The 108672-nt window shown below is 48.9% G+C and overlaps 1 protein-coding gene across 2 annotated transcripts; it reads left to right on the top strand.

Moving 5' to 3' along the window:
• Positions 1-3804: 3804 nt before the first annotated feature.
• PCDH19 (protocadherin 19) lies at positions 3805-63001 on the top strand. Of its 2 annotated transcripts, none has more exons than XM_054075773.1 (5): positions 3805-6151; positions 9219-9546; positions 31658-31716; positions 34748-34917; positions 58209-63001. In XM_054075773.1, exons 1-5 carry the CDS (start codon positions 4011-4013, stop codon positions 58796-58798), a joined length of 3288 nt encoding a protein of 1095 aa, XP_053931748.1. In that variant the 5' UTR covers positions 3805-4010; the 3' UTR covers positions 58799-63001. The 2 variants fall into 2 exon arrangements, with proteins under 2 accessions (XP_053931748.1, XP_053931747.1); XM_054075772.1 differs by having other exon boundaries at positions 34745-34917.
• The last annotated feature ends 45671 nt before the right edge of the window (positions 63002-108672 follow it).

The raw sequence follows: 108672 nt of genomic DNA, 5'->3' as shown, positions 1-108672 counted from the left end.
TTTTACAGCATGGGCAGAAACAGAACCAGTATCTTCGTTACACACCACCTGTACCCGTCAGCGAGCTGGCTGGCTGACAGGCCACGGTGCCACCCTGTCACACAAGCTCCTCCGCTGCAGAAGGCTGGGCTGGCCCTGTGCCCCCCAGGTCCTCGGGCTGGTGTCGAGGGGCAGCGAGCTGGCACAAAGGGGGACAAGGCAGCTCCCCGGCAGCAGTACGACTGGAGGAGGGTGCTACAAAACGGGCTGCTCTCTCGCCAGGAGTTTGGCCAAGGGGGACACAAGGACCACATTGTCACCTGCACCCTCTCCTCCACCCAGGCCACCATCCATTGGTGGTGCGGATACCGGCAGGCGTGTCGTGATGGGATTGTTGGGCTTTGGATAAACTAATTGTGTTGCAAGGAGTGGAGCGAAGCTTTTAGATTTCAGAGCCAACATGTGGCATCTTTATTAATGTGCCTACTTGAGTTCCCTGGGACGCGATGTTTTCTCCTCACCCTGGCCATCCATCTGAACTGGTAATAGGACTATTAATCCATTTCGTTGACAGCACTCACAGACCTCCAGTGAGGCAGGAGATGGGGAGGGGTGGGGCTGCAATCGATGCCTGTTTCGCTCTGAAGGGATCCTGTCACAGCCTCTAGCAAGCTGAGCATTAGCTGGGGGTGAAAGGATGGAGCATTAACCAAGGTTACAGGTACCCTGCAGCTGGCCAGCTGTGGCCCGGCTTCTCCTTGGTCACCTAGAAAGCATCCTGCAGAAAGCCATTGAGATACAAGATGCTCTACAGAAGCCAAATCCACAGGAGAACTTGTGCTCCTGGGCACAGTACACTGTGCAGTGACACAGACACCAGGGATAAACCCCATGGACTGTCTCAGCAACCTTTTGCCAGTCACTTAACCCCCCTCTAGACCCCTCACAACCTACATGGAGGTGAAGTTTCTCTAATTTCAAGGCCTTTTCAGCCCTGCCTGGCTACAAGGTGCCTGGCACTGCATCCGTTGTGTCAGTGAATTCCTCTACAGCAACAGAAATACATACCTGGAATAAATAAAAAATGCAAGTCTTTTATATATGTGATGTATAAAGAAACACTGCAGTGGAAAAAGCTGGAAAATGAGGTGTGTCCCTGCCCAGCTCTCGCTCCTCCACGTATCCCCTTGCCAGTGGCTCATCCCGGGTGTCTTTACATTCAGACTGATCCTGTCTGGTTTTAAATATCTCAAGCCACAGAACTTTCTCCCTCCAGGGAACCACATCGCAGCCTCATAATTTTTGCTGTCAGCAGAGGGGATTTTTTCCCCTGTGACATTCAACCTAAATGCTCCATTTCTTCATTTCCTGTCATCCCTTCTGCTGATGCCCCTTGTACTCTATTAAATAATTCCTTCCCTCCCTCTCTATTTACACCAACCAGATCTGTAAGGCTCTTAAGTTTGTCTCCCCACGGACAGCTCTTAGCCAAGCAATATATATATTTAAGCCTTTTAATCTTCCTTCAGAAATCAGTCTCTCCGTGCCTTTGATCATTTGCGTGGCTTCCCTCTGAACTGCCGCCAACGCCTCTGTGCCGAAGGAGCTCCACGCTCTGGTCCGGCCACACCTGAGCCTTCCAACACCCCCACGCTGCCCTCGGACACCAGAAGCCGATCCCTCCCTGCGGCTCTGACGCACATCAGCTCCCTGGGTTCCCTGCGCTGTCCCCCTCATCCCAGACCGTTTGTCGCTGGGGTGTTGCTCCCGCTTGGGCGCGGTGCTGCCAGCTTGGCTCAGCCATCGTTGCCCCTTCTGCTGTTGGCTCGTACTTGCGTTTGCCTCCCAGCTGCACACACTTACCTTTGTCCAAGGCACAGATCCTTTTGCTGTTTCCTGCCCGTGTTTCTAATCTCACTAGGCCCCTTTTGCGTTAATTTTCCATGCTTGCTGGAGCTCACAGCACCTCCCAATATAGCATCATCTGCCAAATTCATTAATGTGTAGTTTACTCCCTCTTTCCGGGTCATTAATGAGGGTATTAAATGAGAGCAGACCTAACCTAGATCCCTGCAGTACCCCATAAACACCTCCCCCTGTTTCCAATTACCCTTTGTTTATGATCCTTCAGCCAGGTTTTCAATCCACATGGCACAGTTCGAGCCATCAGAATTAATTTTTCCAAGGAAGATGTTGCAAATGCAGCAGCAGCAGAGGGTTTGCCCACTTGCACTCTCCCACCTCGACTTCCCTGCGGATCGTGGTGACCCAAGCTACTACTTCCAGGAGAGGGGTAGCCTGGCAAGGGCTCTTCTTTCCTCGGGTTTGTGCTCCTGCTCCTCTGGGACACAGCAGCCAGGAGCAGAGAGGCCACGCATCCGTCTCGGACACCCCAGCGAGAAGAGGGTGCCTTGGGTGTCCCAGGGCGTGGTGTCCCTGGAAGGGGTGGTGTCTTTTGGATGGGTGTCCCGGGGGATGGTGTCATTAGGAATAGTGTCTCTGGATGGGTGGTGTCTCAAGAGGTGGTGTCCATGGATGGATTCTGTCCTGCTGGATGGTGTCTGTGGGTGATGCTGTCCTGCAGGATGCTGCCCATGGGAAATGCCCGTTGATGGATGCTGTTCCGTGCGGTACGTGTCTGTGGACAGATGCTGTCCCTCAGGATGGCTTCTGTGGGTGGATGTTGTCATGTGGGATGGTGTCTGTGGGTGATGTTGTCCTGCAGGATACTGCCCATGGCATGGGCCCGTGGGTGGATGCTGCCCATGGGTGGATACTGTCCCGCGGGACGTGTCCGTGGGTGATGCTGTCCCGCGGAATGTGCTTTGTAGGTGGATGCTGTTGGTGGGTGATGCTCTCCGGCGGGATGTGTCTGTAGGTGGATGCTGTTCGTGGGTGGATACTGTCCAACGGGATGTGTCCGTGGGCGATGCTGTCCCGCAGGATGTGCCCGTGGGTGGATGTTGCCCATGGGTGGACACTGTCCCGCGGTCTGTGTCCGTGGGTGGATGCTGCCCACAGGCCGTGTGCGCCCCTTGGGTGCCGCCGTCCCCGCAGGGTGTTCGGGGCCGCTCCCGCCCCTGCCCGGGCGGGCTCCGGGCCGCTCCCCGCCGTGGCCGCGAGATGGCGCCCTTGTGCCTGGGAAGGCGCGGCGGGGCCCGACGGCGCGGCCGGCTCTGGGCGGGCCGCGGGGGGGCCGGGCGGCACCGGGGCGGCGGCTGCGCCTCGGGACCCGTCCCCCCGCCTCCCCCGCCCGCGGGCTGCCGGCGCGCCCCGCCGCAGGGATGCGCCGGCTCCGGCTCCTCTTTAAACCTCGGGGCGGGGCGGGGGGAGGGCGGCGAGCCTGCGAGCTCGGGGCTCCGGACGGCCACGGGGCACGGCGGCGTCTTCCCTGCCCCGGGAACGAGAGCCGCGGGGGAGGCGCCGGCGCACGGACAACGGACGCTCGATTTCATGTTTAAGAGAAAACGCTTCCTTGGGGCTTTCTGCAACGACCGGCGAGCGGGGGCCGGAGCAGCTCCGGAGCGCCCGGCGGTGCCGCTTCCCACCGCGGGAGCCGGGCGGGTTTTTCCCAGAGGGAAAGCGGCTGAACGGGATCTCGGCGTCCCCCGCGTGGGGGGGGCCACGCGGCGCCCCTGGAACCCCGCGTGCCGCCGGCCCCGCTCCGCTGCCGCCCGCCCGGCCCCGCCCCCTGCCCCGCCCCCCGCAGCTCGGCGCGCTCCCATTGGCTGAGGCGCGGCGCGCCCGCCCCGCCCCCGCGCCCCCATTGGCCGCCCTCCCCCGCGCCGCCCGCCGGCGCTCCGGACTGCGGGCAGTGGCGCGCGGCCGCCGCAGCGAGCGCCGGCGGGAGCGGGCTCGGCTCGGCTCGACTCGGCTCGGCTCGGCTCGGCTCCCGCACGCCATGCCCGGCCCGGCCGCGGCGTTGCCGGCTCGCAGCGCCTGAGCCCCGCGCGGGAACCGCGGCAGCCGCCCGCGGGCGCTGCGCGCATGAGAGCGGCGGGGCCGTAGGGCGGGCGGGCGTCGGGGCGGCGATGGGGGCTCTCCCGGCGCTGCTCGGGGCCGCCTTGCTGTGGGCCGGCGCCGGGGCTCTCGTGAACCTCAAGTACTCGGTGGAGGAGGAGCAGCGGGCGGGCACGGTGATCGCCAACGTCGCCAAGGACGCCCGGGACGCCGGGTTCGTGCTGGACCCCCGGCAGCCCGCCGCCTTCAGGGTGGTCTCCAACTCGGCCCCCCACCTGGTGGACATCAGCCCCGGGTCGGGGCTGCTGGTGACCAAGCAGAAGATCGACCGGGACTTGCTGTGCCGGCAGAGCCCCAAGTGTGTCATCTCGCTGGAGGTGATGTCCAGCTCCATGGAGATCTGCGTGATCAAGCTGGAGATCAAGGACCTCAACGACAACGCGCCCAGCTTCCCCACCGACCAGATCGAGCTGGAGATCTCGGAGACGGCCAGCCCCGGCACGCGGGTACCGCTGGAGAGTGCCTACGACCCGGACTCAGGCAGCTTTGGCGTGCAGAGCTATGAGATCACCCCCAACGACCTCTTTGGGCTGGAGACCAAGACGCGGGGCGATGGGTCCCGCTTTGCTGAGCTGGTGGTGGAGAAGAGCCTGGACCGTGAGACTCAGTCTCACTACAGCTATGTGATCACGGCGCTGGATGGTGGCGACCCACCCAACTTCGGCACGGTGGAGCTCAGCATACGCGTCATCGACTCCAATGACAACAACCCGCTCTTCGAGGAGCCAGCCTACACCGTCAGTGTGCCTGAAAACGCCCCACTGGGTACGCCGGTCATCCGCCTCAATGCCTCTGACCCGGACGAAGGCACCAACGGCCAGGTCCTCTATTCCTTCCACAGTTATGTCTCCGAGCGGGCCCGGGAGCTATTCCAGATCGACCCCCAGAGTGGCCTTATCACCGTGAGCGGTGCCATTGACTATGAGGAGGGTCACGTCTACGAGCTGGACGTGCAGGCCAAGGACTTGGGGCCTAACTCCATCCCTGCCCATTGCAAAGTGACCATCAGCGTCCAGGATGCCAATGACAACCCGCCCCTTATCAACCTGCTCTCTGTCAACAGCGAGCTGGTGGAGGTGAGCGAGAACGCCCCTCCAGGGTACGTCATCGCCCTGGTGAGGGTCTCGGACCGCGACTCTGGAGCTAACGGGCGGGTGCAGTGCAAGCTCCTTGGCAATGTGCCTTTCCGGCTTCAGGAGTATGAGAGTTTCTCCACCATCCTGGTGGATGGGAGGCTAGACCGGGAGCAGAGGGACCAGTACAACCTCACCATCCAGGCCAAGGACAATGGCGTCCCCTCCCTGCAGGCCACCAAGTCCTTCACCGTCAAGATCACCGATGAGAATGACAATCATCCCCACTTCTCCAAGCCCTATTACCAGGTCATCGTGCAGGAGAACAACACCCCGGGGGCCTACCTCCTCTCAGTCTCAGCCAGGGACCCCGACCTGGGCCTCAATGGCAGTGTCTCCTACCAGATCATGCCTTCCCAAGTCAGGGACATGCCTGTCTTCACCTACGTCTCCATCAACCCCAACTCTGGAGATATCTATGCTTTGAGGTCTTTCAATCATGAACAGACCAAGTCCTTTGAGTTCAAGGTCTTGGCAAAAGATGGGGGTAATCCCTCTCTGCAGAGCAATGCCACTGTCAGGGTGATTGTCCTGGATGTCAATGACAACACCCCCGTGATCACGGCCCCGCCGCTGGTCAACGGGACCGCGGAGGTGTACATCCCCAGGAATGCAGGGGTCGGCTACTTGGTGACGGTGGTCAAGGCAGATGACTATGATGAGGGTGAAAATGGCAGACTTTCCTACGAAATGGTGGAAGGAGACAGAGGATTTTTTGAGATAGACCAGGTCAATGGAGAGATAAGGACCACCAGAGCCTTTGGGGAGAACGCAAAGACAGCCTACGAGCTGATCGTTGTGGCTCACGACCATGGAAAAACATCTCTCTCGGCTTCTGCCTTGATTTTGATATACCTGTCTCCAGCCCTGGATGCCCAGGAGTCCATAGGACCAGTTAACCTCTCCCTGATTTTCATTATTGCCCTGGGGTCTATCGCAGCCATTCTTTTTGTCACCATGATCTTCGTGGCAGTCAAGTGCAAAAGGGATAACAAGGAAATCAGGACCTACAACTGCAGGTAAAGAAATCTTTGTTTCTCTGCACCTGCTGGGTCTGCTTTGATTTTTGCCGTCACAGTTACTTTTGCTTTTGCTGCTTTTGCTGCTTTTGCTGCTGTTTACTTGGGGGGAGTGCGGTGTGAAATTTGCTTTAGGAACAAAACTGAGCTTTGCGTCCCTTTAAGGAAATTTCCTGTGAAGCTTTAAAAAATTCTTCTCCGGGAGAAGCACAGAAATCTGTGCCGAGTAACGAATCGACTTAATTGCGCGGCTTGACAATCTGTTGCAGCATCCCTGATTTTATGCGCTCCGTGGCAAGAAGGGGGGAGAACAGTTTTACAGCGGGATGGCTGGTTCTCGTTGGCAGCCCCGTGTCCCCGTTGCAGCTCCCTGGGACCACGATGAAGGGAAAGCCCCAAACCCACCGCAGCATCCCCGCAGCAGACGGGGTGAGCGGCCGTGGTGGCATCCCCTTGCTTGCCGTTCAAAAGAGCTATTGTGCGCCTGATGCGGCTCCTCTCTCCATGGCTGACGATGGGGCCAACAGGATAAAACAGTGGTGAAAATCATCCAGTTCCCCCCCAGTGCATCGCTCCGGCACTCAGCATGGCCGGTTGGACTGGGAGCGATGGGGTGAGCGAGGATTTTTTTGCAGCGCTGCGTTATTTTGCCCTGGCTGGATGCGTGCTCCTGGGTCCGAAATGCTGGAGGGGAGGTCAGCCCTGTGCCGTGAGCTGCTGAAAGGCTGATAGGCAAAATCCAGTCCCCTGAATATGTAACAGCCCGGCGATTATTGTCTCTCTTTTACTATTCTCTGTGTTACACAAGTTAGGAGACAAATGCTAACCACACATGAATATCAATCAGATGCCATAAAAGAGCAGCTGCAATGCCTCATAAATGGTTTAATCCTGTTACTAGTGAAATAGCCATGACTTCTCCATTCCTTCGGCACCGAGTCGGTTCAGAAGGGAGGGATGGAAATTAATTTCGCTCTACCTTGGAAACGCACGCTTGCCCCCGGCAATTCAGCGGCGCAGGGGGATGTGCGGTCTTTAAAGTTTTATTTACGCAGAAATAATGCCGGAGAGTTTGGGTTCTGTACTGCGTTTTCACAGTGTAAAGTGCGTTTATAAGCCTTTTTGCTCGATGGGGGAAAAATCATCTGCGAATAAAGGTCGGTCTGTGCTGTATTATGGGATGCTTAGCTTCAAGTGAAAGCTCATATACCAGATTTCTTGCCAGCTCGGCCCATTAAATAAGAATAGGACCTGAATGGATAAAAAGCACATCGTGGTGGTGCCCCTAACAGCCTCGCGCATATGTATAAGCCCTGGGTTTACAGTGATGGCTTAGGGATTAATGAAGTGCAGTTTAATTAAATAATTGGTCAATGGAGAAAGGGCAGCAAAATGAATGCCTGCAGGAAATAATTGGGCTCTCACATTGCCAAACTTAAACGTTTAGGTAAACAAAACAATTAAAGCTTCATCAAGCATTGTTAGACGAGTCAGCAGCATATAGATTGTTGGCTCAACAGAAATCCGTGCCTCCTCTGATTTATTTGCACGCTGAGAGGGATGCACGGGCTGTTATCAGTGTGCATCTGAGCAGGAGAAGTCAGCTGCAGAGCTGGAGAAGCACCAGGTAGGCTCAGCAGCGTCTGTGGCCGTGGGGCACCCTCTCCTCGCTCTGGATGCGTGCCTTTAGGCTTTGCAGTACCTTATTTTAGTGGTTCTTCTCAACAGCTGCTGGAGAGTCTTCATAAAATGTGTAAATTTATGAGGCACATCAGGTTAAATGAGAGCAGTTCGACTTGGTGGCATTTTCATGCTCAGGCAATTAGCTTTCTGGAACAAGAATATTTGTCCAATATTTGCCTTTCAGGATAAAGTGTATTATTTATTCATCCCATTATTTCTGTTGCAGCTATTGGATTTTTTCTTTCTTTTTATTTATCTTTTTCTTTTAATGCTGTTATCATCACAGGAAGAGGAGCAAAGTCCTGCCTTGCAAATGTTTGTTGCTGACTGTGGGTAGCATCTGATGTGCTCCCTGAGAAATACTGAGTTTCCCGGTGCTGTGCATGTAGAAATTCATCTGTGGGACATTGATTGTGGCTGTGTTGCTCCCTATGGAAACAGGAGCCACTCTGAGCCGAGCATACCCAGTCAACATGCAAGGTGCAATCATATTTGTCATTATTTGCTCAGGTGGTGTTTTATGATAACTTTTTTCCTCTGGTGTTTTACAGAAGGCATTCAAGGCACTTCATCAGTTGATTCTTTTGGCAGGTGGGAAGCGTAGACGGAAAGAAAGGCAGGGGAAAACCAAGCTTGCAGTAAAGAAAAGAAAGGTCAAAAAAGATCATTTCTCTTTGCAAAACACAGTTGTTCTCCGATTTCTGGAAGACGAAAGCATTTCCCAGCAGAAGCGATTGTGCGTGTCGGGGAGTGAGGGAGGGATAGGATCGTTGGAGAAAGGTTTCAAGTTATCAGGTATTATCAGGAGATAGTCAAAACACCAGCAATTTGGATAAAGCATTAATAAACAAACAGCTTTTGGAGTGTGAGAGAATGGAGCTTGCCAGCTAGAACTGCTTCTGGGTCTGCTTTATTTATTGCTATGGAAAATGAACTGGGAAAGAAATCCGCTATTCATTTTGAATTTTCATTACAGAGACCAAATTAAATCATATTTTTAAAATCCTTATTATTCGTTTTCATTTTCATTATGCATGGAAATGAATGCAGGTACCCTTTTCAGTTCATGGATTTTAACATCTCCATTTTTCTCTTCTGCAGGCTGGACTTTACTCCTAGTAACTAAATATCAGCAATTATAAACATTTGAGAAAAACAGAGGCATTCTCCTTTCCCATTATTTTTCGTATTTGACCTAAAAGCATTATACATATGAAAATAAGCTAAAGACTGTCGTGCCATCAGACCCAAAGCATGACGTAATGTGCATGACTAAGAAGCCTACATGGAGATGGGGGCCAAGCCCTCCGGGTTCCTGCATGTGTACTTAGCAGGGCAGGATTCAGGATGCTCTCAGCTATTCATTTTCCTTCTCTCCCCCCAGAATCGCAGAGTACTCCTACGGGCATCAAAAGAAATCAAGCAAGAAAAAGAAAATCAGCAAGAATGATATCCGCCTGGTACCGCGGGACGTGGAAGAGACGGATAAAATGAATGTCGTGAGCTGCTCCTCTCTCACTTCATCCCTCAACTACTTTGACTACCACCAGCAGACCCTGCCACTGGGCTGCCGCCGCTCCGAAAGCACCTTCCTCAACGTGGAGAGCCAGAACAACAGGAATGCCACTTCCAACCACATTTATCATCACACTTTCACAGGGCAGAGTCCCCAGCAGCCCGACCTCATCATCAACGGAATGCCGCTGCCAGAGGTGAGTGCGGGTGGGCGTTGGAAGCGGCTTTGCACGTGGACCGCAGTGTGCGGTTCTGTTGGTGTAATGATGCTTTGAGTGAACAGACAGTGATGGTTTCTGTGCGTTGGACACCCCGGGGCAAGGGAGTGATAGAGGATGAGCAGGGGCCGCCCCAGAGAGCTTGTGGGTTGTGGGGCAGCCCCAACACATGGTTGTGAGTGGTTGTTTCACCCTCAAGCACTACAGAGACCCCTGGAAATGCCAAGACAGGGATGCTGGCACAGACAGGCCAGGCCAGGCTGCTGCCATGTTGTTGGGAGACTGGAGGTGGCTACTTTGCAAGTGGATTTTGAATGTGGTGCTGCTCAAGGGAAGCAACACTCTATGCCTCCACAGGAGTTTTTTAAAAGGTTGTTGAGAGCGATGTTGGTGGCTGTTGCTCTAGAGGCAGCGGATCGCTGTGGGGATGCCGGCAGTGCAGGGTGCCCCGGTATGGCTGTGTGCGCACCTGGCCTGGGGCTGTCCCCTCACTGCGCGGGACGGGCGCACACTGGCTACTGAGGGAGGCACAGTACCTGACGAAGGCAGGGAAAGGGACTGCTCGGATCCACGCCATCCTCATCAGGTTCTTCTAATTCATCGGCTTTCCTGTACATCACAGGCATCATTTAATGTTGCTTGTTTGTCTCTCTTTGAATTATTGTTTGGTATTAAGCAAAACAATCAAAGGTTTGTCATGTTTCCTGCTTTGAACAGAATAACAAAGCTGAAAAAGCAGCTGAAATATTTATGGCTTGCGCTGTTTTCCGTTCAGTGTGCTGGTGTAAATGCAAAATGATGCTGCCGAAGACAGTGGAGCTGCTTCAGATTTGTACTTGGTCTGCAGGGCTGCTGGAGAGGGCTGGTGCTGGTGGGCCTGATCCTGTAGCGTTTGTATTGGCAACCCTGGTATTGTTGAACTCTGGGGTTTAACCTCCGCTAAGGCTACAGAACCAGTTCCCAAGAGGTTGCGTACTGGTGTTGGCCCAGCTTTGGTGTGCTCGCAGCCCAGATGTCTGTAGCTCAAAGCAAAGGTGCAGTTTTTAATGACAAGACAGTCAGGAGGGAGCTGTTGGGATCTCCGCGACGGATTGTGGACACTTAGCCCTCTGCCCAGCCTGCATTTCGAGTCTCTCCTGCCCTCGTATGTGCCGCCTTCTTGCCATACAGCATTGGCTTTTCAAGGTAACTGCTAAGATGCTGCAAGGAAGCGACTTCTGCAGGTCTGTTCCAGAACACTCTAGTGCAGCTGCCTGCGTTTGAGAGGCTACGGTGTGAGTGACCCAGAGCTGGTCCTGAGAATTAAAGCTTGATTTAACTTCTGGTGTTGGTATAAAAGCTGTAATAGAGTTTCTTTGCAATAACTAAATGGGAATGACCTGGATATAAGCACTTGTGTATTCTCCTTGTGTATATCCAGCTGTAGAGCTGAGCAGACTCTGCTGCTCCCAAATGCTGTGATGGGGAGAGGCGTGGACTTGGAATCCTAGTCTGGAGGGGAGCAGTTTGGGATAAGCTTGTGTCTGGTTAAATAAGGCAGAAGAGCTGCTACCAAAGCTCCCTGCGCCTTGTGCTGTGCTCAGGCAGCCTGGGAGTGGGAAACACCACCCATCACATACTGAGGGATCCCCATCGGTGTTCAGATTTGCTTGTGCTCTTCCCTGAGTACCAGCTGGGGCCCAGCTGCCTGGGGGCTACGTCACAAGATTGTGGGTGACCGTTGCTGTTGGGATGCTGACAGCGGTGGTCCCTGAGGAATTCCTCCCTCTCTGGACTGGTGTCTTTTGGAGAGGGGTCTCAAGTACATCTCTGGCTAGTGCCTTGCTGAGGGCACCAACCAGTGGAACACTCTGTCAGCCTTTGGTTCACTGTCGGAGACAAAATTCAGTTGTAAAATCCATCACATGTCAGCATTAGCCAGAAGTGTGTGCCAGTAGTGGAAGATCTGTGGTGCCAGCGGGGAGGGAAAGAGCGTTGGGAACATCATAGCTGATCTCATAAAGTTAACAGACAGCTGCAGGTAGAAGGCAGTGCTACCCATATTCTTCCTTGACACAGCGGTCAACCTGGGGTCCAGTGAGATGGGCTCTCCAAGGACCTCCACCACCTTGGGCACCCTTCTCTGGGGGAGCTGGGTTGCTTGTTGCTTTTCCCTGTGCCTCCAGCTTGCCACGTTTCCTCATGACTCATGCAGGTGGGATGCATTGCAAAGGGCTGGTACCTCACCTGGAGAAACAGATTCGTTTCTTGTAATGAGTGCCATGGAGCGCCAGCTTGCACCGTGCTCTCCAGCAGCCCTGCGAACATGCAGGAGGGCAGCCGGTGGCTCTCCAGCCCTGCTCGGAGACCAGCAGCTCTTGGGTGGGTGCTCTTGGAAGGAGCAGCATGTCCTGGCATGGGTCTGCTTGTTCCCTGGGGATGCTTTTGGACAAAAGGGCAGGGCCAGGGCATGGAGAGGAGAAATCCCAACTGGAAGCTGCTTGGAAGTTTGGTTTAGGGTGGGAACGTCTGTTTTATTTGGCAGAGAACCTCTGTGTTATGCTTCCAGCTGTTGCAAGAGAAGTTATCCCGCTGGCAGTGTGGATTCAATTGGCTTCTAAAAATCCTGAGGGTCAGGAGGCTCAGCAGTGACCAGCGTGACAGCCCTGTCCTAGCATGCAGGGTGACACGGAAAGTCCATAAAAGATGCTTCCATGGAGAAGCAGCCTTGCACCCACCACAGCCCATCAGTGCCTTAGCAGGGGTTACGGTGTGATGGTATGCGTATGAAGTGTGCTATTGGTACATCTCCAGGTGACGATGATTTGAAACGTTAAATTCCTGCCCAAGTCCAGGGATTCCAGAGCCAAACCATTCCCTGCAGTGCATTCAGTGGGACTTTGCCTGGACTGTTTTGAATCGCCTCCAGTGACAAGGCTGCTGGCATTTCCCCTGGGAGCTTTTACAAGGTGTCAGCATCTGGGAGATATCGCTGCCGCTCTGCCTGGGAGTGACTTTTCCTGGTGGGAAGGCAAAGCATTCGTTGATAAAAGATAAAATATGGAGGTAAACATGTTGCTGGTGGTGTCGCTTAGCATATGATGATTTTGGCTGGGAATATGTGATTGCAGACATGTGCTGTCCTAGCAGCGGTACGTTTGCTTTGGCTTGATGCGTAGCTGGTCTTTAATGTGAGGCTCATTTGCTTTAACAGTCAGGAACCTTGAAATAAAGTCCCCAAGGATGGGTTGTTTTTGGAGCTTCAGGAAATGTTTCCTCCCGCGCTGTGGCAGTGGTATGTGCAGTGGCAGGTCTCAGGGCTGGCAGTGCCGGGCCAGCAGTAATTGGGTTCATTGGTGCTCCCCACCTTTCCCTGCTGATCCATAAAGAATTAAACAGCAGCATCTGTGAGGACTGCAACCTGAGTATGGCTGCAAACTGAGTATGCAAAAAAATATTTAAGACGACCCTTGAAAAGCTTTTTGCCTTGGGTGGGGGCCAAGCTCAGCTGCCGGCTCTGCTTGTTGCATGGCGCGGCTGCCAAGAGAGCATTGGGAGGTGATGGGGGATGTCCCAAGGGGGTGTCCTATCCCTGGTGGGGTTCAGTGGTCCTTTGGGTGCTGGGGTACCACTCAGGGATGCCTGCCTGTGGCCTTTTAGCATTGTTGTGGCTGTCGGCAGCGATGGCAATAAGAGTTTGTGAGCAGCTCTGGTGATCGTGGCTGACAGCAGGAGGCTTGGCCCCTGTTAGTATTTCGACTTGTTTTGCAGGAGGGAGAGTGGGACATGTTGGAGCTGCAAGGGCATTGCCGGTCAGAGGCTTTGCTGCTGCTGAGGGCTTTTTCTTCCTTCCTGCTGAGCCGGAGGAGAAGTCAGCTTTGAAACCAAAAGGGCTTGTTGTCAGGTTTTGCATGTGTATTACTGGAAGTTGTACCAGGAGATTAAAACCCCAAATTAATAGGAGCCATTAAGCGGCTTCCTTGATAAAAATGCACATTGCAATGGGATGGTGTGGAAACCGGTCTGAATGCTGAGCCTTTTAGGATCCCCGGGACACGACTTGCATATAGAGTAGCCACCCTTGGGTAACACTTACATGCCTGGATTTTGGCTTCATGGTTTTAAGAGAAAACAATGTGCATGTAATGGCTGCATCTGTGTTTCAGAGGCAGTTTTACATCCAAAATCTGTGCAAAGCTTTGGGAAACCATGCCAAAGTGTTGTGGCTGCCTCAGGCTGGAGAGCATCTCCTAGGGCATGGCAGCTTGCTCTGCCCCTTGGTCTTGCCCGGGGTTGCAGTGGTGGCTGGTCCCCAGCAGGACCCAATGTGGGAGACGTGAGGAGGTCTGAAATGGGACCTTGTTTGAGAGGTTGGATATACAAAGGTGGAATTAGAATGGAGGTTCAGGACTGACTCTGAGCTCCGGGGTGGCTGTGTCATGCCAGCAGCAGGGAAGGGAAGCAACAGTGCTGCTGTTACGCTGTAAGCAGGCTGTGGATTAGGCATGGCCTTGCTGTGGTGCTGCTTCTGTAGATCCTGCTGGAGAAGGTCAAGGCAGAGCAACCACTGATCCAGCAGGACTCAAGTCCTCCAGGGACCTTCATGCTTGACAGCTCCCAGACCCAGATTCAGGGTGTTGTGGCCGTGGTGATCTGCCACCTCCTGAGCCTGGTTGCCACCATCAGTAAGATGAGGAATTACTGATTTTAGTGATAATCCTGGTCTAATCCCTCAACCTTGATACACTCCTGCATAATCCTCACTCGCACTGGTTTCGTTTGGACTCCTTGTGGCAGCGGAGATTATTTGAGCAACAGTTGCAGGATAAGGCCCCGGTGGTTTCAGATATGCTTTTTACTACCTGGAAAGTGTTCTACTCACTGTAGGAAATGGTTTTCTAAGCACAATAGAGCCATTTTCGTTTCAGGCAGCACCGGCAGTTTTTGCTCTGGCTATCTGGCGGTGTTAACTAAAGCACATTTCTACAACACACAAAGATTTTTGTTTTGTAAGAAATGAAATCAGCGTGGCTGTTCCTCTTTCTCTGTCATTTCTCTACTTGTCAATTCTTTCTTCCCCTCCAGCTTATCCTCCTCTTCTCTGCTAGCCTTAAAAAGCCCCCAAAGTGTCTGTTATAATCACATTTTGTGTGTTACAACCAGAATGAATGTACTCACTTTAATATGCTGGGTTTGAGGAAATCAGTTTCTGTCTGGTATAACAGACAATTTGTTATAAACCATGCCATTTATAAGTGAAGGGCCTTGCTTTAGTGTAACACTGGGGAAATGTCATGATACATAATTGGAAGGGATTTGGCTTGCTTCTGAGTAATACTGTGTATAGAGCAAGAGAAAGAGAAAAAGGGGAGATAATTTCCAAGCCGGAGAAAGTTTGCAGCACTGAGACATGCCAGGCTGTTGAAATGAGGCTTATTTTTGGCAGAGATAGTAATTAAAGCATTATCAGCAATGATGTTCGACTAGTCGGAAGGCTGGCTTTGCAGCGATCGTGCGTTGCCAGTCTTGTTTTCTCCTTGGGAGGTCACTGTAACTCAGCACTTTTTTGTGCCTGCGATGCGCACCGCCATGGGTAAGCACAGGTCACAGCTCCTGCCTTCCTGCGCTGTGCATCCCTGTCTGGGAGCTATCTACAGCCTTTATTCTTTGAGAGGCTGCTGAAGAGAAGCAATGCTTTCAGCTTCAGATATCGCCTGCTTATCTCCTCCCCAGGGAAAGCTCCCTGGTCCTTGCTGGGGCAACCAGTGGGCATCCTGCACCTCCTGGGGACCACAGCTGGCAGAGAGAGGACCCCAAACCTCCCCAGGTGCTCCCCCAATTCCCTCCCAATCTGCCCTGAAATCGCAATTCCCAGCCTATCCCTCCGCTTAACTACTCCCAAAGTGTTTTGTGTATCACTGCATGTTCCCTGACCTCGCTGAGTGTCAGAAGCCGACATTATGGAAATCAGCAGCTTTTTATTCCATTCGAGGTCAGCCTAACTAAATTATGCATCTCCTAATGTAATCACTCCCAAGTTCTCCGTTTGGAAAAATTCATTTGAATACCTTGCAACAGAGATAAATACGCCAGCTCCCATTCATGTTCAGCCACGTCTCTCACGGATGGCCATGCTTACTGCGCTCTTAGACAAGCTTCTAGTTCAACAGGGTTTGGCTTTTGGATGGGTGATGCAGGGCTGCGACCCCATCCCAGCTTCTCTTGGGTTTTCCAAGGGTTTTCCAGCCCACGGTGGGGTGGGACCAAGGACATTTGCTGCAAGGTTCTGTGGAGGAATTAGGGCCAGTTTGTGGTATGTGGTAGCAGTAGCCAAGTTGTATTTACATTAAAGCCGCTCTCCTTTGATGGCAAGACCTATATATAACAATATCATGATAATATCTTTATTTATATTATATACTATGTATCATATTGTCTCTCATATACTATACACTATGATATATGTGATGTATTTATAAGTATAAAACTGTGTATAGAACTATTATGTATTGTACCTAATTATTTAAATAAGTATATAATATGTCTTATAACCATATATATCTTTCATTTGTTTTTATGGGATCGGTTTGGGTTTTATGGTTCACTTTTGCTGAAAGCGGAGAGAACTCATTTTTGTTTTAGTAAATTTGAATTTCTGATGCATATTTCTGATGCATCTCTTACTTGTTGAAGTCTATAATGAAAGCTTCTCCAACTATATTTACATGGCAGATAAGAATTTTTGCTTAAATTAGGGAAGATATATAGTAAGTTTTTTTTAGAAGTACATTAAAAGGGTGGTCTTGCACGCTACTTATGGCCTTTCTCGTAGCAGTTTCCAAATTCGCTCCTGCTGTATTGAGTGATTTGAACTCTGTGGTTTCTCCCTGTCATTTACTTTGCATAAAGCAAGCACTGCATGCAAAAGCATGGTTTAGTCCAAGTGCATGTCACCTTTGAATAACCCCATGTGCATCTGCTTGGCTCTGTGGAAGAGCCATATTTTTCAGCTGCTATCTCCTGAAGGCCCTCTTGAGGGCTTTGAGCCAGATAAGCTCCTCAGCCAGGTGTTCTCCCAGGTCTGTGGTCTCATTGAGTATGCCCTCCTTGCGTCTTTCCTAACTTTCCAGCAGCCAGCAAAGGCAGAGCCTTCCCACCCTTCATCCCCTGCCTGCCTCCATCCACAGGCGCTGCCTGCACGCTCTCCAGCGATGAGCCCTCCGTCTTTCCCAGGAGACCTCTTCTCTTGCCGTGTCTGATGGCAGCTGCCACTCTTGTGTGAGGGCTTGGATGGGGGGAACCCCCAGCCCTGCCCACTCCCCCTTCCCTGCCAGGCTGCCTATGGGGCTGGGCATGGCTTCATTTCAATAAATGATTAGATATTGTTCCCAGTAGAGGCTATAGCTGAGTTCCAATCATTTTCTGTTAATTAAAATACAGGATGGTCTTATTTGTGGCATAAATAGTTGTAATCTGTGTACTTATAAGTGTAATTATAATTTAAATTAGAGCGTGCTCTGAATTGGCAATGGATGGGGTGCTCTGCAGGCAGCACTATCCTCACAGGGATATGGGCAGGCTGTCTCCTGGGGTCTGCTGTGGTGCTGGTCCCAAATGTCCCCAGGAGAACATTGCCCAGGGCTCAGCAAAGGGACACTGAGGCCATTGATGGCTCCCAATTTCACTGCTCCTGTTGGGGCAGAGCTTACTCGTGGCACCCATTGCAGGGTTTGATAAAGAAGACACCTCAGTGTTGTAACTACTTCAGTGTCTCCCTCTAGTTTCTACTCTAAATTTGGAAGAAAGTAATGGCTTATGTCAGCTGGATGAGTGATCAGGACTTAGCCTTGACGTGAGTCCCTGTTTAACAAGGAATTACAGCAAGTTCTCATTAGACTGCGGAAGTCTTGAGTGCAGCGACTGCTCGTGCTGCAGCGGGCAGCTGTGCATCGCAGGTATTGCACTTCACACCCCCTCTGATGGAAAGCGGCACCCCAGCTCCTCCTCCTCCTCGTGCCCAATACATCGTGTAGGTCTGTGATAAATAGTGTAGGTCTGTGTGCGTCGAAGCCGTGTAGCTGAGGTCCTTGTCTCGAAGCCCTGTTGGCCACCGGAGATTTCGACGTGAATCCTTCATGGTTCTCACGGGGATCTGGAGCTTGTCGGATTATACCATCTTTTGTAGTGGCAGGTGTATGCCACAGGGCAGGTTTTAAAATTCCCATGTTGGTGGATTGCATTAACCCATCCTAAGTCAGGTATGTAAAATTCCATTAAGCGAAAACCCTCTGGCATTTTCTCACCCGTGCTCGAGCTCTGCAGGCTATGCTAATGCAGTGCGTTTGCTCATCTATTAGGAGGATGATGGCTTTAAAATAATAACATTTATCTTTGGCAGCGGACCTACAATAGTGCACGCTGAGTACAATTTTGTGAAAGGCTCTGCAGATGTTGCCTCATTCAATCTGGGTCAAAAAGAGTGCTTAGAACCATAAAGGTTAGAAAGAGATCAAATAATTCGGCGGTTTTATTGCTGAATAATGTACTTGGAAAATATCATTCACCGTTATTAGACTAAGTGAGTACAGAAAACACAAGACTCAATAGTCATTTCTCAGTATTGGCTGATTTTACTGTTTTTATAATGTAGCTAAATTCCCTGTTATTGATTCTAGCATTGATTATCGATCTGGAAATCTAAATGTGTGCTGGTGGGAGGAGTTGGACAATTAGGGAATTAGGCATCTGCACCTCCCTGCAGTACCTGGCGGTGGGCAGCACGCCAATAGGGCACATTGATGCTGCTTTTGAGGAGCTGTCAGGGTTTTGGGGAGCTGTCTTCACAAACGATGACGAAAAACCAGAAAACCACCTATTTTATGTGTGTTATTTTCCTTGCCTGAGAGCTTATGTAAACTCGGTCATGCAAACCCAGATGGGCTGGGATGCCGACACCGGATGGGGGCTCAGTGCCTGTGCCTGCGACTCCTGTCACCTGCTCCCTTCTGGACTTTTCATATTCAGATTCACATCTGGATGCTCTGGCAGCAACCCAGCTTCAGTGACATTTAGTAATCAAATCCACATGGCTGTTGGCTTAGAAGCAGCATCCAAACCTGTCTACCCGGTAAAACGCTTTTCCAGACATTTGCGAGTGGTTCCTCTGCTTTTTGGTTCAGCCCTGCCATGGCTGTGTCCCCTGTCTGGCAGAAAATACCGCGCTTGCGCTGAGATCCTTCCCTGTGTGCTGCAGTTTGTTGCAGAGCCTGGATTAGAGGAGACCAAAGCCATGGTCCCACGTGGGATCTGCATCCCATGGTGAGCCCGTAGACCAGAGCCAGCAGCATCGCTGTGGAAGCCATGGGCTCCTGCTGGGCTGGGGCTTGCTCAGCCGCGCAATGGATTCTTTTGTTTGGGGGAAAAAAAAAACCAAAGTTGAATTTTGGAATTTGTTCATCTCTTGTTCTCCACACTTAGATGTTGTCAGTGTTAATATGCCATTAACACATGTTCATTACGAGGAGAACGATTATACCCTGCAGAATATGGGGGAAACCTTCATTAGGCACTAACATATTGAACCAAGCTGCAAACTTCACTTGGGAAAACTGGAGAAGGTTCTGCTCAGCGTCGGATTTCCCTGATTTCTCCTCACTGGTCTGATAAAAGCACCTCATCTTCTAGCGCATGTTTTGGCCACCTCACAGGGTGATGCGTGGGAGAGCCTGGGCTCAAGCACCAGCACTGAAATCCTTCTCGGGACTTGAAATCCTCCTTCCCCCAGACTGAAGATGTCCTCATCAGAGCTTATTCTGGCACATGAACAGGACATGAGCCCATGTTCCCCCTCCAAGGGCTATGCTGGCTCTTCAGGCTTAACAAGATGAAATTTCACATCCATCCGCAGAGCCGGGAGATGCTCCGGGAACAGATTTGTTGAGAAAGGAGGTGTCATTTCTACATCCTCGCTTTTCACACTGTAACGACGTTTTAAGCGTTCATCTGGCCTTGCTGCCTCCAGTCTGAAGCCGTAACCTGCCATGTGTGACAGGGCAATTGCTCGCCCCGGTAATGATTACAGCGGAGCCTGGCGTTGCTCCCTTGTTTGCTCGGCGCGTGGCAGCTGAAGGCATGTGCGTGGTGCTCTCTTAAAGTCAATCAATAAGAATAATTGCAAGTTCAGGTAGGGGTGAGGGAGGAGAATGCCGTAGCAGACAAATATTTGCAGATGAAGACCGTATTTACATGCAGATGCCTCTTGTGATAGGTAACAAGGGATGGACAATAAGGACCGTAAGTGGTATTTAATCAGAATTTATTCTAAATGGGGTGATTTCATCGATTTCCATGGAGCTGGCAGCTGTCCTCTGTATTAGCTCTGTGAGCGTGCTGCTGCCTCTGTCCTTGCCCTGCTCCTCTGGTCTGCCCAGGGTTTTGCTGGATTTTGCAGTGTTGCGGTGGGGCGTCACAGTCCCATCTCCCATTGCTCCTGCCTAGATGTAGTCAGAGGGAATCCCACGGATCAGTTTTCACCTACAAACCTCAGTAAAGGAAAAATGGCATTTGATGGGCCTGAATTTCTCTCTGTGAAGGTGCATGAAAGCATAGCTGCGTCAGGAGCATAGCTCCTCATAGGGGAGGTAGCTCTTTCTTCTCGTACCTGCAGCAGCCTCAGGAGCAGCGATGCTGGGCTGGGCAATGCTTGCTACCTGCAGGACAGCCAGCACCCACAGGATGTGCTGGAGCTACAGCTGGTTGTAGGGAGACACAAACTGCAAGTTGGAGGATTCCTTCCTGCAGTTGGAGGATTCCTTCCTGCAGATGTGAGACAGAGAGGACTTGAGCTGCTCAGCTCTGGCTTGCGTTGCCTTCAACCCCTTTGACATTAATCCTGAAACCCAGTAATGGGAAAGTATGCCAAAACCAGAGAGGTGAGCTGTCATTGACAGGGATCTGTCATTGACAGGGATGGAAATGAGGTGGTCAGATGAGATATCAACACGTGACTGATGAGGCTTGGAAGGTTTTTGGTGTCTACCAGTGCCTTCATTAGCAGTAGAGCACAATCTCCTTGTTTGTGGTGGCTGGTTGCATGGATAGATGGACCCCTCGGCTGTCAAGGATGCAGTCTGGTGGCTGTCCCAGCTTCACCCAACTTCTCCTTGGTTATTTCTCCTCCAACCATAATAACTTCTTCCTCTCTGCCCGCCATGCTCTCTGCAGGAAGAGCAACCACAGGTTCCCATCTAATCGCATCTCTACACGTTGGAAACATGCTGTGTCCATTTGCTGGATGCTGCATGACTCATGTAATCACCATGCGAAATGCATCATTCATAAACTGTTTAGTGCGACCTTTTGTACAGTAGCACTAATTATTATTATCACAGAAGCCCAGTAAACTAGACTAGTAATTATCAGGGATTTATTTGAATGGACAGCTAAGCTATTCTTGGCAAGTTAGTCAAAGCAGTTGTCATGACAGCCACATAAATGTGTCTTATGAATTGGGTTAATTAGGGTAATTAATAACTGTTGTTTTGCCCTTTTTAACAAGGTATTGCCTAGACACTATCAAAAAATAGCAATTGTACCTAACAGAAATAGTCATCTTCTAGCAGCAACCTCTAGCAGCAAATCACAGAATCAAAGTAATAAATACCTGTTGGGTTGCTGTTCCACAAAGAAATGTGTCATCCTTCTTGTGCAAAAGCAGAGAGCAAAAGACTCTGTTGTAATTTTTCTGCTGAGCTTCCCCTGCTGTGCAGCGTTATCTAGAGACTGGTCATTGTCATTATTGATATTATTATTTATTTTAATGGTGTGCTCCTCTGAGCCGTTGTTGCAGAAGGGTCTGTGGTGGCTCCTCGGAGGTGGTGAGGGCAGCCTCAAGGTGCCCCCATTGGTTGGACTGGGCTCTGCAAGCAGCAGGTCTTAAAATCAATTTTCAAGTCATGACCATATATTATTGTTATTTTGCTGGTGCATTGTCACCATGCTTATCAGGGTGGCTGGTGCCAAGCTGCTGAGTCCTCGCTTTGCAGAGCATCTTCCTCTTTCAGAAGAAGAATTTTACTGAATAAGTGGTTTTGATTTTGTCCTGGTTGTTGCTGATACTGAGTAATGGTGGTAACTAAGGCTCTCAATAAACAAGTATCACCAAAGTGCCTGAAAAGGCAAAAAAAACCGCACAGTCCCCATCGCAAGGATCTTCCTGGGCACCCCTGCCTGCCTTGTAGGGGGTTTGCAGCCTGCGATGGTGGTGGTCCTGTCCCACACTTGTGGGCTGGATGCTTGCCAGCACGGAGCACCCTTTCCCCGAGGACTTTGCAAGATTTGATTCTGATTATTGTAAACGGCCCAAGATTACAAATGCAACTGAGGAATATTACGTAAGTTTTGTAGAAAAATGACCTGAATAGATGAGTGAAGGCTCTGGCTGGTTCTCCAGCTGCACCGAGCCCTGTCTATTTATATCACCTCTGGGCTTTCAAAGCCCTCTTTTAGCTAAAGCTTATTTGATAACGCAAGTCTTCTAAAAAGAATAATAATAAAAAAGAATGAAAGGGGGGAAAAACCTGAAGAAAAACACCTCTATGGAGAAGGTAGGGTTTTAATGAAGAAATATTTTACACCATTCTCCTACAACCTTCGGGCTAATAGCCTGGAACTGGTACTCTGGCTCCTTAAAAAGCCCAACAAGACAAGCCAATTACGGCCTCTGAAACATTTTTATTTTTAGTTCCTTGTAATAGCAATTCATCCTCGGCTATGGTACATTAACTGGAAGGAACAAGAAGTAGTAAGGTTTTGGCATCTTTGTAATAACCAACGGGCTGTGTTTACCAGGCTGTTAATAACATGGGGTGGCTGTCAGGCAGGGAGAGCGGGCAGCACAAGGGTGGAGATGGGCATCCAGTTAGCACCAGAGGAGAGATCCCCTAACCTGGCAGGTACGTTGTTATCATTTATGGTTTATTCTGGGAGAAAACAGGCTTCTGTTTGGCTAAATTCCTTAGTTTCCCAATGCCTTTTAGCTGGCAGCGTGGCTCAAAGGGTGCTGGTGTGTCCTCAAGGATGCTGAAGCCAGTGGGTCACCTCTGGGAGCAGCATGGTTCAAGGGGAGTGGAGCTGAGCCGGGAGTCGCATCCTGCTGCCCACCTGTGCTCGGCACCTGGTGCCGCAGCCAGCAAGAATGGTGATAGGAGCAGGGAGGAAAGCCAGTCTTGCTCGGGTTTGCAGTCCATCTCATGGCTGCAGGGTAATTTTGTGGGCTGGAGAGCTGTGTTTTCCTCCCCAAGTAGCGAAAAAAAAAAAAAAAATAAAATAGGGGAAAAGTGGTTTTGATAAATAATTTTGTTGTGAGCAAAATCCCCTTGAGGCTGAGAGCCGGAGCTGGCTGAGGCTATCCTGATTGCAAGCCTTCCCATGCAATTACAGATAAACAATGTAAATGATAACGCGATGAGCACGCAGGGCAGTGTTCTCAGTTTTATTATCCGCCATTGCTGGGGAATTTTAGCTGAAGCCAGGCGGGAGTTACTGGTGCAGAGGTTTCACTGCCAGAGCTGGATATGCATGACCATGTGCCAGGGGCAGATACGGGACAGGATCAGGCCTCTGGTGAAGCTGTAGGATGAAATAGCCTGCGGGGTGTAAGGTGATAATGTGAAGCACTTGTTGCACGCCCAAATATCAGAAAAAATGGGGCTGGGTGCTGCTGTGAACCACGTTGCTCACTGCCCTGAGGAGCCTCGGGGCTGTCCCCATCTCCTCTGGGATGCAGAAGCAAAGTGAGGTGCTCCCATGGTAGCCGGGCTGCCCCTTTTGGTTCTCAGTCCCGTTTTGCTGTGCCCCCATGCCCCTCTGCCTGCCCCAGGGCTTGTGCACAGGGATGCAGCTGGTGGAGCGGCGACCCGGGCATCTCGTCACTCTGATGTGCTAAGCTGGCAGCAGCATCTCACACCTTCTCTATTTTTAGCTCAGCTGCAATGATTTTTTTGGTTTTTCTTTTTTTTTTTTGTTTCTCTTTATTTTTTTTGCGGTGACAAATCTGTGATTTCTCCTGTTCTCTACCAAATGCAACGGCCTGACCTGCCGCTCCAGAAGGTGAATGACAAGGAGTTTTATTTAGCTCTAGTGATGAGAACATTTAAAAAAAGGTTCCTCTGTTATATTTGTTTTCATTCCTAATGGCAGGAGACAGGGAAAGGACAGTTCAGAAAGGTTTTTTAACAAATCGGTAAGTCATAGCCCATTACCCTGGGGCTGCTGATTAGATCCAGATTGTTTCTTGCACTACTCAGGGAGGGGTGTAGTCCACACTGGGAGCTGCAAGCATGGATTCATTACACATCTGAAAGTCCCAGGCACAGGTGATGGGAAAAAACCCTTTTATTAGGTTTATTGGCTATTATATCCCTGCAGGGATTTTTCCTTGCTATATCAAGCAGCTCCCCTGTGCAGAAGGCTGTGCCCTAATGGGCTGGTGAGCTCAGACTCATGCCCATCCGTGGGCACATGGGAGAAAGGCATTGCCCCCCCTGCCCCGAGATTCCTCCCGCCCCAGCCCCGGGGGGGGCACTGGGCAGCTGCTGAGGCGTTGCCAGCCTGCTGGCCTCCCAAAGTCCAGCCAAAGCACCTCTGAGCTCTCCTTTAGAAAGTCTTTTGGGTCAGTATTTTGCTTTTTGATTGATTTGCGGGGGTGGTGCCAAGGAGGTGCCTGCATCAGCTGTGCTGCTGGAGGGACACCCCTGGGCTGCAGCCACCAGAGAGCTTTGGGTTTATAGGTGTCATCCGAATGTACGGCAGGTTTTTTGTTATTGCATTTTTGCTCTTCATAACCATACTGTGGATTTCTGTTATGTTGACAAATTCAACCGGGTGACACTATTTGTGGCTTTGAGGAGTGTAATTATGGCTTCATTGTGTGTTGCTGCTCTCAGGATTCAATTTGGGTTTCTAATCCTACGCCCTTTTTCAAAATCACATCACAGCAGCTTCTTTCCTCCTGCCTCCGATCCATTTTCAGACAAAAAAATGAGAAAGCCTGTATTTATTTGGGGAGGGGACAGGAGTTCAGTGCGGATTAGTGGGCATGCCTGTGCCGTAATGCAATCTGGTTTGATACTTCTGCTCATTCTGATGAGCAGGGTGATGCTGAAGGATGAACTCTCCCAGTGATTTCACTGCAATGCTTTTTATTTCATCAAGAGAAAATGGAGGCTGGACTCAGTTCCTTCGGTGTTTAATAATGTCCATCAGAACCAAATGCCCTTTATTTAAGCTGCAGTAATAATTAGAGGGTCGGTGGTGTTAAGCAGCCATGGAGTGTGGCTCTGAGGAATGTTCATTGTGCCTCATTAAATTTGGAATTAGTGCTTAAAAGGTCAGAAATAAACATTCTGTTTATATTTCGGGGATAGTAAATCTAAATGGATGCTGTGTTTGCACATCCTCGTCTCTGCTCATTCCTGCTGAACCGAGCGAGGCACTGCTTCATTTGGTTTAGGCAGCAATCAGAGTGTCTGCAAAAAAGCCCAACCCCAAAACCAACCCTGGTTTCATTGATCAAGGGCAGGAAAATGATCTGCTGTATTACATCTAATTATAAAACATCAATATCAGATGCTAAATGCACTTACTTTTTCAGAGACACTAAGTTGCTAGTTTACAGTTTGCAATCTCCTGTATTTTAGGCTTATAGCAGTGAGCTGGGGTATGGGGGAATGGCTGCAAGGGGAGATGCCAGAGGTCAGATCCTTTTAACCTCTATTAAACTCCTCCAGGTGACTGGCTCTTAAACGCTCCATAATAAGAACTGAAATACTTCATGTTTCCCTTCCATCTTACCTGGGGCTATTGACACAGCAGAGCTGCATCCCTTTGGATCATAGAATCGTAGAATCACCAGGTTGGAAAGGACTCACTGGATCATCGAGTCCAACCATTCCTAACACTCCCTTAAACCATGTCCCTAAGCACTTCGTCCACCCATTCCATAAACACCTCCAGGGAAGGCGACTCGACCACCTCCCTTGGCAGTCTGTTCCAGCGCCCCTGGCTTGTGCTCCAGCAGTTCTGGAGTGGGCTAGAGCTGCTGATGGGGACTGGTGCCCAGCTGGGGCCATCCCAAAGGCCTTGACGCAGGCATTGCTCACCCTATTGCATCCATCAGCATTTGCTGACTTTCCCTCAAGGTGGAAGCACCAGTAGCTGTTTGGGTAGGGTTTGCTGGGGGATTTAACCAAAAGACTTGAGCTGGTCTGGTCTTGCATCTCTGATACCCACCATATCTGGAGGTGCTGATTCTGGAGAGTGACGAGTTGTGAAATATGGGTCTGTCTTCTGTTACATCTCCTCAGGCAGTGGCTGTGGTGCTCAGTACCATCATCCATGGTTTCAGATGCCATCAGAGCCTGAGTAGAGCCGGTGGCAATTGTGGCAAAGGAGGAGCAGAGCTCCTCAGGTGGTTGAGGCACCGATCCTGACCCTGACTGATGCTCAGAGGCAGTGGCGTCCTCATCAGCAGCCAGTAGCACAGGGGCTAATTATGCGGTGTCACATGCAAAGGGGGAAAATCTCTCCTGACGTCCTTTGTGATCCTTTCCTAGCCCGGAGCTGGATCTCATGAGTCTCCTGCCAGTGTGCAGAGAAAGACTGGCTGCCTTTCTGACCATGAGAGCATCAGGACAAGCCCGGCTGTTCCTCTTGGGGCCATGGGGCTAGATTTCGGTGTTTGGTGGGTTTTTGTACTGTGTCTGCTCTCAGCAGGAAAGAGTCTCAGACTGCTTATTTATTTCCCATGGAGTAAATAAGCAGCTTGCTAAATGATAATGACTTTCCCTCATTGCGGATGCATACTTCATTTGACCTGGTCCCTACTTTGAAATTTTCCCTGTTTCCCAAGTGCAGCTGGAGTGGTTTTATTTAATTTGCATGAATTCTATATCACCCGCAATATAGTTCAAACCATAAGAATTAAGTGCTGGCAAGATCTCCTAACAGGCAGCAACAGTTTTATTGCAGATGCTGGAGCCTGTGATTGACTGGCCCATGGAGAACAGGACCGAGGATACAGGAGGACTGGGAGATGCGGTCTTACAAGCCCTGCCTTTCCCATCAGAGCGGCCTTATGGATTTTTGGGAACAGTCTGCCAGTTCTGTGGTCCCTGACGATGCCTGCAGCACAGAGGGAAGGTCAGGAGACTGGTGCTCCTGGTGAAGATGTGCGGCTTGATGCAAAGGATGAGGAGCCATTGCGTGTTTCAGGAGGATTTTCTGAAACTCAAAAGGAGAGATGCACATTGCAGCCTTGGAGAAAGGTCCGCTCTGTTTTTTGATAATAAAGGGTGACATGCAAGCTTTATTAACAAGGCGCGCAGGGGAAAAAAAAAGGCTCAAGGGATAACCCTGAAAAAGTGGCGCTAAATGTGTCATTTTTATGAAGCTGATTTTGTGAAGGGTCCCTACATGCTTTGGCAGGAGGTTGCAGCAGGTTTACAATAATTTGTAGAAAGATAGAGATGTTTTCACCCTGAAGTGAGAAGAAGGGCAAAAAGACCCGTGCTGAGATGCTTTAAAGTCATCTTCTGAGGTGGAGACTGGCGGAAGGACTGATACCTGTCACTTTGGGTCAGGAGAGATGGGTCCAGCTTCAAACAACCATGAACTTCGCTGGGGGCAGATGTGTGGATCAAGCAGCCGAACCCCCCATCAAGAGCCCAGATCCAGACACAGTGGGGAAAGCTGGATTTTCACCTCCATGGAGTTTGGTTTGAAAAAAAAGAGCACATTTCAAATAGCTGGGAAGAAGGAAGAATGAGAAGAAGCCAGATCCTGGGCATCTGTCCTGAGGTGAATGGGCTGGAAGGGACACGGTTGTGCTGATCTGAGCCTCCTGGCATGGCCTAAAACATGTCCCTCTCCCACCTTGGAACCGACCTCGGCCGGGATCCTCTGTTTCTCCATCAGTCCACAGCAGTGGTTGTGCCTGGAGTCGCCGCAGCCTGCTGACCTTTCCACTGGCACTTGCATTAATTCCCCTTAAACTGCCTTTGGATCCTCTGGGATTTATTTCTGTTTCTAAGGCAGAGAGTGAGCAGTCGTTAGAGCAGTGCCCTGTTGCTAACTGGCTGTTTGCTAATGGAGAAGTCACCCTTCTTCCCCCTGTGATATCCAGGTCAAGAAGAGTTGTACTGACATTTGTACGTCTTTTTTTTATTTTTAAATTTAGTGGAATTGGCAGTTCTCAACCAAAAGCAGCCACTGGGGAAAAAAAAAGTTTTAAATTTCCCTGCTGATTGCTTGATTCTGAGTGTGTCTGTTATTATATTTATATTTGTGTTGCTAGGGCAGCAGCTAAATACAAGCATTTTTCAAATTAGGCACTGGTAAACTGTGTGTTGAGCCAGGGCTCTCTCTTGATGGCATTGACACCAACACGTCTGCATCTGGAAGGCAAATCCCAAGCCTGTGAAACAGCAGGGTTTCTCTGCTCCAAGAGAAATACAGGCTGAGACTACAAACTTTGTGCTAGGTGTTATTTGGTGCTTCTTGATGTCTTGAATCTATTGTTTATTCATGGCACAGAGGGTGAGGGTCTGATCTTGACAAGCGTGAGCATCCTTTATTCGTGTTACTGTGAGCAGGAAATACAAATTGGCAGCGCTGTTCAGGAGGTCCGTGCTGGACCCGGCTCTGGACATGGAGAGGAGAGGCTGAGTCCGAGGCTGAGCTCCTCATTGATTTCAACAGGAGTGATGCTGATCAGTGAGAAAGTAACACTTTGTTTGCTTCTACCAAAATAAGAAGATAAGGGCTGGCCTCTTGATGATGCAGTTTATGAAGAGCACACTTTCATCGGCACCAGCCAGCCTTACCTTTTCCCTCTTTTTTATGCTTTGACTTTGTTCTTTGGGCCTCGTTAAGAGAGGGAGTGGATCTTTTCCCAATTAAAATGTTGACATGTTGGAGATGTTCTCCTTCCCCATCATTTTGCCTCTGTTTGTGAGGGATTGCATTTTGCAGGATGAACTAGAATTAAATCAAGGGAACTTCAATTGAATAATGCAAGCTATAAAGCAACCCTTCTCCATGAAAAATCTTATTTATTTTTTATTTTTCTGTTTTGATCCCCTAGCCTGCATGGAGATAACCTTGATGGATAATCCCATAGCTGAGGAAAGGTCTCTCAAACTGCTGGGCTGCCTTGTGCAGCAGTAGGAGTGTGCCAGGGCAGGCAGGGCAGGCAGCCTACCCTCATGCAGCTGTGGGTGGCACCTCACCAAGGGTGCAAACTCACAGCCTGGGGAAGCACATTTCTCATCCTTGTGGCCATGTCACTCCTTGTTTTGACCAAAATCTGGAAGCAATTAGCATTAATCGTGCTGCTTTTGGTGGTGTGGGGGATTCGAAGCCTGGGAACGGATGCTGCCTGGGACCAACCCCACGGGAACCCACTCGCTTGTGTGTGGACTTGATGGGTTGTGTTGGTGATGTGATGAGCGTCCCAAGCAGAGGGGACACGTGGACCAGGAAGTCTGCATGGAAAGGATGTTACGCCACTCTATCAAACGTAAATCATGGGGAATTGCTCATTGCGGAATGATTTCAGTTAGGCCAGGACTTGATCTTTTTTTCGGGTCAGAAATCAATAGCAAAGCTCCAAGTGATGTTGATGGGAGGGGGATTTAGTGCAAGGTGTGTATCTGGGCTGTGGCAGGAGATGTGATGGCAGCTTGCATTCCCTGCAGATGGCCCTGGGTCTTCCTTGGTCTCTGAAGCCTACGCCCATGCAGCATCAGTGCTCTGAAGCATTTAAAGCCCTATAATGTATGTGTACCTATTGAAATTAGCTCCTCCCACCCACCCGTTCCTCTCCTGGTTTTCCTGGGGCTGGGATGTACACACACAGGGGTTGAAGCTGATGTACGTCGGGGTGGGTGTAGGGTGTCTCATGCTGCTGCAGGGCATGGTGGTGGGGCTGATGATGCGGGGACAGAGCCAGCTGACTATCTGGGCTTGCTGAAGCCATTCCCACATCTGCCAGCGCAGGGTGATGGAGGGGTTTCCCTGCCAAGCAGGGATTGCTCTAAAACTGGCTCCAATCCCTTCTACCCTCAATCGCTTGGCTGTTCTGAGCATATTTGTGGGGCTGGGATCTTGCGTGAGACTGCTGTGGGGGGATGCTGTGGGGCAGCATCCCTCCTACAGGGTGGCAGTGCCAGGATTGAAGGATAAACACAGGATCAGGTATTTTCTGTGGCGCTTAAAGTCTTGGGCATCACATATTTTAAAAATACTTGTGTTCGTTTACTCCTGAGCTCTAACCATCAAAGGCATTCTGCAGGACTGAGGATGCAGGAACTGCAGGGACCAGTCGTTTGTGCAGTAAATCTCCTGCGTGACTCTCCAGCAGTAATTACTATGTGAAAGTAATAACTGAGCTGCGCGGAGTGCTAGGCCAACTCCCCCGGCTCGCAGCTCCTTGCATGTTTCTCTCTGGGAGGCTCCTGTTTGGTAAATTAGATATTGTGCTGTATTTCAGAAAAGGTCACACTTAACCACGTTGCCTTTGCTTTATTATCTTGGCAAAGCAGTGTAACCTCTGCTGGGGTACGATTGGATTTCACATTCGGCTCTGCTGCAGCGGCCCCACTCCCTACATCCTGCTGTTGTGATTACGTTAGCAGCAGACTCTGCTTTCCTTTATTTATTGAGACATTAAAGATGCATGCATTTATTTTTACCATGTTCATAATTGCCATAAAAACAGGCCATACTATCCCAGAGCGGCTCTTTGGGAAGGAGAGTGGCCACAGGGCTGGGACAAGGAGGACCTGTAGTGGAGAGGAGGCAGGATGGGGCTGCTGGGGCAGGTGCTTGTCCCTGCTTCTGTCCTGGGAGGACACTGCTGTCAGCCCACAGGAAGCAGAGCAGAGCAGGGTCTGCTCCGTCTGCTGCCCAGGGTGTCTGGTGGAGTCGAGGAGCATCCCCCGGGACAGGGGTGGCGCTGGTGGGGATCCCAGGTGAGATCTCTGTGGATCTGTGGGGCTTTGGGTGGGTGGACAGACAGACTGGGATGCCTGAGTCGTACAAGCAGACCTGCTTCCTCACGGGTACACGTACCTGAAGGTCAGAAAGGATCCTGGCCAGGCCATGCAGATCCCACCACGTCCCATCACACGGGCTTCCACTGTCACTCACCCTGTCACTCATGCATCTCCCACCCCATTCTATCATGCAGGCCTCACCATGACCCACCGTGCCGCTCCCACACATCCCACTACGTAACAGCTTCTGCATCCCACCTTGTGGCTTCCACCACATCCCACCACGCAGCACCCACCACGTCCCATGGCTCCCACCATGGCTTCCTGGGCAGTAGCACCCTGCTCTCTTCTCCACCTTCTGGTTGCTTTTTTTCATTCCTTACCTGCTGCAAGTACCAGAACTCCGGGGCTTTGTAATCCGAGGTTAAAAGACGGTGTTTCAAGTGCAGAGGGAGTTAGTGGGTTTTGCTTGCAAATGACAAATCCATTGACTTTCCCCACACCTGCTTTCACTCCCCTCCAACTTTTAAGCATGTCACCTATTGTTTGCTTTTTTATTAATAACAGAACCTACTGTCTCTGCAAATGAAATGATGTAAAACAAAGAAAAGTGCCCGCATTAAATTCTCCGGCAGGGGATTACCTTGCTGGCATTTACATATCTATGCAATAAATATTTTAACATGTTAATTATGCACTAATAAGAAAAATACCTTTTGAACTTTCAGTCAAATTGACACACACAGAACCGAGTCCATCAGGGAATTAAAAGCAATTAGTTTTGTAACAGAGCATAGTCACATTGTTTCTTCTCTGCAAATTGTTCTGTGGTGACCAGCCAGCCTTTTTCTTTGGTGAAAGCTGGTGGAAAGACTAACAGGGAGGAGTTTTCCACACCCAGCTCCATCCTGCTCACTGGGATCTGTCCTGTACTGGGGTGGTCTTTCCCTCCCATGGGGTTTGCTGATTGTTTTTGTCCTGGCCCTGTAAACCTGGCTGTTCCCAGACGTGGGAAAATGAGATTTCTAACCATCTCCTTTTTCTTTTCCTCCTTCCAGACTGAAAACTACTCCTTCGATTCCAACTACGTGAACAGCAGAGCTCATTTAATAAAAAGGTACGTAGGCTCGTCTGAAAGCGCTTGGGTTTGCCCAGCCAAATCCTGATTATTTAATGTTATTCCTTACTGCATTATATACTACTTGCTTTTTTAAATATGCAAAACGTTTCAAGAGTAATCATTTGAATTTAAAAACAGTATTTACTTCCTATTAAGTCCCTTTGCTCTTGGTTTGCAATAAAGACAGGTCTTTTCTTTTCCTCTTTGACTCCTTCACACCAGGAAGTTACAGCGAGTTAGGTGGAGTGCTGTTACCCTGACAACTTTTAAATTCATAGAGTTTATTCTATTTGAACCTATAGGAATAAAATGATAGATTTGGATGTTGAGATCTCCCTGCCATGTGAGGCAGGGGAAAAGAGGAAAAAAATCTCATTTGGGGGCAGATAATTGGGTTGGATAGACGCTCACTGTTTTAGTTTGAATTCCAAGGCAAAACAACGCTTTGCTAAGCTTTTTTTCTTCCATGGGTAAAAAGGAAATCATCAGTTCAGTGGCAAGCTGGCAATTACCCTTGGGAGAATTTAACTCTTTGGATAAAGTATTGGTATCCTCAGAGCTCAGCAGTGGCAAAGAAATGTTTCAGGGAGGTTAATGCTGAAGTTACCCGGTTGAACCCCACTGGATTGTGTTAAACACGAGGTGAGCATCCCCCGGTGGGGCAGGTGGCCAGGCTTGCCTCTGCCTCCCCGGCTGATTCTGAGGCAGGGAAAGGCACTGACACAGCACAATTGATCCTCATCAGCAAGCCACAGTGCGGGGCTGGGGGCCGTCCGCCGGCGCAGGATGCAGGCAGCTCTTTGCCCACCTCCCCTCTCCTCCCCAGGGACTGGCCGAGGCGTGCGGTGGGTGAGATGGGGCTGTGCCTGTGCCCACGCCTGGTGGGCTTGTGCCCGTGAGCTCTGCAGAAGCCATCACGGTAGCAGGGGTGTAATAGAGAGCAGGAGCTGGCCCTGAAGTGTTGAGATCTGATCTGAGCAGTAAAAAAATCCAATTATCTGCCTGGCTGAGATCCCATTTTTTTACATCTTAAAAATATAAGGAGTAAGGGAGTTGCGAGCATGTTGTTTAAGCAGCTCGGGTTCAGCTAGTGGAGGACAGGTATATTTGCCTGTGTGGCTCATGATGTTTAACGATGCTAATGTGATTGTGAGAGAGATGGTTTGCCTGTGCCATGCTGCTCCTCACCAGAGAGTCTGCAAGCATCCTGAAAATAAACCCAAATCTATTAATCTTTCTGTGTTCACACCTAAGATAAAGGCAAGCAGTGCTCCCGCCTGCCGCAGCAGAGCTTACTCCCAGGTTGTATTGTTTGGGAAATGCTGCCGCTGCCGATTCCCCGAGACCTGCCCATCCTTTAAAGAAGTGTCAGCCGCGGAAACATGTCGTGTGGCTGCTGCATTACGGTCTGGTTCACTGCGGGGAAGATAAATGCGTTGTAACATGGGTTGCCTGCACGTTATGAACAGCAGCTCCATGTAGGACAGCGTTTCCTCTTGCTTTATACCTTTGTCTCGTATCTTAAGTACAACGAGTGCTGGGAATGTTGTGCAGACATCTAAGAACAAAAAATATTTTCAGTAACATACTGTGGCATCATTTTCATCGTTTGCCTTTATGAAGATATTGTAGCTCTTCTATCTTTGGTGAGTGAATCTCCTCAAATCCAGCACTTTAATTAATCTATTTGTACTTTTCCTGTGTTGTCTGCCTGCCTCGCTTACTCATCTACGCGCACACAAATGAATTGTAGATTTGTAGTGCTTTCTTAACTTAAAATTCTTTGATGTTGCCTGGAATGAAAGTCAGTGGCTTCAACAGGGACATCTTTATTTAAAAGGTAATGTTTGAAGGTTTACCAATTTGTGTGTATTTCAGAGTTTCCCCCCTTGTGTGCTTTTGCAAAGCATCAGATGGTAGGTGGTCTGCTTGGTTTCCGTGGAGACGCAAAAGGGCTTTTAAAAGTAATGAAAATCTCCAGCTCTTTGGGCTTTGAAGCACAAGTGCCTTCTTCCACCACTGTTTCACCTCAAATCAGCCAGCGAGAAAGTTTGTGGCCATGGGTGCAGGTGATTCCACACCAGTAGGTGTGGACTTCTGATGCCAAGTCTGAGTGTGGAAAAAAGCACAGGATGGGTGGCCCCAGGGACACCCTGGTGGCAGTGCCACCTGGGGCAGGTGCATCTCAACGTGACCTCACAGCTCACTGCAGCTGGGTGTCCTGGGGCATCACCCCTTCTCAGGGCAGCGGGGAGCAGTGGAAGGATCCCCAGTGCAGCCAGGAATGAAACTCTTCCATCCCTCCAGTATAGGAGCTGGGAGCCATGGTGGAGCTGCTCAGCACTTGAGGGGAATCTGAGAGCTGCTCAGCACTCAGGTCCACCCGGCAGTGACTGCACTTGCAGGCGATGTCAAGGAGTTAACTGTGTATCACGTCTCCTTAAAGTTGTGTGAGCTTGGACCCAGAATCACTATTGTTAAAAATAAGAATGGCATCATCATTGTGAAAAGAAATTCCTGTTTCCAGGAAGATTTTTATTTCCAAACTGTAAGAGATTAGGATTTGACCTGTAACCTAAAAAATGAGGGTTTAGACGCTGTGTAACTTCAATATGAGGTAATAGAGCTTGAGGGATCCTAGTTATAGCAACAGCTCTTTTAATATATATATTGTTTAAATTTTATTTTCAAGTCTGGCTTCCCTCTCAGCTTCCATAATATCCACAGCAGCCTGACCCCCGGGCTTCCACCGTGCCTGTGGGCAGAAGCAGCCTACGAGGTGCTGCAGGCTGGACGCTGTGTTTCGGGGTGCAGAGGTGCCGAGCAGGGAGTGCTGTGCTCCTTGCCCACTCTTTCAGCTCTCTGTGCTGGGGAGCAGTCCCAGCCCTGCCACTGGGTGCTGTGGTGCCAGGGGACCTCCCTGTCCCTGCAGGATGTGAGGCTGAGCGGTGGTGGCACGGTCTCACCGCAGCGCCTCAGGGGCTACCTTGTCCCCCACAGTAAGTGATGGCTGTGTCTCCCCCAGCAGCTCCACGTTCAAGGACTTGGAGGGGAACAGTCTGAAGGACAGCGGCCACGAGGAGAGTGACCAGACAGACAGTGAGCACGACGTGCAGCGGGGCCTCTACTGCGACACAGCTGTCAACGATGTGCTGAACACCAGCGTTCCGTCCATGGGGTCCCAGGGGCCTGAACAAGGTGAGCCACCACTGTGCGTCCTGGGGGGCTGCCCACCTTCCCTCTGACTTCCACATGCCCCATTCGGTTGCTCTGATGCGGCCTTGGGTGCGCAGTAAGGATGCTTAGCGCTTGCTGGGGATAACGCTGTACATCATCAGAGTGCTGGGTAGATATAAATTAATCCTCACGCTACGCCTGTCAGGTAAGCAAGCAGTTAGGATTATCCTCTATTTCATAGGCAGAAAACTCAAGGCCTTGAGCATTTGCCTGATAGTGAGCGAGCGTCGGAGTTGGGATTAGGGCAGGAATTACTGGTGCCGTGCATGGTGCTGGTTGCTGCCAGTGCTCCTCTCTGGAGTGCAGGCGGTGCACCCTTTCCCCTGCACTCTGCTCGCTTTCTCTGGAGCTCACACACAGGCGCTGCCCGGGCAACTTTTCCAAAAGGTCATCAGAGCATGTAGGCAATTAGTCAGGCATCCCACGAGGGATTAGCTCAGGCCAGTGGGTGAGCGCTTTGTATCTTTTCACCTGTATAGGTGGTGGGCTTTCAGCTCTCACACATCCCCACATGCGGGGATGAAGTCCGGCTCTGAAACCAGACCAGTATTAGCTAGAGGAAAGAAGTCAGAGGAGTTCAGCTGAGCCTAAGCCATCGTTTGTACTTGGGCGTGAATGTCGCTTTTAATGTCTGACTGATGCAAACATCCTATGCAAACATCCTGTCTTTTTCAATTAAGAAGCCTGAATGCGGTTTGGTGCTCCGGCGCAGGGGAGCCTCAGGGCGCTTGGCTATATCTTGAGATAAGCTGTAGCTGAGGCTCAACTGGAAGCCCCACTGCTAAAAGACTTAAGGATATGAAAACAAAATGCTGTGATTATGAACTGGTCTTCAGCTGTTTAATTCAATTCATGGTAAACATCATTAAAAGCCTTTGTTTTGCTGTCATAAAAGAGTCAAACGGGAGAGAGAGAGTTCTTGCCATCTGCGCTGCTGAATGTTTTCTTTTTTTCTGGAGAGAAGCTGATCGCTGTATTAATTCTCGATAGAGTCTGTTAAATGGCCGTAGTTAACCCTGTAAGACTCCGTGAGGAGGGGAACGCAGAGGTCACCTACCCATTCCACGCTGCCAGCCACGCTAATTGGAGAGGGATGGCATCCGCAGCGATAATGTATTTCTAGACAACCCTACTGTGGCCAAAGATGAAAAAAATTAAACATTTATATAACTGTACAGTGGCAGTTTAATTCTCTGCGGACCGGCACCGTGTCAGAGAATGCAGGCTGATAGCTATCATTTATTATTCTTCTATTACAAAGAAATGCTTTTTCATTTCGATCAGGAGAGGGTTTCCTAAGATGCATTTGCAGTAAGGGATAACTGTAGGAGCAGAAATGCTCATAATTGATTCCTGTCCTGTTGAATGGTCTGAGCAACATCTGTTAATTTTTTGTCACATTCCTTCAGCAAAAAAAACAATCTCAATGGACTGCAGATAGGGTTTTACAGAGATTACATTTCTGATAAGTCTGCGTGCTGGCTCTGTTGTGCACCAGATAACAATGCAAATGAGTTAAAGAGGATGAGTTGGAGGCAGAGCTTGTTGGAGGAGTCAAATGGAAATAAATATGGTCCAATCCATTGTAACAAGAACTCCTCATTGCCTGTAAAATATCTCCCCAAAATTAGGAGTCTTTCCAGAAGGTGACTTCCAAAGGCAGCCTGTGAGTCTGGCTCCCAGTCCTGTGATGGCCTAAGGATTGGTGCTCTTGATTCTGGTTTATTCGGGGAGAAAGCTGGCATGCCAGCACTTCATTGCCATCCAGCTGGACCTACAGGCAGGCAGGTGTGCTGGGTTCAGCTCTCGTGTCCTGCAGGACCTGTGCTGTCTCTTGCTGAGAAGCAGGGAGGACTCACCTGCAAGGTCATCGGGGTGTTTGTGGAGCGATGGCAGGAGCAGTGCAGACAGGGAAGGTTAGCAATTACTGTCACAGAAGCTGAAAAAAAAGGTTAAAGAGAATATTTTCTGAGCTGATTTGTTGAGTAGGGACTGCAGAAAATAATCACAAAAATCAAGATGCTGAGATGATGGTGATAACAGCGATTCCTGCATGATTAAAATGATGGGTTGGGCATAGTAATTTTTACCAAATTTGGGTCAGAGTGGCAGAGCAGGGAGGAAACAGCAAGTTCCATGCCAAGGGTGTGCAGAACCACTTGCCTGAATACCACCCCAAGCACACTGTCTGTGGCTGAAGGAGAGCCTGGCAGCTCCTGTCGCCATGCTTTGCCTTAACTCAATGTCTCTGCCTAACATGTGTCTCATGTAATCCCACAGAGGTGTGTTGGAAGAGTTGTCACAGTTTGCTCATCAATGCTAATGGTCTCTGCTGCCTGGGAGCCCAGCGAGTTGCCCCCAAGGCCAGGCTCTGCTGGGCTTGCACCTTGGCTTACAACACTATGAGACTTTTGTGAGCAGCCAACTCTCAGACTTCACCCAGATAATTCAGGAGTCTTTATCTGCTGGGTGGGTAATCCTGCTGAGATAAGATGCTGCTTGGCAGAAATCCTGCAGCGCGGGGGTAGGAGATGATCCCTCCGTGGTGGCACTGGGGGGCTAGTGTTGACCTGTCTGGCCAGCCTTTGCCTACTGAGATGCTGGATTTCCTGCAGAGTGAGGTAGGCACGGGTGTGGGTAGGTCCAAGGCCTTTAGTGTTCTTAAACCACCATGTGAGCCTGGCACTGGTGGTGAGGACCTGGCCATGGGAGCCTCAGGGACCTGCTGCAGATGCTCAGGTGGCCTCCAGGCCCTGTACCCCCTTCACTGCCCTGGTGCCACTCTTGGCTGCCAGTCCTGCTGGCAGGAGCTCTTTGAAATGACCTAGATTTCCAGAAAAATGGCAAACCGTAACATGGAAGGTATCAGGCTTTAATGGGCAGCAGTAGGTCATCAGAAATACTGCCTGGAGCTCAGCCATGTCTCTTATTTTGGGAGCAGGACTTCTGCCCAGTCCTTCTTTGCCTCAGGATCTTAATTATTGATTATAAATTAATCAGTTGAAAAGATGGCTTTAATTGCTCTAATATGTACCCAATTTGGAGTTCATTATCACCCAGAATTGTTTTCCTTCCCCTGCTAATTGATATCAAATGGGATGCTGAGGAAGGCGGGTACCGGGCACCTGTGCTGCTCCACCTTTCACGATTGCCTTGCTGCTGTTTAATTGTTTGTTTATTTGTGGAGGTGTTAAGCACTGCTAGAAGTTTATATGCACTCCTTTCCAAACAATGTCCTTAGCTGAACTTCCAAATGGATTTGTTAGAAAAAGGGAAGGTTTGAAGCATCTGTTGGATCTCAAGGACATTTCAGGTTGGCTGGTGAAGTCTGTTGGAAGATGGGGAAAAATCCTTGTGTCCCCCTTTGTATCTTGTCCTCTTTTGCTACAATATTGTGTGTATTTTCTCCATGTTTTGGTGTAACCTTGACTGAAAATCCAGTACCGGAGGAAAATGTGGTTTCCAGGAAGAGAGTGAAGTGCGTGGTGGTGCCAGGCAGAAGACCCACCATCAGCATTGCTTCCATGGGTGATGCTGGTGGCCACAGGAGCTTTACCATTGGTCTTGAAGCTCCTGGCACCTGTTCCTCCCAGCAACATGGAGAAATCTCAGTGTGAATTGTTTTCCAACATTGCAGAGCGTGGCGGTGCTTTTCCTGGGAAATGGCAGCACGGACCAGATGTTTCACAGGGTAATTGAAAATTCCATTTTATCAGAAAGCATTTGCTGTCAAAAAGTTTTATCTTTACTTCAACAAAGAGGTTGATTAGATCCCTCAGGACCTGAATTAGCATCTTTGAGGCTAGATACTCTGTTTTGTGATTCAGGTAGTTATTCTTCTCTTGGTTTCACTCATACTGGGACTTATTTTAAAAAAATCCTTTTACCCTCTTCCAAACATAGTTTGTGCAGGTTTGGCTTGTTTACTTTGTGTGGATGTGTACGGCCACCTGGATTTGCTTAAATGTTTAGTATCATCTTTTTCACCTTGCCTTGAGCCGGAGTTGTACTTGTACTCTATAAGTAATAGGAGCTCTCGCCAGCATGGAAATCAGAAAGGAATTATTTCAAATATGTGTTTTTAATGATAGAAGCAACAGATTTCAAACTTATCTTAATTCCTAGTGCTGACCAGTATTTTTACCATCAGTTGTAGAAGGAAAATCGTTGGCCCAATGAAGCAGTGATTTGCTGTCTAAGGTAAAAATAGCATCCAAAAGAAAATATGAAAATAATAAACACACACTAATCATAAAAGAGCCAGCTTTAGAAATAGTCACCACAGCCATAAAATAGTGAAAAAGCTTTACAATCAAAGTGAGAGGGTTTTTAAGCAATGTCAGTAATGTGTCTCTTCAGAGAATTGCTTCTAAAAGCATCGCTTCCATTTTTCTGGTGCCAGATCAGCAGTAAAGGTTGGCGTGAAATGTCATCTGGAAAGACCTGATCCTGCATACATTTCCACATTTGAGTAACTTTGCTCACCTAGATAGTTTAATTGTCTGACTCTCGTAAACTCCAGCAAGACGAAGGGTTCTTTGAATAGAAATGGGTTATATTTAAATGCTTATATTAAGTTGTCTTTATACTATCACACAGTACAGAAATAGGCTTGAATGTAAAGGAGGGCTGGGCACATGATATTCACTGAAACTTCTCTTGCTGATTACATCCCAAATTATTCAGATACATCATCATTTAGGGGATCAGGTTTTATCTAGAATATTCCATTTGCCTCTTCTGCTCATCTCCATAGTATCTGTGTGCATTTCAGGCATGAATTGAGAACATGGCTAATGGTATTAACTGGGGGCAAACACAGGCATTAGAAACTGTTGGTTTTTTAAGCTGATTTCCAGCAGTTGTTCCACCTTACTCTGTAGAAAGGCTACATGTAGAGCTGTATGAAAATGAAGACCTAAGTGACATATTCTAGGGCTTTGGAAGCTGGAAATATAGTTGCATTTCTCTGGAAGTTTATACAAATTAATAAAATGCCTACTTTCTCGTATTCATATATGCAGCACAAGATGTAGAGTATAACATTTGTATGTGAATGACAGCACATCCCTTAAGATGGATAAACGCTGTAAGCTTTCTTTACAGGGCAATGTCAATTACTACAGCTCTTCTGATTTCTGGATTATTGCATGGATCTCTCAGTAAAGCAGCCTCGTTGAGCTCAGTGGTGCTCCCGCAGTGGCCAGCCTGGAGGGAGCAGTCAGCTTCTCAAAGTACTTTGAAACCCTAGAGAAGGATTTTTATGATGATTGGGTAAGCTGGGCTTTGAGAAGCGGAGTTGCTTTCTTATGATTCCTACAATTTTAAATGATTACCTATTAGGCATCTAAGTTAGCTCATGAGTAGCTGTGTGGTGGTTACTGATACTTTTGTACATGCTCTCTTCATCCTCCCCATGCTCCCGCTCCTCTTCATTTTGCCCAACCAGGCTCACAGAGGGATGTAATATCTTTTCTTAGACCAGTGAATCTAACCGGAAGAAAAGCTTTCAAGCACTCAAATTAACAGGTCTCTCTCCAGGATGACCTTCGTCGTTGCCAGGCACACGGTACAGGCAGAGTTGGGCCGTGAGTCAGGCTGCCCCACCAGTGGGCTCGCCTTGCTTGACTGTTGCGTTGCATCACAGCAAAGCAAGGCAGAGGTCACTCGAGGAGATGGATTAAACACACAGACCCTCTGACTGGCACAAACAGATCCCTCCTGTTGTTTCTTTTTTAGGTTCATAGCTCTGTAGCGTTGAGCGCAGCTTGGTTGAGTCCTTACTGGAAACTGATGGTTGGGCAGGGTGACATTGAAGTCATATCCATAGCAATAAATGAACACCAATCCCTTTCTGCAACAACAGAACTAAATAACAAACAGATGTGTAAACTCTTTTGTTTGCATAAGAAGCACTATCATATATCCCTCATTCCTGGCACTCTTTTCTTCAGTTTATAAGGTTCCTTCCATCAAAGGTAATTCTTGCAATGTCTTCATCTCTGAAGTTGCTCAGTCCAGGGTCACAGGAGTTACAACCTTTAGATCCTCGGGTCCTTTCTGTGTAACCACAGAAAACATTCACCAGATGTGAATATTTTGGCAACTTTGAGAATGAAATTAAACTTGGATCCGTGCCCTGTTGTGTAGGTTTGTAATGGATGAATGATCAGCCCAGAAAGTTGGAGGGTTTCTAGTGTTTTATTGTACTTCTTAATGAGATTTTGTCAAATTTAGTTTCTGCTTACCCATATTTTTGCTGGGTGACTGGAGAGCAATTTATAGGAGATATGAAGAGGTGGTGTTTCTGGTTAGATAGTTTTTGCTTCTATTTGTGCTTCGTTTTGTTAATCACTCCTGAACTCCAGCTCAAGCAGAAGGTTTGCAGAGAAGATCTTTGTCAGGGTTCAGCTGAAGGACAGGACGGTGCTAACCCTGGCTCTCCCAAAGCATCCTTTTCCAAAACCACCACCCCATGCTTGGATTTTCAAATATTTTTAAGATAAATAATCAGTTCCGTTGAGCTTGCAGCTTCCTTTTCCCTTATAAACAAGCTGAAAAAAGGCTCATGTGGACTGATTTTTTTCCTTTTGCCAGTAACCTCTAAGGAAACCATTAACACTTTCTGTCTCACAGCAGTTAAGACTAGCAAAATGGTCAGGGTAATGGCCATCATATTTAGCAGTAGGGAAGGTATATGAATAAAACCTAACCTTCTGCTAACGCAGCAAGCCAGCACTTCCTGATCTCCTCCTGTAATCAATCTACATCGTTAATGACTCTGAAAACAGACTGAACTGCTGGGGCTGGCACCGAGAAACTTGCATTACAAACTAACCATCTCTTATTAACCTTTCGGTGTTTCCTTCACAACACTAATTAGAGCCAAATAAAACTACTGTTTGTGAAACTCTTAAGTTAAAATACAATTTTCAGAGGAAATATGGTAAACTCCAAAGCTCCTGTTTGCTTGGCCTTTCTTTTTAATTATGATGGAGGATGGCTGTTACTTGTTTAACAGAGGCTTACATGATTAATGCTGCAATGTTACTGTAATTAAAACAGCAAAAAAAGATGTGATTGGAACCTGTATAATTTACAGACATCTCGGCATTCTGGTGGCAGAGCAGCTCTAAGTGTTGCAAAGAGGAATCATAAAAATTTATTCTAATTAAAATTGCCAGATTGACTCAACAACAGGTGACTTATGTAACTTGAGCAACTTGCTCTTGGGGTGAGAAATCATCTGAAATCAGTGAATTATACAAAGCTGTCTATTATTCTACTAAATGGGAAAGTGTGTGCTTACCATGGCAACCTGCATCAATTTTGCAGCCGCTGGAAAATACAGGGCCCTTTATTAAATGAATAATCACTGCAAACAGCGCGCTGAGCCTCGGTTCTGTGGCCACGGGGTGCACGGCACAGCAAGTTTCAGAGCAGCCTTCTGGGCACGAGCAGTTACCATCAGGTTAAATCCTGCCCTGCTGTATCAAAACATGCACCCGGCAGCTCAGGGGTGATTCGGATGCGGTGCTGGACCAGCATCTCTGGAGCAGGTGATATAAATTACATGCCTGTTTCCGTGTTCCCCCCCCCCCCCAAAAAAAATGGTACAATTAACTTCGTAAGTGAAATAAAGACCTCTCTTTGGACCTCTCTTGATTACAATTGCACAATGCAGAGAGCTGTGGGACAGGGGACTGCGTCTCCATTGGGAGTTGTAGGACAAGTCTCTGCAGCCAACTCTCCATGGGGACAACTCTCCATGGGGAGCCCAAAACCCTAACAATCCCCGTGTAGAGTTGACACCATGGAGAGTCAGCCTGGTAGAGTTGTTCCCTGGAGAGTTGTCCCTTTCTGCTCCCCTGGGTGCAGGGGAAGGAGCCCACCTGTCTTTGAAGTATGGTGTGTGTGTGAGTGAGTGTCTAAACTGCTCCAGTTCCTGCAGATAACTGCTGAAGGGAGACATACCACTGGGTTTGTATGTAGGATGTTTTACTAAATGATCTATGTAATAATAGATAAGTCAAAACTCTGTAATAACCGGCACCAAACAGAACTTGCAGCTTTTATCTGTCTTAAGGGAAGTGCTGCCACTCAAAACTCACGAGTGCTATATTTTATTTCTCATACAGCATATATGAATGTAAGAGAGTAGATCTTTTTAAATGGGTCACAGAATTATTAAGAAGTTTGGCAGCCTTTCCTCGTGGTAGACACACAGGTATGCAGTGAAGAGGGCTGGGATGGGAAGCAGGAGCATGGAGCTGTGCCGGGCTCTGGTTGGCTTTGTGTTGCCTTTGCTCAGTGATTTCCTTTTCCATCCTACATTTAAGCCCTGCATCTGTTTGGAAAATAAGTTCTTTATAGCAAATATATTATAGATATACACTAGCCACAATGTGTATGATCACAGTAAGCATAACATGGCCCTATTTGTGCCGAGTATCTGTAATAGTAATGATCAGCTTTCCCACTCTCAGCCTTAGCTCTGTTAGTGTTTTTATTTATCAGCAGAAACGCTTTTTTGTTCCATTTTCCTTATTGTATTTTCACCCTTTTTCGAGTGTGGAGAATGACTTGCTTTGTAACCAGCTTCATTAGCTACTCACACGTTCTGTTTCATTACCAACATCCACAGCCCGCTGCGGGTGACCGGCGGCCACCACTGTGTCACTTCACCTTTGGGCAGTGACAGTCACGTTGGGGCAGGGAAGCAGAGTCAGGTCGAGATGGGTTGGGCTTGAGGTCTGAGTTTAGTAATAGGAGGACATCTGAATACACAGAATGACTAGTTGTAGTGAAAGTGGAGCTTTATCCTGAAGAAATCCTGGGTTAACACCAGTCCCTGTAGAAAAATGAGAAAATTGAGCCACAAAGAAAAAAAAAAAGATGAAAAAATCCCTCTTTGAATTGAAGCAATAGGAAATGAAAATTGCTGAGATATATTGTCATGTGGGTAGTGGTGCTACCAACCTTGTGCTGCAGTAATTACCTCTGTGCATGCAATTTGTGCTCGGCTACGACTGATTTCCCACATCATCCAGCGCCCAGGCTATATTCAGTCAGTCCCAGCTGGAGAAAACTATCTTGGATCATTTGGTGAGATTTCACCACAGATGCTACCGTGTGCCTTATGGAAGCACTCGAGAGCTGTACACGCCAAAGCCTCCCTGCCGCATGGGTGGAGGTGTGGGGACGGTCACCAGAGGCTCCCCGCGGCAGTGGGAGGGCTGGCTGCAAGTCAGAGGGGTGCCACATCCTGTGGGGTGCTAAGCACCTGCAGCTGGTGGGAGTTAAAGGTGAGGAGCTTCTGGCCCTTTCTAGACTCTGCTCTGCTGGGTGTGTGCTGGAGATAGTAGGTTTTGTGGTTGTTCTTACACTCTTTTATGTGAAAAATGAAAGAGTGAAGAATGTTGGCTGGAAATTTTTGCAAGAAGCCCAAGGAAGGTGGGTGTCTGCATTGCTTGCAAACCAAAATAGGTCAGGCACTTGATTTCCTCTGACTGCTTTGGAAGCTTCGGCTTCATTAAAGAGATGAAGCAGGAGAGTAGCTGGTGTAGAAAGTACAGCAGACGGTGCTGCCTCGTCTGCTCAGGCACGTTCTCCAGTCAGCTGGTTTAATAGGCGAACTGTTCCTGATCCAGGTGAGGAGCCTCTGGATTTGCCCTGCAAGAGGAACGGCTTTCTCAATTGAACTAACTGTGTCTCTGGATTAGATACAGCTCAGTGAGAAGTTATAAAGGGGCAGCTCCTGTTTGAGAAGAGGAATTTGACTAGAAATCTGAAGTCAGAACTGTGCATAGTAGGAATTCAGGGAAGGTCAGAGAGGCAGAAGTGGTTTTGGAAGCAGTAGGTGCATTAGTGGAGGATATAAATACCTTTGGGGAGGGTCTGGCACATTCAGGTGGCTCCCTGAGTGGGCACTATGTATAGACCAGACTCTCATTTGGTTTTTACTCTCTGCATTTACCAGCTGAGTTATTTGTGACACTGACAGTGCTGCTCACCAGCACATATCAACAGGAGCTGTATCTTCTCGATGCTCCACTCTTCCTGGCCTCGCTGCATCTCCTACAGCAGGTTCTGAGAAGCCATCCCTGGGAGCATGGGGCTGCCATCTGCCTTGCAGTGCTCGCTGGTTGGCTTCCATGTCCTGCATCTTTTCTGACAGGCAGTGCTTTTGCAGCCACTCTCTGATTAGTTTTGGTCCCTCAGATGCATTGATTTACAGACCTTTCCTCTGCAATACAGCTTCTCTCGATGACAGTCCATGAAGCACATGATAACTCAGCAGCCTAAATTATTCAGGCAAATTGAATGTGTTTGGCTTGTTCTAAACTTTTGTTTCCTCTCAGTGCTGTCAGGAGAACAGGTAGATTTGATGCTTGTATCCAACTCATTCCGGTGCCAGGGACACACATACAGCTCAAGTATAACCTGTGTTTTACCTTGTTCATCGCTTATTTCCACTTTCAGCCGTGCTTTTTCAGGGCACTTTCAGCCTTCATATAAATGTTTAGCTCGCAGTTAGGGTTGCTCTCCTCTGGTACGCTTATGGGCTCTGGGAAGTCACTTCATCTTGTGGTGGAAACGCCCTTGTAAAATCCAAAGAAATTTTTGTTTCTGTTCCACTCTTGAGCCACGTGTCTTTCTATGGAAATGTATTCATTCATGCAAATATTTCAACCCATTAGTCATCACTGTAAGATCCAAGAACCTCACATTAATGAAGACAAGTAATTAAAATGAACAATTCAACCTGCAGTTCCCTCATCACCTGACCTCTGCTTTGTCAGTCTTCCCGTTGTTATTGGGCAGATATGTCCCCTTAATTCACTATAAAATCCACACAAGCCTTTCACTAGGCAGACGTGCCTTGCAGGGGCCACTGAGCTCTGGCACATCAGGTGGAGCAGAAATGCTTTGTCAATGCAATACTGTCCCTTGCTTTCTGGAGACTGTTCTGTCTCAGGAGTTTCTGGGTATAGATAAAGGCATTGGCTTTCACTCTCCAAACACGTGTCTGGAGATTTAGGACCTTACTCAAAGCCTGTTGAATCCATCAGGACTCAGGTGAGACCATTGGGCTTGAAATAGGACACAAGAGAGGTGTCACCCTCTGGGGATGTGCTCTGGACTTCATTGCAGACATCAGTCATCTCAGCCTGTGTTCAGAAGTGAACTCAGGGAGAAGGTATCTGCTACCAAGCGCCTCTGATTCAGTGAACAAGACACAACTGCAGCTGGAGAATGCCTTGGAAAATTCTAGCTGCAAGTGAGACACATCATTTTAGGAATTAGAATAATTACCCCCTGGAACAGATTCCCAAGGGATGTGATATATTCTGTATCACTTAGAGTTTAAATCACATTTGCATGTTTTTCCTGAAAGCATGCCTAGTCACTCAAAGTGAAGGGCTGTGCTTGAGAAGCACGGCGTGACAAAACTGAGCGTTCTGTGGTTTGCAAGGGAGCAAAGCAGGTAATTGCCATGGTCCCATGTGGATTAGGCTCTGCAGATCCCTGGAGGAGTGGGTTTTGGCACATCCTCGAGGATAAAATCACGACTCACGGCTGTCCCTTTGGCCGGCACTGGCTGCCGTGCAGGAATGTGCAGAACTGAGCAAATAACCGTGCTGGGGATGATTCAGGAGTGAACTCCCCCAGCCAAAATCTGCCTTCTCTTTCCAAACACACACAGTCCCTTCCTTGCTGAATCAGACGTCCCCAGAGGCTGAGCAATGCTGGCTGTATCAGTGTTTCCAGGACCTTCCCTCCCACCGCTCCCTAAATGATGAGAGTGTTTTTGAAGACCTCATTTCCTGAACTTTCCCTTTTATCTCTCCAAACAGCAAGTAAATGAGCAGCGCTTTAGTTTTCAGTTACTGCTTCTGTACCCAGTGAGCTATCAGAGGCTGTTGACAATGACTTTTCTCTTTTCCATGCTCCTGCCTGCAGGATTTGGGGAGATAATTCATTTGGTCCTGGTGCTTTGTCAACTTTCAGCAGCTGTAATTGCCTAATGATCAGTGCTGATGCTGTTGTTAAGCCTGTTAAAACTTTGTCCTGCTGAACAGCCAGACTATGGCTGTCTCATCATGTTGTGCCTGCTGTGTCGGCTGGGGCTGCCTTTGATGCTCCCTCCTTGGCCCTGGCTTTGGTTGCTGCTTCCTACCCTGGCTTTGCTGCCGGCTCCTGCCGTAAGGGATGGATGCAGCAGGGTGCTACCCATGCTGGGACACCGTGTCTGGGGTACAAATAACTGGAGAATAATGCCATGGAGAGACAGATGCTTTCCAGGATGAATCTCGTTTTTGCCTTCTCTAACGTCCATGCTGGCCCTGAGGACCCTGGTGCTGGGCGGTGAAGGTGGTCCATCACCCTGAGTCCTAGCAGGGTGGGTGGGAGGACCAATCTGGAGGAGGCTGTCAGTGGTAGGGTATTGCTTCTTGCTCTTCCATCTCTTGAGTGCCTTTTCTGCCTTTGTTATCATTTTTGTAGAGCTCTAATTGGCCCCATTTTGTGCTATACCTTCTTTGCGATGCATCTGAGGTGCCCAACTGGCTGGTGCCGTCTCTCGAAGCTCCCGTCGCTCATCCTCGCCTCTTCCAAGGCTGTTTCTTACTTAATGGCACACACTGAACATTAGTGCATTACCATCCCTTTTCCAAGAACAGTCTCCATCCACTCTTCTCTCGTCCCCCAGTGCCTCATCCAATTTAATTAATTATACTTAGTATATTACGCATCCTGTCAAAGTTTTTCCTTTCCGAGGTTTAATGGTTTTTTAATTCTAATGCAAGCTGCATGTGTAAGTGTTTTAGAAATGAGGCGAGCGTGCAGTGGCAAAGAGGCAGCATTACATCTGTGTGCTGCAGACAGCGAGGGTGGATCCCTGTAGAGAGGCTCCAGCAGAATTGCTGCAGGACCACGTTGCCTGCCTTCCCGTTGCATTCCTCTTCTTGTACTTGGGGTGAAAATCAGGCACCTTCCCACCACAGAGGGCCACATTTGAGTTAAACCTACCTGCCCACAGTGCATCTTGTGCTCCTGCCACAGAAGCGGGCGCCAGGCTGGCGGCTCAGCCCCACCATCGGCCGCATCTTTGCAGCTGCTTCAGCCCTGTGATGAACTCCAACATAATGAACTTGACTCTTCTCCTCGCACTAACTCTGTCTGAAAGCACCAAATTACATCAGTCATTTCAGCATTGCTTTGAAGAAAGGCTGCGTTAAGGATGCGGTGGGGACTAGACTAATCAGGTAGTGCTGGCTGGGAATGAGACCTATCGCTCTTTATTGCCCAGTGACAGTTAAAAGGTTTGGTCAGAAAAGTGGTTCAGGAGGAATGACTTTGTGGGGTCTTACACCTACTAGCTTTGGGTGTTTCCAGATAAAATCTGCTCAGACTAAGAGGGTTGTGGGTTGGTGGTTTTTTTTCCTTGCCTGTCACTGTTGCAAAGTGCTTAGGTTTTGAAAATCCAGCCGGGCTCTGTCTGTCTGTCACACCATCACCGGGAGTAATGATGCCGTGGTGCAATTTAGCTGACAGCCCTGTAAACCAGGGCCAGGAGCCAACGCAATCCAGCCTGACCTTGGGGCAGCGCTGCAGAACCATGCCTTGGAGAAATTGGGACTCATCGGAGGCTGTGCAGGCAGAGGTTGGGCCAGAAGTCCACCATGCTTGAGCAGCACTGAAGCAGCCCACCTCGGGGAGTAGGAGCCTTCTGCCACCAGACGGGAGCACGTGGCAGGACCCCAGGGCAGCATGCAGACCACCCACATCGGACCTGGCATCAGTTCCCCGGTGTCCGTGAGTTGACATCAGCTTTGCTGGGAGCCACAAAACCAACTGCTTTCCTTGCAGTACTTATACAGTCATGAAAATACGCTTCTTTTCCATTACCATTGCTCGGTCATCTCCCTGCAGCTTTTCAATTTACAGCCCCAGGCAAACTTGAGGGCTCATTTTCCATCTTGCCCTCGTGGCTGCAGGGCTGATGAGATGGGATGGAACCCCACCTGCCTTGCTGTGAGTTGAGCTTGTCCATGACTTGCAGGTCATGTAGTTTCCCTAGGCTTGTAATGAGATTTTAGGTTTGACTTTTGACCTTACAGTAATTTTATGTGTATATTTATAGACTATAATCACTTTCTTAATTAATGGAGGTAAATTTAATTGTCAGAATGAAGTTTCTGCTGAGTTAAATGGCACAGATTCCTGGGCTTTGGCAATGCCATGATCTCTTCTGGTGGCCATAGGACCAGTCTAACCCACATCTGGCATTTCCCTGACTTTGCTGTTATCCCTTGTTGTTGTGAAGCAGATCGATGGCTGGTTGGTGTAGATTGATCGCTGGGGCAGACTCCTTGTGTTGCAGTGAGTCTTGGTGCTGGATCAGACTGTAGGTGCTGTTGGATGCTGGACAACGTAGAACAGCTTTTGCAGACCTGTCCCCATGGTCATCCCTCTGTGGGATTTTCTGGTGCACCGCCACCCTAGGCCAGCATCTCATCCTGGAACAACCCTCTTCTTCAGAGAAGAGCATCCACCAGCGTGGAAAAGCGCTGTGTTCATCCAAAAAACCTCCAAAGAGTTGAAGGAGAAAACTGGGGAGGCAATGATGCTGGGTTCCAGAGTGGAGGAACACAAGGTCAATGTCATGATGAGAGATGGCCTGCAACCAATGCTTTTTTTTCAAAAAAAAGAAGGGAAAAATTGCCTAGCTATCTCTCAATGGTGGGGAACGCCCCATCGTGCTGGGAAGCCTTCCAGCTCCCTCCGCTCTTCAGAGCTGCACACTTTTGAAAAGTACAAAGAGCTTCTCATAGTGTTTTGCCTTGTGGGTACGTCTATGATTAATTCCGTGCAAGCATTACTGGTGCAATAACAATACTGGAGGTCCTAAAACTGAAAAAGGAAACACATTTGGCTCGTACTTCATACACAATCACTTACACTTAAGCTATTGATAGTTGATTGGGATCTGTAGACTGCTGGGCTGGTGCCACTGGGTTTCTGAGCGCGTTCAATGGCTGGAACAGACAGCGAGGCTGTAGGTTTTGGCAAGCTGTAGGTCTCATTAGTCAGGCTGACTGTATCTGACACGAGAGATTCCCATCCACCAAGATGAAGCTCACTTCCCTAGGCTTTGGCTGACGTCCCAACAATATTTACATGAAGGACAACAGAGGATCAGTGTTAGATTAAGGCTGTGAGTTTCCAGTAGGCAGACAGTTAAATATTCTATTGAAATACTCTTTTGATTATTTAGATAATAATGAAGTTTATGCATGTCCTTGAGAAATCTGGGGAAAGGCAGTTGTTTTATGCTAAGCATGCAAAGATGTGTTTAATCTTGATAATAGGAGTAAATTATGTATCAGCATTTATAACCTCGGCTCCTTTATTTCTCACTTGTTGTGTGGAAGCACCAGAAACCTCTCAGGGATTGGAGAGCCACGCTGGGCGGGTGTGCAGGAGGAAGGGGCAGACAAGGATTGTGTCTGCATCCTCGCTTCTGCCAGCACCATGGCCTCCACAGCTCTACGGGGAGAGGATGAGGATGGGTTGTGCTGCTTCGTCCTGGCCAAAAGAGATGCCAGAGAAGGCTGCAGTAAAACACTGGCTGTCAGCCCTCCAAGGGTTGTCCATCGCTATGGCTGCAGTGAGGGCAGGGATGCTGCTCCCACAGGCGCTGGGCCAGGAGCTGGCCCGCTGCAAGCGGCTGGGAATTGCATCTTATCTCCCTCAACTGTAATTTCTGTTTTGTTGGATTTTTATCAGAATCATCGAGTTGCTATTTTCTGAGCAACGCCTAATTTTGAATGGGACAGGGTAATAATTCGATTTATTGCTGTCATTGGAATTTGGCTGCCTGACTGGTCCCGCGTTACCCTGACAGAATATGTGAATTTGTCTGGTTTGTATTTGACAATAGCGGAGAAAAGTAACCTTTGGATTAATTTGCTTTAGCAACTAAAGTCCTATTAAATGGAAGACAGCTGGTGTCAAAGGCATAAATGGAGACAAAGTTTTGCTCCCAATTGTGGGAAATGTGTTTAAACAGACTAGAAATGTTTCCATCTCTGCAGGGTATAATATACTCAAATGGTTACATTAATGTGAAAAAAAATATAAGAAAGAGTGTATTTAGGACATTCCCTCTGTATCCAGTTTTAATGAAATTGAATTCCAGTAGTGAAGTCAAAGGGTTGTATTCTGCACTTGTGCAGGCAGCGTAGTAACTGCCATTAGCATTAATGGGAGCTGTGCCTATGAATTACAAACCATAATGATTTGAGATGGAAAAGGTCTACTGGATCCCAGAGTGCTTTCCTCTCCGAGGACCGGATCTTGCATCCCAACGTCAGTTAGGATGTTAATGAACCCTGTATTGAGACGTCAGTAGCAAAGTTTTAGAGATGAAATCCCCCTCGCTCCCTGGCTCAGGGGTGGGCATGAGGTCTACGGACTGCTTAAGTCCTCAGAAAAGGATTACTTGGGAGTTTAAATTGTGTCTTTGCTGGCCTTCTGTAGGGGAGTTAATTTTGCCACGTGAATGAGGTGGAGATTGGCCCGTGGTCTGGGATAAAGGAGGGGTAACTAGCTTTAAATTGCACCCCAGCCCATCCCTGCTGGGTCTGGCTCTGCTGTAGCGCACGGTGTGCCCAAAACTGAGCTCCTTTTGCTTCAGATGATTGCTTTCCTTCCTAAACCCACCTTTTCATCCCAAATGCTTTGGCATGCCCTGGAAGATGTTTTTCCAGATAAAATCTTCTGCAACCAATCTATCCTTAGCCCTCTGGTGTGTAGTTAGTCATGCACGCCAGATGTGTCAGTGTGTTCTGTCCCCATTCATGATACAGGGACCATTCTGCAGCAGAAAGGGCATTATTAATGGTAATATAGAGCAGAGAAAGAGCTGAATGGGCCAACTTCCCATCTGATGTAAATCAATATGGGTTCTCAGTGCTTCTTGGGAGCTGTGTGTATCTGCAGCAGCCAGGAGCAAGCCCCATCACATCTCTGGGCTGACCATTGCAGAAGCGCTGCCCGTGAGCTGCATTCAGTCCTGGGTCCTTATCAGCAATTGCCGGATAAATTAATCTAATTCACATCCCTTGTTTTGTTAAAATAATTCCTTGCAGGCATTTGCTTTCTCCAAGCAATGTTGACCTCCTATGTTGGGACAGACAATCCAGGATTAAAAATACAGTGTTTTTTAACTTGCATAAACCCCAAACAATGGCAAAAGAGAGGAAAAGAAAGGCTCGTTGTTGCGGGTAAAGAGCATTTGTCACTGTCCCTGGTTATTAGTATCCTCCAAGCATTGTGCAAGGGAAGCCACGCCAGGATTACATTTCTGCATAGACTGGAGGTTTCCTATTAGGAAAGACGAAGTAAGCTCTGTAAAAGCCCATAGGTCAAAAATACAATACACTATTCCCCACCTCTTGTTTCTTGATATTATGCTATTATGGAAGATAAAAGAGAGGTGCAGAGTCTTAATTTATAAGCAGATGATGAACCATGGCTGGGGACTGTTTGTATTTCGCTCGAGCTTATTATTTTATCTGGAGCATAATGCAGTGGATTGCTGGTGGGGTGGGCCCCGCCGGTGTGCCGAGGGTGCTGGGTGCTGCACTGTGGCTCGGGGACATGCCTCACGCTTTGTGGTGCACATTCCTGAGAAAATTAAGGTGCTGGAGTTGAAAAGAAACCTCGAAGTATCTGGAAGAAGAGTGTTAAATAATGCAGTTGTGCATTGTCCATGAAAGATGGCTAACCATGAGTAAACAACAACAGCAATGTTTGATCCCTTCATGTTTACTATTTATTCATATTTATTATTCATAAATTCCGTCACAAATGTTAGGCCTGCACCCCAGTGAGACATTTGCATTTTATTTTAAGTTTGATATCTTCCCCCCCGCTTTAGTTTTGCGAGCTGAGATTTAACGATTTGCTTTTCCACATCATTCCTGTGCTGCCTCTCCCTGGCTTTCCTCTTCTTGTTTCAGGAAGAGATTTCTAACATGGAAAAGTGATATTTGAATAGATTCCCCTAAGGCAATCAATTTACTTTTAATTTGTCTGGAACTAAGCTTTTCTTTGTTGCAATGAGAAAGGATTGAAACTGCTGTAAAATTTATTAGCTTCCAGGAAGATTTTGAAATGAATTTTTTAATGATCGTGCTGTTTGCTGTACCCAGGAGCAGTGTCATCGTGATTACAGTATAATCATACAGTTGCTGAAGAAACACTGAAATGTGGAGATAAAGCCAATTCCTGCACAAAGGTACCTCTGGTACCGGCCCAGGTACGGGCACGCCTGCCCTGGCACGGGGCTGCGGGCTCAGGGTTGGGGCCGCTCGGTACGATGCTCACCCATGCATCCCCTGCCCCATTCATGTCCCAGCCAGGCTGTGATTCTTTCAGTCGCACTTTTTTTTTCTTCTTATTTTTCATTTTCAAGCGGTGACTCCGCTCCTTTTCCTTGCTCCCCATGTAATAGCACAAATGAGCTCTACTTACTCACCTCAGCAAAGCTGCTCTGACATGGATTGGATTGAACCGAGTGGCTGTTTGAAAATGGAAACTCCAGGGACTATTGTCATCTCCCAAATTGCACCTTAGATTGTATAACAGCACATGTCATCTGGCCATTTATCAGGAATATTACATTCCCAGGCACTTGCACCTTGCTACGATTTAACTTTGTCTCTTTGGCCAGCGTTGCGATTCCACTGGAGATAATTCAATTGCTCTGAGAGCTGAATGGGCGCCTTGCACACCGGCTTCGTATTGCTCTGCCGTGAGTACGCAGGCTTTGAATAGGAGACTGAAAGCACTTGTACACCCTGGGTGTTTGTTAGTCCCTCTTTTTCATCAGAGAAGGCCCCGTGCCAGCAGGAGCTGGAGGCTCTGTTGCTCCAGCACCCACCCATGTCCTCTGCCCGCTCCTCTCGGGCTCCTCTTGGCTCCCGGATCCCACGCATCCGGACCGTCTCCCCACTGTTCTTGACAGAAGCTTTCATGTTGGAGTTGGAAAGTGCTGACGGTGCAGGCAGCAGGGTGCTCAGACCCCTTCATGCTGGACTGTGTTCAGCCCTGGGAATTTGGGTGTTTTATGTCACCTCCCTGCTTCTCGTGTCACTGTGCCGTTGTCCCCAGCTCCTGTTCCCTGCAGTGACATGGGCGGTGCATCTGCCTCTGGATGAGCTATGGGTGCTGTCGTCTCTCCCACTGGGTCTTCCAGCAGCCACTGGTTCTCAGGAATGGCCAGGCTCTATTATTAGTTGTCTTTGTGCTGGTGCCCTGAGGTACAAGTAGAGCAGGTTTGAAATTTGGAGCTCAACATGGGTTTTGCCATACTTGTTGAGGAGCATACTTATTCCAGAGGTGGTTTTATTTTATTTCGTATTTGCTATGTTAGATCTTCTGTTTAGCAATGACAGATTTTTTTTCTGCCAAGCCTGAGTTCAGGATAACTGCTTGCCTCTTGATGGTGAGTCTTCTGCCAGGACGTTTTGTATTTGGGGAACATTTTAAAAGCAACTCTGCCCTAAGGTGCTCCGAAATGAGATTCTGGATTTGTGCTGGATGAAGGCAGACCAGCTGAAAAATGGGCATTGCTGCTGCTGGACCTGCACACCTCATGTGCCAGGCTGCATGCTCATCACCAGTACATGACCCCTGCTCTCTCCAGACAGCCTGCATGCAACGCAGTTATCCCTACACCCTGATTTGCAGTAGGACTCTCCCCACAGGATGCCCACGATGTGCTCAGCTCATTAAAGAGCCTAACCCAGTTCAGGGTGGCTTGAACAGCCCCAGGCATTGGGCTGCTTGGGGATTCCTGTCCAGGATGACATGTTTGCTCTGTGACTTATGCAGAGCAGTGCTGAAGCTGCGGTGTTGCTCACCCAATGCTGCTTCTTCATTGTTCCTTGCTCCCTTTGCTTCCTGCCAGGGCCCTTTGGGCAGCACTTTCACACCAGCTTCCTTGACCCCCTGCCATCGGTGCGCCAGGTGCGGAGGTGGGAAGCTGCCTGTTTTGGCTGCCTGCCACTCATCATGTCATGAGTGGTGCGGTGGTTGTTATTACTTGGGCTTTGCTTCTTGCATTAAGAACCATTTTTAGAGCAGACAGTAACGGTCGTATTGACTAGGGCAGGTCTAGGGCTGTAAAAGAATTTCCTGTTGTCCTATTTCCAATTGTTAAAGTGGTAAAAACCAAGACAGAACAGTACAATAAAGAGCCTGTGAATGTGAATGACTGTCCTGGGTGCCGTTACGGCTGGGTGAGTCAGACCTAGCTGCAAAGGGCAGCGCCAGGAGTGATGCTGGCGGCTCCATGCCTGCCTTTGCTTTGGGGCAGCAGCTGCTGTTGCTCCCTGATGCGCAGGAAAATGTGAGGTGATGGCCCTGGGTCAGCCCTCTGGAGAAGCCCAGACCCCTCTGAGCTTGCCTTTGGACCTGGGATAGCAGAGGTGTGCTTTAGTGTTTGTTTGTATCAGCAGGGCACGCTGGTGGTGTAAAAATAGTACTTTATATGAATTACAATGTTAAGGAGGTGGTGGCCGAAGATCCTTACTCTGCCATGGAGAAGTGGCTCCTGCTCAGGGCTGTGAGCTGGTCCCTGGGTCTGCTGCCAGGTCAGGGCTGGTCTGGGGAGCCCAGAGTCATCCCTGGGAGCAGGACGGTTTCTGGTTGTGGGATGTGGTCTCTGCAGCCCAAAGCTGAGAGGTGTGATGGGGACAGGAGCAGGGAGGCAGAATGTGCCGTGAAGCTACTCGTTGTCTTCAGGTCTGTGAATGGATAGTGACTCCTGTCCCTCTGCCTGTCAGCTCAGCACCCTTCATGCTTGTTACATTCCCTTCATAAAATAAAAGATTGAAAGGTATTATTTAATGTAATGCTTTTCATCTCATCTCCTGCCTGCATTTCAGGCTGCTGGCGCGACTTGCAGACAAACATCTTGGTGCCCGAAGTGGTTCACCTCCCCAGCAGATAGGCACTGTGCCAGTGGTCTTTAATTATCCACTCCTAAACCACGGATCCCTGTCTATGTTTTAAGGAATATCCACTTGCACTGCAGTAATCAGTGAAGTCCTCGATTTACTTTTGACTGTAAAATGCGCCAGCTTGGAATAGATGAGTAAAGGCAAGATGAACCCACCTGTGCCCTGTCTGGAGCGTGGTTTGCCTTGGCTCTGTTGGTTTTGTGGACTTGGGGCTGAGCTGTGATGCTGGGTGCGATCCGGTCATGCCTTCTCATGCTGGCCCAGCCAGCCCAGTGTGTGCATAGGTCCGGCATTTCATCTTTGTGGAGAGACTGAAGTGATATGTGCTCCAGCAATGCGCCCAAGGTCACACAGCACAATAAATCAGTGTCTCATCGGGGATGAGAACCCAAGATATTTCTGTAGCCCCTCCAGCCATCACCAAGTCCTCTGCTATCACAGCCAGACTACACAACTTTATACGCCTGTAGCACCCTTTTGAAGTTAAGCTGTGGATAAATAGGCAGACAGCAACACTTTCTGGGCAATTTTTCTTTTATTTTTTTATTTTTTTTTATTTTTCTCAAGTACTTGAAAGTAACAGAATCAAAGTATAAGAGCATGGGCTTTTAGATCTCAGTGCAGGTTTTTCGGCATGTAAGGCTCAGGCATCCTTCTCTCAAACTGCTGTAAAGGTGGCTGCTGAAACCCAGACCTCCTACACAGTCACCCAGCACCATGCTCTGCACCACCAGGTAGCTGCTCTGATGTAGAGAAAAAGCTTATGTTTTACTCATAGATTTTTCAATTAATTGGCTTCTTCTCCTTTAAAAAAATATCCCTTCTTTTTTTCTGAGGTCTGCCTTTTACTCGTTTATTCTCTGTAAGTGTTAAGCTGCTCATATTTTGGTGCATTGTGTTATGTGCTGAGAATTTTTATCAGCCGCCCTAGTGCTCGAATGTGGTGGAAATACCAATGTGTCTGAGGAGCGGAGGTTATGCACACAGATGTACAAAGCATCAAAATGAATGGTTTGCAGACAGACGGGAAGCAAACCCAGGCTGAGTCTGCACCTTCACAGGCTTCGATCCATCAAACCAGCACTGACCGACCGTGGTCTTGTATGGGTAATTGCATTAGTGCTTTAACACTGCGTTGTGTGTATAGGTTACGATAAGAAGAAGCTATGTTTTGCATAGGGAAAGGTCGTGCTTTATGAGGGCTGGCTGCAATTACACGTTCTTATCAAATGAAGGAAAAGTCGTACACTGAAACTGAAAAGCAGCCGAGAGCCTGCGGTGTTTGGTGGGAGCCACAGTGGGATGCTCAGCAAGGGCTGGGAAAGCTGAGACTCGTGGATCTGCTTTCCAACTTTGCACTTGCCAAGCCCAGCCATTTCCCTGGGCCTTAGTGGTGGCGAGGTGAAGCCCTGCAGTCCCTTGGGATCAGCTGGCAGCACAGGGACACACACAAGCATTGGGCACGAGGGTTTGCACATATCTGTAAGCCCTCAGATCCGGGCATGGAAGGTCCTTGAAAAGGGTTAAACTGCCACTGCATATTTCATCCCAGTAAAGTGGTGTCGGGACAGCCCCAAGTTGAGAGAAGAGATCTTTATTGCTCTTGTATGAACAAAGCTCCAGCAATGGGAACAACACATTTAATCTTCAGTGGAGTGGGCAGTCTTGGAGATTTATAAAGCCTTAGTTGTGTGGGAGGTCAGTGGGGATAAAGCAAAAAGTGAAAACACACATATACAGACACACACAAAAAAAATGCTGCCCCTTCTCTCTGCTCCTTTCCCCCCTCTGCAAAAAGTCAAGCTTAAGTGTCACGACAAACCAAGCTTAAAACATGGTGGCTTTTAGCACTGGTTGCTAAACCCAGAAAGTGCTGTCTCCGAGCGGTTTGCCACGTGGGACAGACCTGCTGTGATGGATTCGCAGCAGTAACTCCTTTCCCCAGGTTGCAGGTCTGGCAGTAGCAGATGACACACAACCTGTTGGAAATTGGACTCCAGTCGTTAAAGCAGCAGAGAAATAAGACTGAAAGATTCCTTCTTATGAGCCTTGCTGTAAAAATGATTGCTGTTTGGGGTAGGATAACAGCTGCGTGTGTGGGAGTGATGGGCAGCGCCTGGCTCAGCAGGGGCTCCCCCACCCCAGGCAGGCTCAGGGGGCTGTGAGCACCCCGACAGGGCTCATCCCTTCACCATCCCTTGTGTTTTCTCCATGCAGATCAGAATGAAGGATTTCATTGCAGGGAAGAGTGCCGCATCCTGGGCCACTCGGACAGGTGCTGGATGCCCCGCGGTGCAGTCCCCAGCCGCGCCAAGTCCCCTGAGCACGGGAGGAACGTCATCGCCCTCTCCATCGAGGCAAAGGCGGTGGACACGGAGCCTTATGCAGACTGCAGCACAAAAAGGACCTTCGCCACCTTCGGCAAGGAGGGCGGTGAGCCCCTCGCCGACGAGCGGCTCGCCAACCCCAAAGGCAAAAGAACGGTGGACCCGGCCGCCTGCAGCCCCAAGGTGAGCGGCACCGTCCGGGAGGCGGGAAACGGCTGCGAGGCCGTCAGCCCCGTCACCTCGCCCCTCCACCTGAAGAGCCCTTTGTCCGGCAAGCCGGTGGCACCTTATGGCACTGGGCACTGCACCGGCAACCGGGAACGGGAGCCCTTTGGGAACAGTGGTCCTTCCCGGCCAACGGAGGCAGAGCCCCGGGGGGCGGACAGCGAGAGTGGCGGGCAGGAGGGCAACCCGCTTCTGCAGGAACGCCGGGAAAAGGACTCACCTGGCGCCCGGAGACTAAAAGACATCGTCCTTTGAGCGGCACCTGATGTGAGGAGGAGGAGGATGAGGGACCGCACGATTCCCAGCGCAGATTGTTTTTATTGCTTACCAATGGTTCACAGATTGCTGTATTTAAAAGCTTTCCCTAAATGTATTGTTTATAAATGAAGCTATCGTTAATGTGACAATCCCACTTGTCTCAACAGGCAGCAGGGGTGTGCAGCTGGAGCAAAGTAGCTGGTGTTTGGCTTTTGCCGGGAGGCGGTGGGCGGCGGGGAGCGGAGGCGAGACCCCCTGGTCCTCAGGAGCGCTCGGTATCCCCTCCTTGGAGTTTATATATTTTTATATCTCAAAACAAAGATAAATTTTCATTCCTGGAGAGAATTGAACAGCAAATTCTTTATTCGGACATCTTTAGTAATCACCCTGGCGGTTTTGTAGTCTAGACAAAATAGCGGCCATTTCTTGTGTGCAACTGTTCAGAATGACAGTCCGGTGAGTTTTAATATTCGCCAAACACGAGGTTGTTTGTATTTTAAGATGTTGCTATTTTGCTATGGACACCCCTGCATTTATGGATCCTTTTGCTGTCACATGCTTATCTGTACTATTATTGTATTTGATATTGCAAATTACTGTATGTCTAGTGATGGCAAAAGGCTTTCAAGCTTAAAGAAAAACAAATCACGATCGTCTTAGTTAAACTTTGAGGAACCTGCAGTTTTCAGAGCTGGTGGAGCAAACGCTTCCTCCGGCCCCCGCCGTCGCCTGCAGCTTCCCCTGGCTCTTGCGGGGCAGCGACAGGGCATTACGGGAAGGCATTTTGGGGAAAATTCTGCCTGGATTGCGATTGTCGGATGCACTGTGCTGAACTTTTTCCCTTATCCGTTTCTTTTGCATAATTACAAAACAATGCATGGAAAAAATTTCCAGAAGATGGTTGGGTTGGGTTTTTTTTTCCAGTTCTCAGATTTAGATATCCCCCATCTCAGATCATTTCCGAGTCAAAGTGATGGAATTATTTAAGGGATCTAAATTACCTTCTCAATTAGACACACACTTTCACGTCAGCATTTCCCAGTCATGATTATGCCAAGTGTGTGTGGTTTTGTATGCCACCATGGCATGGATTTTAGACTGTTCTGATTTCTTTCTACCCCTGCATCATAAATAAGTACGGAGTGAGCAATAGTGATGTTAATTTAGGGGCAGACAGGTGATATGTAACAACTCTACTAATTCAATTAATGTGCCTTCTTAATGGAGAAAAAATTAAAGCAATTCATTATTTTTTCTCATAATTAAGGACTTTTTTGTGTGGGTGCAAATTTACTCATATAAAATTGATTTAAAAATTGAGCTACTTTAATAGCCATTTTGTAGAAGGGAGAGAGGGAAGGGTTTTAACAGATCTCTGCTCTCTTGCAGTGATAATTCCTCAGTGAGGTATGAGTAAGGTAGGAGAATTTCAGTTAGTGTATTATTATTATTATTAACCCTTCACCAGACAGATTTTCCTACCCTAAATAATGTATCCTAGAATTTAAAGTTGATTATGGAAGGGAAAATGTATAGCTCTTGCCAATGTTTGCTGTACCAGCAAGTTGAAATTAGTGGTTTCTAGAGAAATAGTCTTTCTAGGTCTACCATATCATGATAAAATATTTGTTACTTTGATTTATTTAAATTAAAAATGTCAACAAGAAAACAAGCTCCAGTCATTATTATCCTCAAAATAAAATTAAGCTCCAGCCATTTGTTTCTTCAGGGCAAATTGATCCTGCCTGAAGTCGTAGCCAGTCCGAGACAGGTCGGCAGTCAGTGTGTTCCCCCTGCCACTTGCTAGGGCCAGGATTTGGGAAACAACCGACAAAACCCAGTTGTTTAATGAAATATGTGATGCTTCCCTCGCTGGTGTTGATGACTACCTCATTCAGCTCCCATCCCACGCGTTAACCTGATGTCCTGCATCCCTCTGGAAAGCAAACTGAGGATTTTCCCTTCTCCTCTGGAATTTAAGCCCATTTTTCAGGGATATGTTATTTCTGTTCCTGCAGTGTTTCTTGCCAGCGTACTGTTACTGCTGTCATTTATTTCTAGTTTTTTTCCCCCAAATGCGTGTATTATTGTAACACAAGCAAAGAAGAAAGGGGCTGGCTTGGGACTGTTGGAGTAACTGGATTTTCTGTAACTCTTAGACTGGATTTATTCTGATGTTACCTGTTTTTGTCAACTCTGAGTGTGTTTTGCGGGGCAGATTTTTGTATGTGTTTGCTGAGCAACAGAGCCTGCGATGCCCTGCCTGTCAGATCCTTGTGGCTTCCCAGGACAACGGCCCCACGGCGTCCGTCTGGCAGGATGAGACCCAGCTCCCCCCATTGCTCCCCATCCCCCAGGGATTGGGAGCGTGGGTCCTTCCCGTCCCCTGCTGCCCCATCATCATCCCCAGCTGCCCCAAGAGCTCTGGCTGTTAATTTCTGCTGAGCATTGCCCTCTGCCTGCGGAGCTGCCACCACCAGCCCAGCGTTTTGGATAAAAAATAGACACTAACCGAAAAGGAAGAAAAAAAAAAAATAGAAACATTTCTCTAATTTACCCAGAGGAAATGTTCCTTGCCACTCTGAATAAAAGCGCAGCTGAGAAGGAATGTGAAATAATTCTGTATTAAAAGGGGGCATTAAAGAGGTCAGTAAACCCTTATGCCTCCAAGAAAATCGTTTAAACACCCGTTTTCTGGGCTGACCCGGGCTGCAGCCGGGGATGCTGAGCGAGGGGCCCTTCTCCAGCATGTCCTTGCTGTGCGGGGCCGAGGGGAGAGCCGGAGAGTGGCCCTGGCTCCACTGCCTCGTCCCTTTCCTGAATATTTTGCTACTCCTGTCGCTGTCCCTCTGTGTCACTTGAGATGAGTTCAGGGCTCCTGGGCAAATCACATTCTGTCTTGTTTTTTTTTTTCCTAGTTGCATCAAAACTGGCCATGCAAAAAACGTTCAAGGCTTCAGGGCAGGTGGGGCTTTTACTGGGAGGGTTCCAGATGTAATTATTGTGCTCTTTATTAACTTAAACCTGTGCCCAGATTTGGTTTAGGAAAAAATTTTTGGGATCTGTTGGTTTCCTCCAGGCAAGCTTGCTCTGCTCCCGTTTATCCAGGGAGCAGCAACCACCTATGAGTCTCCCTGAGCTTGACAAGGACCCCATCTGGAGCAGCCCCGGGGCTGGGGACAAGGGAGAGGCTGAACCCACCCTGTGCTGGCCCAGGGACCCTTCACTGCTCCCTGGGGACCCCCGGCCACTCTCACCCTCGAGGCTTCCGGGCTGCGCTGGGACAGATCGTGGAGGCTGGGGACAATGACTGATGGCTGGAAAAATACCCCCCGAGCACCATCCTGCTGAGGTTGTTGCCGTTCCCTGTTTGTTGTGAAGCTGGAGATGGCCTGTGGATCACACGTTGTGCAGAAGTGAATTCCTTTTTTTTTGTTTTTTTTTTGTTTTCAAATAGGAAACAAGTTGCTTTTGTAAAGAACACACTGTCTGATGAATATGTCGAAATTATTCTTGGGGGGGGAAAAGAAATCTAATTATGAATGGAAACACATTTGTCTGTCATTGGGGAAAATCGATGATCTTGTTGCTACAGCTGCTTTCGCAGCTATGGGTGATCTCTGATCCAACCTGTGAGTTGCGGTACCCACCGGGGAGAAGCTCAGCCGACCCCGCTGCAAGCACTGCTGGGACGGATCCTTTATCGGCATCAGCTGATGTTCAGCTGGTCTAAGCTGGGATACGATTTTCAAACGCACCTAACGCAAACTGGTTTCCAGCAGCACGCACCTCCGTGCAGAGTTGCAGGTACAAGCCACGGGTCTCGCACCGGAACAGTGGGAAGAGCCGGCGACGGCACCGTTGCTGCTCGCCTGCCGACAGCGGGCAGAGCTGCCGCGGGACTGAGCGCGGTACGTCTCGTCGTGGTGTCTCCGTTGCCGAGTATATGAAGAATAAATTGTTGTATATGCTGATATGTATGTTATGTACATTTTCACAGTGATTGAATCATTGTAAACAAGAAAATGGAAAAAGGAAAAAAAAAGAATCACCATTCTGTCTATTTTATGAAGATGATAAAGCAGCTTTATTAAATTATTACAATTCTGTTTCAAAATGGTGTACCTGCCACACTGGGTCTTTTTCATCTGATGAGAACCTTGTTTTCCACCTAAATGTGATTTTCTTTTCTCTGCTTTGAGCATCTAATGCATTTTAGTATTAAAGCAATTATTGAATAAAATGGAAAGTAAGTGTTTGGTTAAATAAGCCTAAGTGGGTTTGCTTTGATGGACTCCAGGTGCTGGTCCTGCAGAAGCCAGTGCATGGTTGGGCATCCGTGTTGTCCTCTGGGTGCCACCCCAGCCCTTTACCCATCCAGTTCTCCCACAGCTGATCCGCTTCAGCCACCAAGAGCTGCAAATAGGCAGAGCTCGGCCGGGCCTGAAGAGGCGACTGAGTGGGGCCGGCGGGCTCTGAGCCCTGTCATGGTCTGCCTGTGGCAGAGCCCCTCTTCTCGCCCCATGGGCACTGTGCTGGTCCTTTGCACTGCCACCTCCTCACCTTTGGAGGAAATGGCTCCAAGAGGGCCAGGCATGAGTAAGAAACACTTCCAACACTCACTGTTCCACTGAGGCGCAGTAGAGACTTATTTTCCCTGGGTTTTCAGGATTTTTATACTTTAATGTCACATCTGCATCCCCGCTGCCTCTCCTTTCATCTCAGAGATGCTGTGCTGGTGATAAAAGGTTTAGAGGCTCTGAGAAGATGGTGAGGAGCATCCACTGCCTCTGAATTAATGTTCTGTTCATGGTCTGCTCTTATGCATGGAGCATCCGAGTGCTTTGTAGCCAGCAGAGGTAAATGCCCTCCCCAAATCGCCTCTGCTCATTCAGTGGCTCAGCCGAGGTGACTCCAGTGTGGAACTGGAATGAGAACAGTGACATGAGGTGGGAAGATTCTTGAGCTGCGTGCCTGAGCATCGCTCCACATTGTCGGGGCGCACAGCCAGTGGGAGGCAGCTGGATTTAACCGCAGCTGGATGCCCCCCGCTGCCACCGTGACCCCACGATGAAGGTTCCAGCAATGCAGTGGATCCTGGCTGGTGCCCCAGCTCAGCTCCAGCCCAGCTGTGTGTCGCCATAGTCACCTTGAGCAATGGTTTGCAGCCAGCCCAGCACCAGGGCCTGGTTACACCCTCATCAGCGAGATGTTCTGCAGGTGGGTGAGAGGAGGAGTTAAGGAGATAAAGCAGGCTGTGCAGGGCTGGATGGTGGGGTTTGGGGTCTTCAGGGTATGCTTTGTCTGGGTTGGTTTGCAGCCTTCCTGGGGATCAGTGGTGCTGCCTCAGAGCGATGCCTGTGCCTGAGGAGGACGCAAGCTTTGTTGCAGCATCCACCAGTTGTGCACCCTGCCTGCGCTGGGGACCCAGTGCCGGAGCCGTGACACCCTGCGCTTCTCTTCCAGGTAAGGACTGACCTTGTCCATGGGGGAATGACCCTGGTGAGCTGCCCTTGGGCACCAACAGTGGGAGGCAGAGGAAGGAGGGCAATGCCTGTGGGGCTGCCTGGGCTGCAGTGGGGCAATGTAAAGCCCAGGGCTCCGGCATGGGCGGCCCGCAGGCTGGGAGTGGAAACAAGGCTGAAACCACCCTGGAGGGAGGACTCCGCTTGCAGCATCCCAGAGCAGCTCTTGCCTGGCTCACTGACAGAACCCACCAGGCCCCTGGAGGTGCTGTGCTCTCTCCTCATTTAATAAACCTCCTCTAACCCTAGTCAGCACACCGTGCTGGCTGTGGGCTCCTGCTTGCAGTGAGTTGGGGTCTCGGAGGTGTCAGGTCGGTGACATGTCCTCGCCATGCTCCCTGGCCAGCTGTTGCCATCCTCCACCCCCATCAGTGCACCCCAAAGAGCTGCAGCGTCTCCCCTGCTGAGACAGCAGCAGTAATTGTGGCATCGAATTTTGCATAAATAACAGTGCCAGGAAGGGCTGAGGTGGGTGGCGGGAGGGAGAGTGATTGAGAGTGTGCTACACATAAAAAAGGGATCCTTCTTTCAAGTGTACCTGTCTGGAAATGCTGCTGGCCCATAGGGATGTGCTAAATCTTATTACTCATCAAGCTTCCTTCCACAGAGGGCCTGATCCTGAGCTGAAGCAAGCCCTGGTGAGGTGCATGGGGCTGGGCTGGCTTTGGCCAGGCGGGTCTCGCCCCTGCACTGCAGGCTTTGGTCTGTGCCGTGTGTGACTGATAAACAGGAGCAGTTGGTCCAGAGAGTGGATGCTGCAGGTGGGCTGAGCTCCCCAGGGAGCTTCTGCCCCCCTCCAAGAATGCCCCAGACTTGGAGGAACCCAGCCTGCCACTCCCTGAGCTCCCCAGCATCCTGGAGCTGTGCCTGGCTGGCTGCCCCTGCTCTCCCATGGGAGAGAGCTCATGGGGGTGCTGTGCTTCACCCTAAGGTGCTGTGCCCTCAGCTGCGATGAGGGACTTGGCTGTGAAGATTGTCTCGGTGAAGCCAGAGACAGACTAAATTAGCAAAGAAAGCCGCCAGCCCTCACTGGGCAGCGTTCAGAGCTGGTTCATAGACATGGATCTCATTTCTGCTTCTTCTGGACAATATTTTATATTGTATTTGATGTTAAACTGGAATATCTAAATAGAGCCAAATTGGATTAACAAGCAATGAATTATCATACACTTTGACTGGTAAGCCCATAAAGACAAGAACAAATAAATTGGTGAGATCAAAGGCCTGAATGCACAGATGAAAAAAAATTATATATATTTCAGTTTAAAGCATGGCCTTGCAAATACAGAGTATTCAGGGCAGGGAAGGGGGGAGCAAAGGTCCCTGTCCTGCGTTTCTCTTGCTTCTGGATCCGAGCTCTGCTCTTGTGTTGTGGTGCCGGTGGGAAAAGGTGCAGGACTGCCTGCCTGCTGTGTGGCTGCCTGCAATTCCTCGCCTTGGGCAGACACGGGAGCCCAACTTCACCGGCAGCCCCAGCGGGCCTTCCACTTGTTTAACTTGCATCTGTTTTTTTTGTTTTGTGTTGTTGTCCTTTTCTTTTGAACGTGATGTAACAGAGCGTCCCCAAAGAGCCATCTGAGAACAAACACAGGCAGGTGTACAATTATAGAGCTCACCTCTGCTGCCGCGCAGCCCTGCGCAGCTCTCTCCTCTGCTCCCAGCCTGTGGGGATGGGAACGGGCTGTGGCGCCGAGGGTGGCTTTTTGGGGACAAACTCTGGGCTTTAAGGCTGACGTCATGCCGTTGGCAGGGGTATCTGGGCAGCTTCTGTGGGGCCACGGTTGGTAGCTACTGTGCTGACAGCCTGATCAGTCATTGCCAGGCAGTGTTTAAAAAAAAACCCACCCCAGCTAAACACCACCACAGAACTGCTGGAGAAAGCCCTGCCGTGGCACTTCCCATTAATACCGATAAAAAAATTGAGACACGTGGCAAACAATATTAACCCCATCGCTGATCAAGCTTAAAAGCTTTTCTCAAGAAAAATTGTCTCTGGATTGCAGTTAAATAATGGGCAGGGGGATCGCTGCCTGCAGAAGCTTCTCCTGCAGGTCCTGCGCTGCTTCCAGGGCGATGGAAGGTGGAAGGAATGGCAGCAGAAGGTCAAAGGCAAACACAAGGCTGATCCCTTGTGTGGCTTAAGGGTGGAAGGAACTCAAAGTAGCCCCGGTGCTTTACAGGGAGATGGTGCTGGAGCAAAGCAGCAGCCTTGGCAGGGACCAGTCAGTACTGCCCGAGTGTGATGAATTGTCTTCCAAGGCCAAAATAAAAAGGAATTACGATAATAAAACCTCTGAGAGAGAAGCTCAGTGCAAGGATTTCCCGTTTCCCGGACTGGAGGGGTGGGAGTTGCTTGGTGGGCGCTCATGTCACTCAAATGTGGAGGCAGCTGGGGTAGAAGGGTCCTGCACCCCTGGGGCAAGGGTCTCCAGTGTGGCCTCGCTCTCCTGCTGTGGCAGGACTGGTTTCCTTGTTCCAAGCCTGAATCTGCCTCTTCCCCACCTCGCCCTCTCCTCCTGGCCCCTTTTGCAGATGGCTCTCCTGCTTATGCAGATGGATTCTGTACCACCAGCTTATTTCATCCTCTCCCATCACTTGTGGCAGGCTTAGCAGATGTGAGCCCCCAGCACATTGGACCCACTCGGTCCCTGCAGGGCTGAGGCAGCTGCCCGGGGCTGCCCAGGAAAGACCAGGCATGGGGTGCAGGAGCTGGGCTGGGGGCTCCAGGGATGGGGACCACGACAGCTCCATCCTGGCCCTGCTATGAGGAAACCCTCTGCTGCTCTGCTTCCTTAGTGCCCATGAGCAGAGCAGACAGAGGCGGGGTTGTTTTGACTGGAAAAGGAAAAATGAGCAAACAGCATTCTCCAGGTTCTTTTCTAGCTATCCTTTTTTTTATTTTTAACTTTCCTGATAAGGAAAGAACCCTTTTTTTTTTTTTAAACTCCCTTCTCTGCCTCTGCTGCTCACAGGCTCAAAGGCTGTTCTTTATCTATTTGATTCTCTGTAAAATTGATCTTATTCTCTTTGGAGGAGTTAGGTTTAAATCACAGGACAAAATCCTGGCCCCAGTGAATCAATATCAAATCTCCTATCAACCTCAGCCTGGGGTGGAGATTTTGGCCATGGGGCTTTGGTTCCCCAGCTCCCAGTGAAAAATGTCATCTGTTGGAGGACATTTTTGTCCTCCACCAGCAAGCCATTCCCAAGGTGTATATTAGAGCATATTGTTCTTGCTGTCCTTCTGCTCCAGTCCCACCTGCTTGTGCTCATGATCAAGAGGAAGGCTGAAGTCTCCTGCTCTAAATTTTGGTGGAAAACCTCCAATCCACCTTTCAGTGACCTCCATAGTCCTCGTCTGGATCGTTCCCTGCCTCTGTTGGAAAGGAGCTCATAGGCATGAAGGTGTAGCGCAGAGATGGCTGGCCTGGCTGGATGGAGTAAGAGATGTGCTCAGCGAGGAGTGAGCTCTGGCTGTCTGCACCATCCCTCCTCCATCATTGGCTTTGGTATTTGAACCCTGGCACAGCTTTGCATCTCTCTGTGTCTCTTCCCTGGCGCCAACGGCACAGGGAAGCTGCTCAACGCTGTCACCCGCAGTTGTGCTGGGGGCTCCAGTGCTGTACTCCCCAGGGGAAAGAAATCTCATTTTTTTCTTCCCATTTCCATAGCAACCACATCTCACCTCCCTGGCTGGGCAGCCTGAGTGCCTGACAGGCCATTGGCAGGATGCGGCCCCTGGCAGGGCAAGGGTTGTGCTGGCTCCCCTCCACCTGCAGTGGCTCTGGTAGCTGCAGGGCTGGGGCTGGATGGCACCAGGGTCCCCCCTCTACCGAGACATCCTTCAGGCGGCCGCATCTCCCCTTCCTGCTGCCAGTGTTGTGAGGTTCCCCTGAGGCAGACGGTACAGCAAAGCTCTGTCTTTATCGGAGGATACTGGTAGCATTCAGCTGCTTTTGAAGTCTCCAAAGAGAGCAGGGATATTTCTTGATCTGCTCTTAAATAAGTCATTGCCACTGCTGTTAACTTGCATTAAGCACCGGAAGATGCTGGATGCGCGGGGAGAGGCGTGCGCAGCTTGGCACGCTGGGACGGCAGCCTGCCTGCGCGGGGTACACAGCCGCGGGGTGTAGCCTCGGGAACAGACTTTGGGGTATTAAATATTTTATGTGCAAAGTTTATTTTAGTCTGAGCCAGATCAGAATTGCTGCGCCTCCAGAATGCTGTTGATCACAGGAACAACCTTAGCTGGTTTTGTGTTGGTTTTGCCACTTGATTTCTCTCGGCGCGGCTGCAATTTTGGTTCCATGTCAGCCCAAGATGCAGCTCCACATATACAACTGTAAGGTTTGTGGCTGAGCCCTGCCTGCTGCCCCCAGAGCTGCTCTCTGGCAGCGCATTCTGCCTTCGTATATATCTACATGTAGGCGTAGAGGCATCTCATCCCTTTCAGAGGCACTAAGAAAGGCATGTCTTGCTGATTTGGCTTGAGCACTCAAGGATTTGTACCCAGATACCTTTTTTTCTCCGGTTCTTTGCTCACACTTAGCCATGGGAAGGAGGGGGTTTTGCAGAAGGATGAATTGGTACCTGGTGTCTAGGAGGTATTTGGTGTTAACAGAAACGTTGACAGGTCAGACCATTTCTTAAATGCTACTTTTTTGCTTTTGCCCATTCCCTTTGGACTCCACCAGCAGCACCTTTAGCATTTATCTCATTTGAGTCCTCTAAGCAAATCTTATCTGTACATTTATTGCATCTATGGGAATAGTAATTTTCAAGTCAGCTTTCACATTGCTCCATATTTGTTACTACTCCTCTGTCAAGGGAAAACCTGGCTCGTTATTAGTTCTCTGCCTGATACAAAACATTTAATTTGAACAGAAACCACCAAGAGAGAGATACATATTGCTTTTCATAACCAAAGTGTCAACATCTTGACCAGACTGTAGCTGAAGCAATCTTTACCATATGGTGGATTTTTATACTTTAGCGTCACATCTGCATCCCCGCTGCCTCTCCTTTCATCTCGGAGATGCTGTGCTGGTGATAAAAGGTGCTGTCTGCTTGTCCTTCCTCAACACAATCACAAAAGGACCTCTCAGCAGATAAGGAACTAAACCAGCGATACAATAGCTGTGGCTTCCCACTGGCTTTCTACTCAATAGCTTTCTGCTATGCAGTAAAAAAAAAAAGAGGAAGAGGAGAAAAAAAAGAATAGCAATGAAGGGAGCATGTGTTGGGAAAATAAGCCCCCGTAAATCCCAGGGAGGGCATGGCTGCAGAACATGCAGGGAATAGTGACTAGAACCAGGCTGAACCAAGGTGAAATTGTTTTGGGTTTTTTTTTCTGTATTCCTGGTAAGTGAGATGCTATGGACAGCTTCACTGAAGCACAGGGGCCTTCAAAGTATCTAGACTTGTTTTTTAGGAAAAAAAATGGAGCTATGTTAGTATTGTGTTTTATTACAATAGAATGCAAAAATGCATTAAACATTGTTGAAACTTGGTAGGGATAGGTTGTGTGAGGTTTCTAGTGTAAAAGCTCATTCAAAGCCAGTGCAGCCAGAAAGTACCTGTCTCTGCCACTAAACAACAGGCAAAGGATTTGCACAAACCACCACCGAGCCAGGGTCGGGGCTGTGCTGATGGTGATCAAGAGTGCTCAGAACATTGCTTCTGCTTTCTGCTTGCTCAGGCACTATCTGTCCCGTCTCCCAGGTGAGATACTGGCTCTGTGCTGGTCCCAAACCCTCCACTGCTTCTCCCCATCCCTGGCTTGTCTCTGAAGGATGTAAGGACCTTCGTTCCTTGAAGTGCGCAGAGAGCATCCATCCTCCTCCTGGCAGCTTAATTTCTTGGCATGCCCTCAAAATTGGCTACAAGTGCCCATTTTGATTGTATTGAGCATGTAGAGTCCCTACCACCAGCTTTTTCCCCTTCTCACCTGGTCTGGCTCGGAGTCCCTACCTGTGAATGGGAGAAATGGGACTCTCATCCCACCTCTGCACTGCACTCCCACAATGGACATTTTAAGCCTTGCTTCTTCTTGAACTCTTGCCTGTCCTTTTTTCTACAGTTCAAGTCTTACCTGCCGCTGCCTTCCTACGCCTCTTTCCACATTCCCAGCATCTGTTACGGAGCCTGCAGTCTTTGCTGGGGTGCAACGAAGAATAGGGTTGGACTCTGTGCTTGGCACGTGCCGTAAACTCCTGCCTCAGCATTTTGCATGCTGCATAGGATTTTATTGTATTGCTTTAATGGGAAGTCATGCAGCCCTGAACCCCAAATATACAGCTTTGTAAGAGTAGTGGCTGGAAGAATCTGCAGATAATTCAGTCCTGCCTCTCTTAAGTGAAATAGGATGTTAATACAATACAGCGGAGAATCGCTAATACAATCCTATTTTTATACTAGCACTTTCATGTCATATTAGAAGAAGATTCGACTTTTAGATCTTTTTTAGCAATTTAGCACAGTGAGGATTTCATTATCCTGACAGAACTATTGACAAAAAGAAACACATTAGAATTGGGAGGATAATGGTCCTTGGGAAGAGGAAATTTTTGCAAGGCTTTTCATTTAAAACTGGACTGGACAAAGTAACAGGCACTGTGCAGTGGGGAATAATCCTGCATTAGCAAAGGGGTGGACTAGATGACCTTTTAAGTCTTGTCACAGACTAATAGAAGTCGGAGATGGAAGAGACTTTTAGGTCACATCAAACGCTTCTTCCAACCAAGTGCAAGACTATTTCTTGATATATTTGATGGTGTTTTTTTCCACTTCTAAAAGTTCCAAGTCACGAAGCTCTCTCTCCTAAGGAGTCTTTTTCACACTATTTCGCCCAGTAAGTGTGCGCTTAACTTTGCGCGCTAACGTTAATTCCCCTGAATTTAAGTCTCCGCAGGATTTAACAACTTTAATTGGATTACTCACAGCCTGCAAAGTTAAGCACCTGCATAAGGCTTTGCAAGAGAGGTTTAACAGATCTTAGCATTAAGTTTTTCTCACTTTTCCACCTTAATCTTTATTTTACTTCACAGTCCTCTCACCTTTTCCTTGGCTGGTTCAGCTCAACCTCTCCTCCTTCCTCCTCCTGACGTGCAGACAGTTCTCACCTTCCCTGACATCGGTGATGCAGACCACGCAGACTGCATCACCACCAGCGTTGTGGCTTCTGGCACCATGTCTAAATCAAGTTTGCTCTTTCTGCACTGAACAATTTAAACCCTTTCCCCCGCTCCTCGCCTGCTTTGGAGCAAGAAGAGAAAGTGTGGAGATGCAGCCCGGGACGGCAGCGTCACCCAGCAGGCAATCTGGCGAGGTGGTGAACCTCGTTTGCTGAGGCTCTGTGACAAGAGGAGGAGAAACTTTCCCATTCCATCTGCTCCCAGCCTTCTTGACTAGGTACCCGCTTTCCACGCTGAGAGCAGATGTTCCTGCTGGAAATAGGCTTCCCTTCTGAAGTTGGAGCCATCACTTTGCATTAGAGCCTGCAAGCCTGCTTTCTGCCTTATAGTGCTTTCCCTGCTGACAGGGTGTGAGGCACAAAACATTTTAAATGAAGATCTTTACAATTGTGAACATGCTGCAATAAATATTAATGCTAACTTGTTAAAAGGCGAATCAGCAATTTATATAATGGCTGGGGATGCCTCTCCTTAAGTGACACACGGTGACTGGGTGTTGCTCTGTGTTTCCCAGCCTTGGGTCACCACTGCCTTTTGGAGAGGGGTGTTGCCTGTTCTCCCGCTGTCCTGGGGACATGGTCCCTAATGATGCCATGCTGCATTTGCCAACTTGAGGGCAAGTGATTTGCAGGGTGAGCTTGAAGCCTGGGCTACTCCAGCCAGCTTCAGCAGGATGCCAGGTGTGCTGGGCATTTCTTTGTACGAACCATCCCCAGAGGTCCAAGGACTGCCCTGCAAAGCCCATTTCAGCCCACTGTCCTGGGCCAGATTCCTTCTTTCTCCGTTTGATCATATCGAAGGGAGAGATAAGACCCTCACGTACCTCAGCGCTGGGAGGTGCAGGTGAGCGTTGCTGGAGTTGTCTTGATTGTTGAATGAAAAGCACCTCAGAAGTGTGACCTGTTGCTATGGATTAACATATTACATTAATATGATGGAGGTCTGAATAGGCTGATCAAAGCAAATGCTCAGGTTCTATTGTTTCCCTGGTGAGCTGGGGTGTTATATAAAGGCTTGACCAAGCTCCAGCCCAGCTCTCCGGCTGCCTTTTGCCTTCCGAACAGATGCCTATTGTCCAGGCAGGAGGTGGATTTTCAGCAGAGACAAAGGCAAGACAAGTTCCTTTTTCAGTTTTTAAGCTTGAGTTCATCCAGAGGAGATGATTTACTTCTCTTTGTTGTTTCCAGCATCATTCATCCCTTCTGTTTGTGCTCTGTAGAGGCTGAGCCTGGGATATCATCTGAAAGGAGTTTCTCTTTCAGGATCTTTGATGTTAGGTTTGTTATATATATATTTGAAAAGTACTTCTGCGATGACAAAGCTCAGTACTACTCCTGCTGGGCTGATGTGTGTGTGAACTGTGCCAGTGAGTGGCAGTGATTAATCCAACAGCACCATATGCTTTTGCTGCTGCATGGCTCGCAGTGTGGACAAAGCAGCACGTTGGATAGAAATCGGTGACAAAGGGAATGGAGTAGTTTTCCTTGCCTGTGGATGTGGAGGGGCTTTTGGGGGGTGCTGGTGTGAGCCCCATGCCCAGACAGGTTTTCCTGCCTGCAGCCCAAGGAACAGTGCCTTGCCCAGGTTGTTGGGATGGACTCCTGCTCTGTTCTGCTGGGGGTACTTCAGCCCTCAGTGCCCACTGGGGCCAGTCTGGCCAAGGTGTGTGGAATTCATCCCCAGGCTCTGCTGCAGCGCCGCAGGTGGGCCTGCCCTCTGAGCCATGAGGATGGGCTGACTTGTTCCATCTTATACTGATTTCATAAAAAAGCTCCACATCCTCTGCAGGTAGCTGCCCCCAACCAGGAGGCCTTGCTTGATGCCTGGATCTAAACCATCACCCAAATACCTGCCTTGCAAGTGCGCAGCTGGATTACTTGCAGGCTCCTGCCAGGGTGCCATTGACTCTAGGTTTGCTCTTCAACACCTTCCCTCCCACGAGCAGAGCAGAGCGGTGGCTGTGCCAGCCCAGCCCAACTCAGCACTCAGCTCCGTGCTCAGCCTCCAACCCTGTCCAGCAGCACATGTTGGGGAGAAGGTCTCAGAAGCAGAGACTGAGCTTTCCCATGGCAGAGCCTGCTGGCTTCCAGCAGCAAAGGGCATGGGGATGCCCAAAATAGGGATGGCAGCCAGGCTGCTCGGTTTGGTAGCCAGCCGATCTGCTCCCCCATTTATAAATCTGGTCTCTTTAGAAGCAGCTTGTGTTCTTGGCCACCTCAACAACTGGTGGTAATAAACTGTATCAAGTAATTTTGTTCTGTATGTAAAAGGGTTTCCTTGTTTTTTCAGCTTAAATTTACCACCTAATAATTTCATATGCCCAAGGATGGGCTGGGAATATAATTGAGGCACTGGCAGTAAATTGTAGGGTGTTCTTTTTGCCACAGTCTGTGGTGCTGTAAAAGCCCCAGTGCCCATGGGGACATGGTGAATGCACCAAGCAGGCAGAGGTGACCTGGCATGTGGCCCTGCCAGCCTCCACATCCATGTTAGAAGGGGCTGAAATCTGGTTTTGTTTGCTAGATGCTACATAAATAAAATCCAGATCTGTCGCATTTGCTGCTAATTGGCTTGCAAAGGCTGCTTGTTTGAATTGTGGAGCTCTCACAGAAATGGGTGACCTTTGGCAGTGCTAATGTTTCCCATGAAATCCCTGAAGCCCTGTAAGTTCCCTCGCTCCTGCTGAGAAAACCTGCTGAGAGGAGCTGCTCCCCTGCTCTCCCATGCCTCCCCCCCCTGCACTCAGCTCCTTTTTCACTACACTTGACAGGAAAGCTGCTTCATCACAACGGGTTAATCAACCAGCAGCAAAAGTCCAGCACTCAGAGATGTTAAGAAAGGGCAAGTGAAGCAAAGCCTCAGCTCTTTTGGTGGCTTATGGCCTGTTTCTGAGGCAGCATTAAGGCACTGGAACATCTGCAGATGCTTCCCAGGCTAGGCTCTGTCCTGAAGAGAAGTAAACGCTTCCCTGCAGGAGAAAATCCTAGCATGGCTTGGGTGGGGATTTGCAGAGGATCCTGATGTGACTGGCAGCTGGGACAGTGCTCTGCTCCATCACTACTCAGCTTTGTGGCTGAGCCAGCTGCAATGCTCAGTGCAAGGACCGATGCTTGCTGCCTCTAGAGCAACACAGCCAACCACAAGCTTTTCTCCTGTGCTCTGTCACCTGCATGGGGCTGTGTTTGGCAGGTTTGAATTTTCTGCTGGTTTGGTTGCTCGGCCTGGCTCAGGACCCCACCAGCCAAGCACTGGTGTTGGGGCCAGGGCAGGGAGATATGGCTGAGGTGAGGGAGGAAGCATGACAGCCCCCTAAACCTGCCCTGCACTGAGCAGCCTGGAGCTCAGCAAGATGATGCCGTTTCCCTAGCAAGATGCTTAGCTATTCCTTCCCCATCCATCCTCACAGCATCTCTTCTTAGTATTCCTTTATTCGTATTGATTTTAGTTCACTGGAACCTGAACGGTTTGGTGTGTAAATTTTTGCAGCCTGGCTCTCCTTTCTGTGTGGTTCTGTCTGATTTGAGGTGTAATCCCCAAAACAAAATCCCCCCTGGGAGGTCAAGCGCTTCAGTCCCGCTCATTGTCACGAAGCACCTCTGGGCTCTGTTGGTGGCAGGGAGTTTTAGGGGATGCGTGCTCAGCCCTGCTATTTGTGCTTTTGCTTAACCATGGTGATTTACACGATAACCTGATGAGGCCTGGCATTTCAGTACCTTTATGCATTAAGCAGCATCAGCTCCCATGTAATTTAATTGTCTGTGTTTTAAACATAAATCAGCAACCTATGGGCTGGAGCAGAGCAAACCCCTCGCTGGGCATGGAGGCTGCTCCAGCTGACTGCCTCTCTAGTGAGACGTGGCCCATCCTCGTGTCCCTGCTCCCCAGGGATGCACTGTGGGGAAAATTTAGGGTGATTTACTTGGATGATCCTCCTTTTTGTGGGGCTCAATTTGGGTCACATTAGAGAAGCTGGAACCCTAAGTCCTGTGAGGGGTGGGATTGGTGAGATTCAATTCCCGCGTCCCTCTTCAGAGCAGACCCTGCAGCCAAGGCTGCCTTCCCCCAAAGCTCCCAGGATCCTGATGCCTTGAGGGTTCCCCTTTCAGTCAGTTTTCTCTGAAATTGGCCGAAGGGCTTAGAATTCATTAAGCGCTGTGACTAATAGTTGTGACTCAACCAGCTTCATTTCCTGAGGAAATTGGGCTAACCGCCTGCCCCCCTGCCGCCTCTGTGCATGTTTTCCGTCCCATCAGACCTTCCCGGATGAGCTCTCATGGAGAGCTGCTCCTCGGCAAGGCTTTGATCACCCAGAGCCAAGTGTCTGGGTGGGTGGTGAAAGGGTGTTTGGGTTTTGCTGCCCTTTCTTTGTGCAACAGCTCCCTGGTTTGGATAGAGTGAGAGCGCTCATGCCCACCGGCTGCTTCCCGAGGCCTTGGAATTTGGTCCAAGGGATAATGTGCTAACAGTGTGGGAATGAGAACCAGGACATGTTAATGGGCTGGGGAGGGCTGCCTTCCCCTCCATGCAGCCTTGCTGATACCGGGAGATTTCTGCCGACAAATTCCAACTGCCACAGCTGTGTCCCTGCTAGTGATGGTGAGAAGCGAGTGCCAAAATCCTTGAGGGCAGTTGGCCCTGCTGTCCTTCCCTTCCCCAGCAGGCAGCCTCTGTGCTGGCCAAGGCCACTAGTTCCTGTCACAGCCAAGGCCAGGGATGAGCTGCATCTCCCCGCCAGGTCCCCGGGCTGTGGAAGGCAAACAGGGTGATGCCTTGCTGGGCAGGTCACAGCTGCAGGCTGAGCAAGACAAGGTGGTGTTTTTCCCAGGTCTCCTGCTGCCCGCGTTTCTGTCCCCTCTCTGTCCTGCCTGTAGTCCCCCATCAGGCACTGCAAGGTTGGGAGGTGGGGCTGGGCTTGGACCTGCTCTTTTGGCTGCCCTAGCACCCTCCTCCACTTCTCTCCTGCTCCCTGCAGCCTGTCGCGCACCCCTGGCCAGACACCTCCTGCCCAGGACCAGCAAATGTCGGTGCATGTGTGTTTCATCTTTGCAAAATGTTTTGCCCTTCTTTTCCTCCCTTCTGCAAAGCATTTTTCAGGCTCTTTGGAGTATGCTAATCCTCCCATGCAGGGTAAATCAAGAACCAGAGGGAGGTAAAAAATAAACCTTACACTGCCAGGTCTTACCAGATGTGTGCTGTGGTACCTGTAATATTTCTGCTAGGTTGGAGCTACAGCAATAAGTAGCTTCTTTATAGCAGCTTTTTGTAAGCCTTTTTGTATGCAAGTGCTCCTTATAATGTAAAGCAGCTTCCCAGCAGCACTTATCTCCTGCAACAGTACAGTATCTGGCAGACTTTTCCAGGTGGGAAGGGGCTGGAAGGGTCGTACTGCAAGCCCAGCCGCAGCCCGGGCAGTAGCAGCCTGCCAGACAAGGCTATCTCGGCGTGGAGCCTGGCTCTGCAGGCAACAGGAGCTGTGCTGCCTGCGTTTGGTAGGAGAAATGTGTCGATTCAATTGCTATAGTTAATTCAGCTCTGCAATTTTTGCCTGAGGAGGTTGGTATTTCAAGATGCATCAGGTGAGGCGCAATGAACCAAGCTGTGACCTGCAGGCATTTGCACAAAACAAGTTGGTGGGCTGGGGCCAGGAGGGCTCAGCTTAGCTGGGAGCGATTTATCCCCTTAGCTGCATTCACAGTCTGCAGGCTTGAACAGATAGTTATTTATTTTATTATCCTAGTTTTATGTCCATGGGGAGACTTGTCTCTGTCCTGGACATAGATCAGCGCAGGAGCATGTGGTGGGTGCCAAGGAGTGTCACTCTGCCTCCCACCACTGGCTGAAGGTGGCTTCTCTGCGTGAGAACAGTCCTGTGGTGCAAAACCTCTTCTTGCCGTGGCTCTGCTCTGGTGTCAGCCAAGCTCTTCCCTGGTGGTGCCCAAGAGGCTGCTCCCTCTACTTGTCAGGAGATCTGTGGGAAGGCAATGCAAACTGGGGCTGCTTCACACCCCAAGATGCGCGGGTGGTCCCCCCAGAGAGGCAGAGGGGCTCTGACAGGGAGCAGGGTGTATACTGGCCAGCTGGCCGTGGCTGGGCAGGGTCTTGCTGAAGCATGTGGGCATGAGACACTTGCTTACAGCAGAAGAGTTATCCCTGCTGACAGTGGGGCTGGAGTCCCTGCAGCCTCATGGAGTCGCCGTTACGGCAGAAAGAGGTAGCACTGAGTTTTGTACAGACGCTAATGGCTCTGGATGCTTCAAGAGTGATATAGAAACTGCATCCCTCTGACAGACGTGCTGCCGACTGTACTTATAGTGTGTTGTGCTGAGACTTGGCTGCTACTGAGAGCTGCTGTGAGCCCACTCTGAGCTCTGACGTGCATCCTCTCTGTCTCACTGCCCGTCCAGATTGGAGCCATCTCCCAGCTGCAGCTTTTGCAGCTTGCGTGAGGCCCCATGCAGCTCGTGGAATTGCAGGAAGGTGAGCTTGGCCACTGCACATGGTCCAGCCGCTGCCTGGTGCCCGGGTGCAGCGGCTGGGGCTGGTGAGGGAAGGTGCTAGCCACGCTCACAGCCTTTCTCATCAAGAAGCTCCTCTATAATTTACGAGGAGCCTCTGCTGTATGAATATTTCCCATAATGAGCGATGGCCTCACTTTCACGCTTTTTCCTCTGCTGTGTTTGTTTTATTTTGTTCGCTTTTAGCATGAGAGATCCACTCTTTGCCTACTACCTAGTCTTGCTCTTCCCCCCACCCTGTGCTGCTGTCCCGGGCAAGCTGCATCCCTGCCTCTTTGTTGGCTCCTTTCAGAGGTCGGAGCCCACATCGCTTGGCGTGGGCGGCTTGGGGCAGGGGGAACAACAAAGCGAAGCAAAGAATCCCTCTTCAAAAGGCTGGGGAGGAAGGCAGGTGGCCAGTGAGCGTTAGGCAGGAAGACAAAGAGCCAGGAACAATGGGAGCTCCGTGGAGCACAAACACTCGCCCCTCTCATTATCCACCCATCACCCAGATGAGTCACACGGGGCTGAACTGTTCATCTCCAGAGTCAGACAGGACAGGAACGGGTGGAGGTAAAGAACCCAGCACTCAGAGGGCAGACAGCCTCAGCCGTATGAGTGCTGGGGCCATCTCCAGTGGCAGCTGGAGAAAGATACAGGCTGTGAGGATGGCACAAACCCTGATGGCCAGAAGCTCAGCAGCAAAGCCAAGAGGCAGGAGCTCCTTAGGGACACCCTATTATTGCCATAAGGCAGTTTTTAACTCTCATTATCTCTCAAATAGCACTGGTGGATGTGTGCAGCCTGAGGAACAGGTCCCCAGTGAGAGGAGTCAAGGTGCACTTCAAGCATTTCGCTTGGAAATCTCTCTGAGAATCTTCTGTCCTCAAAGGGACCATGCTAAGCTGCTTCCAGGATGGAGAAATGTGTGCCTTTTGAAAGATGACACTGTCAGGAATAAAGTAGAGGAAAATAAACCTCTTAGCCAGATCAGCAGGTCAGGCATTGGCTGCCAGCAAATACAGAGCTAATGACTAGATTCTTGTGATGTACCAGGCATAGCTATTCCAGGGACTTGCCAGTAAGCGGATGGAGGGCAGGGGCAAGTTTTATCTTAGCACACTTGTATTTAAAGGTGCTACTCTGTGATTATGTCATTTTCTCCAGCTTTTTCCATTCATCTGTCTCTCTGTGATGAGCATCTGTTTGTGTCAGAACAAGGGGTTGTTGACTGCACTTGAGCTGAGCTGCTTTGACCTGCACTTCACAATGCACAAAGGCTTTTTTTCTATGATGATTAGCTCTGTTGTGCAATATTAAAACTTTCTTCCACCTTACAGGCCTTGTACAGAGTCTGTTAGGTGGGGAGCTTCAAAGGACCTGCTGGTGAGTCTTATTGCTGTCTGGCTCAGATCTGTTGCTGCCCTTGTTCCTCCTGGAGTAGGAAACCATTCGATACAGTGTGATTCCATCAGAAATTTGCAAAGAGAGAAAGGCACAGGGAACTTGAAACATCACTTGAAACTGAGTGCCATAGACTGTGCAGTGCTGTTCCTGGTGAGATGAGGCGTTTATCAAGGTGGTGGCAATGCCATGAGTTAGAGGAGCATGAAAGCAAAGGTTCAGGAGCAGATGTGGAGGTGCTGTAGGAGGCATGGGGTCACCAGGACTCTCCTTTCTGCCTGTTCTGCTGCTGGCTGCTGCTCTCCTCCATCCTGCAGAAGAGGAGCTGTTGGTCCTTCTCTGTGCTGGAGAGCTGAATTGGTTGGAGGAGGAACCCAGAAACTCACAGACTGTGAAGGTAAAATAAATGTTCAGTAGCTGAAGGTCTTTCAGAGCTATTTCATGGGCTCTCCCATAGATGGAGATAGTATTTTTCCTACGTGTGAAAACTTTGATTTCACATTGTTTGGGAGTCAGCTTTCTGGAAACGTATGGAAAGTGTCTTGGGTGGCCCGAAACATCTTTGGGTTTTCCTGCTATCATCCTTGCTCCTGATGGCACTTGGGCCAGAGCATGGGGTGACCATGGGCTGAGGTCCCACTGGGCAGAAGCACTTGCTGAATCTAGACTTGACCTTTTTCACAGCTTTTGGACTTGCTTAGCACACAGAGCAAATGTGCAGGCAGAGTGACCTCTCAGGGACAGCTCTTCTCCCACTTATGCATGATCAGAGAATTAGTCTTGTCTCTTCCCAACACTTTTGGTAGGATCTGAGAAAAAGAGCCTTCCCCCTGCCCCTTTTCTTTGATAATTAAATAAATAAATAGAACCCTTGAGCAAATGAAATGTCATTTCACATTCAGGCAAATACATTTGGGTTAGAAATCTAGGTCAGAATGTAAATTATCTTGCTGCCTTCTTGAAGGTGAAGTCCCTGAAATGCTCTCAATTTAACTGAAATTGGGGATTTCCCAGTTTTTGCAAGCACTTTATTTTCCTTCTAATGAATACAAGGAAAAAACTTTCCTGAAACTGCCAGGGGATACAATATATCTCGAATGGCTGTAATATTGTATAATAAAATTAGCCTTAACAATAAAAGCCTTATGCTCTTAGAGCCTGTATTTTGAGCACGACATGTAGGGTGTTAAATTTGGTGGAAAATCTGACCAGGAGTCAGAAAATCGACTGCATTTTTTCAAGACTGCTGCCTGAAAAAGAGGCCTTTATTTTTGTGCCATAGAGAAGGACCCAAGGATGCTCCCCACACAGGGTTAGGGATACAGCGGGGCATGGCACGTCAGGTGGGACGGGTGGCACCTCCCCATTCTGAGGTGTGAGGACCAGGGCCGAGTGTGTGGAAAGGTGTTTTTATTTCTCATAGCTATTCTCCCATGCTCTGGACACTGTTTTCCCCTTGCCTTGCTGAAGTGGTTCCAGCCTTCCTGGCTCAGCTGGACATGACCCTCCAGGAGAAGCTGTGGCAGAGGCAGTGATGCCCTGCACAGGAGGAAGATGTGAATTCTTGTATTTCATAGGAGAAGAAAAACTTCCAGTACTACACTAGGGCTGCAACCATTTGTACAGCAGAAACTACATTAGCGCTGTAAATTATTTGTAGGAAAGTACAACCAGCAACACCAGCCGCAATCGGTTCTGAGGAATTCAATGACAGGAGCTCTCTGCTCTCACTGCCCCCTCCCTTCCCTTATTCAGGGAATTAAATCCTTGAGTGTTTCTATTTACCACACAGTCAGTGTTTGTTTGTCTCAGTGTTAACATTTCCTTTCTTTTTTGTCTTTAATCAGCTGCAATTATTCAGTTATATTCATGGCTAGCACTAAAACAAAAACAGGTGCATTATGAATATTAAATTTCTGCAAACAAAGCCCTGAATTACGTGATTTGTGTGCTCTGTGTACATAGTTTTTTCTGCTTGGAGTATACAGTGAAACATATATTTTTTCCCCTCCCCTTCTCTTTTGTTTTCCAAAAAGCAGTGTGTGCCCTTAAGGGAAAGGCCAAGGAAAGGGAGACAGGGAAATTGTGGGTGCTTCCAGAGCATCACCATGAGGTGATGTCACCTGTGAGGAACTCGCATCATCAGTGGCTTTGGGCAGCCATGGAATGTGGAATTACACAGGGTGGATGTGGTCTTGCTCTAGCTGACTAGAGAACCCAGTGAGATACCCGAGACTGGGCTGCAGGAGATCCGTGGTCTCTTCCTGCACACCACCATGTGTCCCACTTTGTTGGCTGGGCTGGGGAAAAGTTGGAGCCTGCTGCTATTGCCTCCTAACAGGGCTTCTATGTTCACTCCAGTGGATGTTCTTTTGTGGGCAAAGCCAGAATTATACACTAGTTTTTCCTTTCTCTTCTTCTGTCTCAGAGTCCTTAGGGTTTGTTGAAGGGAAGCTGCGAGTCAATGCCACAGCCTGATGAACCTGCCGTTGCTCATATCCTGCATCTTGTCTGGATGAGTGGTTCTTTACATTTTTAATGGTATTTTGTATTGCTTTTCTTGTAGTGCTCCTGGATATTTTGCAATACGCATCTTTGTGGGTGGATGCAATGAATCAATAGCGAATAATAATCTAAGTCTGGAGGGAACAGAGTCTGCAAAGCAACTCACCGTTCACACTTGCTGGAAGTGTGATGAGAAATCACCAGGATAAGGCCGAGTAGAAAGAAAATGACCTGGGAGAAGCACAGGAAGGAAATCCAATCTCTGAAAATGAAAATAGATTTTTCTTTAAGTACTGTGTAAAATTATACATTTAATTCTTTTTCTTTTAGTATCAAACCTTACAGCACATTGTGCTATAGCAGCTTCCTTGCTGTTCCTGCCATCTGATTCTCAGTAGCCAGGATGTCTTAGCGACTTCTTTTCCCAGTAGTGCTGTAGTTTTCTATCTCGTTCCTTAAAGGATTGGATTTGGGAGGCTTTTAAATCACACCATTCAACTGGGGTGCCCGGTGAGTTTGCCATTTAAGCCCTGCGGGTTGTTCTAAAGGGGAAGGCTGCTGTCCTTAGCCTGGCTCTGTACAGCCCTTGACACAAGCTTATTCCCAAGGCGGTGCCTTCCGCCACCGTTCCCTCTTGGTCTGAAGATGGACTGTGTGCCTCTCAGGCTGCCGTGCCCTGATGGATGTCCCCGGCGTAAATAAAATCTGTTACAGGGGCTCGAGCCAATGTCCATGTTTGTCCCCACTCCCTCCTGCTGCCCACTCTACAGCTGGGACGAATTGTCTCAATCTATCACAATTACGAAGACACTTGAACTAAATAACTTCGTAAAGATCCGCTGGGAAAATTCATTGGTTTGAGACCTTAGAAATGGATTTTATTTACAGTGTCTAGAGAATCATAGAAAGGAGGTGAGCTGGGCCGTGGCTGTGCTCGGCAACAGCCCAGCCCCACCGCCTGCACTGTCTGAGCTGCCCCCCACACCTGCCAGCACTGCGGAGCCCTGCAAGTCTTCATGGAAGGGCATTAAATAACATACCAGTGCATATAGGAGCACAAAGGAATTTTTAACCCACTATTGCTGGAAATAAAGAGATAGGAGGGGTTTTATGTCTTCGGAGAATTTGATGGTAGCTCCTCTGTCCTGGGCAAAGTTTTCAAAGCCTGTTCCATGCTTGGACTGCCCACCTCACTTTCAAAACCAATGTTAGCATCTGAGGACTTGCTGGAGATAGGATCCAGTTACAGCAGCATAACAAATTACCTCCTGTCAGCTGAACCGTGATAGCAGAGTACAGATGTGCTCTTACTCTGTGATCTTTCACTGACATTTAAACTAAGCTGTTTTAAGGATTTAAGAGCAGTCATAACAGGTCACAGCAAAGGGCTTTCCAGCCTGAGCTGCGGACCCTGGGAGGGGATTTGGCCGAAGCCCTGGGAAGCGCGTAGGAAGAGGCAAACTTGCCCCACTGCCTCCCTGGGGCTCCTGCCGCCCCCAGCACTGTGGTGGGGCTGAGAGGCTGGGAAGGGACGGGATGGGGTGGGATGCCTCAGCCCATGAGGGAATTTTCTCCTACTCATTTCCTTTCTTTTCATGAAGTCAAGTAAATTTTTATCATCTGCAAAATCCTGTGGCGAGATATTTCAAAGCTTAACCCCATGATGGGCTTTGGGAAGTTTTCTGGTGTATTTTTTTATGGTCCGTGGATCATTTTGACTGTTGTTTGGGGTGTACACACCTGATAGTTCCTGTGCTTCTATGTTGCAGCCCACATTTCTGGGCTTAGCAGGGGTGATGCTCCTATATCCCACACATCTTTGTGCCTAAACGGTGTGTATCCTGAGAGGCTCTATCTATCAAGTTAGGACCAGCAAACATGCCGTGAATATAGTGAGATGCCTGTTCCCTTCCCACCACTTGTATTTGGGTGTATCACTGCCTGCTACCGTTGGCGTACTGGGCAGAAAACAGACTGACCTTGCTCTGGCCGTGTTTTTGCTGCTAAGCATCCAGGCAGAGTGGCACACGTAGGGAATAATCATTTGTAAGAAATTATGTGAGTGGTAGTAGATGAATAAATCCTTCTTATTTAGTGCTGTCTGAGGGAATGTGCTCTGAACGCCTGCTACTTGTTGTTCTCTGGAAGGCAGTTGTGACCGCTCTGTCGGGGATAACACTTGTTCCAAGTACTAAATGCCAATTTGGCTCCCTTCGTTCATTCCCATTTTACTACAGTTAACTGTCTCTCTGCTGAATGTGACTGCAGCGGTGAGTCTAGGCACTGGCTGGATCCTGGCTCTGCCATGAAGGGGCTGGTTCTGTTAGATCAGCTGCTGGTGTTCCTGTGAACCGCTGCCTTGGCTCTGTCAGATGGACCTTCATTCCTTTGCTAATTTAAATATGATAATCTTGGTTTAGCCACTGCGTGCAAATCCCTAAATATCGTAATTTTGATTGCCTCTCCGGCAGTTTAAAGGATTATATCTGGGTTATTTTTAGCCCAGATCGTTTTCTTGATCTAATTTACAGGCTATGCCCAGAAGGAGCTCCAGGCATGTGGGCAGCAGGGAGAAGCCGTGGGGCTGAGCGTCCCAGGCCAAGGCTGCATCCTGTGCTGGGGGCGTAGAGGAGGGACTTTGCAAGGCATAGGCACAGTATTTCCATCTCGTGGAAAGTGGTGAGTTGCATCATCGCAGCACAGCTGGGGCTGTGGAGGTGGACTTAGTGCTGCATAGTAGTTGTCCATCTTTGGATCAGTTTAGGGAAAAAAAAAATGTGGGTTTTTTCCACCATCCTTTCCAACCAGGCTTAGGACTGACAGGAGGTGCAGAGCACACTTTCTTATCTCTGCCTGCCTTTTTAGCACCTGTCCTTCCTTCTTCACCTCCAGCCAACTGCCACAAGGTCCTTGGGCTGTGTCCTCCCTCCTAGCCCAAGGAAGAGCATTATATCCTGTGCTTCAAAGGCAGCATCAGCGGCACAGCAAGCCCCCTTGCTCCTTTCACTGGCGGATTTAACTAATGCTTTCTCCAATCCATTTTGCTTCCCTGCAGCTTAATGTGGATTTTTATCCCCATCTCATCAGCCCATTTAGGGTGTGCAGCCCTCTGCCAGCCTGGAGGCATTTCAACCCTGCTGGCAGCCTGCCCACACGGAGGGATCCTTAGGGGCTGAGGCAGAACCAAGGGGGCTGAGCACCAGGCGAGCATGTTTTGGGACACAACTTCAGAGCCAAGAGAAAGAGTTAAAATAAAAATAGGGTTTTTTTTAATGGCACGTTTAGGCTCCAGTGACCCTGCTTGTCCCTCCCTTGTGCCTGTATCTCCTGGAGGGGCCTGGATGGAGAGTCCACAGAGGAGAGGCAGCATGGCAGGACCAGCTGCGCCATCAGTCTGAGCAATGGCTCTCAGGCTGGTGAGGCTTCCCTGGTGATGGAGCAGGAGGTCTGGATTCATCAGTCATGTCACATTACATTATGTGATGCAATGCAACGTGGCATGACTGATGCAACCCAACGTTAAATGTCATAGAGCAATGGATCAGCTCAAGGCTACGGTAATTTTATGTGCCCATTTAATCTGGTATTTAAAAACAAACACTCATAGCAATCTGCATCACACGCTACATTTTGCAAAATTGAGCAGCAAATCTGTACCAAGCAAATTATATAATTCTGTCATCTCTCAGCCTTCTGTACATGTGTGTAAATTCTGCAGTCAGCTTTAAAATTAGTGCTCTGACTTTCCTCTCACACCATGAGCATCACCAGGGAGGACCTCGTGGAGCTGTTGCAGGCTACTCAGTGATGGGGTCTCCACTCTTCAGTCAATACTGGAGGCAGGAACCGGGGCCACTCAGGTATTCACTGCTGATGCTGGGGCTGCCACTCTTGCCATCTGCAGATGGAGCAGCCTCTGCCGCCGTTCACTTCGGGTAAATAAGCCGGGTTGGTTTAGATCAGCTATTTACACTCTTAAGCCGAAGATGAAAAGTTGTGCCTGAAGCTCATTTTGGGCATGTTTGCCTGAGCTATGACAGGCAGAGGCACGAAGGCAGAGGCTCTGCCCCCACCTCTGGCACAGCTGCACCCACAGCTCTCTGCAGCTGCACAGAAATTTAGTGCTTCCCTCTCCCTTATGGCCTGCAAACGCATCTGCTGCCTGTCCTCTGCTCTCTATGGCACAGACTCTCCTGCAGACTCAGCTTTGCCATGTCTTTTAAAGCATCTTGGTGTTTTGAAAGGGAAAATCTCCCCAGTTGTTCTTCCTCCCAGCCCTGTGTCTGTGTGGCCTTGCTCTGGCTCTGCTTGGAGAAAAAAAAGTCCCTTCAGCATTTGCTTGCTCCAGCCCAAATGAGAGCAGCCCTTCAACATGAGCTGAATTTTAAGCAGGTATGCAAGAGTTGTCCTGGGATGCTTTCCCAGATCAAACCAGGGCAGACGTCTCCAGAGCAGAGACCAGTCCTCCTTATAATGGCCAGAGTAATAATAATGGTAATTAATGTTTCCCCAGCCTGTCATAGCAGCATCAAATTTTATGACCAAAAGAAGTGCTTCAGTCCTTTCGCCTTGCTGGGCTCCTCTCCTGTGTCCCAGTGCTTGGCCAGGAGGGCAGGCGCTCCGTGTGTGGGTTCCCAGCCCGCTGCCTGCCCTGCCCAACCTGCTGGGCACTGCTCCAGTGGCAAGGAATCCGCTTCTCCTTAAAGAAGCAAAAGGAAGGAAAAAAAAAAAAAAACCCAACATCAAACTGAACCAAAGGAGCAGAGCCCACACTGCACCATGGCCAGGTTTGACTGCATGCCTGGGTGCTTTCTGGCAGTGGATGTGAAGGAGCTGCTGTTGGCATCGATCCCGGTGGGTCTCTGCTCACCCCATCCCTGACAGGTCTCACCGTTTCGGTGTTTGCTGTGTTTTGCAGGGCTCGTGTCTGCATTTGCAAAACACACGTGTTAGTGCATCCTTTTTCTGATCAAAACTGCCCCGTTGAGGGCTGGAAGGAAACAAACCTGGCAGAGCATGAACTTCTCCATCAAAATACCTCCTCTCCGAGGCTGGGTGTTCCCAAAGTGCTGTGGCTTGGTCAGCAGAGCTCACTGCAACACAAACCAGAGTGAGTGGCAGAGACCGTGGCCAGGCCAGGTACAGATGCTGCTTTGCGTGCTGTCTGCTGAGCTGGGATTCTGTGTTTATGTGCACCGTTGTTGTTGTGCAGATGTTTCCAAGGGGGTCTGTGTTTTGCAGCATTTGCTAATATTGCTGCCTTGAGCCAGGATTTTTTTTTTTTGCCTTTTAATTTCTGGAGCTGACTGGCAGCATGCAGCCAGGTATGGATCCAGAGCAGGACTGGAGCAAGCCATTTCGGAGCGGCTTTGCAGCAGCTGGCAGCACAGCCAGACGATGTAGCTGTCTGCAGGGTGTGTGCTCAGCAAACCCATCTCCAGGGCTCTGGAGGTGGGTGAAAACAGGTAGATGCTTGCAGCCTCGGAAGTCTGTTTTTACATCTTGAATCAGAAACATGCAATGAAAAATTCATATTTCGGTTCAGATCTTATTTTTGGCTCAAGATCAGAAAAAAATGTTAAGTGGGGAATCTAATGTGCATTTATATTTGCGTAACTCGCTAGCAGTGGAACTGCTTTGTGTCTTATACAGCTCATGCCAAAGTGAAGGATTTGCTCTTTCATTTTCAGCCTGGGGTGAAATTTTACAGTTGAGATTATAGGATCCTGAAAATAATTGTTGCCCCAACCTTAACTCTTACATTATAAATGAGGATGCATCATACTCAGCATGACTGGGAATTACAGAAATTAAGGATGAAAAAGAGCTCATCTTCCAGCCACTGTAGGATTATTTTGTACAGTGTGTTTCATTTTTTAAAGTGTTAGCTCTTTCATAGATGATGGCCATTTTCCTTCAGAGCAGTGCTGCTAATGAATGCCTCCATTTCAAGCCAGATGCAACAGCAGTATCCTCATGCCGCTCTTCTCCATAAAGGAAAAAAAGCTATTTCTTTACCCTGCACTGAAATTTTTCCGGCCCAGAGAACTCAGAGATATAGAGGACTGAGATGGAAGCTGAGGTTTGTGTTTCAAGGGATAGCTGAACACAGCATGCAGCCAGCGGGGTGATCATTGCTTGTGCCCTGGAAGCAGGAGGTGGTGGCACCCGGGCAAGGGCTGTGCGCTGGTGACAGCGTGTAAGGCTGGGAGTAAAGAGTCTCTAGTGTCCTCCTCGACCTCCTCCTCTCACTGCCCCTGCTTGCCCAGCTGCCCTCTCTTGTCCATTCCCATGCTCTGGGCTTGGAGTGGCAACACCAGGACTGTCTCCAGTGAGTCCCCACCATCCTACCGGGACATCACTAGGGGAGAGGACAGATGCAGAACCACAGCTCTAATGACGTTGTTTCTCTCCCTAAGCCCATCAGGCCAGATTTCTGTGGTGGCATGAATAACTGAAAGCACTAAAAGTGAAGTTTTCTTTCTGCGCTTTTCTCTCTCTTTGCCCATCCAGGCTGGCTCCTTTCCACCCTCCTTCCACTTCTCTTTGTTGTCACTAAAAAGATTAAACTTGTTTGACCGGGTTCTGAGTCAGCACAGTTGTAAAGGGAAGATGAATGAGGCTCTTTAACCCTGCTTATCCCTCCAAATGCCCTCCTCATGGAAAGAAACACACACATGTATGCTCCGGGAAACACTGGTTTTAATGTTCCTTTTATTTTTAAGTCATTCTTTTCTCCAGTCTTATTTCTACTTCTGTCAGATAATGGGGCTGCTCTCACTCCTGCTGCTCTCTGTGCTGAACCTTTCTCTGCTTTTCCATGCTGAAAGGGCTCTCCCTTTCTTCTGGATCTTCTGCAGTAAGCCAGAGCAGGATGCATGATCCCGAAAGGGCAAAGTGGCTCTGTTCTCTTTTGTCCCCCCAACCTTTCCCCTCTCAGGCCAGCTCTTGCATCTTGATCCTTTTTTCCCCTCAGTCTTCAGAGGAGGCTGCTTTCAAAACCCTTTTATCCCAGTAGTAAAAATCAGAAGCTTGAAGAGAAATCTGAAAGATGGTGCAGAGAGATGGGGCTTAGACCCGCAGAGGGCATGTTTGGGATGGGGTGGGGTGCTCTTGAGCAGCGAGGGAAACCATTGACCTTAGCACTTATGCCTCCTCGTGAACCACTGCATAGTCAGACTTAAAAAGTCCTGTCGGTCCATTTCCCGTGACTGGCCTTGTGTTTAGCACTGAACCCCATGCACCCACACCGTGTGGTTCCCGGCCACAGCGAGCACCAACAGCACCTGCCAACACACCAGCATCCTGCTGCTTGAAGCCCTTTGTGCTGCAGGCAACATCCCACTTTGCCAGCACCTGAACCCAATCAAAGAGCATCTTCATGCCTGTTGAGACGGATCCCAAGGCAGAATGAAACTTCAGGGCAGGATTTTAATCCCCAGCCATGCTAATTGCTCCCAGCATTTCTCTTTTGTTTGACAGCCTGTCCCCAAAGCTCACACAGCTCCAGGAAATTTCTTAAGCTGAAGGCTCGGGAGAGGTAAATATTTTCCCGTTTTCTGTTTTGGGGGATAAACAGAAGTAAATGGTGCATCCATAATCCTGGATTCTACTTTACAAACGCCTTGTGGTGTGTGTCATTCATGTAGGTGACTTTTACAATGAAAAATCCCATTTAAGCCTGACCTTTCACATTCTAGAACATAATAGACTGTGCAACCAAATCGCATCTTCCTGGAAGGGACACCAGTGAACTGGAATATTAGTTCTGTAAGGGGACATTTGAATTCTGAAAAATCATTTGTCAGAAGTTGTGTTTCTAACTGTGGGTCTGTTATGGGGAGCGGGCAGGGTGAGCTTCACAGGCAGCACAGGGCAGGGAGGATGATCCCAGCCTGCCGACACCGTGGTCTGGTGCATCTTCCCTGCGTAAGGGTGATTTGAATTTGGGAACAGGTCTCCTGAGAGCCCTCTCTTTAGGGATGGCTGCTTGTCTCCCAGTGAGCAGTAGGAAGAAAGAGCAAAGATGGTGAATGAGATAAAAACAAGATCTGCTCTCCACAACATGTGCTGGGTGATGATGGAGTATTTTGCCTTGAATAGATGGGATGGAACGAGGTGGGATGAGATGGTATGAAACAACATCTTGTTATTGCTCTCTAGCACCTGCTCCCTGTCCTGCCCCTGCCCCGGCTGCAGAGCAGGAGAGGTGGCTCACACAGGTGGGCCTATTTCCAGCCCAACAATTAATTATTGCTGCCACTTCCCTTGTGGGGCTCTTCATGCAATGGCTCCCCATGTCAGCTGAAAAGGCTGATAATTCCCCCCATTCCTGCTGACTCGCAAGGCCGCTGCGGCTGCTACTTGAAGCATTTATGTTAATACACTATCCGGCAGCCACATCCCATGGCTTATCATTTTCATCAAGTCTTGGTTTTATGGTTGAAAGGAATTACTTTCAAAAGACCATTACCACCTCCCTGTTTCTCATGGCCTTATGCCTGCCTGCTGTTAAGCTTTTATAAAGGCATAATTTTTTTGTGTAAAGCTCATAAAAGCTACTAGTCAAGTCCCATGCTTGAGTCCACTTCCCTCTCTCGCTGCCTGGGACTCCAACTTGGGCAGCAACGATCCTGACTGATGCTGCTGAGAAGCTGAGCAGTAGAGGAGAGAGTGACCACCTGTCCTGTAGTGAACCCCTGGCTCTGCAGGGGTGTGTGATGATGCCAGTGTAGAGTTAGACCGAGCACGCTCCTGATGAGGATGCCCCAGGTCCTTTTCAAGGAGGACAAGGGGACATGGGTATGCTTGGCCATCTCCAGGCATATCTTCAGACAGCGAGAAGGCAGGATGCTGGTAGCCCTGAACCTCTGCAGTTCTGCTCATCCAGAGCATGAGTTTCAACACCTCCTTTACCTAGGGTTCCTGTCCTCCTTTTGCAACCAAAGTCCTTGCTGCTCTTTTAGGTAGATGTTTTCTGCCCCTCAGGCTGTGGAACAAGCTCTAGCGCCTGAGCAGGCAGTTTTTCCTTTAGCACTCCTGCCACATTCACTGCTGCTTCATGTTTTATTTTTCTGCTGGCGAGTTTAAAAGGGGCACGCAGCTAGTCACACCGCCTGATAGTCACTTGCCAGTAACATAAAAACTCTTATGCGCCAATACATCAATCAGTGTTATGTGTCAGCCTTGACTACTGCATTCAGCTTCCATCACCCAAACAAAATCACCATGTAGCAGTCGAAGAAGAGCCTAATACTGATGACTGGAGGCATGGCTGGGCATACAAAGCATGGGTGGGTAGCTGGGTGGCCGAGCTGGCTGCTGGAGCAGGGTGGGGAGAGCTGAGGAGGTGCGAGGTGCAGGCTGTGATGGGGTTTGTCGCGTCCAGCTGAGCCTGTGCTCCCTGCCCCAAAGGACAGATGCATTGGCTGGCGAAGGATGAGGTGCGTGCTCACCCCTGCGTGCTCGCTGCCCCTTGAAAGGCCATGGCACCCCGTGGCTTCACACCATTTGGCAAACAAAAGGTGTCTGGGGTCCTGGGCAGGACCAGCCAGGGTGGCCAGCACGTGCAGCTCCCCCAGCCTCTTGCCATTAGCCTCTGTGCCTGCTCCTCCTCTTGGTATCCAATTAGAATAATTGCAGCTAATTAAAAGGAGGTAATGAATTTCAAGAGATGCACTGTGTTCTCTCCTGATCTGTCTTTCCACCAAGGCTGTTGGAGCTGCCTTGGGACAGTTGTTCCTTGTTAGCATCTTTTGCAAGCCCCGATGCCTGTCATTGCTCTTGGGCAGTGAGCGCAGCTGTGCTCTGGCCCTGCTGGTCCTGGCGAGGGCAAACACTGCTCTGCGTAGGGCTGAGTGCTTGGGGACCCCATGCAGCCTGTGCTGGGCTAGGCAGGCGCAACCCGCAACGAACGCTAAGGTATGGTTTGGATTAAATGAGCATGAAAACTTAAATGTGACTGAGGGCCAGTCCCCAGGCCCTTGGCAACCTGCGAATATGATGCTCAGTGCCTGCATCCCTCTGGCAGTTGGAAAGGAGAAAAAAAAACTGATGAGGTGCTCCCTGGGGAGCCTCTCACAGCTCACCTCTGGCCTCCAGGGCTGCTGCAAGGCAGAGCTGTGCCACAGAAGAACCGATGCCGCCCCTTGGCTCCAGCTCCTGCTCATTGTGTGCCTGTGCAGGGCTTGCTGGGTGCAGTCATCAGGGCAGGGCTGGTGTTATCCTCATGGCACTTCTCCTGACTGGAACAATGCTGGGGTTGGCTCTCCCTGGTGTGGCCACATCAGGGGTGGAGAAGCTGCAGTGTGGGTGGTTTCACAGCAGCAAGAAGTTTTGGGCTTTGCATTTCTTCATATTAAATACGTGAATGGCCACTATATCTCCTGATTATTTAATTTTACTTGGAATAAGAGGTATTTGTATTCATTTCCAGAGATGATGTACAGGCCTGATCTTAAACTGATTTAGACAGTATTGTACATCAAGAAAAATGAGAATGGGAAAATCTAATGTATGGCATTTTTTTAAAATAGGGCACTTTACAAACCTGCACGGAATTACAAGTGATAGGCAAATGCTGTCACAAAAGTCTCTCTTAAGTGACAAAAGGACATGAAGAATAGCTCTGCTCAGCAGCACAATACAAGCTCCAATAATACCATCACATGCTTCCTCTCCAGTAGTTTGTAGTACCAGGGGCTTTGACAGATGTCTTCTGTCAAATTTTCCCCTGGTAGCTGGAGGTGTTACCAGTGTCTCTCATGCCCTCTGCCAGCAGCCACCAACCTCTTGGGCAGGGACCTGGTTTCTCCAGGTGCCTGTGCACCCCCAGGCATGTTCATCCTTCCATGTCCATGCTTCAGGGCTCGTTTTGGCTGGGCAGGTACAGCCCCATTGCAAGTGTTAGTGTGTAGAGTGGACTGTGAGTCCAGAGCGTTCTGCAGCCTGGAGCTCTCTTTGGGATGGCTTTGTCAGGTATAGCCCAGGTTTAGGAGGATAAAGGAGAGAAGTAAGCAAGTAGCAAGCAGAGCCAGGTGAGAAATGCTGTTCTGCACATGGGTAGGCAGCGTGTCCTCTCTGTACATACAGATATATGGAGATACAGGTGGTGATCGGTTGCACCCAGCTGCTGGAGCAGAACGCACTCAGTGCTTGGGTGGGCTGCAAGCCATCCGCTGCGAGATGTGACATCAGTGGCTTAATAACAGCACCCTGGACAAAAATTAGAGCCTTGGCTGTGGCTTAGTGGCTTCTGCGATCTCTGCAAGGTCCAGATTTTAAACAGCTATGAAAGCTGATGTGATAAATGGGGAGAGGCTTGAACGGGTGCTCTGGCTGGATCAGAGCACACATGCACACCTTGCAGTTTGGTTACCTTAGCATTTGCTTGTGTCTTCCTTCCAAAATCATTCCAGAACAATGCTTGGAGGTGCTAGGAAACAGCTGTATTATTGGAGGTGGCTGTGTGCCTGTGGGAGGGATAGTGAACTGATCTTTTCTGGGAATCTGTTAGGATCACTGCAAACCTTTCCATGGAAGTAAATATGCATTGGATGAAGGCCATACTTTGACCTTGGCTGGATGTGAGATTTAATTATCAGAGCTGGCTGAATAACACAAAACATTTTGCCATGAGTGCTGCAATTCCCAGGAATTTATTTCAGCATTGCTTAGTCCTTTTGGGCTCTGTGTTTATGAACGTACAAATAAACCTGCTCCAAAGCAGGTATTTTCACCTAAGCAGTGTGCTGAGGGGGTTGTGATTTTATTTACATGCTCTTTATGCTGCTTCTTTACTGTGGGTATAAATATAACTTACACCTTCCCAAATCCTTTTTCTTTAAAAAGAATATGTGAGATCCTATCACAAAGGAGTCACAAACCTTCTCTAAGTGCTGCAGGGTGGTTTGGGGGTCAGATGTGAATTTGCAGCTCTCTGATGTCTGCTCCTGTGTGGTGGGAGAAGAGGAGCCATTGCAGACAGGATGGCTGTGGTGGGGCATGGCCTCTTCCACCCCACCTCATTACAGCAAGATGCCTTCAAAGATGTCCTGCTTCCTCCACAAAGCATCCCAAAATGGTGCTCAAGCTCCAGATGGGGGCTGGCCCTGCAGAAAGCCAGGGGGAGCGTTGACGGGCAGGTAACTTTGAGCTTTAAGAGAAGCTTGTTGCTGTTTAAATATATAATAATCAAATGAAAGTGGTCTTTTGCCACTCATGGGAGTGTTCCGTCTTCAGAGTGGCACGAAGTGATTTAGCCGTTAAGGTTAATGCTCGTCTTCCTGCTGTCTGTTGAAACTCTGGGCCAGGCAATGCAAATAGCTTAGCCAGTACTTTTAAAGGTCATTGTGCATGAAAAAAATAAAGATCATACACCGCTCATGGAAATGTCCTTAGTAATCACTGCCTGCTCAGGGGAGGAGGGACGAGGCACTCCTGGAGTGTTTATCTCATCCTACCGATAGTTTGCTGATAGGCCTTGGTTTTGTGGCAGCTTTAGCTGCCCGCTGGTGTCCTCACTGGGACTCGTGCCTCTCTGGGTAGTTGTTTGCTGAGCGGTGACGATGCTGCCTGGGCTCAGTGGTTACTGCACCACCGCCGCCGAGGCTCTCCCCACCAGCCCCCAGCAGACGTTCAGCCCTTGATCTCCATCCCAGGGACCGTTCCTGGCTGTTAATCAATACCACGGATGCCAACTTCAGGCAGGCTCCCCATCACCAAGACGTGCACTCCAGTGATGGACACGCAGGGCAGGTTTCACTTCCCGTCTCTTCTTTGGGTTTTCTGCAGGACTCCTTTGCATTCAGATCTTCCCTTCTTTGCCTGCCCCACAGGACATCTTGCTCCTAATTTATCTAAGAGGTAATTTTAATCCTTTTCTCCTCAGACAACTGGCTACCCCAGTGCATAATTAATTTATTAACACACTAACCTACTTTAAAGCAATAATCACTTCAGGGTCACAGCAGATCTTAACCCAGCCCTGAGACAGGGGTTTTCGGAGAACCTAAATTCCTTGGCATCAGGAAGCATCCAGTCAAATACTGACCACGACATCCTCTTCCCACTGATCCTGCTCCCTGCAGCCATCCTGTTCCAGCTCCTGAGGCTGAACCTCATCCTCAGCCCTGCTCCTTACAGGGAAACATTGGTGTGAAGAATATCTGCTTGTGTGTGGGACTAGGAGGAATTAATCCTTTAGTTAGTGTCCTTTAGTAGTGCCTTCCTCTCTGTCTTTCCTGAGTGATGTTGCTGGATTGTGAGTTCCCAGGAGAGGAGAGGAGGGAGCTGTTGCTTTGCAGCCACTCTGATGTGGGTGTTTAGCACCAGCTCTAATAGCCTCCTCTCTCAGAGAAGTGAACTATATCCTCCGCTCATTACAGCAGCCCTTCAGAGGAAGAGGAGAGAAGATCCTATTCAGTCTCCCTGTTTCCAAACAATACAAAGAGGATGAGGACTCCTGTGTTTATAGTGAGCTTATATAAGAAATAAGCAATAAATGAGGAAATCCTGGTGACCTGCGGTGTGCCCCGAGCCCTAACGTTTCTGATGTTTGACTGTCCGTGTACAGAGCTGCAAAGTGAAATGAAAGCAGCTTTTATAGTCTCTATTCTTCTCTTCTGCTGTGAAATTCCTGCCTCTCTTTGTTGAGTATGATCTTTGTTGGTGTTTTCTTTGTGCCTGAAGTAATTTCTGTGTTAAGAGTCTGTTGTGCTGCTTCCCAGCGCCGCTGTGCTGTCATTGTTCATCCTGACACCAACCCTTCCCGGAAAGCACCTTCTCTGAGGTGGCTGTGCCAGCTGCCAAGTGGCTTCACCAGTGAGGTGGCAGCAGCATCTTGAGTGTTTGGATAAGGAGATACCATAAAAGCTATTCGCTTCTGATGTAGCAAGCACCCACAGGCTCCCGGACTCCTTGGAGACTTCATGCAGCCAAAGGGAGCCATGAATCTTATGAGGACAGGCCCTGTCCTGGGAGATTCAGAGATGGTTGTGCTGCAGACGAAGGTGGGAGGGTGAGCAGATCACACTCTCCAGCCTGTGGCTCTCCCAGTGCCGGGGCTGGAGAGCAGCAATCCTGCAAAGCGGGCTGGAAGAAGTAATCTTGCCTTTTTAGAGAGTGCTTCTCAGCTTCCCAAGACTTCATTCTAGACTGTATAGAATGGATATTAATGAATATTAATAAATATTGATATTAATAATTTCGACCTGCTTGAAGGTCCTGAAAAGTACATGTTTGGGATTCTGCAAGATGTGAGCTGACCTTAATTCTGCTTGCACTGAGCAATGTGTGCTGACAGCCTGGCACGCGTGCTGGTGCTGATGCGTCGTTGGTCGTCCATGGGGACAACTGAGACTATATTCTATGTGAGAAGTTAAGTGTGCCTCATACATCTGCACAAGAGCAGGGCGCGCGCATTGTATTTTATAACTCTTTCTTGCTTCTCATCTGTCAAATTCACAGTCAGCGTAACAGATGGGGACAGCTTGGATGTTGCAGATACAGTTTGATGTGTATGGGCTTGAGCCAATGTCCTGTTGAAGCTGAGGGTTGTCTTCCAGTTTCTGGAACACAGTAAATGAATTAATGCAGGCTCTGGGGTCATTATAAATACTCACTCTGTCCAAGGAATGATGGTGTCTGGTGTGTGGCTGGAATACAGCACCTTGTGAAGGGAGGCTCAAGTCCAACGCTGCATTGAGCTGTTTTATGTCTGATGTAATGTTTGTTCTTGCTGGGAGTTTTTCAGGCCTGACTCAGGAAAGCAGGGGAGCACATGCAGGAAGACAATGAAGCAGTGGAACTGAGAAGGAATATTTCTGGAGAAGCTACATGGCTGCCATGCTGTCAAAGTCAGGTTCTAGGCTGCGGCACTTCGCTGACCAGCTCTCCAGAGAGTGAGCACTGTGCCATCACAGCCATGGGAAATTTCCATCTTTCTGGAACTCGCCTGCGTGTTTTAGTGTCTTGATGTCACTCCAAGGTATTACAGCCTGGGTAGATGACATGACTTATTCTTTTTGTCCCTCTGTTAAAGGATGTCTCCTGGGTGTTTGGAGAAGCAAACTTGAGCTTGCACACAACTTGGCTGTTTGACTGCGAGCTGGTAAATCATGCAGAGAGATGGGTCACCCTTGCTTAGGATGCTGTGGTCATCCCTGGCTCGGCTGACCGTGCCCTTGCTGTCCCCACCAGCTCAGGCGATACAGTGCCATGCCATGCCCGTAGTGAAACCTGGCCCTAAAACTCTGTGTCTCTCTGTCTGGAAGCAGAGTCAGGAGACTCAGCCTTCCCATTCTCCCCTCCCACTCCATTATGTTTCCTTGGAAAAAGCTGCTTTAAACTTCTTCCCTGGCTTGTCCTACTGAGGCAGAGCTCAGCGAGTTGCATCTGCCTGTCATGTCACGTTAGTGTTTGCTGTGAGCCATGCCATGACATCCCAAGCAGACTGGCGTACCATGGAAATAAAGTTGCTCTATGTGAAAATGGAAAAGTTGTCGCTTTCCAGAAAACAGGCTGGGGAACATCAGCTGCAAATGGGAAGGAAAGAAAAAAACCCCATGCTTGTCTGAGTGGATGAAGGGATAGCTTTTAAAAGGCAGACCCAGCTTCCACCGATGTCAATGGAAAGCCTTACACAAACGTTAATGGCTATGGAGTCATGCCCTAAAGCATTATATTTTTTGGGATGATGTCAAATCGCAGTATCTCAAACAAAGCTTTTGTGTTACTATAATAAGGTCTTTTTTTGATTCAACTACTTAGGTTAGCTCTTTAGTGAAGTCACTTCACCTCTCCCTGCCCCTGAAAAATAGCTCTCACGAAACCTGTGAAACTTTATCGAGTGCTTTGAGATCTATAGGTGGAGTTAGACTGTTGGGGATGTATTGTTATCACTCTCACTAGAGAACGATTTGAGGGAGGAAAAATGTTTGCGATTCTTTGGGCAGATCTGCAGGGTAGGAAAAATGAGTAATTTGTCCCCTATTAAAACACTGTGAAATACTCTGGCTCTGGAAGAATTTCCCTTGTGCTTTTAGAAACCCCTTGAGTTCAAAGCATCCACCCCCTGACGCTCCAGCCTAAGCTGTATCTTGTAATCTCTGCTGTACCCTTTGGGAAATTTCCCCATGGCTTTGTGTACACAAGAGAGACTCTTCTAAGGAAATTTTATTAAAAAAGGCATTTTTTTAAAGCGGGATTTAAATAGTAAGCTACTTTCTCTCTGTCAGCACTTCTCTCCCTTCATGTACAGTGGATCCTCTTGTTGAATAGATATCCATCTCTTGTCTGGCACGTATGCATCTGTGATAATAAGGGAAACTATCTGGCTGAACTGATTGAAGATAATAGTGGGCCTGCTGCTCCCCAGCTGGTCTGACTGTCTGGAGTTGTCAGTCGGTGCAGTTAGCCACTGGCGCTGGATGCTGCGAGAGGCGACTTTGCACCGAAGAGGAAGAGGAGTTCTCACAGAACAGTCCCACCAGCACTTGCAGGCGTTGATGGTTCTTGTTCACAAAGCAAGTACCTCTCTATAAGTTATGTCTCCATTCAAGCAAGCATCTTGAAGCAGGCTGATAGTTACCTTTTCATTGTCTGTGGTGGTCGTTGTGTGCAGCCTTTATGGGGAAGGCACTGAAACTCGTTCAAGTGTTTCCTCAAATGGCCATCACAATCTTATCATGGAGGTGCCAACAGCTGGCTGAATATTATGGATTCTTTTTGTGTTCCTCTGATAAATGCTGTCTACAGGGTATGTTGCAACGAATGATACAAGTTGCAAATACAGCACTTTCAGAGAAAGTACACAACCTGGTAATCTCATTATTTGCTATTGCTACACAATATAAGAGCAATATCAGATCAGCCTTAGGTGTTGCTTCAACAGAAATAATTAATAAAAATCAATCTGCTACCCATAATGTCTTTAAAAAGCAATGGAGAACAGGCACAAGCTACGCTGAACAGTTCTGCCTGGAACTAAGGCAAGATCTTCTGCAGCTTCTCACCTGAAAAAGCAAAGAATTGGTTTACATTAAGACACACTTCGAATGTTTTGAATATTTTATAGTAGTTTACTGCCAGAAAATTGTGCATTTTTAAGGGCTTTTTTTTTTTTTTTTTGTAAAACAGGAATTTTGAGATTTTAGGAAGATCTGTTTTTGCCAAGTACTCATTCTAAGGGCTCCAGGTAGCTGAGCAAGCTCACCCCTGCAGACCCTCAGTCACAAGTGTTCACAGCCATCTGGCTGCAAACCACAGATTTTAACATAGGTTAACGATTATGTCAGACCGACAAATGTAACTGACCACATATCAGTTTTGAACTGCTCACTTGGTTTTGCCGAGCGTGGAGGAAGATGCTCAACAAAGCAAGCAGTGTAGATGAGGGAAGACTTTCAGGGAACACCTTGTGCAAAGTTTTTCTCAAGGTGTCCGCATATGGGCTACAGTTTAACCGGGGAAAAGCAGTCGTGGGATAACATTGTGGGACTCGATGCTGGCCAGTGTTTGGTAATGTGAACATCCATTGTCTCGGGAAGCCACCGCCTGTATGTTTGGGCCATGGTTTGGGCTAGCCTGACTCAAGTAGAAGTGTCACCATTACAGCTTTCCCTGTATGAAGGCTCTGGGATTATTCCCCACCCAGACCAAAGCGTGGCTGTGGTTTGACCTCCCTCCTGTCACCATCCCTCTAGCTTGGGTTGGAAGTGCCCAAGCAGTGAGTGGGAGGCTCTGGCTGTGTCTCTGTGTACCCTGGGGGTTTAGCTTTACTGAGCATCACTTAAAAGCAGTAGCAGCAGCAGGAGATCCGTATTCATAATGAAAAATTCTTCAGCAAGCAAAGCAGGAGAAGGAGATAGAAGGCAGCCTGCCCAGTTGGGAGTCATTTGCAGATGGTTCTGGTTCATTTGTTGACTGCTTTTTCTCTGTCTTCATCAGCCACCACTTCCCTTGGTTTAGCGGCACACTCTGAGCACATTCTTAGCTTTAAGCACCTGAGAAGTCCCATTGACTTCAATGGGGCGACTAATGTGCTTGATTAAAGGTAAGTACCTGCTTCAGTGCTTTGCTGAATCTGAGGTCTGGGAATAGAAATAAATGGAAGATCCTGCCTGCAGAGGGGGAACCTTCTGGGGAAATATTTGCCCTGGAGGTAGAAAAAAATGGTCCCAGGACAAATTTCCTATCTACTTCTCAATGCCATTGGTGATCTTTCTTTGGGAAGTTATCCACACTGAACACGTGGCTCCAAACTGAACCATGGTTGTAGGAAGAGAAAATTTATTTCAGTGCCACGGCCTGCTACGTAAATGTAGGAAAACTATGTAAGTCACATAAATACACATCTTGGAGGGAGGTGAAGGTGGCACTATTCACCCTTTTAGTCTTACATTAGAATTATTTTAAGACTGGAAAATAGGAGTGCTGCAGAGAAGGTTATGTTCCCAGCTTGCTGCCTGACCTCGGCCAAGTCCTGTTATATGGCTCCCTGTGTTCCATGCGTGCCTCAGTTTCCCCGTCTGCAAGATAGATATAATGCTACAAGTGTCACTAATGAAGAGCTTCACAACCTGTTGAAAAAAAATCTCTATAGTAGTAAGAGTGGACAGGCTGAACTTTTTGCTGGTGCACAGTGCCTCAGCTTTGGTGTCCTGAGCTCCCGCAGCTGCTGTCCCGTCAGCAGGAGCCACAGCTGGAGATCCCCTGCTTGCACTTGTGCTCATACAAGCAACAGATGGCTGAGCTTAGTGGACGAACAGCCTGGTGTGATTTGGTAATCTTTTGTCTCTAACTGATATACCTGCTAATTATTAGTATTAATTATGTTTTGCAGGCAAATAGAAGACAAGTTTCCTGTCCCATAGGATCCATAGTGTAAAGTCAATGATGAGAACATCAGAGCAGATCCAAAACGTTTTGGAGGAGGAAGAGGAAGGTGAGGAAGTCCAACTCACCGTTCAGAGCACAAAGAACATGGCAAGATGACCCCGCTAACGACCGAGCCAGGGTGACAGTGGTCAAACCAGCACTTCCTGAGCACTTTGTTTGAGGCTAGATTTGTAACAACCCTGGCCTGGTCTCGGAAACTCAGGCTGGTCCCCTGTGAGGGCTCCTGGCTGTGGATGCCAGGTGGGAACACGTCGGCTATAAACACTGCCCGCAGCAAGAGTGAGTCTCTTTGAAAGCCTTAAGTGCTGTCGAGGACCAGGACAGAACTAATGGGCTACTGGCCTCGGGGGACTAATGAGCTGGCTAATAAGGACACGGATTTTGACATCGCAGAGCAAATGAGAATTGGCAGGCATTAACCTCAGAGATGTCTGCTACCTAGAGAAATCCAAGCCCCTCTCTCACTCTTCATTCTGTTTAGCATATTAATGTTTAATTCTATTAGCATCAGCAGTGGTGGCTGTCGTTCAGTGGGAGAGCTGCTTGGGCGAGTCTCAGGAGGTGCCACTCTTGGAAGGGGGACCCCTTGGCTGGCCAGGAGCCAGGATCAGGCCCTGCCCTGGCTCATCAGCTGGCAGCAGTTGCTAAGGCTGCAGCAGCTCCCAGCCTCTGCCTCTTTGTGCTCCCCTGCTAATTCAGCATCAACCACTATTGCCCACTCCACAGGCTGTCTCCTTTCTGACACACAGCTTGTGCGTTTCCTTTCTGTTCACCAGAGGGATTGTCCATCTTTCTTTCTCTCTCTCCTTCACTTTCATCCCTTTCCCTTTCATGTTTAGGGTGTAATTCCTATGCGCCTTCCAGGAGCAGCAAGGTTGCAGAGGCTGCTTCCAGGATGGAAATAGGACAGGGCAGCAGCTCCTCACAAAGAAATGAACCATGTTGATTCATCTTCTCCAACCTCCCTGCTTTCCTCTCCTTGCTAAGTGGCAGTGGCAGGAGCAGCATGGTGTTCAGTGGTGCATTTCCCTGTGTTCGACCCAGCAGCCCTGCACCTCTGGAGAGAGGATTGATTGTGGGAAGGACAGGAAAGAAGCAGACCCGCTGTCTGGTGCGATTCCTTACAGAGCTTAGAAATCTAATCAGCGTGGTGGTGTTCTATTTTTCTCTCTTTTCTCTCTTTAATGTTTCCCTTTAAACGAGATATTAAAAATAGGAATATTATTTTGGCAGATGGTGCAATTGGGCTTTTGGCAGGAGCCTGCACACTGTGCTGCGGAGTCGCAGACCTCCGTCTCCACGCTGGAGCACTGAGCGATGCTCTGGCTCCTCTCCAGGCACTGCCTTCCTCCAGCTCGTGCTGCCTTCTCCGGCTCTCAGTGCTGGGAGAGCTATCTGGGGTGGAGGGAAGATCCTGTGGGTCCTTTTTCCAGATGCAGCCAAGTAGCTTTGATTTCTGTCAGCTCTAAGCCATCACTGAAGGGTGGAGAAGTCATTTCTGCTTTAATTGCAGCCAGGTTTGATGGCAGTGGGAGCTGCACAGGTGTGGTGCATTACTTCTGTAGGGTGAGGTGGTGGGCGAGGCTCTATCCTGAGTTTATAAAAGGCTCCTGGGAGCCTTGGGCATTGTGTGGGGACATCATCGTCAAGGTGGTCTGCAGGAGCTGAGTCTGATGGGGCTTGTTTCAGGCAGGTAGGAAGTGGAGCATTTCTGACTGGAGTGGTTTTACAGATTTCTATGGGCATTGTATGTTTTTTTCTCTTTTTTCTTTCTGCTGGTGTTCTGGTTGGTCTCGGCTCCCATCTGAGAGGGGGTCTCTGGTCTTTATTGCTTTTCATTTTGTGAATTTTCAGAAACACTCTGGAGTAAAATTTCCCCAAAATTTTCTCTGCTGGAGCTTTGGCCTAGTGCTGTAATTTCACCAAGGGCAAAATGAGCCTTAATTAATCCCTGCATCTATGTTGCATCCCTTTTGCCCATTTGTAGCATCATGTTATTTAGTGTGTCTCTCCCCACGCTGTGTCTGAGACCAACCTCAGTTTCCTGGGGCTGTAACTCCTCCAGTCTCAGCAGGGTCCTAGGAATGGTAGGGAACGTAAGCAGACTCGGGTCTCACACTTGTGGTTCATTTTTCACACGCATACAAAGATTTTTGCCTTCCCAGTCTTTTGGCATTTTTGTTGTTCTTTGAACTCCTTCCAGCTTGTCTGTCTTCGTTATAGTGTGATGTCCAGATCTGGGTGTGCTGCTTCAAACAGCAGCCTGACGAGTGCTGGGAAGAGTGGAATAATTACCTTGCTGGGTTGCAGCAGCCTGATGTTATTGACTTCTATTCAATCGATCATCCCCCCAGACCACTCTCTGTTGTATAGCTGTTTGGCCAGATATCTCCATACAGCCTCTCTCCTTTTTTTTTTTATTCCTTCCTATGCGTTAATCTTTTGCATTTGTCCTGCTGAATCTCTTTGTATTGATTGCAGGCTACTTCTTTAATTTATCAAGCTCGTATTGTATTTTATTTCTGTCCTGCAAATTATTTGCTACCCTCCCATCCTGGTAAAATGTTCAGATTTGATTAGCATACCCCTGGTCTGGTTTCCAAGTTGTTAATAAAACTATTGAATTGTATTGACCTCGCAAGGCACTCAGTGGGACCCCACTTAACATTTCTGCCCACTGGACTTTGAACTGTTGAGGTATGCACACATGTATTTTTAATCAGAACATCTTTGTTCTTGTAGTTTATCTTATTTATGCTATGTGAAGAGCCGCATGATGTTTTGATAATAAGAATTGTGATCTGTGAGCTTCAGCCACCTGCCTGAGGATCTTCCTAGTGATAGATATAGTATCTGACACGATGGTCTCTGAGCCCTTGTCTGTTGATGAGCTGCCGATACCAATGCACAGGATTTGTGTGAAGCTTGAATTTAAAATATCATATTACATCGTGGAAAAAAGCTCTGAGGCCTTTATCCTGTAATGAGACTCACCGCTTCCCAGAGCTTTCTCATCCGGCACGCTGGGCAGGCTGGAGGGCTTGGATTTGTAAAATGATGGTTGTGTTCAGTAGCTCTCTGGTCCCGCTCTGGGAAGGCGTATCAGCAAGCCACTTGCTCAGTCCTGTGGGCTCTAATTAATCATGAGCATAAAGGTAGGCAGTATGTAGGGGTAGAGGCTGTGCAGAGCTGGTGTGAGGTGATGAAGTTGGTCCCTAAAGCAAGGGGATAACCCAAAAGGTCAAGCTCCTGGAGCCAGGGTAGATAGCAGCATCCCAATGCCTCTGGCTGTTCCAGCACCTGGATGTGCAACCAGATGCTCTGCCCCTCAAAAGAGCTTAACTTTAGCAGGTTTTCCTTGCTCTGTTGGGGGTAGAAGTTGCCTTTAAGTAAAAGGAGAAGTGACAGAGAACAAAATCTCACTAATTCTGTTATAGGCTTCTGGCTGCCAGAACCAGCTTGAGTTTCACACGCCTGCTTTAGGTGATTGCTGATGCCAGCACTGGGTACTGCTCCATTTGCCATAGGGAGACAAGGCTTCAAGGGCAATGCTTTCTTGGAGCATCCCCTTGGTTTTGGTCCTGCTTGACACCGCAGCTCCCTGTCTAGCGAACATCAACCTGTTCCTTGACCACTGATGGAGAATGTATTCCCAGCCCATGAGAAAAATCAAACCTTAGTAAAAATGAATCCCTCTGATCTCAGTTAACTTTAGAAAAGTTGGGGCTAAATTACCCTGACAAACTTTGCCCTGGATGGGGTTTGCCTAACTTCTGACATCATCTTTTTGGTTTTTTTGGAGGTGTACTTCCTCTGCATGCTTCATTAAATGCCCCTTTGTTTTATCTAGGGTTAAAAGTAAAGGGAAGATGATCCGTGCTTATCCTGATTTCCCCCTGGGTCCCCTGAGAAATGATACGCTTGCCCCCTTGCCCTCCCTCATCCTGGGGCCAGGCCGTGGGGTCACCTTGCCCCATGTTGGTCTTTCCAGCCCTGAGGCCCCTTCTCCTCTGTGGGGTATCTGCTTGTCAGTACTCCTTCCTCTGCCTGTGACAGCTCCTTCCCCTGTTAACTGTTATTGAATTACACAGCCTCTTAATTGTCTCCTTTTCCTTGAAGACTAAATCAAAGCAACTCTTTAGTTTATTAGTCTCCTTGCTGTCTGTCAGAACTGACTTTTTTGACTGAACCTGTGTCAGGTGATGCTTCGCCTCCTCTCTCTCACAGCAACGTTGAAGGAATTCACCCTCCAGTGCTGTTTTTATGCCTCAAAATTGTGTTTTGGGGAGACCCTTCCTCCCCAGTGAGAACTGCTCCCAGTTGCATGGGGAGATCAGCTGAAGTGAGGGGTGGCCTGTCCTGTCCTGCAACCCTGGTGGACAGCTGAGCTTCCAAAAATGCTCAGCCTGAAGGAAAAAAATCTGTCTGAGTGTGACATGGCCGTAGTCTCTGGTCTACCGGGAAGAAACACCTATTCCCACACCTCCGCTTCCAGGCAGAGCTCCTCCTGGTGACATGCATCTCCCCTTTTGTGCCTTGCACTCCCACTGAACACTTGTCTGAACTGCTCTGCACCTCCCTGGATGTTGCACGTAGCCTCCTGTCTTCCTCTTTTTGTGTCACTGGTGCACAGTGCCACAGTGACGAGCGCTGGTGGGCACCTGAGCTGGGCAGGTCTCGTCTCTCTCTCTGCTTGAGGACTGGTGGCCATTCCTGGCTTGGTGCTTAGGCTTGGGCTGAGCTTTCCCCACAGTTAAGAATTCAGTGGGACTCCTAGCCCAGAAGCTACATACCCACACAGACTGCCTGTGCCCAGCCCAGCTCCTCTGGGGCAGTCAAACTTCAGGAAACCAAGAGCTTCTGCCAACAAAATAATGAAGGGCCTTAAAGCCAAGGGGGTTGAGATTCAATTAGTGAGGGCTAAATGCTACTCAAGAGCCAAATGCTGTTATTTTTACATCGTGTGGGAGCTGCATCTCCAAATAGTCTGATTATTTTCTTCTTTGGGGCTTCCTACAGAACATAGCGGCGATCCTACTACTTTTGAATGAGGCTGCAAAAATGTGCTGGATCCAGCTACATCAGACCTCAGCTGCCAGGATCAGTCCCGAGCAACGGTGAGACCAAAGGCATGAAGGTAAGAAACAGCTCCTGTCTTGCTTGTCAAGTGGCTCTGACAGTTATGGTGACTGATCTCTGGAGGCCCCAGGAAGAGCATCCCCTGCCTTGCCAGCATCAGCCCCTGCTGCTTTCTTTCTCCCCGCTGCAGGCAGTTTGCACCATCTGCATGCTTGTCAGCTCTGGACCTCCAGAACCCTCCTTAGAAAATATGCTCTACAGCATAATTCTGTGTGCAGCAAGAGCCCAGCCCCTGTGACAATTGCACAGGTGTGAACTTATCTCCTCTCTCCCACTGCAACAGAGCATTCATCTGCAGTGCAGAACACAAATCTATAGGCTTCCCCTTTGCCTACCTGATTTGGCCAGCCCTATATGAAATGAGTCATTGCTACTTGGGTTTTCCCACAGAAATCTGTGGGACTAGTGTTTTGTGAGAGTACAGCTGCACTTAAGAAAGACTGGCAGAATCTGGCCCACAAAAGCTGACATATGGTAAGGCAATAGATGTTTCGTAGCATGTGGATCCAAAAATTATTCCTACAAGGTGCAGAGTTGCATTGATTGTATTACTGGATTATCAAATGATTAAAGCCATTAACAATCCACTCTTGAGCAATCAACGTAACAATGTTTAGTTGCCTTGCAGTAACAATTAAAAGATGAAGCAATTTGCAATAATTAGGTAGTATCTGGAAAAAGTAGTCCTCATTAAGAGAAGTTAAAAAGACTTTTCTTATGGTTGAGATGAACCTAGCAGGCCAATTTTGTTTCTCCTCAGCCTCTCTCCTTCCCCCCCTCCCCTCACATTTAAGGAAAACAATCTGTTCTTCTTTAGCCTTTTATTCCGGAAAAAGATCAAAGAGGATTTAATGACTGGATGGCTCCCTTTGCACTCATGAGGCAGAAAGAATCACAGGGCCAGGGTTGGGAGCCCCTTTTCCTGGGGAACCGGTCCTGAGTTGGTACTGAGTCATTGAGCTACTTTCCTGCCCATTGGGATTTCGGGGAAAAAAAGGTCTCAGCAGTTCCTCTAGCAGGGGAAGCTCTTGGGAGAGCAATTGTCCAGGCACATGCCTGACTCTTCCCCTCCCTCACCTTCTCACAGAGAACCGTGCATCACTTCTAGGCTTGCGTTGTCTTGGCAGTCCATCAGGTGTCAATGAGCAAAATGTGAGGTAGACCTGGCTTGGGCAAGCGCCAGGAGTAGACCTGGTTGCTGGATCAAATTACGTTGTGCTCTCCTTGTGGCACTGGAGTGGCAGCTTGCAGAGAGGTTGGAGGTGCAGCACAGGCTGCTGCTGCATCCCCAGCTTTTGCACCAGAGGATGTCATGGTTACGGCCAATACAGGCAGATGTGCTTGCATGAGAACTCTTGTACGTGAGAAGAAAATGCATCCTCAAGGCTCAGGAACAGTAAAGCAAGTAGGAGCACAGCATTTATTTTCTTTATTCTTATTTAGGTGACCTCAAGCAGTTTGAAGTCTTGAGTAAGGATTTTGGAATATTTGATGCTGGTGATACCGCTGCCCTCCTCTTGCAGTGGTCACTGTGCTGGAGACCACTGGTATTCACTTTAAAGGAAAGCTCATCCATGTGCATGTATTATTAACAGGCTTTGCTGGCTGCTAGTGGCTCAGAAGATGCTCAGTTTCCTTATGCAGCAAAAAAGCAGACTTGCCCCTCTTTGAGCCCAGCTTCCAGGCACATAGTTGGTTGATATTCCCTTGTGTCTAGTGCTGTCAGCTGTAGGCGAGTGGAGGAAGAGGGAAGTGGGATGTGTGTTGTACACCCAGATGTCTTGCAGAGCCTGTGCTACAAGTCTTGATCTCTGTGTATTGAAAGTAAACATTAATCCAGTGTCTGGTTTCAGAAGTGAGTAACCCTTATGGAAGAGTACAGAGGACCTTACAGTAACAAGTTTGTGAGATCCATGGCTCATTTAGGGATGGGCATGTTACTTCACTAAGAGATAGTCTCCTTGGTGACAGTCCAATCATCGTATCTGGATGATTCTGCTCCAGAACGTCAAACAGATTTTCTACCTGAAGGTAGAAGTAAAGATGTTCAGGTCAATAAGTAATTACAGAAATTGTGATCTAGCTATTACACCGGGATTCTCTCTTCTGCATTGGCAGAATGAGCAGCAGTTAAGATCTCTTCTGGCTGGCAGCAGTCATGGCTTTGATTTGTTGCACCACCCAAATGGCAGCCAGTCTGTGACCTCGAAACCATACTGGGACACGCGTGTCCCTGGAGAAATGCCATCTATCTCCACATGGAGTTTGCAGCTATACTGATGGTGCTCAGGAGCTCACAGGCAAAGAGGAATCGGCTCAAGTTCAGCAAACTAGCCTAGGGGAGAGTGCAAAGACTGGCTACACTTGCCTGCAACTCCTTGAAACAGAAAAATGCACCAAGTGAAGTGGCCTCCACCACATTTGAGGTCTACGTAGCATTCAGAAATTAACATAGAACTTGGGCTATACAATTCCCACCACCATGTACAGCCTTTAGAGAGAATATGGTGAGGGGGGAGGGCCTGGATTGCCACTGGTGATGCAGCACCAGTGTGTCCTCCTCTGCTGTGTCCATATGGAGTACCATCTGGTGGCAGGATGCAGACTGTGTCTTCGCGCTTCCCTGGAACACGCAGCTGCTGGGATGCGCATTGCCATTCGAAGCACAAAAATTAGAAATTATATCGGATACTGTAAAGTTGTCATGAGCGATA

This window comes from Cuculus canorus, chromosome 10 (assembly GCF_017976375.1).
Source record: "Cuculus canorus isolate bCucCan1 chromosome 10, bCucCan1.pri, whole genome shotgun sequence".
Classification (NCBI taxonomy): Eukaryota; Metazoa; Chordata; class Aves; order Cuculiformes; family Cuculidae; genus Cuculus; species Cuculus canorus.
Note: the sequence above shows the minus strand (reverse complement) of the source record. Positions and strands in the feature narration are given on the sequence as shown.

Bases quoted from the DNA above. Each gene is read 5' to 3' on its own strand.
- PCDH19 (XM_054075772.1), top strand. From the start codon at position 4,011: ATGGGGGCTCTCCCGGCGCTGCTCGGGGCCGCCTTGCTGTGGGCCGGC. The intron at 9,547-31,657 runs GTGAGTGCGGGT...TCCTCCTTCCAG, and splicing joins ACGGAATGCCGCTGCCAGAG to ACTGAAAACTACTCCTTCGA. The intron at 31,717-34,744 runs GTACGTAGGCTC...TGTCTCCCCCAG, and splicing joins AGAGCTCATTTAATAAAAAG to CAGCTCCACGTTCAAGGACT.